Source organism: Coregonus clupeaformis, chromosome 27, assembly GCF_020615455.1.
Source record: "Coregonus clupeaformis isolate EN_2021a chromosome 27, ASM2061545v1, whole genome shotgun sequence".
Classification (NCBI taxonomy): Eukaryota; Metazoa; Chordata; class Actinopteri; order Salmoniformes; family Salmonidae; genus Coregonus; species Coregonus clupeaformis.
In genome coordinates, this window is record NC_059218.1 from 9629183 (window position 1) to 9773361 (window position 144179).

At 44.0% G+C, this 144179-nt stretch overlaps 1 pseudogene; it reads right to left on the reverse strand.

Moving 5' to 3' along the window:
* Positions 1-41875: 41875 nt before the first annotated feature.
* On the reverse strand, positions 41876-83871 carry LOC121542184 (annotated as a pseudogene).
* Positions 83872-144179: the final 60308 nt, after the last annotated feature.

The following is a 144179-nucleotide window of genomic DNA, read 5'->3' on the forward strand; positions in this document are numbered from 1 at the left end:
GTTCTCCCATCTCCACAGAGGAACTCTGGAGCTCTGTCAGAGTGACCATCGGGTTCTTGGTCACTTCCCTGACCAAGGCCCTTCTCCCCCGATTGCTCAGTTTGGCCGGGCGGCCAGTTTGGTCATTTAAGAATGATGGAGGCCACTGTTTTCTTGGGGACCTTTAATGCTGCAGAAATGTTTTGGTACCCTTCCCCAGAGCTGTGCCTCGACACAATCCTGTCTCGGAGCTCTAAGGACAATTCCTTCAACCTCATGGCTTGGTTTTTGCTCTGACATGCACTGTCAACTGTGGGACCTTATACAGTGAGGGAGAAAAGTATTTGATCCCCTGCTGATTTTGTATGTTTGCCCACTGACAAAGACATGATCAGTCTATAATTTTAATGGTAGGTTTATTTGAACAATGAGAGACAGAATAACAACAAAAAAATCCAGAAAAACGCATGTCAAAAATGTTATAAATTGATTAGCATTTTAATTAGGGAAATAAGTATTTGACCCCTCTGCAAAACATTACTTAGTACTTGGTGGCAAAACCCTTGTTGGCAATCACAGAGGTCAAACGTTTCTTGTAGTTGGCCACCAGGTTTGCACACATCTCAGGAGGGATTTTGTCCCACTCCTCTTTGCAGATCTTCTCCAAGTCATTAAGGTTTCGAGGCTGACGTTTGGCAACTTGAACCTTCAGCTCCCTCCACAGATTGTCTATGGGATTAAGGTCTGGCGACTGGCTAGGCCACTCCAGGACCTTAATGTGCTTCTTCTTGAGCCACTCCTTTGTTGCCTTGGCCGTGTATTTTGGGTCATTGTCATGCTGGAATACCCATCCATGACCCATTTTCAATGCCCTGGCTGAGGGAAGGAGATTCTCACCCAAGATTTGACAGTACATGGCCCTGTCCATCGTCCCTTTGATGCGGTGAAGTAGTCCTGTCCCCTTAGCAGAAAAACACCCCCAAAGCATAATGTTTCCACCTCCATGTTTGATGGTGGGGATGGTGTTCTTGGGGTCATAGGCAGTATTCCTCCTCCTCCAAACACGGCGAGTTGAGTTGATGCCAAAGAGCTCCATTTTGGTCTCATCTGACCACAACACTTTCACCCAGTTCTCCTCTGAATCATTCAGATGTTCATTGGCAAACGTCAGACGGGCCTGTATATGTGCTTTCTTGAGCAGGGGGACCTTGCGGGTGCTGCAGGATTTCAGTCCTTCACGGCGTAGTGTGTTACCAATTGTTTTCTTGGTGACTATGGTCCCAGCTGCCTTGAGATCATTGACAAGATCCTCCCATGTAGTTCTGGGCTGATTCCTCACCGTTCTCATGATCATTGCAACTCCACGAGGTTAGATCTTGCATGGAGCCCCAGGCCGAGGTAGATTGACAGTTATTTTGTGTTTCTTCCATTTGCGAATAATCGCACCAACTGTTGTCACCTTCTCACCAAGCTGCTTGGCGATGGACTTGTAGCCCATTCCAGCCTTGTGTAGGTCTACAATCTTGTCCCTGACATCCTTGGAGAGCTCTTTGTTCTTGGCCATGGTGGAGAGTTTGGAATCTGATTGATTAATTGCTTCTGTGGACAGGTGTCTTTTATACAGGTAACAAGCTGAGATTAGGAGCACTCCCTTTAAGAGTGTGCTCCTAATCTCAGCTCGTTACCTGTATAAAAGACACCTGGGAGCCAGAAATCTTTCTGATTGAGAGGGGGTCAAATACGTATTTCCCTCATTAAAATGCAAATCAATTTCTAAAAATTTTGACATGCGTTTTTCAGGATTTTTTTGTTGCTATTCTGTCTCTCACTGTTCAAATGAACCTACCATTACAATTATAGATTGATCATTTCTTTGTCAGTGGGCAAACGTACAAAATCAGCAGGGGATCAAATACTTTTTTCCCTCACTGTATAGACAGGTGTGTGCCTTTCCAAATCATGTCCAATCAATAGAATGTACCACAGGTGGACTCTAATCAAGTTGTAGAAACATCTCAAGGATGATCAATGGAAACAGGATGCACCTGAGCTCAATTTCGAGTCTCATACCAAAGAGTCTGAATACTTATGTGTCTAGATTGATGAGGAAAAAAAGTTTTTTAATCCATTTTAGAATAAATGTGGAAAAAGTGAAGGGGTCTGAATTATTTCGAATACACTGTATTAGGGCTGACCCCATTTAGTCGACTGGTCCATTGTTTGGTCGATAGGCTGTTGGTCGACTGAGATTTCTTTAGTCGAGCAGTAGCATGGTGTACAAGACACCTGTCTGATTCAGGCCTGTCTGAGTGGACTAATCCATTATGGAGGCCGTGGGGATGGCACAGTCCGTCAGTCTAAGACATGTGCTACTGAAATTGTATATGGTTATATTACATAAGAACAATTGTGCAACACTAATAAAAATAATATTATCTTATAGCAAATGTGCTTTCTCCCTCGTTGGATAGCGGTTGCTGTCCACGGTTCTGAAACACATCAGTATGCTGTTGAATTGGTGCCTTTTCCTAGACCTTGTTGCTATGTGCATAATAGTAAAGTTAACCAGCATATTGGTGTTGAGAACAATGCTGCGGAGGCAGCAGCAGAATGAGGAGATGAGAGAACAGCCCTTGCCTTATTGTCTAAGAAAAGTGAGGAGAGTGGAAACCCCAACTTAATTAGGTCTATAAACAATAGCCTATCTGTTAAATGTGCCAGCACAAAGCCTCACGCAAGGACAACAATTTCACAAATTCGGCTGTTTTTAATCTGTGCTTTGCTGTAATAAAGGCTCTACACTTTTTCGTTAGAAAAGCCTCTCTTGTATTATTTATAATTTGTTTCGTGTTTACACTGTTCCAAATTGTCGGAAAATGATATTTATAATAATAATGATAATAATAACGCTCCTTTTTTTGATCTCCTTCTTATTGTTATTATTATTACTATTATTATTATATTAATAATAAATAATGTCATTATTAATAGTAGTCTTAGTATAGCAGCTTGTATAACCACCATCGAGCTGTAGGCCTAAGAGCACATTCTGTTTAGTCTTAATATCATAACTTACCTAGGCCTATATTTCAATACTCCCATAGTCTACTGTATCAATCAATCATTCATTCGTTCATGTCATCACACAGCATACGAGTCATTCATGATTTGAAATGCAATCAAGCATTTTAGTTTTGAAATAAAATAAAGCCAGCTTTGAATAACTAGCTTAAACAATAAATGAACCATTCCATTTTGGGAATTGCATTCACGAATGAATGCGACAGTTTTTAGTCTTTGCTGTAATAAAGGCTTAGAAAAAAACTTTACAACAGACTCTCTGGTATACTTTATTTAGTGTTGTTTACATTGTTCCAAACGGTCAGAGAAATTATATTGTAATCTATACAGCACCTGTTTGGCACACATAATATGCATGCAGCGCTTGCTCCTTACCTTTTTCTTGATCTCCAGTATTTTCCACAGCTAGTCACATTTATCTCTTTACCTCCTGAGCAACCTATAAATATTCCCCCGCTTCGAGTTTATTTGTCACGTCATCTGCATCCATTCTGCTGTCACATGTGTTACGGTGTTCAGAGTTTGTTCAAATCAAATCAAATTGTATTTGTCACATACATGTGTTTAGCAGATGTTATTGCGGGTGTAGCGAAATGCTTGTGCTTCTAGCTCCGACAGTGCAGTAATATCTAACAAGTAATATCTAACAATTTCACAACATATACACAATACACACAAATCTAGTAAGGAATGGAATTTAAGAATATATACATATATGGACAAGCAATGTTATAACCAATTTATTGATGTGATTATGATATGCTATAAGCATGGTCTGCCCGCTCATTAGGCAGGATTAGGCGGGGGCGGCATTTTCTGAGCTAAACTGACCAAGACGAACCGCCAACAACAACACATAAAACCTCACATAATTCTGCCCAAAAACAATGACAATTTCTCTCAACCAGTGGCATGTGGGCTTTTTAGGTGAGCGCTGTTGCCGCCCTTTGATAAGCAGTGCCCACTTTGTCAAAGGCAGGGGTGCAATATATTTTGCTTGTCCATTTCCAGTGCGCTTCTCCAGGGTGCTGTTGGAGAGACGCATCTTTGCAACGCTCCACCAACGTTCAGTAAAAAAATAAAATCTAACATAAATCATGATATAGGATATGGTAGAAAGAGTATGTGGCCTTTTCTGTAGCCTACAGGCTGGATATAAAATGTATGTCAATATAATGAGACAGATACTTTTTACATCATGCAAGTTTCTCAAATCAAATAGCCTAACCTAAATGGTGCTCAATCAACAACAAAAAAATAGCTATCATGTTAACAAAGCAACACATCCTAAAAACAGGACAGGTCAAAGTAAAATGGACAATCACAACTGTTGTCCAGGAGTTTCACCTCATTGTCATGATGGTTTCAAGTTTGTATCCGTAAATGTTTTTGACAAGCTGATCATAGCGAAAAATAAAATACTTCTGCATTTCCTGCTGTGTAAACACAACATTTGAAATTGTGTTTTTTACATTGGATAAAAGTAGAGACTAAGAGCTAGAAAATGGTACAGTGGGGGAAAAAGTATTTAGTCAGCCACCAATTGTGCAAGTTCTCCCACTTAAAAAGATGAGAGAGGCCTGTAATTTTCATCATAGGTACATGTCAACTATGACAGACAAAATGACATTTTTTTCCCCAGAAAATCACATTGTAGGATTTTTTATGAATTTATTTGCAAATTATGGTGGAAAATAAGTATTTGGTCAATAACAAAAGTTTCTCAATACTTTGTTATATACCCTTTGTTGGCAATGACACAGGTCAAACGTTTTCTGTAAGTCTTCACAAGGTTTTCACACACTGTTGCTGGTATTTTGGCCCATTCCTCCATGCAGATCTCCTCTAGAGCAGTGATGTTTTGGGGCTGTCGCTGGGCAACACAGACTTTCAACTCCCTCCAAAGATTTTCTATGGGGTTGAGATCTGGAGACTGGCTAGGCCACTCCAGGACCTTGAAATGCTTCTTACGAAGCCACTCCTTCATTGCCCGGGCGGTGTGTTTGGGATCATTGTCATGCTGAAAGACCCAGCCACGTTTCATGTTCAATGCCCTTGTTGATGGAAGGAGGTTTTAACTCAAAATCTCACGATACATGGCCCCATTCATTCTTTCCTTTACACAGATCAGTCGTCCTGGTCCCTTTGCAGAAAAACAGCCCCAAAGCATGATGTTTCCACCCCCATGCTTCACAGTAGGTATGGTGTTCTTTGGATGCAACTCAGCATTCTTTGTCCTCCAAACACGACGAGTTGAGTTTTTACCAAAAAGTTATATTTTGGTTTCTTCTGACCATATGACATTCTCCCAATCCTCTTCTGGATCATCCAAATGCACTCTAGCAAACTTCAGATGGGCCTGGACATGTACTGGCTTAAGCAGGGGGACACGTCTGGCACTGCAGGATTTGAGTCCCTGGCGGCGTAGTGTGTTACTGATGGTAGGCTTTGTTACTTTGGTCCCAGCTCTCTGCAGGTCATTCACTAGGTCCCCCCGTGTGGTTCTGGGATGTTTGCTCACCGTTCTTGTGATCATTTTGACCCCACAGGGTGAGATCTTGCGTGGAGCCCCAGATCGAGGGAGATTATCAGTGGTCTTGTATGTCTTCCATTTCCTAATAATTGCTCCCACAGTTGATTTCTTCAAACCAAGCTGTTTACCTATTGCAGATTCAGTCTTCCCAGCCTGGTGCAGGTCTACAATTTTGTTTCTGGTGTCCTTTGACAGCTCTTTGGTCTTGGCCATAGTGGAGTTTGGAGTGTGACTGTTTGAGGTTGTGGACAGGTGTCTTTTATACTGATAACAAGTTCAAACAGGTGCCATTAATACAGGTAACGAGTGGAGGACAGAGGAGCCTCTTAAAGAAGAAGTTACAGGTCTGTGAGAGCCAGAAATCTTGCTTGTTTGTAGGTGACCAAATACTTATTTTCCACCATAATTTGCAAATAAATTCATAAAAAATCCTACAATGTGATTTTCTGGATATCTTTTTCTCAGTTTGTCTGTCATAGTTGACGTGTACCTATGATGAAAATTACAGGCCTCTCTCATCTTTTTAAGTGGGAGAACATGCACAATTGGTGGCTGAATAAATACTTTTTTTCCCACTGTATATCATACCCTACAGTTAAGGAACAATGGGAAAGTAATTCTGCTTTGAAAGTTGATAAACTTGTAACCTACATTTTGAGAAAATGGCCTTTGAATGTTTTGGTACACCTACTGGAGAGCTCTTCTTTGTCTACGCCCATTCAGCATCGTTCACACCCTCTTAAGCTTTAGACCCACCAATCTCTTTAAGGATTCGCATGTGAGGCCATGTACCAAACAACCAAAGCTTTCAAGACTAAAGGCTGGTTTATACTACGGGTGTGTTCATAATTTTTTTCTGGAGTGCCAGAGTGTGCTCTGGGCGTTCGTAAACTCAGAGTGTTGACAGATTGTCCGTTCGTAAATTCAGAGTGTTTCGCTCTCGGAGAGAACAGAGCGCACACTGGACGCTCTGGCCGAGGAGTAGGGTGGATCCGAGTGTTCTGTCCTAACAACAGCAGTCAAGCACCCAAGCTAACTGGCTATCGTCGGCTGTTTCTATGTTATCCAGAGCATTGGTGACTGCAACTGTGCTGCTGGCAACAATTTAATTACGCTTTTTTGCCAACGTTTACTGACACCGGCCATATTCAATGTGTGTTGAGCGTTCGTAAATTCGGCAGTTATTCTGCGCTCAGGCACACTCAGATGAGAGTGCTCTGAAAATTGGAGTAGATAGCCAGAGCGAATTTACCAGCTACGTCTATCAACAGTTGTCGCAGTGACATCATGAACATTCTATTGAAATGGTTACTTGCATAGTGGAGTATTTTGTTAAGACATGTAGCTAGCTAGCTAAACAATGAACCATAATCCCAACTCATGACGTTACTACCCTGCATGAATCTGCAGGTAGCTTACCAACCAGGTTAAATGTTAGCTAGCTAACATTAGACTATAAGTAGCAAAGCAAATGGCTCTGAGATACGAATAATTTTACTACACAGATCATACACGTAATGTTAGCTTGCGAGCCAGCCAGCTAACGTTAGCTAGCTAGCTATCAGTACACTTTAACTTGAAATAAAAATGACTTTCTGACAAAATTAGAAACGTGTAATATCTGAAAATGTAGCTAGCTAGACTATCTTTCCCGCATACATGGATGGACGCTTCTCCCTCTCTGTCATGGTTGCCATGGTTGCCCTTAGTTTGAAGATGTAATCCGGAGACCGGTGTTTTCTCCATCCCCTTAGCTATCATACTCTAATTCCACTGATTTCAAAACTCGGTCCTCCAGAAAGTGGAGAGCAACACTTATGCAGTTCTACTACGTGATATCTTTTTTTTTAAAGCTGAGTTAGAAAGGATTACCTACACATACTGACCATCTCAAATAGACAGATGCGTGCTACATGGCAGAACAAATCGGAACTCATCTCTCGGCATGTCCAGCCCATTCATTATCTCAGCCAATCATGGCTAGTGGGAAGGTTCCTGTCTTTTTCTGCTTGGAATTTAACAAATGTTTTTGTATTTACAGATGGCATACAAGTTTGTTTTCAAGGCACATGAAAGTTCACATGTTGCACAGGGCATTTCTGCTCAAAAAAGCATTTTGAGAAAAAAAAAAAAGTTTAAATTAAAATGGCTCTCCTGTGAAGTAGTGACGAGCGACATACGCCTCCTGAAACGAGTCACAAATAGGCTCGCGATAACTCCTGATAAAGTTGGGAAGCTGATATTCAGATGTGATAGAGCATCCGACTCCAGCTGGGTGCAGACGTCTGAAGAAGGGAGCTGTTCCAGTGCTGTTTCAATGGAACAATTTAAGTCTTCCAGCCCTACGGTCCGGAGTTTGCGAAAGGACCGAGCGTCCCAACACAGAAACCATGAATGATCCGTCTGTGGAATTGGACTGTCCTCCTGACCATGACTACTGCAACAGTACTGAACCTGCTACGCTGGATATGTCCCTTGACCACAATGAAGAACTTGGTGTAGAGATAGCAAGGCTCCGAAATCAAATTAACTATCAGCAGCAAGTTCTGCTTGGAGCGGTTTGCTGGATCTGATGATGACATAAGGTTTTTCACAAGGTAAATTAAAATGTCCAATGTGTTTAATATATAGGCCTATGTATTTGAGCTGTCAACAATGAATATTATTATTATCTGTTTAAATGTTGCATGTGTGATGTGTGTTGTTGTAAGCTACTGGAAACCTTTAATTTCCCTCGGGATGAGTAAAGAATCTATCTAAAACTATCTAGATCTAGGCTATCTACTATCACATTAATTGTATTTTAAAATACTGAGAAGAGCAGTAAGCAAAAGGACTGATGTGTGCGTGGTCCAGTTTCTGAACTTAGTGCCAAATGTTCTAAGATGTTGTATAACTGTCAATAAGGATGCTAACATGCTTGCAATTTAATGGTGTGTATGAACACTTAACATATAGAAATGTAACACGTATGTCCCACAGGTTTGCAAGTCATGCCCACCTGATGGCCTTTTGGAAGCAGATAGAGCCAGCCACCTGCAAGATCATACGGGTGACAAAAACACGAAGTGTAGCAAAGACTGATGAGGTCCCTCACACTGGCAATGCAATGGTGAATATATTTTACAGTTGTTCTTACAAAGCAAGATATATTGCATCATCTTATCATCTTGAAAGTTAAGCCAGTAACAATCTATTTGTGCAATGAGGTAATAATGGAATTCTTACTATTTTCAGGTTCTTCAACCCATTGACACATTTTTTCTCTTCATGAATTACTTGTCATTGGGTCTGATGCAGAAGGATCTGGCCCACAGATTCAAAATCCACCAGTCAACTGTAAGCCGCATCATAAATACATGGGATAACTTCCTGTATACTGTACTAGGGGCTGTGGGTATTTGGCTGGATGAAGAGACTGTCAAATCTCACATGCCAGAGGTTTTTCAGGGTTACTCTGACACACAAATTATTTTGGACTGTACCGAAATACGCTGCCAAACACCTAGTTCTCTTCTCCTCCAGAGTGAGGTGTTCTCGAACTATAAATCACACTGTACATTTAAAGGATTAATTGGGATGGCCCCTCACGGCGCAGTAACCTTTCTCTCTATGAAGGTGCCATCAGCGATAAAGAGATTCTGAAGCAGTCTGGCATTGTGGCTATCCACTTGGCTATACTGTCTCCCACCACTTACCTATTGTCTTGTGCCATTTACCTACCTTCAAACAGTATTGGCAGAGCAGTAGGTGAGTGGTGCAACATTGTAGTACAAATTACAACAGTAGAGTGAAGGTTTTGCTCCTAATTCCTCTTGAAAAGTAGAAACATCAAGTACAAAAGCAAGGAAGTTGGGCCATATGTTTATAAAGAAAGAAGTAAAGATGACAGGACAGTTTTGAGTAGAACATCAGCAGTTTGAAGAATAGCTGAGTGGAACATGTTACTGTCATTGCAGTCATCAAGTCAGGAAAAAGTAGCAATCTCATTATTGTTTACATTTCAAACCAAACTCCAATTTGTTTACAACAGACCCAACAACAATTCCCACTCAGCTGCCCTGGTCTGTATTAGGCTACCACTGTTCAGCTATCGTGAAAACCACAAAAGTTCTAAAGTGTTCTCTTAGCAATGGCAATCAAAGCTGTGGTAACATTGAACGAGTAAAACGTGTTGAACGGAACCTTGGACAAGTTCAACAGAACTTTGAAAGTGTCACTTAATCTAGTCCTACTCTCAGCTGGTGTGGTGGCTTTAGTTTCTTCATTGAGCGGTAGCAGTGGGCTCTCACAGAGATCTCATTTGTAGCCCTGTTTTTACCTGATACTTTCATAAAAGTACAAACACATGAAGTGAGAGGTATATACACGATTAAACTTTATTTAAAGCATGATTAACCTGAAGCAGGACGGAGTCATGACTTAAAACACCAAAGGAAGGCTTCTAGCTCAGGCTTGCTAGCGTTAGCATATTACCTTCAAAGTTGCAAAGAAAATAAGAAACGTAAAATTTGAAGCCTTTATCCAGTTTGCTACGTGGTGTCGTACTGGATGTCCAGACTACCCTCTGTATATCATTAACATATACTTTAGGCAACTCCAGCAAACACCTTGTAAACTTCATCTCTGCCATCATAACGGTCTACTGCCACTGTCTAATGTTTTTTCCGGTAACCGGAAATGCCCAAGCATCCTTACGCCAATGCGGAAGTGATGCGTGCATAGAGCCTATTGTGCCCTATTCGGACGGGATTGGTTTTACTGGGGAGGTCGGGTAATGTAATTATGTGCAATAGCACAAAACACCACATCTGTAATTTTAGTCCTGTCCGAATTTACCATGCCAGTAATTTTTACATGGCAGGAGAGTAACAATTCCAGACAGAATAACCAATTTTTTCCAATGTCCTCTGATAATACTAGTCCCGTGCAAATCAACATCCCTGTGTTTTGAGAGAAATGTCTGAGTTTGACAGGTGTTGCTCGCAGTTTGCGCAAGCTATATAAGCTATATATGAATGGCCTACATGTAGCCTATCAACATTCACAGTGAATGCTTTTGTTTATATGTTTTGTGCGTATGAATTGAAGATGCATCAGTAAAAAATATTGAGCCTATGTCACAGATTCTGCCGAGGCTGCCCCTCCTCCTTGCTCGGCCAGGCTTCGGCATTCGTCGTCACCGGAATACTAGCTGCTGCCGATCTATGTTCTATGTTTCTATTGTTACACATCTGTTGCCCATTATGTGATCACTCCTTCCCTATTTAACCCAGTGGCTCCCAATGTGTTTTGTGCGTGTTTGCTTTTCGTTTCGTGTGTCGTTGGTGAGCGGGTTTGTTCCTCCCTGTGTGGAGGTGTTTAGTATTGTTTTCTTTACTTCTTCAGTAAAGTAAGTTTATTACGAGTTTCTGTGTCCTGCGCCTGACTTCGATCCACCGCATTACACTGACACTCGTGACAGCCTATTTAATGCAACCCTTGCTGTTAATAGATCACAAAGCAGCAGCATAAAACTGACCTAAACGTTTGGAAATTATGAATTAACTTTCTCATCCATAGCCTTAAAATGCATCGCAAGTGCAATTGCACTGTTTAGCTCACATCTGTTTAGCTCACATCTGAAGCTCGAGTTATCAGTGTGGCCCTATCACCTGGAAAATACTGTATCTTCACACCTAGAATAAAAACCTCCAGGCTTCCTTCATAACTGTCAGTTATTTGGATGGTTGAGGGGCAGCTCTTGGTCCAAACATACCAAGACAGTAGTGAAGAGGGCACGACAAAGCCTAATCCCCCTCAGGACACTGAAAAGATTTGGCATGTGTCCTCAGATCCTCAAAAAGTTTTACAGCTGCACCATCGAGAGCATCCTGACTGTTTGCATCACCGCCTGGTATGGCAACTGTTCGGCCTCCGACCGCAAGGCACTACAGAGGGTAGTGCGTATGGCCCAGTACATCATTGGGGCCAATCTTCCTGCCATCCAGGACCTCTATACAAGGCGGTGTCAGAGGAAGGCCCTAAAAATTGTCAAAGACTCCAGCCACCTTAGTCATAGTCTGTTCTCTCTGCGACTGCACGGCAAGCGGTACCGGAACGCCAAGTCTTGGTCCAAAAGGCTTCTTAACAGCTTCTACCCCAAGCCATAAGACTCCTGAACAGCTAATCATGGCTACCCGGACTATTTGCATTGCCATCCCCACCCCAACCCCTCTTTTGCGCTGCTGCTACTCTGTTTATTATCTATGCATAGTCACTTTAACTCTACCCACATGTACATATTACCTCAATTACCTTGACTAACCGGTGCCCCCGCACATTGACTCTGTACCGGTACCCCCTGTATATAGCCTCCCTAATGTTATTTTATTTTACTGCTGCTCTTTAATTATTTGCTATTTTAATTTTTTACTTATCTATTTTTTACTTAAAAACTGCATTGTTGGTTAAGGGCTTGTAAGTAAGCATTTTACTATAAGGTCTACACCTGTTGTAGTCGGCACATGTGGCAAATCAAATCTGATTTGATTTGTGGGGGGAGATGGTTTGTGGCCTGGCAGTTGGGAGCTTGGGCCGGTGGCCGATAGTTCGCTGGTTCGGGTCCCTGGTTTGACTTGGTGTGAGATGTGTCGACTTGCACTTGGGTGAGGCGCTTGACCCTGGTTGCACCTGTGGGTCACTCTGGATGGGAGTCTGCTAGATGACTGTATGTAATGTAAATGTTGAGCGGCTTCACTGCACGTATATTGTATGTTTTAATATTCAAAAAAATATATACTGTATATATAATAATAATAACAAGGGGGGACCAACTCCATATTAATGCCCATGATTGTGGAATGAGAAGTTCGTGCAAAAAACAACAACTGATCATTAAGGAACATCTAAGACAACTTTTCATAAAATGTATACTTATTTGTACTTTCTACTGTTATTTGACGTTCAAGCTCATGTTGTGTTATAGGATGCTGTATAAATATTACAGAAATATCACAGTTTAGATATGGCAATTCAAATAACATTTAGTTTACTGTATGTGTGGTAATAATATAATGTCTGTTCTAGTGATTAGTGGGGAATGTTGAGTGCAAATTTCTCAATATCATGACAAAGCTAGAAAAACAAGAAGTTCATAAGTCTGTGTCTCTATATTTAACTAGTGACCGTTGAACACACATTGAGTGCCAGATTTCTGTTGCAAAGATAGCATTGTTTTCCCCAGTCAGGATAAAATATAAAAAACAAAGCTTAAACATTACACTGTTTTCATTCAAACATTACCTTATGTCATGACATAATCCTTCTCTTAACCTTTTTGTGACCATTTTTAAAGAAAAATCTGTTTTGTTAACAGGTGCACACTTTCCACACAATTATTTAATATTCATCCTGGCCCCTAGTCTGACTTGACATGGATATGTCGTCTGATGGAAAATGTGTCATAGGTGAATTTCCCAAAAACATAAAGGTCATCTTTAGCACTAAGACCATCTGTCCATTGGTAGGCAATTAACCAAACAATCTTAATGATAAAGATTTGTCACAGTTCAGTTGATTGTTTATGTTTGTGGTGTCTCACATACAAGCTTATAGACAGTATGACTGGTAGCCAACCATTATCATCGATAAACTAAAAAGATGTCCAGTTTTGGTATCTGTGGTAAAACAATTGACAAATAATGACTACGTAGTTGAGGTCGATAAAACAAGCCGTTCAATATATTCAGACTAGGCAGGCACCTTTTAAAAACCCTGAGAAAATGTTCTAGATGAAACACTAAATGTACTTTTGACAGCGAGTGAGAAAAATAATCTAAACCTGTGTGGTTTTTGTTGAAGATGTTGGCACAGTTTCTAGCAGAATTCTGGTTCAGTCTCAGTCTCAATCGTAGGTATAGAATAGATAGATAGGACCTCCCCCTTTGAAGCACTATTCGCCAGGAAACCAAACTGCATTTTTCTTCTCCAGTCAAAGCTATTTTTAAAAAGCACAATTTTATAGATAAGCATAGCATCAGTCAAAATAGAAGCTATACCATACTGTGATTAGATTAAACATAGATGTGTATCCTTTCTGGATGCCAAAAAGCGAACCACAGCAGCACTCAACGTCAAGAGGAAGTTCACTCGGGTGGTAAACAACCTGGTTTGAGTCCCAAATGGCACCCTATTCCCTTTATTGTGCTATGGGCCCTGGTCAAAAGTAGTGCACTTACCACATGTTTCTGTTGAGTAAGATCAACTTGATTTACTATCACACATGAAACCCAGATACCTTTCTAAAGATAAATTACAACAACCATATCCTGTATTGTATGCATGACACCATGTTAACGTATTATATCCTGTATGTCACTACTGAATTTTTACTGTATTTATTTGTTTATTTACACACAAAACAGGTGTTTTTTGTATATATATTTTATTTATATTAACTTTATTTAACTAGGCAAGTCAGTTAAGAACAAATTCTTATTTACAATGATGGCCTACATTGTGTTTTACTGCAAACATAAAACCCATTGTTATAGGCCTACTGACGGAGCACCCTTTCTCATACAAGGACATCTATCTGAGTAAAAACAAGGGCGTGATTTGTAAAACATATTTCTCTGTGTTGTTTGAATTTGGTCATTTTCATGTCAAATCAAATCACATTTTATTTGTCACATGATTCGTAAACAACAGGTGTAGACTCACAGTGAAATGCTTACTTACGGGCCCTTCCCAACAATGCAGAAAATAGAAAAATAATCACACGAGGAATAAATACACAATGAGTAACGATAACTTGGCTATGTACACGGAGTACCAGTACCGAGTCGATGTGCAGGGGTAAGAAATAATTGAGATAGATATGTACATAAAGGTAGGAGTAAAGTGACTTGGCAACAGGAGAGATAATAAACAGTAACAGCAGCGTATGTGATGCAAAAAGGGTCAATGCACATAATTCGGGTAGCTATTTGGTTCTATTTAGCAGTCATGGCTTGGGGATAGAAGCTGTTCAGGGTCCTGTTGGTTCCAGACTTGCCGTGCAGTAGCAGAGAGAACAGTCTATGACTTGGGTGGCTGGAGTCTTTGACAATTTTTAGGGCTTTCCTCTAACACCGCCTGGTATAGAGGTCCTGGATGGCAAGAAGCTTGGCCCCAATGATGTACTGGACCATACACACTACCCTTTGTAGCGTATTGCAGTCGGATACCAAACAGTTGCCATACCAAGCGGTGATGCAGCCAGTCAAGATGCTCTCAATGGTGTAGCTGTAGAACTTTTGGAAGATCTGAGGGCCCAAGCCAAATCTTTTCAGCCTCCTGAGGGAGAAAAGGTGTTGTCGTGCCTTCTTTATGACTGTGTTGGTGTGTGTGGACCATGTTAATTCCTTAGTGACGTGGAAACAAAGGAAATTGAAGCTCTCGACCCGCTCCACTACAGCCCCTTCGATGTGGATATGGGCGTGCTCGGCCCTCCGTTTCCTGTAGTCCACAATCAGCTCCTTTGTTTTACTGACGTTGAGGGATATATCGATTGTTGTCTTGGCACCACACTGCCAGGTCACTGACCTCCTCCCTATAGGCAGTCTCATCGTCATTGGTGATCAGGCCTACCACGTCGTGTTGTCAGCAAACTTAATGATGGGAATGGAGTCGTGCGTGGCCACGCAATAGTGGGTGAACAGGGAGTACAGGAGGGGACAAAGTACGCACCCTGAGGGGCCTCCGTGTTGAGGGTCAGCGTGGCGGATCTGTTGTTGCCTACCCTCACCACCTGGTGCCGGCCCGTCAGGAGGTCCCCAAGATGGCCTGCCATACCACCATCGTGATCCAACCTCAGTATCTCTTGTGAAAGTGTAACTGGAATGACAATTTGAGAGACACTGGGCCAATCGTCAGAATGAGACTGCCATTTCCTCATCAAAACACCATCTCTGTCAAAGTAACCCACACAAATTTCATCAAACTCGTCCTCTGGACGTATCTCAGCAAAAAGAGGGGAGAGGGAAGCATCTTTACTCTGTTCCGGAATCAGCTGCTTTCTAGACATTGAAGTGTCAACTGTCAACTCAGGAGGTTTACCGAAGTAAGAACCACATAATAACGTCACAGACAGATCGAACTTGTCAACCCATCAGACAGATCGATCACTAGACTTGGGACTTTATTCAATCTGTATCGCTGTATCGCCCCGGGGAAATCTAATTAGCATAATACAAAAATAAACATACAAATCTGTCAGTTTAAACTAGAGATATCTGTTTTTTTTGCATTGGATGTGTCTCAATCCACCGCATCCGCCTATGTTGCACTTCTGCATCTGTGGTGAAAGGTGACAGAGCTAGAGCGGTGTGTGTCAGACCATGAGACATCCCGAAAATCGGTCTTCTCACAAAATCGTCTGTAGTGTCCGAATGGTTTGACCCCTCTATGGAAAGATGAGACTCTCACAAACACGATGGTGTACTCCGTTTTGCTCTACGACCCCCACAAGCATCTTGGGACTCGGCTGAAGTCGGTACTGCAGATCTGCCAACTTCTGTCTGTAGCATCCGAACAGTTTGGGCTACACACTTATATGATCCCTCTGTGGAAAGGTGAGACTGTTGTCTGAAGGTCCCCCGGTACCAGTTGAAAAAATGAATGTAAGTATACAGTACCAGTTAAAAGTTTGGACACACCTACTCATTCAAGGGTTTTTTGTTATTTTTACTATTTTCTAGATTGTAGAATAATAGTGTAGACATCAACACTATAAAATAACACATATGGAATCATGTAGTAACCAAGAAAGTGTTAAACAAATCAAAATATATTTTATTTTTGAGATTCTTCAAATAGCCACCCTTTGCCTTGATGACAGCTTTACACACTCTTGGCATTCTCTCAAACAGCTTCACCTGGAATGCTTTTGCAACAGTCTTGAAGGAGTTCCCACATATGCTTAGCACTTGTTGGCTGCTTTTCCTTCACTCTGCCGTCCGACTCATCGCAAACTATCTCAATTGGGTTGAGGTCGGGGGATTGTGGAGGCCAGGTCATCTGATGCAGCACTCCATCACTCTCCTTCTTGGTAAAATAGCCCTTAGACAGCCTGGAGGTGTGTTGGGTCATTGTTCTGTTGAAAACAAATGATAGTCCCACTAAGCCCAAACCAGATGGGATGGCGTATCACTGCAGAATGCTGTGGTAGCCATGCTGGTTAAGTGTGCCTTGAATTCTAAATAAATCACAGACAGTGTCACCAGCAAAGCACTCCCACACCATAACACCTCCTCCATGCTTTACAGTGGAGAATACACATGCAGAGATCATCCGTTCACCCACACCGCATCTCACAAAGACACGGCAGTTGGAAGCAAATATCTCCAATTTGGACTCCAGAACAAAGGACAAATTTCCACCGGTCCATTGCTCGTGTTTCTTCGCCCAAGCAGGTCTCTTCTTCTTATTGGTGTCCTTTAGTAGTGGTTTCTTTGCAGCAATTTGACCATGAAGGCCTGATTCACACAGTCCCTACAGAAGGGCCCGAAACGGCGGCGGCCGTATGATCGGTGGGACTCACCATATGGCAAATGGACGGGCCCTTACTAGACGTCCGCGAGTGAGCTAAAAATGGGGTGACGGCCGCGGGTCGACCCCCCGGGCCCCGCTCCGCGTGAAGTCGCGAAACGAAGTCTCCAGGACTTTCGCTTTCCGGGATATTCATTTTTCTTTTTTGGGGCAAATGTCTGCAGTACTGGACAATTCCACAGTGTGGCGATGAGCGTCATATTGCATATGGACGTTTCATCAGCCAAATGGACGTGGCCATTTCTTGTAAACTGTACTGACTTTGAAAACGAAACTCGGTGAGTGGGGGGGCGGCCAGATGTGCTTTTAGCCTGAAGACAAGATGGTGTCGAGGCCGCGATGCTCTTCGAGTTAATGCAAATTTTTTGGGATTAGATGTCGAAAACGGTCATAAAGCTCTAATTTGACCGCTGCGCGTCAAAGTACACGACCCTACGGTGTAAGGAAAAATGGTACCAGCAATTTAACTATCGTAGTTTACGAGAAATCGTACAACGTCACATTGACGATGAAAAAAAAAAGGCGTGTTAAGGCAGATCCGTTAAGGCAGGTTTCGGAGCTCTATGTGATCTCTGTGATTTTATATGATTTTCTGGGTAAAATTTGTCCATCTCCAACTAGTTATGAACATTTGCAATACTGATATGTACATGTGTCCATTTGCCATTACGTATATTGCCAGTGCCAATATGTTGTATTGCAATTGGACAAACTAACACAAGTACTCTTTTGAGACCCAAAGAACCACCCCAGAAGCCCAGGACACAGAGAAAGCACCCATAGAGACATGCTGTAGCCTGACAAGTGCTCACACTATCCATCAGACCTCCGGAAAAAAACTCACACGCACAGCCAAGCTGGAGTGATACAGTGTAGGGCTTACAGATGCACAGAGCCTGCAATAGTTACCTGAATTGGAACCATCAAAGAACCATCAGACCTAGAGCTCTGAAACTTTAAAAAACTGCACAGTGAGTTTCGTGGCTCTAGGAGGTTCTCCGGCCGAGAAACAGCCTCGTACATTTGCAATACGTTCCATTCATATTTATCATCACTGAAAATATAAGTCTCTGGCCGATAGCTCGTTCAGGGACCCCGTAGCGACCCCTGAAAGAAGTGATTTTTCAGCACTAATTAAGGTTGCTGCGCGGGCTCCGAATGACCTATCAAGCCGAAACTCTGGATTCCGGTTCGCCTCAGCTGGGCCTACACATAATGTCAGAATCGGACCCGCAGCTTGAACGTAACTACGTGTTTTATGTTTTTTTATGGTTTCGAACAGAAGGTGCTATGTGTTTTGGTCCGGCTCTGACATTTGTGATAGGTGGCTTCTAAACGAGTTGGACAAAGTGAGTTTGGTGTCAATATGTATCCGTTTGGTGTCAGTATGAATTTTTTTTGGAGTGATAGCTGAGTTGATGGCTGACTGTCCAATTGCAGTAGAAAGTATTGGCAGTGACAATATGTCATATGGCAAATGGACACTCTCCATCACCCAAACAGGGAGTTACCATCACCAAGTTGTCATGCTGAAACCATCACTGAAAGGCAAATGGATCTCTAGGCCGTTCCGAGTTCAACGAGGTGCCCCACTTGACCGTAGCTTGCTCGGGCTGACCGCAGTGACTGTGCAAACAAAAAAGGCCCAAAATGAAGCCTTGACCTCAATTTATATGCTTTTGGGCCACAGCGAGAGAACCGTTGAGGCTAGAAACACAATTCAACCACAGGAACGCTCCTAAGGTCCTCCCGATCCACGCAAGCCTACACGTGACCATGTGGAATTAACCCTTAACAGTGACAACAGGGTGCATTTATTCACACTCATTTCCCCCATAGAAATACATTGCCTGCTGCCCTAACTTCAACTTGATGCCTATGTGGGTTTTGATTGCCATATCAAACTGTCTTCTTTGTCAACCCATCAGGCCACTATAAGGATTACCTGTGTTGAGTTTAAGCTTCCTGGAGCAACCAGATGTCACGAGTTACAAAGCCAGAACCCAGAAGCAGACCAGGACAAGGTAAGTTGAAACGAAGGTGAGTGTTTATTTACAAATTCAAGAGTGATGCTGAATAATCCAGGGAACAGAGCGGGCGGCGTTGATTAGTTGTTGGGGGTGCAGTGGTTGATCCAATCATGGCTCGGCAGCCGCCGACCCAGGCAGAAGTTGGATGAAGGTTCCGGACGAGTGACTGCAGATGGAACAAAACGGAGGTAAGTAAACAACAAACCAACAAGGTGCAAAACAACAAAACTAACGCTAGGAGCTCTAAGACTGATACTCTGGTAAACCTACTGTTCATGGCTAACGATCCGGCAGGGAATGGATGTTAGGCCAGAGCCTAAGAAGGGTGATGATCAGGACCAGGTGTGCAGATTGCTGATGGGATGCAGGTGCGGAAATCAAGAGAGCTCCCGGAGGCGTTCCAGAACCCTCGGAAAACTGGAGATCACGAGCAGAAAAACTAGTCCACAGACAGGACCCGACTCAGACTGCCGGGATCGTTACAGTCACCCCCCCTCCGCGCCACCGAGCGGACTCCCGGAGCGCCAGGATGGAGGCGGTAGAAGTCACGGATGAGGTCAGCATCTAGGATCTGTGCCGCGGAATCCAACTCCTCTCTTCAGGACCACCCCTCCCAGTCCACGAGATACCGGAAACCCCGTCCGCGTCTGGAATCCATGATGCGTCGCACCGTGTGGGCAGGACCACCTCCGATCATCCGAGGAGGAGGAGGCGGAGGAGGCAACAGAGGACTGAGGGAAAACAGGCTTGAGGCAGGAGACATGAAAGGTGGGATGGACTCTGAGCGTCCTCGGGAGTTTGGAGTCGAACTGCCACCGGATTGATCACCTTCCTCCCAACCACACACCTGACGGCCAACCAGACCCTATCTCCGATGGTGTAGGTGGGAGCGGGATCCGGCGACGATTCGCCTGGAGCTGATAACGTCCGAAACTCTAAGGAGTGCCTTTCTGGCCCGATGCCAGGTCCGGTGGCAACGACGAATATGGGCCTGAACAGAAGGCACTGAGAGCTCCTTCTCCTGAGAAGGGAACAAGGGAGGTTGGTAGCCATACAGGCACTGGAAGGGAGACATCCCAGTGGCAGATGTAGGGAGAGTATTGTGGGCATACTCAACCCAAGGCAACTGAGAGACCCAGGAGGTGGGGTTGGAAGAGGCCAGGCAGCGTAGCGTGATTCCATCTTCTGGTTGGCTCTCTCCGCCTGACCAATTAGATTGGGGGTGAAAACCAGATGTGAGACTGACTGTAGCTCCAATGGCCAAACAGAAGGACTTCCAGACAGCAGAGGTAAACTGAGGGCCACGGTCGGAAAACGATATCACTGGGCAACCCGTGGACCCTGAAAACCTCCCTAACCAGGATCTCGGACGTCTCCGAGGCAGAGGGAAGCTTGGCAATTGGCACAAAGTGGGCCGAACTTGCTGAATCTGTCCACGATAGTCAGAACGACCGTGTTCCCTCAGAAGCGGGCAACCCAGTGACAAAGTCCAGGGCCAGATGCGACCATGGTGGCGGGGGAATAGGAAGGGGTGAAGTAGTCCAGAGCTGGGCCGATTGGTACTCTATTCTGCGCACACACTGGACAGGCAGCAACATAACCCCGAGTATCCTCGGCCAGGCAGGCCACCAAAAACGTCTGGCGAAGAAACGCTATCGTCCGAGCCACGCCAGGGTGACAAGCCATCTTGCTGGCGTGGGACCATTTGAGGACCGCAGGACGAACCGACTCAGGCACAAACAACCGACCGGGTGGACCGTTACCGGGACCGGGCTGCGTCGTCCGAAGAGCCGCCATCACCTCCTCCTCAATCTTCCACCTAACAGCTCCACGACGCAGTTCCGGGGGAGAATTGTCTCGGTCTTGGACCCACTCCCCTCCGTCTTGGAGAACATCCGAGACAAGGCGTCCGCCTTGCCGTTCTTAGATCCAGGTCGGAACGTCAGGGAAAAGTTGAATCGTCCGAAAAACAACGACCACCTGGCCTGGACGGGAGTTGAGACGTCTAGCCGATTGCACGTAGCAAGATTCTTGTGGTCAGTCCAGACAATAAACGGCACGCCTCTTCCTCAACCAGTGGCGCCACTCCTCCAAGGCAAGTTTCACCGCGAGAAGCCCCGGTTACCCACATCGTAATTCCTCTCCGCAGGCGGGCGACGAGAGTAGTAGGCGCAGGGATGGAGTTTACTGTCCGTGGAGCATCGCTGCGACAGGATGGCGCCAACTCCCACATCAGACGCGCTCCACTTCAACGACGAACTGACGGGCCGTGTCCGGTTGAGAGAGACTCCGTTGGTGAACGCTCTTCAAATCCAGAAACGCTCGATCCGCCTCCGGATTCCACTTGAAGCTCCTGATACTGGAAGTCAAGGCAGTTAACGGAGAGGCGGCCACACGGCTGTAATCCCGGATGAATCTGCGGTAGAAATTCGCAAACCCCAAAAATCTCTGGAGCTGCAATCTCGTACCGGGCTGGGCCCATTCCAGAACCGCTCTAACCTTCTCCTGGTCCATCCTAATCTCTCCCCTGGAGATGATGTACCCGAGAAAGCGGGGTCTGACAGAGGTACTGAGAGTTGAAACTGGCTCGCTAAAAGTCCTCCCAATTACTTTAGCGAGCCGGGCAGTTGGCGACGCACGCCGGGAACAAGTGGAGATGTAATGTCGAGCTACCACAGTAGAGGCAGCAGTTGGTCTTACGTCTGTGTTGACCGCTCCTCCTTGGTTAACCCGTGCCGCCCCACTGTTCCATGGGTCAGGAGAGGACCTCTCCACTAATCCTTTGTGGTGGAGAATGATCGCGTGTTCTGGTCCACCACCCGACCCGACTGGGAACTGAGAAGCTGATCGATTGGACGGACCCCATTGCTTCTCCCTCCTTCGCTCTCGGACTCGATTATCCACCGAATAGACAAGGCTGCCAAGCTGTCCAGGTCACTAGGCTCCGGATAGAGATCAACTCATCCTTGAGCTGCTCCGACGCCCTGGTAAAGCCGTGCAGAGACTCCTCATTCCACCCACTCTCCACAGCCAACGTCTTGAACTCGATCACGGTCAGCCAGGTTCCTTGGTGAAGCGAAACAGGCGCCTAGCTGCGCTCCCTCCCTCGGACGGAATGGTCGAAGAGCTTCCTCACTCGGCCGTGAACCCCTGGTATGAAGCCATGCAGGGGTCTTGTAGTTCCCAACGGCTTGGCCACTCAGCGCTCGACCACGCAGCAACTCAATCACAAAGGCTATCCTAGCCTTGCATAACAGTAGGGCTGTAGATCGAACACTAACCCACACTGCATAAGGAAAGCGGCATCTTCCCAGCTCCCCCTCTATTTATCCGGCGTCGGAACCTTGGCTCACGGAAGGACACAGCTCCAGAAGCGGCAGGCGAGATGGGTGAAACCGGTAGTGGATCCTCCACGAAAATGCGTTGGTTCTGGACCTCCGTCAGACCGGTAGAAAGGTTCGAACTGACAGCGATCTCCTGTAGTACCGTGCTATGATGGTCCAACATCTTCTCCTGATGGGTAATGGCATGGCGAACAAGAGTCCAGGTCCGCTGGGTTCATTATTGGCGGATCGTTCTGTCACGAGTTACAAAGCGAACCCAGAAGCAGACCAGGACAAGGTAAGTTGAAACGAAGGTGAGTGTTTATTTACAAATTCAAGAGTGATGCTGAATAATCCAGGAACAGAGCGGGGCGGGTTGATTAGTTGTTGGGGGTGCAGTGGTTGATCCAATCATGGCCTCGCCGACAGCAGCAGAGGTTGGATGAAGGTTCCCGACAGTGACTGCAGATGGAACAAAACGGAGGTAAGTAAACAACAAACCAACAAGGTGCAAAACAACAAAACTAACGCTAGGAGCTCTAAGACTGATACTCTGGTAAACCTACTGTTCATGGCTAACGATCCGGCAGGGAATGGATGTTAGGCCAGAGCCTAAGAAGGGTGATGATCAGGACCAGGTGTGCAGATTGCTGATGGGATGCAGGTGCGGAAATCAAGAGAGCTCCCCGGAGCGTTCCAGAACCCTCGGGAAACTGGAGATCACGAGCAGAAAAACTAGTCCACAGACAGGACCCGACTCAGACTGCCGGGATCGTTACACCAGAAGTGGTAAGATTGACCCTAAACATGGTTTAGATTTACCCAACCTGCAGATTGTGAAAACACTACATTCAACCCTCTGTAAAATATTCTCGGATTGACCTCAAACTCAGGATTCTGTAAAAGCGTATCCCAATGAGGATATGTGTTTAAGTGCCTTAAAATGGGGTCATAGGTGCTGTTTCAAAGGGTTAAAAAGGTCACATCCTTCCAAAATGTCACATGTGTGATTAGACAACCCTCATGAACCGGTAAATAGCAGAAAAGCAGGTTTTTATAAGTTTTTTTTTTGAGAGCACAGCCTACTCTATGGAACTATAGACCTCCAGGCCTCTAGGCCTACACCCCCTGCCCGGTCACCAGGTGCACTCCTGGTAACCTGTCGATCACCAGGTGTACTCCTGGTAACCAGTCCGGTCACCCATGTGTGTTTTAGTGGGAGTAGTGTGTTTTGGAAATAGAATGCATTTGACTAGAGGCTGACAGCATAGGAGGGGTGACATCATTGTGACTGTTTTTGAAATAGAATGTGTTTGACTAGAGCCTGACTGCATGGATGTGTGTTTTAGTGAGAGTAGTGTGTTTTGGAAATATAATGCTTTTGACTAGAGGCTGACAGCATAGGAGGAGTGGAGGGAGTGGTCTCAGATGTGTTTATAAGCAGCAAATAAGCAGCCTGGAGCATTGTACTTTCTGGATAACTGAAGTGATTTAAAAAATATATCTTAATTAATTTCTCTCTGTTATTTATCAGAGAGAAATTACTTAGGAAATAGTTCATTTTAAAACCTTCTCAGAGTGTGAACAAAATGCAGCTGTCAACTAGGTTTATTGTTGGTTTGACTTAGTGTTTTCAGAGGTTTATGTCCTGAAATAATGGTGTTTTTTCAACTTGGTAGCTTCATTTAGCACCTATATCCACTCTATTCTTTTGTGTTACAAAAGTAGTGTTAATGTGTTATTAAAGTAGTGTTAATGTGTTATTGCATTCTTATTTTTTTTATTGCATTCTAAATTCATTGAAAAATAAGAATGCAATAACACAAGGGAGAAGGCCCAAGTTAATAGGTCTGTCTGTGTGTGTCTGTGTCTGTCTGTGTGTGTCTGTGTCTGTCTGTGTCTGTCTGTGTGTGTGAGAGTGAAACTGTCCAACAGGGGGGCAGAGCAGGCAGAGCAGGCAGCCCCTGTGGAGGCTGGTCACTCTCTGAGGTCCAGACAGTAAGCTGTACTCTCAGGCCCATGGGAGAGAGGGTTTTAATAGGCAGAGAGTGTAGAAATAGATGCATGGAGGTCCAGGGAGTGAGCTGTACTCTCAGGCCCATGGGAGATGTATTTTACTTGGCAGGGAATTTAGAACAATATGCATGGAGCTCCAGAGGTCACAAGGTCAATGTGGGCCTGCATGGAAGTCAGCAGGGCCACAGAGAGAAGGCCCAAGTGAATAGGTGTGTCTGTGTGTGTCTGTGTGTGTGAGAGAAACTGTCCTACGGGGGGGCAGAGCAGGCAGCCCCTGTGGAGGCTGGTCACTCTCTGAGGTCCAGACAGTAAGCTGCACTCTCAGGCCCATGGGAGAGAGGGTTTTAATAGGCTGAGAGTTTAGAACAAGATGCATGGAGCTCCAGAGGTCACAAGGTCAATGTGGGTCTGCATGGAAGTCAGCAGGGCCACAGGGAGAAGGCCCAAGTGAATAGGTGTGTCTGTGTATGTCTGTGTGTGTCTGTGTGTGTCTGTGTCTGTCTGTGTGTGTCTGTGTGTGTGTGTGTGTATGACAGTGAAACTGTCCTACACGGGGGCAGAGCAGGCAGCCCCTGTGGAGGCTGGACACTCTCTGAAGTCCAGAGAGTAAGCTGTACTCTCAGGCCAATTGAAGATGTATTTTACTAGGCAGGGAGTGTAGAAATAGAGGCATTTAGCTCCAGAGGTCACAAGGTCAATGTGGGCCTGCATGGAAGTCAGCAGGGCATGAGGGAGAAGGCCAAAGTTAATAGGTGTGTCTGTCTGTGTCTGTCTGTCTGTCTGTGTCTGTCTGTGTCTGTCTGTGTGTGTCTATGTCTGTCTGTGTGTGTCTGTGTGTGTGTGTGTGTGTGTGTGTCTGTGTGTGTCTGTGTCTGTCTGTGTGTGTCTGTGTGTATGAGAGTGAAACTGTCCAACAGGGGGGCAGTTAAGGCAGAGCAGGCAGCCCCTGTGGAGGCTGGCCACTCTCTCCCCCCTTTCTTTTGGCCTGCTGTCCCTCTGGAGTTCCAAGTGGGTAAGCTGTACTCTCAGGCCCATGGGAGTTGTCTTTTGAACAGGCAGGGAGTGCACAATTAGAGACATGGAGCTCCAGAGGTCACAAGGTCAATGTGGGCCTGCATGGAAGTCAGCTGGGCCACAAGGGTGCAACAGCTTTAACAGAATCCAACAGCCGAGTGTCGTTATAATGGACTTGTATGTTTGCCATATGAAATACAGCCTGTGCCACTGTAACATACTGGCATTGGTAATGTTTCATATGGCAAACGTACAAGTCCATTTGCAATACATTTCAATGGGCATTTATTATCACCAATTGTACTTGCTGTAACATGCTGTTACAAAGCTTAAAAGCCAAATTTTCAAGATTATTGAACTCGGGCGGGCCAACAAATGATAATGGATCCTCTCCCTTACTCATTGGTGTTGATTTCAGCATGTCCATTTGGCTGATGATGAAGGCCCATTCAAACATATTCCAAATGTACTTGTACGTTTGCCATATGAAACATTGCCAATGCCAATATGTTATACTGGCATTGGCTGTATTTCATATGGCAAATGGACATTGTACATTTGCCATATGAAATATTGCCAATGACAATATGTTATACTGGCATTGGCTGTATTTCATATGGCAAATGGACCTTGTACATTTGCCATATGAAACATTGCCAATGCCAACATGTTATACTGGTATTGGCTGTATTTCATATGGCAAACGTACAAGTACATTTGGAATATGTTTGAATGGGCCTTTATTATGAGCCAAATGGACATGCTGAAATCAACACCAATGAGTAAGGGGAGAGGATCCACTATCATTCGTTGGCCAGCCCGAGTTCAATAATCTTGAAAATTTGGCTTTTAAGCTTTGTAAGACAATGTTACAGCATGTCCAATTGGTGGTTTAAATGCCCATTGTAGATATTGCTATTGGACAGTGTCCATTACACATAATTCATTACCAGTCATATTATGATGGAGACTGTCCATTAGTCATATGTTTAAGCAGTGACTGACCATTACCAAATGGACATGCTGAAATCAACACCAATGAGTAATGGAGAGCATCCACTATCATTTCTTGGCCAGCCCCAGTTGAGTAAGCTTTACATTTGTCCATTTCAGCTTTGTAAGAGCATATTACAGCATGTCCATTTGGCTCATAATAAAAGCCCATTCAAACATATTGCAAATGTACTTGTACATTTGCCATATGAAACATTGCCAATGCCAATATGTTATACTGGCATTGGCAATGTTTCATATGGCAAACATACAAGGTCCATTTGCCATATGAAACATTGCCAATGCCAATATGTTATACTGGCAATGGCTGTATTTCAAATTGCAAACGGACAAGTACATTTGCAATACATTTCAATGGGCATTTATTATCAGCCAAATGGACATGCTGAAATCAACACCAATGAGTAAGGGAGAGGACCCACTATCACTTCTAGGCCATCACGAGTTCAGTGAGCTTTACATTTGGGCAATTCAGCTTTGTAATAGCAAATTACAGCATGTCCAATTCATGATCCATTGTAAGATATTGCTATTACCCATAATTCATTGCCAGTCTTAACATGTTATACTGCTATTGGACAGTGTCCATTTGTCATGTGATGTATTGCCAGTGCCAACATGTCCAGTATAACATATTAGCACTGGCAATGTATCATATTGCAAATGGACACTGTTTAAGCAGTGATTTACCATCCCCAAATGGACAGGCTGAACTCAAAACCAACTATTGATGGAGAGGATCCACTATGTCTGTTTGACTCATACTGTACATTGCTAATGGACTTTTTGTACATGCCAGTCTTAACATGTTATACTGCAATTGGACAGTGTCCATTTGTCATGTGTTGTATTGCCAGTGCCAACATGTCCAGTATAACATATTAGCACTGGCAATGTATCATATTGCAAATGGACACTGTTTAAGCAGTGATTTACCATCACCAAATGGACAGGCTGAACTCAAAACCAACTATTGAGGGGAGAGGAACCACTATGTCTGTTTGAATCATACTGTACATTTCTAATGGACTTTTTGTACATGCCAGTCTTAACATGTTATACTGCAATTGGACAGTGTCCATTTGTCATGTGATGTATTGCCAGTGCCAACATGTCCAGTATAACATATTAGCACTGGCAATGTATCATATTGCAAATGGACACTGTTTAAGCAGTGATTTACCATCACCAAATGGACAGGCTGCACTCAACACCAACTATTGAGGGAGTGGAACCTAACATACTGATATATATATATACCATGTTGTCATTATACAGGCCATTTGGACATGGTTCACTTACTTTGGCTTTGGAACTGACTTCCTATGATCATATCTGGCAAATGGACATGACATACTGATTTGGTACTTTCAAGACTTACATATGTCATTTGGACATTTAATATGCCATTTGGACATTTAATATGCCATTTGGACATTTCATATGACATTTGGACATTTCATATGACATTTGGACATTATATATATATATAATTTGTATGTTTCATATGCCATTTGGACATGGTTCTGACTTTTGGGTCCAGAACCCGACTTCCTGTGATCCGATGTGACAAAAGTACACTTTGTCCATTTGCAATATAATGTGTGACAAATGGACAACTTGTCCATTTGGCAGTGTAACATGCCTGATATGGACATTCCATAGGCCTAATGGACAAACCAACATATAATAAAACAAATCTATATCCATACGGTTCTTTAATAATGTATAATTGAGAAGTTTTTACGAACACTCATTTCCACCCTCAAATTTGACTTTCGAGTACATTTGCAACATGCTTACGTAAGATTAAGTGAGCTCACCCCCTACAGGATTTTTGAGTTACTACGTTGGCATTTGCCATATGACATTTGCAATATGTTCTATGGCAAATGCCGGCATTTGAGTGGTATTTTTAATTGTGTGTATGTTTTGGGTCACGGTTTCGGCCGAGGCTGCTCCTCCTCCTTGTTCGGGCAGGCTTCGGCGGTCGTCGTCCCCGGAGTACTAGCTGCCACCGTTGTATGTTTTCGATGTTTGTTTGGTTTTGTCTTATTGGTACACCTGTTTCCGTTTAGTGTTTATTATGTGTCCTATAAGTTCTCGTTGTTTTAGTCATGTGTTGTGTGTAATTGTTCTCCGGTCAGCAGATGCTGAGTTAGTTTCCTCCATTGTTTTGGAGAGAGTTTCTGTACTTGTGTGCGCGCTATTTTTGGTACTTTGTGTTTTACGCAGTGTGTGCGTAATTTCACTTGCCTCCGGGCTCTTTTTGAGGCCCGTTTGTTTTCGTATCGTTACTAAAGTCTGTTGGACGAAGCCTCTGTGTCCTGCGCCTGATTCCTGCACCACATCCACATTCAGCACTGACATTTTGCCCATTGGCAATATGTTCCCATGATATTTTGTCCAAAAAAGAGGCCATATCCCTTATCCCTCTGAACAGTTGATGTTGAGATTTGTCTGTGACTTGAACTCTGTGAAGCATTTATTTGGGCTGCAATTTCTGAGGCTGGTAACTCTAATGAACTTATCCTCTGCAGTTAAAGTAACTCTGGGTCTTCCATTCCTATGGTGGTCCTCATGAGAGCCAGTTTCATCATAGCGCTTGATGGTTTTTGCAACTGCACTTAAAGAAACGTTCAAAGTTCTTGAAATGTTCCGTATTGACTGACCTTCATGTCTTAAAGTTATGATGGACTGTCGTTTCTTTTTGCTTATTTGAGTCGTTCTTTCCATAATATGGAGTTGGTCTTTTACCAAATAGGGCTATCTTCTGTATACTGTGGCTTAGACTCTTATAAGTTAAGTTAGACATTATATAAAGGAACTTCCATGCAACCCATCTCCACACCTTGAACTAACACACTGTAACCAGCTGCTGAAATGTCAGACAAAGGCAAAACACCCTCCAAAATGAAGGATTGGCCTGCCCCAGTGTCTCGCAGTATCTTCCCAGGATGTTTAACATATTCTCCACTGCAGAGACACAATCCCCTCTGAAACAAAGGGTTCATACACATCTGATCCAAAATCTTATTTAGGAGATAAACCAGTCCCAACCAGATGCTTTTTCTCCATCTAATTTTTCTGTTTCAACTAAGGACACTGAGAGACAATGTGTCCTTTCGCACGGCAGTAATGACAAACTGGCGGATACGAATAACCAGTTTTCTGCCAATCATTTTCTTTGGGCTCTGTAGAAAAATGCCAAGAGTGTGCAAAGATGTTATCAAGGCAAAGGGTGGATATTTGAAGAATCTTAAATATAAAATATATTTTGATTTGTTTAACACTTTTTTGGTTACTACATGATTCCATATGTGTTATTTCATAGTTTTGATGTCTTCACTATTATTCTACAATGTAAAAAATAGTAACAATAAAGAAAAACAAACATTTCTAAAAACATGTTTTCACTTTGTGTGTAGATCGGTGAGAAATATCTATTTAATCAGTTTTGAATTCAGGCTATAACACAGCAAAATGTGGAATAAGTCAAGGGGTATGAATGTTTTCTGAAGGCACTGTAAGGATTTCATGTCAAATAGTGTACGTCCATTATAACAAAACATCTCCTGAGTATTACAATTTATCAGCAAGCTACAGTAGAATGGTAAATACTCATTTATGAATGACTAGCCAATGTGGTCATATCATTCTTATTCGTTAAACTGGTGTGGAGCCAAGGTCTTACTATGATATTATAATCCGTGACGGACACTTTTGATCTAAAAATCAGACATAATGTGTCGTACTCTCTACAGTTACAGTAGAAATACTTTGGGGACTATTCGATGACTAGTGGACACTAACTCTTCAATAAACAGTGTATTTGAAGTGGGTTTAGAAAAATCTAACCGGCTTGACTTGAACGAGAGAGATGGAATGGTCCAAGGCCACATGAGTCATTGTTCCATAATGTTGACTGTTGTAGCATTCTTCTGCACAAAGGATGTTTGTGTTCCCTGATGCAGGATTAGAAGATAATCCTAGATTTAGGGCTGTTTTAGGGATGTCACAAGATTTCTAAGACATGAATGAGCATTTCCTTCAGGCACTGACCATGCTCCAAAGCTTTTGGGAGCTGTTATGTGGAACGTTTTCTTAGGGTATTAAAGTTATGTTCTATTTGTAGGTGTTGTCCACCTGTATATACACTGTAAAACCTTGCCTGTAAAATGTACAGTAACTTACTGGCTGCAATTGTTCAGTAAGTTACTGTAATTTATTTAAAGTGCAGCTACTGTAATCCATTTTACGGTAATCCATTTTACTGTAGTCTAATTTACAGTATATTACTGGAATTACTCATGCAGCGACATATTACCCTTTTTTTTTTACATTTTGGTCATTTAGCGGGCGCTTTTGTCCTTAGAAACTTACATTCACTGCATTCAACCAAGGTTCATTTTTAAAAAACACAGCACAGTCGTAGCAAGTAAAACATTTCTGTAACTGTTACTGAAAATGTTGTTGTAGTTAAGGATACATTGGTATTCAAAATAATTGTAATTACAACAAGATATCTTATTATATATCTCTTACTATCTCTGGTTAGTGCAAATACAATACTGAAATATTCACGTTAACTAGATGCCAGAGCAATGAAACAGTACAATACAGTAAAAGTGAATTCTAACCTGTAAGAAAATGATTTTACTGTAATTAGAAGGGACTAGAGCAAGCATGTTGGCTGTAGGCATTTGCATATTAAAGAACACTAGGTGTTTTATATCACTTCTAGAGGCCTAAACAAAAGCTTCCAAACTGGCCGTGATTACAGGGCAAAACAGATCAAATAGACATGGGTAACTATTCAATCATTAAAAGGTTTAAGACCCACTACAACTTTGATATGTTCCCTTAATACAGTGGGGGAAAAAAGTATTTAGTCAGCCACCAATTGTGCAAGTTCTCCCACTTAAAAAGATGAGAGAGGCCTGTAATTTTCATCATAGGTACACGTCAACTATGACAGACAAATTGAGAATTTTTTTCTCCAGAAAATCACATTGTAGGATTTTTTATGAATTTATTTGCAAATTATGGTGGAAAATAAGTATTTGGTCACCTACAAACAAGCAAGATTTCTGGCTCTCACAGACCTGTAACTTCTTCTTTAAGAGTCTCCTCTGTCCTCCACTCGTTACCTGTATTAATGGCACCTGTTTGAACTTGTTATCAGTATAAAAGACACCTGTCCACAACCTCAAACAGTCACACTCCAAACTCCACTATGGCCAAGACCAAAGAGCTGTCAAAGGACACCAGAAACAAAATTGTAGACCTGCACCAGGCTGGGAAGACTGAATCTGCAATAGGTAAGCAGCTTGGTTTGAAGAAATCAACTGTGGGAGCAATTATTAGGAAATGGAAGACATACAAGACCACTGATAATCTCCCTCGATCTGGGGCTCCACGCAAGATCTCACCCCGTGGGGTCAAAATGATCACAAGAACGGTGAGCAAAAATCCCAGAACCACACGGGGGACCTAGTGAATGACCTGCAGAGAGCTGGGACCAAAGTAACAAAGCCTACCATCAGTAACACACTACGCCGCCAGGGACTCAAATCCTGCAGTGCCAGACGTGTCCCCCTGTTTAAGCCAGTACATGTCCAGGCCCGTCTGAAGTTTTCTAGAGTGCATTTGGATGATCCAGAAGAGGATTGGGAGAATGTCATATGGTCAGATGAAACCAAAATATAACTTTTTGGTAAAAACTCAACTCGTCGTGTTTGGAGGACAAAGAATGCTGAGTTGCATCCAAAGAACACCATACCTACTGTGAAGCATGGGGGTGGAAACATCATGCTTTGGGGCTGTTTTTCTGCAAAGGGACCAGGACGACTGATCCGTGTAAAGGAAAGAATGAATGGGGCCATGTATCGTGAGATTTTGAGTGTAAACCTCCTTCCATCAGCAAGGGCATTGAAGATGAATCGTGGCCGGGTCTTTCAGCATGACAATGATCCCAAACACACCGCCCGGGCAACGAAGGAGTGGCTTCGTAAGAAGCATTTCAAGGTCCTGGAGTGGCCTAGCCAGTCTCCAGATCTCAACCCCATAGAAAATCTTTGGAGGGAGTTGAAAGTCTGTGTTGCCCAGCGACAGCCCCAAAACATCACTGCTCTAGAGGAGATCTGCATGGAGGAATGGGCAAAAATACCAGCAACAGTGTGTGAAAACCTTGTGAAGACTTACAGAAAACGTTTGACCTGTGTCATTGCCAACAAAGGGTATATAACAAAGCATTGAGAAGCTTTTGTTATTGACCAAATACTTATTTTCCACCATAATTTGCATGTAAATTCATAAAACATCCTACAATATGATTTTTTGGAAATATTTTTCTCATTTTGTCTGTCATAGTTGACGTGTACCAATGATGAAAATTACAGGCCTCTCTCATCTTTTTAAGTGGGAGAACTTGCACAATTGGTGGCTGACTAAATACTTTTTTTCCCCACTGTACATTTATTGATAGAGAACCACTACCACATATTGCTTAAATTGGTACAGGACTCTATATTACCGTATTCTGTGGGAATACAGCATTCTCACTAATGGGTGCAACAAATATAGCCTCTTACAAGGCACGCTGTAATATATTGACTTGACTCGGACTCACGGGAATCATTGAACTGTACTTTACTCGTGGTCGCACACAATGAACCGCATACGTCAGTGCCTCATGTATGTATAGTGTTCGGCTGGTATTGCCCCACTAGGTGTCGCTACTAGTCATGGCTTTAGGTCAACATTGGAGAAGGTGTGTTTGCAGAGGGGTGTGGTTTATATAGCTAGATTGCTACTCTACTGGTGCCAAATATAATTAAAAGTTTACCCTATTCATCTATGGCAAACATACTTATATGTTCCCCCTTTCATCTGTGTCTGGTGTTAGCTAGTTACTGGCTAGCTACAGTGAGGGAAAAAAGTATTTGATCCCCTGCTGATTTTGTATGTTTGCCCACTGACAAAGAAATGATCAGTCTATAATTTTTATGGTAGGTTTATTTGAACAGTGATAGACAGAATAACAACAAAAGAATCCAGAAAAACGCATGTCAAAAATGTTATAAATTGATTTGCATTTTAATGAGGGAAATAAGTATTTGTCCCCCTCTCAATAAGAAAGATTTCTGGCTCCCAGGTGTCTTTTATACAGGTAACGAGCTGAGATTAGGAGCACACTCTTAAAGGGAGTGCTCCTAATCTCAGTTTGATACATGTATAAAAGACACCTGTCCACAGAAGCAATCAATCAATCAGATTCCAAACTCTCCACCATGGCCAAGACCAAAGAGCTCTCCAAGGATGTCAGGGACAAGATTGTAGACCTACACAAGGCTGGAATGGGCTACAAGACCATCGCCAAGCAGCTTGGTGAGAAGGTGACAACAGTTGGTGCGATTATTCGCAAATGGAAGAAACACAAAATAACTGTCAATCTCCCTCGGCCTGGGGCTCCATGCAAGTTCTCACCTCATGGAGTTGCAATGATCATGAGAACGGTGAGGAATCAGCCCAGAACTACACGGGAGGATCTTGTCAATGACCTCAAGGCAGCTGGGACCATAGTCACCAAGAAAACAATTGGTAACACACTATGCCGTCAAGGACTGATATCCTGCAGCGCCCGCAAGGTCCCCCTGCTCAAGAAAGCACATATACAGGCCCGTTTGAAGTTTGCCAATGAATATCTGAATGATTCAGAGGAGAACTGAGTGAAAGTGTTGTGGTCAGATGAGACCAAAATCGAGCTCTTTGGCATCAACTCAACTCGCCGTGTTTGGAGGAGGAGGAATGCTGCCTATGACCCCAAGAACACCATCCCCACCGTCAAACATGGAGGTGGAAACATTATGCTTTGGGGGTATTTTTCTGCTAAGGTGACAGGACAACTTCATCACATCAAAGGGACGATGGACGGGGCCATGTACCGTCAAATCTTGTGTGAGAACCTCCTTCCCTCAGCCAGGGCATTGAAAATGGGTCGTGGATGGGTATTCCAGCATGACAATGACCCAAAACACACGGCCAAGGCAACAAAGGAGTGGCTCAACAAGAAGCACATTAAGGTCCTGGAGTGGCCTAACCAGTCTCCAGACCTTAATCCCATAGAAAATATGTGGAGGGAGCTGAAGGTTAGAGTTGCCAAACGCCAGGCTCGAAACCTTTATGACTTGGAGAAAATCTGCAAAGAGGAGTGGGACAAAATCCCTCCTGAGATGTGTGCAAACCTGGTGGCCAACTACAAGTAACGTCTGACCTCTGTGATTGCCAACAAGGGTTTTGCCACCAAGTACTAAGTCATGTTTTGCAGAGGGGTCAAATACTTATTTCCCTCATTAAAATGCAAATCAATTTATAACATTTTTGACATGCGTTTTTCTGGATTTTTTTGTTGTTATTCTGTCTCTCACTGTTCAAATAAACCTACCATTAAAATTAAAGACTGATCATGTCTTTTTCAGTGGGTGTCAGTGGGTGCTGTAGGTGGGTGTGTTGCAGGTATCAGGCGCAGGACGCAGAAAATTAGTCCAAAAGACTTTAGTGAAAGCACACTCAATACACGAGCCAAAAAGCCCGGAGGCGAGAAAATACGCACACAGGCGTAAACCAAAATGCGCACTAACATGTGCGTAAAATACCCTCCTAAACAGAGGAGGAAAACCACGAAGAGCAGACGGGCAACAGTAGCGCACAATCACGACAGCGAAACAATCACACACAACACCTGACAAACACAACGAGAACTTATAGGACACTAATGAGCGCTAAACGAAAACAGGTGTACAACATAAAGACAAAACCAAACAAACATAGAAACATTCAACGGTGGCAGCTAGTACTCCGGAGACGACGACCGCCGAAGCCTGCCCGAGCAAGGAAGAGAGGCAGCCTCGGCCGAAATCGTGACAGTACCCCCCCCTTGACGCGCGGCTCCAGACGTGCGCCGACTCCGGCCTCGGGGACGACCAGGAGGACGCGGAGCAGGGCGCGTCGGGTGACTACGGTGGAATTCTGTCAGGAGAGACAGGTCCAAAATGTCTCTCCTCGGCACCCAGCACCGTTCCTCCGGGCCGTACCACTCCCACTCCACGAGATATTGGAGACCCCCCATCCGACGTCTCGAATCCAAGATGGACCGCACGGAGTACGCCGGTGCCCCATCGATGTCCAATGGGGGCGGAGGAGTCTCCCTGATTTCATCTTCCTGGAGTGGGCCAGCTACCACCGGCCTGAGAAGAGACACATGGAACGAGGGGTTAATATTTTTATACTCAATAGGCAGTTGTAATCTGTAACACACCTCGTTCAATCTTCTCAGGACTTTAAACGGCCCCACAAACCGCCAACCCAGTTTCCGACAGGGCAGGCGGAGGGGCAGGTTTCTGGTAGAGAGCCAGACTCGATCACCAGGTGCGTACACCGGCCCCTCACTGCGGTGGAGATCGGCGCTCGCCTTCTGACGACGGAGGGCCCGCTGCAGGTGGACGTGTGCAGCGTTCCACGTCTCCTCCGAGCGCCGCCAAGGTGCCAGAACCGGCTGGTAACCTAACACACATTGGAAAGGGGTTAGGTTAGTTGAGGAATGGCGTAGGGAATTCTGGGCCATTTCTGCCCAGGGAACGTATCGTGCCCACTCCTCCGGCCGGTCCTGGCAGTATGATCTAAGAAACCTACCCACATCCTGGTTCAAACGTTCCACCTGCCCATTACTCTCAGGATGGTAACCCGAGGTGAGGCTCACCGAGACCCCCAAACGCTCCATAAAGGCTCTCCAGACTCTGGAGGTGAATTGGGGACCTCGATCAGACACAATATCCTCGGGTACCCCGTAGTGCCGGAAAACATGGGTGAATAGAGCTTCGGCGGTCTGTAGGGCAGTAGGAAGGCCCGGCATAGGGAGCAAACGACAGGCCTTAGAGAACCGGTCCACAACGACCAGTATAGTGGTATTCCCCTGCGAGGAGGGAAGGTCAGTGATGAAGTCCACCGAGAGGTGAGACCATGGTCGTTGTGGAACGGGCAGGGGTTGTAACTTACCCCTAGGCAGATGTCTAGGCGCCTTACACTGGGCGCACACTGAGCAGGAGGAGACATAAACCCTCACATCCCTCGCCAACGTGGTCCACCAGTACTTAGCACTAAGGCAGTGCACTGTCCGGCCTATACCAGGATGTCCAGAGGAGGGTGACGTGTGAGCCCAATAGATCAATCGATCCCGAACCTCGAGCGGGACGTACGTCCGACCCTCCGGGCATTGAGGAGGACGAGGGTCGGTGCGCAACGCCCGCTCGATCTCAGCATCGACCTCCCACACTACCGGTGCCACCAGACAAGACTCCGGCAGTATGGGAGTGGGCTCCACGGACCTCTCCTCCGTGTCATACCGCCGAGACAGTGCGTCTGCCTTACCGTTCTGTGACCCAGGGATGTACGTGATCTTAAATACGAACCGGGCCAAAAACATGTTCCACCGCGCCTGGCGAAGGTTCAGTCTCCTAGCTGCCCGGATGTACTCCAGGTTACGGTGGTCAGTCAAAATGAGAAAAGGGTGTTGAGCCCCCTCAAGCCAATGCCTCCACACCTTTAGGGCCTGTACCACGGCTAACAGCTCCCTGTCCCCTACGTCATAATTTCGCTCCGCCGGACGGAGCTTTTTGGAATAAAAAGCACAGGGGCGGAGTTTAGGTGGCGTGCCGGACCGTTGCGAAAGCACGGCTCCTATACCGGCCTCTGACGCGTCCACCTCTACCTGAAATGGTAAAGAGGGATCCGGATGCGCCAGCACCAGAGCCTAAGTAAACAGGTCCTTCAGCCTCCCAAAAGCCCTGTCCGCCTCGGCTGACCACTGCAAACGCACCGGACCCCCCTTCAAAAGAGACGTTATGGGAGCTGCCACCTGTCCAAAACCCCGGATAAACCTCCGGTAGTAATTCGCAAACCCCAAAAACTGCTGCACCTCTTTAACAGTGGTTGGAGTTTGCCAATTACGCACGGCTGACACCCGGTCAACCTCCATCTTCACCCCTGACACAGACAACTGATAACCCAAAAAGGAGATCGACTCCTGGAAAAACAGACATTTCTCTGCCTTGACATACAGGTCGTGCTCCAACAGCCTCCTCAACACTCGGCGCACCAGGGCCACATGCTCGACTTGGGTAGACGAGTACACGAGAATGTCATCTATGTACACGACCACCCCCTGCCCCTGCATGTCCCTGAATATCTCATCCACGAATGATTGGAAAACTGAAGGAGCGTTCATCAGCCCGTATGGCATGACAAGATACTCGTAATGCCCCGAGGTGGTACTAAATGCTGTCTTCCATTCATCGCCCTCCCTAATGCGCACCAAGTTGTAAGCGCTCCTGAGATCTCATTTAGTGAAAAAACGCGCCCCGTGCAATGACTCCGTCATGGTCGCAATCAGAGGAAGTGGATAACTGTACTTCACCGTGATCTGATTGAGACTACGGTAATCAATGCACGGGCGTAACCCTCCATCCTTTTTCTTCACAAAAAAGAAACTCGAGGAGGCAGGGGAAGTGGATGGCCGTATGTATCCTTGTCTCAGAGATTTGTCTATGTAAGTCTCCATAGCTCTCTTCTCCTCTTGAGACAGAGGATACACATGGCTCCGTGGGAGCGCAGCTCCTGCCTGGAGGTCTATCGCACAATCTCCCTGCCTATGAGGAGGCAACTGTGTCGCCCTCGACTTACTGAACACAATAGCCAAATCCTCATACTCAGGGGGAATGTGCAATGCGGGCACCTGGTTTGGACTCTCCACCGAGGTAGCCCCCACGGAAACGCCTAAACATCGACCCACACACTGGGCAGACCACTCCATCAGAGCCCTCTCCTGCCACGAAATAGACGGGTTATGGATACTCAACCAGGGCATGCCCAGCACCACCGGATACGCAGGCGAGTCGATCAGAAATAGCTGGATAATCTCCTCATGACCCCCCTGCGCACACATCCTAAGTGGCGCCGTGACCTCCCTGATCAAGCCCGATCCCAACGGACGGCTATCTAGGGCATGAACGGGGAATGGGACGTCAACAGGAAGAAGGGGAATCCCTAATTCTAAACAAAATTTTCTATCAACAAAATTCCCAGCCGCGCCTGAATCTACCAGCGCCTTATGCTGGGAATGAGGTGCTACCTGTGGAAAACGCACAGGTATACAGAAGTGCGCAACAGAGAGCTACTCACCTGGAAGGACTCCCCAGTGCGGAGCCTGTCGTCTTCTCCCCTAGGAGACCCTCCCCAGCACCTAGCCGCGGTGTGTCCTCCACGGCCACAGTTGGTGCAGGGGACGGCCCCCCTTCGTACTCCGACCCCTCCTCTCTCTAGCGCCAGCGCCCCAAGCTCCATAGGGCTCGGCTCGGAGGCGCTGGAGGATGAAATGGACGGACCCCCCTCGGAACGTCCGCGGGTAGCCAGCAGGGTGTCCAGCCTGATGGACATGTCCACTAACTGATCGAAAGAGAGGCTGGTATCCCTGCAGGCCAGCTCCCGACAGACGTCCTCTCGTAGACTACAGCGGTAGTGATCGATGAGGGCCCGCTCATTCCACCCTGCATCCGCCGCTAGAGTACGGAATTCTAAAGCGAACTCCTGGGCGCTCCTCCTCCCCTGCCGGAGGTAGAACAGACGTTCCCCCGCCGCTTTCCCTTCAGGTGGATGGTCAAACACAGCCCTGAAGCGGCGGGAGAACTCAGAGTAGGTGATGGTGGTGGCGTCTATTCTCCTCCACTCGGCGTTGGCCCATTCCAACGCCTCGCCGGTAAGACAGGAGATGAGGGCGGACACGCTCTCGTGTCCAGAGGGCGCCGGGTGCACGGTGGCCAGGTATAGCTCCACCTGTAGAAGGAAGCCCTGACACCCGGCAGCGGTCCCATCATAGGCCCTCGGGAGCGAGAGTCGAATTCCCCTGGGTTCCGGAGCTTGAATGGGCTGACTGGCCGATGGTGATGGCAGGGGAGGTGGAGTTGGGGGTGTCCCTCTGGTCTCCCAGCGTTGAAGGGTGTTAATCACGTCCTGCAGGGCGGTCCCGATACGAAGGATCTGGTCATTCTGCTCACGGACCCGATCCTCCAGAGACTCATGTGCTGCTGCGGCTCCTGCTGATTCCATCCTTAAGGTGTGTGATTCTGTCAGTGGGTGCTGTAGGTGGGTGTGGTGCAGGAATCAGGCGCAGGACGCAGAAAATTAGTCCAAAAGACTTTAGTGAAAGCACACTCAATACACGAGCCAAAAAGCCCGGAGGCGAGAAAATACGCACACAGGCGTAAACCAAAATGCGCACTAACATGTGCGAAAATACCCTCCTAAACAGAGGAGGAAAACCACGAAGAGCAGACGGGCAACAGTAGCGCACAATCACGACAGCGAAACAATCACACACAACACCTGACAAACACAACGATTACTTATAGGACACTAATGAGCGCTAAACGAAAACAGGTGTACAACATAAAGACAAAACCAAACGAACATAGAAACATTCAATGGTGGCAGCTAGTACTCCGGAGACGACGACCGCCGAAGCCTGCCCGAGCAAGGAAGAGAGGCAGCCTCGGCCGAAACCGTGACAGTGGGCAAACATACAAAATCAGCAGGGGATCAAATACTTTTTTCCCTCACTGTAGATCTTCAGCCAGCCTGGAACAAAAGGGGGGGAAGTGTCGTTAAAATCTTTGAAGCAGTTTTCAAGTCAACACATCTGTCAGTGCTGCTGTGAACGGCATCACAAGAGACATGCCAAAAGGGAGATACATATTTTTTTCCATCATTGATGCAGTTTCAATATTGTTTGAGTTGCTTTGTGTATCACCAAGTTTGCTTGAGATGATTTTACTGTAACACTGCTCACTGCATCCAAGTGTCTTGACATAGGTGTTTCAAAGAGCTGTGAGTCAAGGTGAGCTCATGAATATATGCTCCCCTCCCTCTCAGCCTGTCTTTTCAAACTTCCTGGTAGTTAGCCATGAGAGAAAAAGTACTTTTCAGAATGACTGTTCAGGACCTTTAACTAACCATTATCATAACACATATCCAAACTGCAGATCTATGCATTTATAATGTAACAAAACATTACAAAGACTTTGCCGTAGAGAAACACATTAAACTTTGGCGAGTGCCTCTCTTTCAGTCTGAGAATAGCGTCTGTGAGAGCACGGCTAGCATAGTACATTGGCCTGAGTAAAACATATTTTGGGGGTTATCCCCGCAGCCCCACGTAAGGCAGGGGGAGGGCTACAAGCTCTGGGGGCCAATGTGCATGTCATCAATGTCTATTTTTATTTTATTCAGTGGTGTAAAGTACTTAAGTAAAAATACTTGAAAGTACTACTTAAGTAGTTTTTTTGGGTACTGTACTTTACTTGACTATTTATATATTTGACTACTTTTACTTCACTACATTCCTAAAGAAAATGATGTACTTTTTAACTCCATACATTTTCCCTGACACCCAAAAGTACTTGTTACACTTTGAATGCTTAGCAGGACAGGACAATTGTCTAATTCACACACTTATCAAGAGAACATCCCTGGTCATCCCTACTGCCTCTGATCTGGCGGACTCACTAAACACATGCCCCTGGCTATCCGTACATTTAAAAAACAAGAAAATGATTCAGTGTGGTATGCTTTACATAAGGAATTTTAAATGATTTATACTTTTACTTTTACTTTTGATACTTAAGGATATTTTAGCAATTACATTTACTTTTGATACTTAAGTATCTTTAAAACCAAATACTTTTAGACTTTTAGTCAAGTAGTATTTTACTGAGTGACTCACTTTTACTTGAGTCATTTTCTATTAAGGTATCTTTACTTTTACTCAAGTATGAACATTGGGTACTTTTTCCACCACTGATTTTATTTAATAAAGCATTTTGACAGTAACCCTTCAAAAAGTAATTCATAAACCTTTTTAATTTCCATATGTACTAGGAAGCTAAGTGTTTGTTGTTTGGGCTTCAGGAATGTGACTGAAAAAGTGAAAAAGAAAAAAGAAGCTGATTGAAAGAGGATATCAGTGAACAAATTATGTGGTCAAGGTTACGATGGCACCAGTACAATGAGTGGAGCTTACTCAGGTGTTCAAAGGCGCATATTAGACCGAGAGCCTAATGCTTCTTCGGTAGTTCTTTATGAGTTTTAGTTTAGAAAACCATCTCTCTGCAGAAGCGACAGTTCCAGGGATGGCAAAAACAGCTTGATTGCTGTAGCTAACATCGGGGCAGTTGTGCTTCAAATACAGCAGTTCTGTAACATCTTTATTCAAGCCTCTCATTCTCCTTAATTGCCGCCCTCAACACGTTACGGAAAGGGATGAACTGTATAAGAAGCTCTGGGGGCAGGTCGACGGGATACTGGACAGATGCGTACAGATTATAATTTTTTGTAGACAACAGTTCTTGAGGGCTTAAACAAAAAAAGCTGTTTGCGATTTCGTTCATACTGGTGAACCGGTGTTTTAGGTGTGTGGTTGCAATATCAACAGTCCGTTATCTCTGGTATATTTTGGCATGCATCATTCAAGACTAAGTTTAAATTGTGTGCAGTGCAATGGACATATAATGCACAATGTCTAAGGAAAGACTGTCTGGGTTGGCAATACTCAGTATAGAAAACAGTCGGGCCCGCAACCTGAACCTAAAGGCCGTGGTGAAAACATTTGCACACAAAAAAGGAGGACTTCAGGACACCAGGGGAGTTTCTCAAGTTGGTTTAATTTGTTTTAATTTAATTTACCTTGAATATTACAGCCCATTTGTGTAGGGTATTAGCCAGACAAAACCAGCTGAGTTCAACAATAAATAGTGGCTGAATTTATCCTCCAGCCGACTACTTTTTTCCTCATTGCTAGGCTATTTGATGTGTAATTTTTATAAAAAGTGTATAAATAGCAGCTAAATACGGTATATAGCTATAGATTGTCGAACTCCAACTTTGCGGGGGGGTCCAGAGATGATACGCCAGTGATGATAGCCCCTAACCCCACAGGACTAGCTTTCACAATCACCGATGTTTCTGCATCTTGATTGAAGTAGGCCATGTTGTGTGAACTGGCCAGTGCGTTTTTCCACTCGTTGAATGTTGATTCTTGTTCATCTTTCCATGTCCATTTGCATGATGCTTTTATGAGTATTCTCAGTGGTTTGGATGTGGTTGCCAGATTTTGGATGAATCTGCCACAGTAGTTCAATAGTGCTAAGAAGCGCCTTACTTCAGCAGCGTTAGTCGGTCTGTGTGTGTTCTGTGCCGCTTCCACCTTTGACTGTGCTGCTCCGTTTCCATTCTTCGGGAGAACGTGCCCCATGAACTCCATCTCTTTCAGTCGGAATTCACATTTGCCACTGTTGAGGGTAAGCCCCCTCTCCTGCGGTCGTCTCAGGACTTGGTGTAGTCGTTTGTTGTGTTCTTGTGTGTTCTTCCCAAACACAATGATGTCATCAGAGATGTTGTGGACCCCCTCGATGCCTTGTAGGACTTGGCGGATTATGTGCTCATTTGTCTCTGGAGCAGAGGAGATACCTAACTTTAGACTTTTGTAGTTCCACAAACCTGTGTGAGTCACAGATGTGGTCAGGGAACAAGACTCAAGATTCAGCTTGATCTGATGATATTCCCACTTTAGATCCAGTTTTGAGAAGACCAGGGCTCCCGACATGTCCTCCAGGATCTTGTCGATGGTGGGAATGGGGTGTCGCTCCCACACTACAGCTTCATTTGCTCTGTGCATGTCAACACACCTTGATGCCACCAGTTTTCCTGTGTACTGCAACCAATGGTGACATCCATGGTGTAGGTCCATTTACTTCTCAATAACATCCATGTCTTCTAGCTCGTTCGTATTCTCTTCAACTATGTTCCTGACATACTGGCTGTGCCACAAGTGTGACACTCTCATCTACATGAATTCCTAACTGGAAGTCTTTCAGTTTTCCCAGCCTGTGAAAGTCTTTGTATTCTTCCTGCAGTTCAGCTTTGAATTTATTTCTGTCATCAGCTTGCACTGCGTTTACATGTGCCTTTGGTCCTATGTGCAAAATGCCAAGAGCAACTGCTGATTTCTTTCCAAGTACAGATGTCTTGAAGTCTTTCAAAACAAATCAAAATGTATTTGCCACATGCGCCGAATACAGCAGGTGTAGACATTACAGTGAAATGCTTACCTACAAGCCCTTAACCAACAATGCAGTTTTATTAAAGAAAAATGTAAAATAAAAAAGTGTTAATTAAAGAAAAATAGAAAATAAAAGCAAATAGCTGAAGAGCAGCAGTAAAATAAAATAACAGTAGGGAGGCTATATACAGGGGGGTACCGGTACAGAGTCAATGTGCGGGGGCACTGGCTAGTCGAGGTAATTGAGGTCATATGTACATGTGGGTAGAGTTAAAGTGACTATGCATAAATAGTAAACAGAGTAGCAGCAGCGTAAAAGATGGGGATGGTGTGGGGTGGGGTGGGGTGGGGTGGGGTGGGGGGCAGTGCAAATAGTCCGGGTAGCCATGATTAGATGTTCAGGAGTCTTATGGCTTGGGGGTAGAAGCTGTTGAGAAGCCTTTTGGACCTAGACTTGGCGCTCCGGTACCGCTTGCCATGCAGTAGCAGAGAGAACAGTCTATGACTAAGGTGGCTTGAGTCTTTGACAATTTTTAGGGCCTTCCTCTGACACCGCCTGGTATAGAGGTCCTGGATGGCAGGAAGCTTGGCCCCAGTGATGTCCTGGGCCGTATGCACTACCCTCTGTAGTGCATTGCGGTCGGAGGCCGAGCAGTTGCCATACCAAGCGGTGATGCAACCAGTCAGGATGCTCTCGATGGTGCAGCTGTAGAACGTTTTGAGCATCTGAGGACTCATGCCAAATCTTTTCAGTCTCCTGAGGGGGAATAGGTTTTGTCGTGCCCTCTTCACGACTGTCTTGGTGTGTTTGGACCATGATAGTTCGTTGGTGATGTGGACACCAAGGAACTTGAAGGTCTCAACCTGTTCCACTACAGCCCCGTCGATGAGAATGGGGGTGTGCTCAGTCCTCGTTTTTTTCCTGTAGTCCACAATCTTCTCCTTTGTCTTGATCACGTTGAGGGAGAGGTTGTTATCCTGGCACCACACGGCCAGGTCTCTGACCTCCTCCCTATAGGCTGTCTCATCGTTGTCGGTGATCAGGCCTACAGCTGTTGTGTCGTCGGCAAACTTAATGATGGTGTTGGAGTCGTGCCTGGCCATGCAGTCATGGGTGAACAGGGAGTACAGGAGGGGACTGAGCACACACCCCTGAGGGGCCCCCGTGTTGAGGATCAGTGTGGCAGACGTGTTGTTACCTACCCTTACCACCTGGGTGCGGCCCGTCAGGAAGTCCAGGATCCAGTTGCAGAGGGAGGTGTTTAGTCCCAGGATCCTTAGCTTTGTGATGAGCTTTGAGGGCACTATGGTGTTGAATGCTGAGCTGTAGTCAATGAATAGCATTCTCACGTAGGTGTTCCTCTTGTCCAGATGGGAAAGGGCAGTGAGGAGTGCAATAGAGATTGCATCATCTGTGGATCTGTTGGGGCGGTATGCAAATTGGAGTGGGTCTAGGGTTTCTGGGATCATGGTGTTGATGTGAGCCATGACCAGCCTTTCAAAGCACTTCACGGCTACAGACGTGACACTCTCAGGACCAACCTCTGGTCCTGGGTCGGCCTTGGACTGATTCATGTAAATTACAGAAGTTTGATTAAAATATTTATTTTTATTGTAACTCTGGCTTCTGAAACCAATATGGACATTCTGGTTGTAAATGAATCTTGGTTAAAGATGTCTGTGCCGGACTCTGATATGTATCTGACTGGTTATAATGTTTTTAGATCTGATAGAGTTGGCAGAGGAGGGGGAGTCACCATATATTTGGTATCTGGTATTTTATAGGATCTCTGTTAGCTGTTGCAAAAGCAGCAGCTACTTATCCTGGTCCTTGTTCACACAAAACATGAAACATGACATAATACAGAACATTAATAGACAAAAACAGCTCAAGGACAAGGACATGTAGCCAACATATCAATACATACACACAAACTATCTAGGTCAAATAGGGGAGAGGCGTTGTGCCGTGAGGTGTTGCTTTATTTGTTTTTTAAACCAGGTTTGCTGTTTATTTGAGCAATATGAGATGGAACGGAGTTCCATGCAATAATGGCTCTATATAATACTGTACGCTTTCTTGAAATTGTTCTGGATTTGGAGACTGTGAAAAGACCTCTGGTGGCATAAGTGTGTGTGTCAGAGCTGTGTGTAAGTTGACTATGCAAACAATTTGGGATTTTCAACACATGAATGTTTCTTATAAAGAGAAGAAGTGATGCAGTCAGTCTCTCCTCAACTCTTAGCCAATAGAGACTGGCATGCATAGTATTTACAGTTGAAGTCAGAAATGTACATACACCTTAGCCAAATGCATTTAAACTCAGTTTTTCACAATTCCTGACATTTAACCCTAGTAAAAATTCCCAGTCTTAGGTCAGTTAGGATCACCACTTTATTTTAAGAATGTGAAATGTCAGAATAATAGGAGAGAGAATGATTTATTTCAGCTTTTATTTATTTCATCACATTCCCAGTGGGTCAGAAGTTTACATACACTAAATTCGTATTTGGTGGCATTGCCTTTAAATTGTTTAACTTGGGTCAAACGTTTTGGGTAGCCTTCCACAAGCTTCCCTCAATAAGTTTGGTGAATTTTGGCCCATTCCTCCTGACAGAGCTGGTGTAATTGAGTCAGGTTTGTAGGCCTCCTTGCTCGCACACGCTTTTTCAGTTCTGCCCACACATTTTCTATAGGATTGAGGTCAGGGATTTGTGATGGCCACTCCAATACCTTGACTTTGTTGTACTTAAGCCATTTTGCAACAACTTTGGAAGTATACTTGGGGTCATTGTCCATTTGGAAGACCCATTTGCGACCAAGCTTTAACTTCCTGACTGATGTCTTGAGATGTTGCTTCAATATATCAACATAATTTTCCTTCCTCATGATGCCATCTATTTTGTGAAGTGCACCAGTCCCTCCTGCAGCAAATCACCCCCACAGCATGATGCTGCCACCCCCGTGCTTCACGGTTGGGATGGTGTTCTTCGGCTTGCAAGCCTTCCCCTTTTCCTCCAAACATAACGATGGTCATTATGGTCAAACAGTTCTATTTTTTTTATCAGACCAAAGAACATTTCTCCAAAAAGTACGATCTTAGTCCCCATGTGCTGTTGCAAACCATAGTCTGGCTTTTTTATGGCGGTTTTGGAGCAGTGGCTTCTTCCTTGCTGAGCGGCCTTTCAGGTTATGTCGATATAGGACTCGTTTTACTGTGGATATAGATACTTTTGTACCTGTTTCCTCCAGCATCTTCACAAGGTCCTTTGCTGTTGTTCTGGGATTGATTTGCACTTTTGCCAAAACTATAGTTTGTTAACAAGAAATTTGTGGAGTGGTTGAAAAACAAGTTTTAATGACTCCAACCTAAGTGTATGTAAACTTCCGACTTCAACTGTATATCAGCCCTCTGATTACTATGAAGAGCAAGACATGCCGCTCTATTCTGGACCAGCTGCAGCTTAACTAGGTCTGTCCTTGCAGCACTCGACCACACGACTGGACAATAATCAAGATAAGACAAAACTAGAGCCTGCAGAACTTGCTTTTTGGAGTGTGGTGTCAAAAAAGAAGAGCCTCTCTTTATTACAGACAGACCTCTTCCCATCTTTACAACCATTTAATCTATATGCTTTGACCAAGACAGTTTACAATCTAAGGTAACGCCAAGTAATTTAGTCTCCTCAACTTGTTCAACAGCCACACCATTCATTACCAGATTCAGCTGAGGTCTAGAACGTAGGGAATGATTTGTATCAAACGCAATCTCATAGTTATAGAGATGTTCAGGACCACCCATTCCAAAACAGACTACAACTCTTTGTTAAGGGATTAGCTGTGGTTGCTGATGCGTATATTTTTGAATCATCAGCATACATGGACACACATGCTTTGTTTAATGCCAGTGGCAGGTCATTGGTAAAAATAGAAAAGAGTAGAAGGCGTAGAGAGCTGCCCTGCGGTACACCACACTTTATATGTTTGACATTAGAGATGCTTCCATTAAAGAAAACTTTTTGAGTTCTATTAGATAGCTCTGAATCCACGATATGTCAGAGGTTGAAAAGCCATAACACATACAGTGAGGGAAAAAAGTATTTGATCCCCTGCTGATTTTGTACGTTTGCCCACTGACAAAGACATGATCAGTCTATAATTTTAATGGTAGGTTTATTTGAACAGTGAGAGACAGAATAACAACAAAAAAATCCAGAAAAACGCATGTCAAAAATGTTATAAATTGATTTGCATTTTAATGAGGGAAATAAGTATTTGACCCCTCTGCAAAACATGACTTAGTACTTGGTGGCAAAACCCTTGTTGGCAATCACAGAGGTCAGATGTTTCTTGTAGTTGGCCACCAGGTTTGCACACATCTCAGGAGGGATTTTGTTCCACTCCTCTTTGCAGATCTTCTCCATGTCATTAAGGTTTCGAGGCTGACGTTTGGCAACTCGAACCTTCAGCTCCCTCCAAAAGATTTTCTATGGGATTAAGGTCTGGAGAATGGCTAGGCCACTCCAGGACCTTAATGTGCTTCTTCTTGAGCCACTCCTTTGTTGCCTTGGCCGTGTGTTTTGGGTCATTGTCATGCTGGAATACCCATCCACGACCCATTTTTAATGCCCTGGCTGAGGGAAGGAGGTTCTCACCCAAGATTTGACGGTACATGGCCCCGTCCATCGTCCCTTTGATGCAGTGAAGTTGTCCTGTCCCCTTAGCAGAAAAACACCCCCAAAGCATAATGTTTCCAACTCCATGTTTGACGGTGGGGATGGTGTTCTTGGGGTCATAGGCAGCATTCCTCCTCCTCCAAACACGGCGAGTTGAGTTGATGCCAAAGAGCTCGATTTTGGTCTCATATGACCACAACACTTTCACCCAGTTCTCCACTGAATTATTCAGATGTTCATTGGCAAACGGGCCTGTATATGTGCTTTCGTGAGCAGGGGGACCTGCGGGCGCTGCAGGATTTCAGTCCTTCACGGCGTAGTGTGTTACCAATTGTTTTCTTGGTGACTATGGTCCCAGCTGCCTTGAGATCATTGACAAGATCCTCCAGTGTAGTTCTGGGCTGATTCCTCACCGTTCTCATGATAATTGCAACTCCACGAGGTGAGGTCTTGCATGGAGCCCCAGGCCAAGGGAGATTTACAGTTATTTTGTGTTTCTTCCATTTGCGAATAATCGCACCAACTGTTGTCACCTTCTCACCAAGCTGCTTGGCGATGGTCTTGTAGCCCATTACAGCCTTGTGTAGGTCTACAATCTTGTCCCTGACATCCTTGGAGAGCTCTTTGGTCTTGGCCATGGTGGAGAGTTTGGAATCTGATTGATTGATAGCTTCTGTGGACAGGTGTCTTTTATACAGGTAACAAGCTGAGATTAGGAGCACTCCCTTTAAGTGTGTGCTCCTAATCTCAGCTTGTTACCTGTATAAAAGACACCTTGGAGCCAGATATCTTTCTGATTGAGAGGGGGTCAAATACTTATTTCCCTCATTAAAATGCAAATCAATTCATAACATTTTTGACATGCGTTTTTCTGGATTTCTTTGTTGTTATTCTGTCTATCACTGTTCAAATAAACCTACCATTAAAATTATAGACTGATCATTTCTTTGTCAGTGGGCAAACATACACAATCAGCAGGGGATCAAATACTTTTTTCCCTCACTGTAGGTTATGATCAGTAATATCAAAGGCTGCACTGAAATCTAACAGTACAGCTCCCACAATCTTCTTATTATCAATTTCTTTCAACCAATCATCAGTCATTTGTATCAGTCCAGTACATGTTGAGTGCCCTTTTCTATAAGCATGCTGAAAGTCCGTTGTTAATTTGTTTACAGAGAAATAGCATTGTATTTGGTCAAACACAATATTTTCCAACAGTTTGCTAACTGGCAGCAAGCTGATAGGTCTGCTGTTAGAACCAGTAAAGGCCGTTTTACCACTCTTGGGTAGGGGAATTACTTTGGCTTCCCTCCAGGCCTGAGGACAAAGATTTTCCTCTATTTTCAGATTAAAGATATGAGAGATAGGAGTGGCTATAGAGTCAGCTACCACCCTCAGGAACTTTCCATCTAAGTTGTCAATGCCAGGAGGTTTGTCATTATTGATCGATAACAATCATTTTTCCACCTCTCCCACACAAACTTTACAACATTCAAACTTGCAATGCTTTTCTTTCATAATTAGTTTTTTTTATGCATGAATACGATTGCTCACTGTTCGTTATTGGCATTTCCTGCCTATGTTTGCCCACATTGCCAATGAAGTAATCATTAAAATAATTGGCAACATCAAATGGTTTTGTGATGAATAAGCCATCTGATTCCATTATTCTTTATGTCATTGATCTTGGATTCATAATAAAGTTTCTTATTTTTTGTTGTTGAGTTTAGTCACATCATTTCTCAATTTGCAGTAAGTCAGCTAGTCAGATGTGCAGCCAGACTAATTAGCCACTCATTTTTCCCTATCTCTTTCAACCATACAGTTTTTCAATTCCTCATCAATCCACAGAGCCTTAACAGCGACCGGAGACCCATGGGGCGGCACACAATTTGTCCAGGGTAGGGGAGGGAATGGGTAGAGCATGGCGTTTGCAACGCCAGGGTTGTGGGTTTGATTCCCACGGGGGGCCAGTATGAATTAAAAAAAAAAAAAATTAAATAATGTATGCACTAACTGTAAGTCGCTCTGGATAAGAGCGTCTGCTAAATGACTAAAATGTTTTTAAAAAATGAATGTGGCTGTTTTTCTTGATTGTTTGTGTTGTGCTGTATTTTTGTTTGTTTTTGCACTATATCTAATTGTATTTTATCTTGTGAATTGTATGTGCAGGGCTCTCTTGTGAAAGAGACATTGGTGTCAATGGTGACTCCCTGTTTAAATAAAGGTACAATTAAAAAACAACAACATGTTAACTGGCTGGCCATTGACTAATGACTGCATTTCAGCATCATCAGTACTGCTGGTTAAGTGTGAACACATGTTCATCATTGTCATTGTCTGGTTTGTCATTTTGTGTAGCAGGTGTGTTTGTGACTTGATTTACCTTCAGTTTTATCTTTGTCCTGCACATTTTGGAGAAATGTCCATCTTTACCACATTTGTTGCATTGTTTACCTTGTGTGATGGAACATGCCCGTCCAGTATTCCCCTCCTGACCACATCTGAAGCATTTGACAGCTTGATCATCATCAGATGGCTTGTCCTTGTTGGATGAAGAAAATCTTGTTTTCCATTTTTCCCTTATTGTTCCATTCCCGTCTGGGTTGTTTTTGTTAACTTTTTCCCTGTTGAACTGCATTGACATTGTTTTTCCATCCTGGCCGCCTGCTGGTCAACAGCTCTTGCTCTATCCATTAGAGCGGTGAGAGTCAGGTCCCTCTTGTGCAGCAGCCGCTTGCGTAACATATTTGAGTGACACTTGTCAATCACTTGGTCCCGTATGAAATCGTCTTTGAAGTCTCCATAATAACACGTCGCAGCCAACTGCTTTAGGCTGCTTATGAACGTGTCCACTGATTCCCCCTGCGCTTGTTCAGCTTGCCTAAACAAATGTCTCTAGTTGGAAATGTTTTTTTGGTGGAGTGAAGTACTCATTTAGCTTTGTCAATGCGATCTAATAGTCCTTGTCTTCCCCTGTGTCATCTAACATGGTGAATATACCCTCAGTAATGGAAAACGTACTCAATTCTCATACTTGAGTAAAAGTAAAGATACCTTAATAGAAAATGACTCAAGTAAAAGTAAAAGTCTCCAGTAAAATACTACTTGAGTAAAAGTCTAAAAGTATCTGGTTTTAAATGTACTTAAGTACAGTGGTGGAAAAAGTACTCAATTGTCATACTTGAGTAAAAGTAAAATATACATACAATTCCTTATATTAAGCAAACCAGACAGCACGATTTTCAAGTTTTTTTAATTTACGGACAGATGGGCACACTCCAACACTCAGACATAATTTACAAACGCAGTATTTGTGTATAGTGAGTCCGTCAGATCAGAGGCCGTAGGGATGGCAACGTGTTATATTGATAGGTAAATGAATTGGACCATAATTCTGTCCTGCCTGAGCATTCAAAATATAATGAGTACTTTTTGGTGAAAATGTATGGGAGTAAAAAGTTCAAATTATTTAGGAATGTAGTGGAGTAAAAGTAAAAGTTGTCAAAAATATAAATACTAAAGTACAGATACCCGAAAAAACTACTTAACTAGTACTTTAAAGTATTTTTACTTAAGTACTTTACACCACTGTATATCCTGCACATCCGAGCGTCCTAAGTGCAATATAAGAGCTTGTTTTCGTGCTGCATCTTTCACTCCCGAAGCAGTGATGAACAGTTTGAAACTATTAATAAATCTTGCCCATCGCAAACCAACACTGGTTGGGTTGGAATGTACATCAAACGGCGGGTAAGAAGGTAAACTCAGTGCCATTGTTCTTAGATTATTTTGCTAGCTACAGTGGGGAAAAAAAGTATTTAGTCAGCCACCAATTGTGCAAGTTCTCCCACTTAAAAAGATGAGAGAGGCCTGTAATTTTCATCATAGGTACACGTCAACTATGACAGACAAATTGAGAAAAAAACATCCAGAAAATCACATTGTAGGATTTTTAATGAATTTATTTGCAAATTATGGTGGAAAATAAGTATTTGGTCACCTACAAACAAGCAAGATTTCTGGCTCTCACAGACCTGTAACTTCATCTTTAAGAGGCTCCTCTGTCCTCCACTCGTTACCTGTATTAATGGCACCTGTTTGAACTTGTTATCAGTATAAAAGACACCTGTCCACAACCTCAAACAGTCACACTCCAAACTCCACTATGGCCAAGACCAAAGAGCTGTCAAAGGACACCAGAAACAAAATTGTAGACCTGCACCAGGCTGGGAAGACTGAATCTGCAATAAGTAAGCAGCTTGGTTTGAAGAAATCAACTGTGGGAGCAATTATTAGGAAATGGAAGACATACAAGACCACTGATAATCTCCCTCGATCTGGGGCTCCACGCAAGATCTCACCCCGTGTGGTCAAAATGATCACAAGAACGGTGAGCAAAAATCCCAGAACCACACGGGGGGGACCTAGTGAATTACCTGCAGAGAGCTGGGACCAAAGTAACAAAGCCTACCATCAGTAACACACTACGCCGCCAGGGACTCAAATCCTGCAGTGCCAGACGTGTCCCCCTGCTTAAGCCAGTACATGTCCAGGCCCGTCTGAAGTTTGCTAGAGTGCATTTGGATGATCCAGAAGAGGATTGGGAGAATGTCATATGGTCAGATGAAACCAAAATATAACTTTTTGGTAAAAACTCAACTCGTCGTGTTTGGAGGACAAAGAATGCTGAGTTGCATCCAAAGAACACCATACCTACTGTGAAGCATGGGGGTGGAAACATCATGCTTTGGGGCTGTTTTTCTGCAAAGGGACCAGGACGACTGATCCGTGTAAAGGAAAGAATGAATGGGGCCATGTATCGTGAGATTTTGAGTGAAAACCTCCTTCCATCAGCAAGGGCATTGAAGATGAAACGTGGCTGGGTCTTTCAGCATGACAATGATCCCAAACACACCGCCCGGGCAACGAAGGAGTGTTTTCGTAAGAAGCATTTCAAGGTCCTGGAGTGGCCTAGCCAGTCTCCAGATCTCAAACCCTTAGAAAATCTTTGGAGGGAGTTGAAAGTCTGTGTTTCCCAGCGACAGCCCCAAAACATCACTGCTCTAGAGGAGATCTGCATGGAGGAATGGGCCAAAATACCAGCAACAGTGTGTGAAAACCTTGTGAAGACTTACAGAAAACGTTTGACCCGTGTCATTGCCAACAAAGGGTATATAACAAAGTATTGAGAAACTTTTGTTATTGACCAAATACTTATTTTCCACCATAATTTGCAAATAAATTCTTAAAAAATCCTACAATGTGGTTTTCTGGAAAAAAAAATCTCATTTTGTCTGTCATAGTTGACGTGTACCTATGATGAAAATTACAGGCCTCTCTCATCTTTTTAAGTGGGAGAACTTGCACAATTGGTGGCTGACTAAATACTTTTTCCCCCACTGTAGGTCACTTGTTTGCTAGTTAGCTGTGTTAGCTGAATGGTTTTCCCTCGGTTTTCATGAAAAGTCCTTTAACAAATTCACTTTTCCTTCACTCAACCAGCTTCATGAGTGGATAAGGTAAAACATTTTTTCCATATTCTTGTTGCCAGTTGTAATGTTGACTTGACTCGGACTCACGGGAATCATTGAACTTTACTTTACTCGTGGATAATGAACCGCATACCTCAGTGCCTCACATGTACAGTATGTATAGTGCTCGGCTGGTATTGCCCCACTAGGTGTCACTAATACACTACATAAGCCTTGAAATACAGTATGTTAATGAGCCAGAGACTCTTTCCCCGCCCACAATATTTTCCCACAATGTACCATAATTAATACAGTAAAACACATTTACGGTATCTACTGCGCATTCTACAGTGTTTTACTGTTGAAATTAGAGAAAGGTCTTACAGTGTGCTGTAAAACAAATATACGGTATTTTACTGTGCATTCTACGTAATCTACTGTATTCAGTTTATACAGTATCATACTGTTGACTAATACAGTAATTTACTGATCAAATGTCCGAAGCTTTGTTTGATCATGTGCTGTTTCAAACTGTTGTTGCAAAATGCGAGTCCCCACTGATTTCGCCATGGTTCCAGTGCACTCTTCGATTTCAAGCTGCTTTCAAACACCGACCTCTACTGGACACTGTAATTACAAATATAGTTTGAATTTTGTACAAAACGTTTCACCTGACCAGTAGCTTAGCAGGTAGAGTAGGGAACTATGGAACATTCAGGGACGTGAGGGTATGAGGTTGAATATTGTTGAAGGCACGCTATTTTGAAAATTGCTTTATGTGAAACCACACTTTCTGCACTGTTGATCAAATTTGTTTTATTTAGTATTTTATAAGCTTCTGTCTTAAGCATCATAAATGATGCCATAGATTCCTTTTTTTATATGCAGTGGGGAGAACAAGTATTTGATACACTGCCGATTTCGCAGGTTTTCCTACTTACAAAGCATGTAGAGGTCTGTAATTTTTATCATAGGTACACTTCAACATTGTATGATTTTTTTGACAAAAGTATTTGATACATCAGAAAAGCAGAACTTAATATTTGGTACAGAAACCTTTGTTTGCAATTACAGAGATCATACGTTTCCTGTAGGTCTTGACCAGGTTTGCACACACTGCAGCAGGGATTTTGGCCCACTCCTCCATACAGACCTTCTCCAGATCCTTCAGGTTTCGGGGCTGTCGCTGGGCAATACAGACTTTCAGATTTTCGATTGGGTTCAGGTCTGGAGACTGGCTAGGCCACTCCAGGATATTGAGATGCTTCTTACGGAGCCACTCCTTAGTTGCCCTGGCTGTGTATTTCGGGTCGTTGTCATGCTGGAAGACCCAGCCACGACCCATCTTCAATGCTCTTACTGAGGGAAGGAGGTTGTTGGCCAAGATCTCGCGAAACATGGCCCCATCCATCCTTCCCTCAATACGGTGCAGTCGTCCTGTCCCCTGTGCAGAAAAGCATCCCCAAAGAATGATGTTTCCACCTCCATGCTTCACGGTTGGGATGGTGTTCTTGGGGTTGTACTCATCCTTCTTCTTCCTCCAAACACGGCGAGTGGAGTTTAGACCAAAAAGCTCAATTTTTGTCTCATCAGACCACATGACCTTCTCCCATTCCTCCTCTGGATCATCCAGATGGTCATTGGCAAACTTCAGACGGGCCTGGTCATGCGCTGGCTTGAGCAGGGGGACCTTGCGTGCGCTGCAGGATTTTAATCCATGACGGCGTAGTGTGTTACTAATGGTTTTCTTTGAGACTGTGGTCCCATCTCTCTTCAGGTCATTACCCAGGTCCTGCCGTGTAGTTCTTGGCCGATCCCTCACCTTCCTCATGATCATTGATGCCCCACGGGATGAGATCTTGCATGGAGCCCCAGACCGAGGGTGATTGACCGTCATCTTGAACTTCTTCCATGTTCTAATAATTGCGCCAACAGTTGTCGCCTTCTCACTAAGCTGCTTGCCTATTGTCCTGTAGTCCATCCCAGCCTTGTGCAGGTCTACAATTGTATCCCTGATGTCCTTACACAGCTCTCTGGTCTTGGCCATTGTGGAGAGGTTGGAGTCTGTTTGATTGAGTGTGTGGACAGGTGTCTTTATATATGTATATATTAAAATATATAAAATATTAAATATATATATATATATATGACTATATATAGTAAACTTAAAGGCAAAAAGGGGAAGAATGATGTAATTTACGAACCTGGGATTCCAACTGATTATAGGCTACTAAAGCCAACGACTTACTGCTGCGTTATGGAAACAGTGGAATAAAATAATATTTATATTATAATCACACACCGCTATATTGCTTACCAGCAGATGTCACTAATATGCATTGTGAACAGATAATGAAGCTCTGCGTAATGAACAGTTTTTCGGCACAATTTGGTAAAAGCGCCGAAGCCTTCAGAAAGCCTCGGTTTACCATCAGTAGTGATTAGCAGGTGAATGGTTCAAATCCTAGGCAGTCAGTCTCCACCTCTGCCTTTTCCATAACATAAGGCCATATGTAACCTGATAGTCTATTATGAGCATGACTTATACAAGTCACAAGTGCGTTGACATGTGTACTAAGTACTGAAAACCACTTCCTACAGTAGTATTTATTTACTTTCATTAACATCTGACATGTATGAAGTCCACGTGATTACCACTACACACACACACATTATCCTGATCCAAGACAAACTTGACTTGAGTGACCTAACCCGGAACGTTGAATTACAGAAGCAATCTGTAAAAGACTATAAAATGAGAAAATGCTTCAGAAGAAGGCCCAATAGCGGCCTGGGAAAGTCTGAGAAATTGTTTCAGTCCCCAGGGAGCTCTCCACAGTAATCGCCCTTTTGGTTCTCAACACCGGTTGGTCCCATTGGTGTTTTTCGGGTCATGTGACGGTGCCACTAACCTCAGTTTCTCAGAGCGGGGCCAACCCGCTACTGGGGACCCAATGAAAACATATTAATGAGAGAGACAGCATCTTATTGGCTCTAAAGGGAGGAACCCCATGGACAACTAATGCAAAGTTAAAAAGACCTGTCTGTTGTAATCCTGTTGAGTATACTATTTTTCTATTAATTGTGTGTGTGTGTGTGTGTGTGTGTGTGTGTGTGTGTGTGTGTGTGTGTGTGTGTGTGTGTGTGTGTGTGTGTGTGTGTGTGTGAGAGAGAGAGTGCGTATGCGCGTGTGAGTGCGTGTAGGTTTGTGTGTGCATGCTCCTGCATGCATGCGTTTGTGTTTGCAGGTGCGTCATATTCATGTGCATGTGGGTGCGTTGATATGCTTTTGCAATGTTGTGTGTGAATGCATTTCCCTGTGGTTGTTAGCTGTATTAATAGGTGTTTTTTTCTGTATTTGTTTTGATGTGTTAGTGTGCATGTTTTATTGTAACAGTTTGAGTGTGGTTATCTTCCCTGCCAAGTCTTTAACTTGGTTTATCCCGTTTGCAAAACGTTTTTCAACAGAATCAATACACGCAAACACAGTTCACAGCAGCCTCATACAAACAGCATGATCCCTTCAATCGTTGTAGTCCTTCTCGCATCTACACATTCGCCTCCTCTCACCTTGTGGACTTTTTAATGTTTTAAAAAACTTCTTAGCAGACACTCTCATCGAGAGCGAGTTACAGTAGTGAGTGGATACATTTTCATACTTTTTTCCCATACTGGTCCCCAATGGGAATCGAACCCACAATACTGGTGTTGCAAGCACCATGCGCTACCATCTGAGCCACACAACTTCAGTGCAAAACACATCAGCTTTCTGTGACTAGGCGAAAAAGCCTTTCCAAGCCAAACCTTCATATCTTAACCGCTAACCACTACACACAGACTACATTGTTGTCACCATGTTAACATCATAATAAACATAGCTACTAGAACTAATGTGTTATTAAACCCGCTACAAGCATGCAGTACAGTGAACAGTCAGCAGCAAGCAGTTTAGCACTTACACCGGTGGGCCCCGGTGGCAATATGTTAATACAACCAAAAGCTTACCTTGACTTGGAAGAGTTCCAGTGTTGGATAGCCATAGCCAGCTAGCTAACATAGCATCCCTCTCTGTTTGAGCCAGGTGTTTGAGTAAGCTAAACTAGCTAGCTGCATTCGCTAGCTAAGTAAGTGAAAGTGAAGAAAAATAATACAACAAAATATAGCTCTCTCTCACTCTCTCTCTCACTCTCTCGCTTCTCCTTAATTTGTGAAGAAATGAATTTGTTCAAAACTGTTAAACTACTGTATTTCTCTCTGATTTCAGTACTAAATTCATTATCTGATCCTTTGATTGGGTGGACAACATGTCAGTTCATGCTGCAAGAGCTCTGATAGGTTGAAGGACATCCTCCGGAAGTAGTAATAATTACTGTGTAAGTCTATGGAAGGGGGTAAGAACCACGAGCTTCCTAGGTTTTTGTATTGAAATCAATGTACCCAGAGGAGGACGGAAACTAGCTGTCCTCCGGCTACACCATGGCGCTACCCTACAGAGTGCTGTTGAGGCTACTGTGACCTTCATTGCATAACAGTGTGTTTTAATCAATTATTTGGTGTCATGTGAATATATTTAGTATAGTTTTATCTAAAAATGATACATTTTGACTGTTTCACTATATATAAAAAAATGAAATTCACTGAGGAGGATGGTCCTCCCCTTCCTCCTCTGAGGAGCCTCCACTGGTGTGTATTGCCCACTCCTACACATATTTCCCATGCTGTCTGATCTGGGAGCGAATCCTTTTAAGGTCAAGTCCAGACGGAGTATCACGGTTTCGGATAAAGAAATAAACATTCTAACAACAACATAAACAGAAGAGTAAATGAGGACAGCAGCAATTTCTACTTTGAAAACTCAAAAAATCTGAGGGTACCATGTTCGGTGGTAATTTGGTCCAGTCATGTAACATCTCAAAAGGCACTAAAAAGCTATTCTATGTCAGCTCTATGACCTGACATATGGATGTAATTACCGCTGAGACCCATGCTATGAAGCTTGTAATGACATGGTGTTATACACTGAGTGTACAAAACACCTGCTCTTTCCATGACATAGATTGACCAGGTGAATCCAGGTGACAACTATGATCCCTTAGTGATGTCACTTGTTAAATCAACTTCAATCAGTGTAGATGAAGGGGAGGAGACAGGATAAAGAAGGACTTTTAAGCCTTGAGACAATTGAGACATGGATTTTGTATTTGTGCCATTCAGAGGGTGAATGGGCAAGACAAAAGATTTAAGTGCCTTTCAATGGGGTATGATAGTAAGTGCCAGGCGCACCGGTTTGTGTCAAGAACTGCAGCGCTGCTGGGTTTTTCACACTCAACAGTTTCCCGTGTGTATCAAGAATGGTCCACCACCCAAAGGACATCCAGCCAACTTGACACAACTGTGGGAAGCATTGGAGTCAACATGGGCCAGCATCCCTGTGGAACGCTTTCGACACCTTGTAGAGTCCATGCCCAGATTAATTGAGGCTGTTCTGAAGGCAAAAGGGGAGGGGTTGGGAATATTAGGATGTTTTTTTTTTATGTTTTTTTTTATGGGGGTAGATCAGCTTAATATTGCAGATAGATTGTAACTTCCATCAATGTAATTGTCTGCAACACTATACATATATGTATACATATACATACATACAGTGGGGGAAAAAAGTATTTAGTCAGTCACCAATTGTGCAAGTTCTCCCACTTAAAAAGATGAGAGAGGCCTGTAATTTTCATCATAGGTACACGTCAACTATGACAGACAAATTGAGAATTAATTTTCCAGAAAATCACATTGTAGAATTTTTTATGAATTTATTTGCACATTATGGTGGAAAATAAGTATGTGGTCACCTACAAACAAGCAAGATTTCTGGCTCTCACAGACCTGTAACTTCTTCTTTAAGAGGCTCCTCTGTCCTCCACTCGTTACCTGTATTAATGGCACCTGTTTGAACTTGTTATCAGTATAAAAGACACCTGTCCACAACCTCAAACAGTCACACTTCAAACTCCACTATGGCCAAGACCAAAGAGCTGTCAAAGGACACCAGAAACAAAATTGTAGACCTGCACCAGGCTGGGAAGACTGAATCTGCAATAGGTAAGCAGCTTGGTTTGAAGAAATCAACTGTGGGAGCAATTATTAGGAAATGGAAGACATACAAGACCACTGATAATCTCCCTCGATCTGGGGCTCCACGCAAGATCTCACCACGTGGGGTCAAAATGATCACAAGAACGGTGAGCAAAAATCCCAGAACCACACGGGGGGACCTAGTGAATGACCTGCAGAGAGCTGGGACCAAAGTAACAAAGCCTACCATCAGTAACACACTACGCCGCCAGGGACTCAAATCCTGCAGTGCCAGACGTGTCCCCCTGCTTAAGCCAGTACATGTCCAGGCCCGTCTGAAGTTTGCTAGAGTGCATTTGGATGATCCAGAAGAGGATTGGGAGAATGTCATATGGTCAGATGAAACCAAAATAGAACTTTTTGGTAAAAACTCAACTCGTCGTGTTTGGAGGACAAAGAATGCTGAGTTGCATCCAAAGAACACCATACCTACCATACCTACCATACCATGTGAAGCATGGGGGTGGAAACATCATGCTTTGGGGATGTTTTTCTGCAAAGGGACCAGGACGACTGATCCGTGTAAAGGAAAGAATGAATGGGGCCATGTATCGTGAGATTTTGAGTGAAAACCTCCTTCCATCAGCAAGGGCATTGAAGATGAAACGTGGCTGGGTCTTTCAGCATGACAATGATCCCAAACACACCGCCCGGGCAAAGAAGGAGTGGCTTCGTAAGAAGCATTTCAAGGTCCTGGAGTGGCCTAGCCAGTCTCCAGATCTCAACCCCATAGAAAATATTTGGAGGGAGTTGAAAGTCCGTGTTGCCCAGCGACAGCCCCCAAACATCACTGCTCTAGAGGAGATCTGCATGGAGGAATGGGCCAAAATACCAGCAACAGTGTGTGAAAACCTTGTGAAGACTTACAGAAAACGTTTGACCTGTGTCATTGCCAACAAAGGGTATATAACAAAGTATTGAGAAACTTTTGTTATTGACCAAATACTTATTTTCCACCATAATTTGCTAATAAATTCATAAATAATCCTACAATGTGATTTTCTGGATTTTTTTTCTCATTTTGTCTGTCATAGTTGACGTGTACCTATGATGGAAATTACAGGCCTCTCTCATCTTTTTAAGTGGGAGAACTTGCACAATTGGTGGCTGACTAAATACTTTTTTTCCCCACTGTACGCATACATATATACATATGCTTTAAATAATATATTCTTCCCTTTATTACTTTCCAACCCCACCACCCCTTCCCTAATTGGAGTAAACAAGTGAATAACAATGCTTGGGCCTCTACTTCCAGCTTATACATACTATATACATTTTATGGACACAATCAATTTTACAATAATTCTATTTTGTTTGTTTTTACTCATGAACCTCCTCTACCCTCAACCTCTCTGATCATTTTCATGATGTCCATCCGGTTTGCTTCTATATGCCATATCTTTCTAACTGTGCTCTTTCACAAAAGCTCTCAACCTATAACCATATACTTATTATGGACACAGTATGCTTTATATTAGTTGTCCTGTTGTTATTAGTTGGTGTTAGTTGTTATTAGTCCCATCCTTCAGCTCCATTCAACACCTCCCTTCTATCTCTTAACGCCATCCATATTGGATTTCTATTTGCCATATATTTTTCAACTGTACTGTGATGTTTCACAAAAGTTCTGAACCCTTCTATTCTCATTGTTTCTACAGATTGTAATTTGAAAATAAACATTTTTACTAAAATTATTATTATATTATTGATCGATTGACTGTGACTTTTCAGATCACCCAGTAGTGCTATCTGCAGGGTTAGCTACCGGTAAATATTGCAATCCTTCAGCCATTCCTGAACCTGTGACCAAAAACAAGCTACAAATGGACAGTACCAAAACAAATGACCAAATGACTCTGTCTCTTCGCAGCAAAATCTGCAGAGCTGGGAAGATTGTATCCCCCATATAAATAACATTCTATTGGTAGCAAGAATTTTGTATAATAATTTAAATTGAAAAATTCTCAATTTTGAATCCGGTTGGAGTCTGGCAAATCTTGTTCCCAGCCGGTTAGCAATAGAGCCTAAATGTCATATAGAACCTTATAGTCCCAAGGTCACAAATTATCTTTCAACCTCACAAGAATTCCATGAGTAAGGTACGTCAAGGAGTGCCTACCATGCGTTAGAGTGTGTAAGGTTGCCTAACATAACATAACAGCATATACTTTAAAAACTTGGACAGCCATGGTTTATCTCACCAAGTTGTGCGGTGAAATACCAACGTGCACGTGTGTGTACATGTGTGTGAGTGTGCGTGCATGCTTGCGTGTGTATGTCTGAGTGCGTGCCTGCGTGTATATGTGTGTGTTTCAGCAATAACTTTGCTGGTCCTATCAGAGAAGGCAACATTTCCTGTTTCTTTCTGAGTCAGAAAAAACCTTAGAGACTTAAGGGGCATCTTCTTTATGTAATATATACACACATTCATCAGGCTCCCTATAGAAATCACTGTACATTTGGATTAGAATTGGGCTTGAGATTCTGTAGAAGTTACAAGAAGATTAGACGGCAGTCATCTTTTCTCTTTTCATGTTTCTGTGCATGCATGCTCATATGTGTGTGTATATGCATGCATGCATGTGGACTTGAGAGCTCTTTCATTCATTGTTTTAGACGTGGAGTTCAATCTAGGCCAACCCTTTCCCTCCAAATGGGAACAGTCATAAGGGGACAAAGACAGTTATGGCTTAACTCAGGCTCATCATCATATTTACGCTTTCATGTGCAGTTTTAACATAAGCTTAAGAGGAACAAGTCTTAACATTGTTAAAGTATTCCCCTCCGGCAGCTCAGAGAACAAATAACGAGTTCTACATGTCCCTCTTCCTTGCTTGAGTGTGTGTGCGTGTGTGTGTGCATGTGTGTGTGTAAGTCTGTGCTCAGTGTGCACACTAGTGCATGTGTGTGTGTGTGTGTGTGTGCAGAGTAAATGTTGAAGACTCATCATCAAACTAAACCATGCACAGCCTAGGAAACAGTTATGCGTTCCTTCATTCAAATGCTGGACTCTCTCCAGTCTATACAACATGGCTCAATGGACATGCATGTATGAGCTCAGCTGTTTGCTCTGTTTCATATTCTGACTCTGGCTGACATAACAGGCTAATATTTACATTGCAGTCGATGTTGGAACCTTTTGGGACTGCTGGTTGGGATATTACTTTGCATGACACACTGGCAGTCAAAAAGAGAGCAACATTACTCTGTACATAGATTTACACTCAGTAAATGCAGTAGATGGTACAGTTAGCATGTTTCAGAAAACATAATAAGTCGCAATCCAAAGAAAACAGCTGCAAAGCTTTTCACCCCTATTCCTCTTGATTAACTCAGTGGCCTTGTGGTTAGAGTGTCCACCCTGCGATTGGAAGGTTGTGAGTTCACCCATGGCTGAGTCATACCGACGACTGTCAAAATGGGACCTGATGTGTCTCTGCTTGGCACTCAGCATTAAGGAGATAGAATCAGGGTAAGGCCCTGCGATAGATTAGTGTCCGGTCCAGGGGATGTACTTGTACATCAAGCTGCCTCACGCTACAGGAGATAGGGTCCTGCCCTATGAGCTGTTAAGACTCGCGCAAGGCTACGTAACTCTTGATAGTTACATTCTGTTTCCAAATTACATTCAATTCAGCATTGAAAAAAGGTGCAAGTTTAAGTTTGTTCCACCTGAGTGAGTCTGACCATAAGTCAGAGACCACTATGATGACACAAGAAATGCGTTTGATGGATCCTTTTTGTCTTCTTCAAATGCCTCTTAATGGGAAACTAATCCAAAAGTAACTGAAAGTAATCAGATTATGTTACTTTGGGTAATCCAAAAGTTGTGGTACTGATTACAATTTTGAACAGGTAACTAGTAACTGTAATAGATTACATTTAGAAAGTAACCTACCCAACCCTGTCAATTACCTTTTAAAGAGAGCTGCTTAGCGACTGATTGGTTTAATGTTGTGTGTGTGTTTTAAGAGTATATGTCTGCATTGTGATGGTGTGTGTGGGTGTGTGCGTCCTTGCTTGCATGTGTGTTTACACTACGTGCACTGACCTGGAGCTATCACCCCCCTCTGTATTTAACATACCTGTCTCTGTAACCTGTTATCACTCTGTAGGCAGAAAATTAGATAAAGATACAAATAAAAAAAAGAACATTACAGAAAATTCTTTCTGAACCACAAACATGGCACAGAACATGCCAAACACCTCCCCTACCCCTCTCTCTCTCTCTCTCTCTCTCTCTCTCTCTCTCTCTCTCTCTCTCTCTCTCTCTCTCTCTCTCTCTCTCTCTCTCTCTCTCTCTCTCTCTCTCTCTCTCTCTCTCTCTCTCTCCTTTCAGTCACCTGTGTTTTTTCTTCTCTGATGTTTCCATTTTTGTGTTTTGGCCGTCATTTCCACCCCTGGGCCATTCAACACACTCAGAATAAATCAAAACAAAATAAGAAAACAGCTACCTACAAGGATACAGTTACACCATTGTCCAAATAAACAAGTAAAGACGTATCTGGATATCTCATCAAAAATAATTGTTGCAATTCCATCATTTTTTTCCCACTCTTTCTTTTTGCTTTGGGCACTCCTCTGGTACACGTTCATTATCCAGCAATATAGCTGTCACGTTCGTTGATGAACGGGACGGACCAAGGCGCAGCGTGATATGCATACATGTTTATTTTACACTGAATAAACACCACGACAAAACAAGAAAGGAAACGAAACGTGAAGTCCTAGGTAGTACACAAAACAAACCTTACACGGAACAAGATCCCACAACCCACTAGTGCCAATAGGCTGCCTAAGTATTGTCCCCAATCAGAGACAACGAGCGACAGCTGCCTCTGATTGGGAACCACACCGGCCAACATAGATCTAGACATACTAGAACTACAACATAGAAATACACAACATAGAAACTACACACCCTGACTCAACATATACGAGTCCCCTGAGTCAGGGCGTGACAGTACCCCCCCCCCCCAAAGGTGCGGACTCCGACCGTGCAACATAAACATAACAGGGTAGGGGCCGGGTGGGTATTCCGCCTCGGAGGCGGATCCGGCTCAGGGCGTGACGACCTCTCACTCTTCGCCTCCCTGTTGCGCCCCTAGTCTGGTCTAGACCTCGGCGCGTTGCTTCCAGTCTCCTTCCTCCCACTATACTCCAAGCCCTGTCTGGACCCTGGTGTGGGAGACCCCGAACCTGGAGAGGGGCTGACGTCTGGGTCTGGACTGGAGCCACTGACCGGAGCTGGACCGGGCACCGGTGGAGCGGACTACTCAGGCTCCGGATTGGAGCCGCTGACCGGAGCTGGACTGGGCACCGGTGGAGCGGACTACTCTGGCTCCGGAGTAGAGCCTCTGACCGGATCTGGACTGGACCCGGTGGAGCGGACTGCTCAGGCTCCGGACTGGAACAGGCCGGGCCAGGCTGGCGACGCGCACCACTCACTTAGTGCGAGGGGCAGGAACGAGCCGGGCTGGGCTGGCGACGCGCACCACTGGCTTGGTGCGAGAGACAGGAACAGGCTGGACCGGGCTGGCGACGCGCACCACTGGCTTGGTGTGAGGGTCAGGAACAGGCCGGGCTGGCGACGCGCACCACTGGCTTGGTGCGTGGGGCAGGAACAGGCCGGGCCGGGCTGGCGACGCACACCACTATCTTAGTGCGAGGGGCAGGAACAGGCCAGGCCGGGCTGGCGACGCGCACCACTAGCTAGAAACTACACACCCTGACTCAACATATACGAGTCCCCTGAGTCAGGGCGTGACAATAGCAAAACAATAACAACATCTCTGAGTCTTGTACCTGGCAACAACATCACTTTTCCAAAGTATGTATCTTAAGGGGTAATGAGACAGAATTCCCCTTGTCATGGTAGATGTTTGGTTTCTATCTGTTTCGTAAAAGAAAGAGTGGAGGATGCGCGGCTGTGTAGAAAGAGGGGATTTGAGAGCTGTACTGATCGATGATCAGTGTTCGCTAGAACCGATTTGATTCTGGAGAAATTAGTGAATCATACAAATATCATATGGCACATGTCCATCACAAAAGGTGTAAACACATGGAAGTACAATATGTGAGTTGGAGTCTGGCAAATCTTGTTACCAGCCGGTTAGCGATAGAGCCTGTGGGACGAGGTTAGAGTTTGGCTTGTCTTTGCAGAGGATCCTGCATTTCAGAGGACTTCACTTGTCTTTTTCTGAAGTGGACCAGAACCATCTGCTGTTGTGTTTACTACACAATCCATAAAGATGAAGACACGCCAGGATGCCTTGGTTGCTGGCAAACAGCGAGTCTACGGGATGCAGTAGAGATTTCAGGGGACTTAGATTGGTGACCACAATTGGGTACAAACTCTCTGCCTCAACTGCCGTTCAATAATATAGGCTTATGTCTGATGTGTGGAAAATATATATTGTGACAGAATTTTAGTATAGGCTTTAGGTAACAAGAATATTACAGAACATTTTGAAACAATAAACAAACATGAAACATCAACAAACATTTTACCAGGAAACAGGAAAGAAATTATGAAGCGGTCCTATTTCATGATCATTTATGGAAATCATATTTATCAAATGTAATGCAGATTATTCATCATTCCTTGTTTGTAGAAAGCATCTGCTATGTAAGGAATATCATATTTAGAGAGTAGGCGTATTTATAATGAATTTAGACTCCTTTTTGCATTTTTACTACAGGATAGCCCTAATAGCTGTCAATGCATTTACAAATGTATTGAACTTTTTCATAAAGTACAATTCAGTTGTACAATTCAATTCAATCAGATTAAATGAAAACCATTAAAAAGCCATTTCACTATAGATTAAACACATTACATATACTCATCAGCATTAATTTACATACAGCAGAAGGCTCAGAATGTAATTTGAAATAGTATTTTAATAATCTTGAGGTAGCAATTATCTTTGGCATATACAGTGCATTCGGAAAGTATTCAGACCCCTTCCCATTTTTAGAAAATAAAAAACAGAAATACCTTATTTACATAAGTATTCAGACCCTTTGCTATGAGACTCGAAATTGAGCTCAGGTGCATCCTGTTTCCATTGATCATCCTTGAGATGTTTATACAACTTGATTGGAGTCCACCTGTGGTAAATTCTATTGATTGGACATGATTTGGAAAGGCACACACCTGTCTATATTAGGTCCCACAGATGACAGTGCATGTCGGAGCAAAAACCAAGCCATGAGGTCGAAGGAATTGTCCGTAGAGCTCCGAGACAGGATTGTGTCGAGGCACAGATCTGGGGAAGGGTACCAAAAAATGTCTGCAGCATTGAAGGTCCCCAAGAGCGCAGTGGCCTCCATCATTCTTAAATGGAAGAAGTTTGGAACCACCAAGACTCTTCCTAGAGCTGGCCGCTCGGCCAAAATGTGTAATCGGGGGAGAAGGGCCTTGGTCAGGGAGGTGACCAAGAACCCGATGGTCACTCTGACAGAGCTCCAGAGTTCCTCTGTGAAAATGGGAGAACTTTCCAGTAAGACAACCATCTCTGCAGCACTCCACCAATCAGGCCTTTATGATAGAGTGGCCAGACGGAAGCCACTCCTCAGTAAAAGGCACATGACAGCCCGCTTGTAGTTTGCCAAAAGGAACCTAAAGGACTCTCAGACCATGAGAAACAAGATTCTCTGGTCTGATGAAACCAGACCTTGGCCTCAATGCCAAGCGTCACGTCTTGAGGAAACCTGGCACCATCCTTACGGTGAAGCATGGTGGTGGCAGCATCATGCTGTGGGGATGTTTTACAGCGGTCAGGATCGAGGCAAAGATGAACGGAGCAAAGTACAGAGAGATCCTTGATGAAAACCTGCTCCAGAGCACTCAGGACCTCAGACTGGGGTGAAGGTTCACTTTCCAACAGGACAACGACCCAAAGCACACAGCCAAGACAACACAGGAGTGGCTTCGGGACAGGTCTCTGAATGTCTTTGAGTGGCCCAGCCAGAGCCCTGACTTGAACCCGATCGAACATCTCCGGAGAGACCTGAAAATAACTGTGCAGTGACGCTCTCCATTCAACCTGACAGAGCTTGAGAGGATCTGCAGAGAAGAATTGCTGCCAAAGGTGCTTCAACAAAGTACTGAGTAAAGGGTCTGAATACTTATGTAAATGTGATATTTGTGCAAAAATTTCTAAAAACCTGTTTTTGCTTTGTCATTATTGTGTGTAGATCGATGAGGGAAAAAAACAATTTAATCAATTTTAGAATAAGGCTGTAACTTAACAAAATGTGTAAAAAGTCAAGGGGTCTGAATACTTTCCGAATGCCCTGTTCACATGTACTCAGATGATTTCTTACTTAACAAGAAAATGTAATATGAACAATATGTAAACAATATGAAACAGATGCTGGTTATTATATTGCACATGTTGACAATGACTGGATTCACTGGAAAACAAGGTCTGTCTCTGGATACGTTTTGTGTTTGTGTGTTCAACAGTGTGCATGTGTTCAGTAGAGGCTGTGAGTGTGTGAATATGCACTCTAGGGTGTGTGTGCGTGCGTGTGCATGTGTGTGTGTGTGTGTGCATGCACACTTGCGTGCTTCTGCGAGTGCGTTAGTGTATGTGAGCGCATGTCTCTTCTCTTTGTTTGATCTTTGATGCCGTGATTGCTCTGGACAGGAGGGGAATGTTCTGCCTCACTCCCTCCATCACACACTGACCTCATTTCCTGTGGACACGTGAGCATCCCATCCTCTCGGCTAATGGTACGATCCACATACTCTCAAATCACAAAATGTATCTTTCACAGCCTACTTAAAGTGGGAAAAATGGAACTGGAATAAAGTTAAACTTTAACATTACTTTGAAAGTCAAAAAGGTGGTGCAGGGAGATACAGGCCAATAGGATTCATCCATTTTGTCTGTTCAAACTTTATTGCTTCCTCATCATGTTCTTGAGCAGTGGTAAATAATGAAACAAAAAACACTCTTTGGTGATAAACAGTACAGAGGGAGAGAGAGGGAGAGCGAAAGACAGAGAAAAAAAGACATACAAAGAGGGTGTGGTGACGAGAACAATCGCCTTCTGCTCACATCTGTCAGACTGGCTTTTTGAGAAAAGTGAAACAGAAATGGTATATTTTGGACTAAAGAGAAACATTGCTCAAGCAGCGCCCTGTGTTGATATACCACACATTATTGGAACTGCAGTGGGGAACCTCAAAGGGCCAGCAGCGATTCTCTGTCCCTATAGTCCTGGTTCCCATTATTAATGAAATGACCGTAACAGATCCAAAAACATCTCGCTGTGAAGTACAGTAAAGTTATTAAATGTTTTTGCTACAGTTTTGTTTTTACTCCGCACTAGTTCCTACCCCACTAGATGATTGTTTCTAATGACCAAAACTTTCAACCATGCAGGCTTTTGTTTGTGTGTGTTACGTTATGCAAGGACAAACAAAGCACTTCCTGTTTTACTACAGTTTCCTGTGTGTCAGAGCAAAGCGGCTCTGGTCCAGGGCGACTGTTAAGCTGACAGGAACGCTAACCCTCCATAGTGGGTAGAGCCAGGGGTGAGAGGTCAGGGGTGAGAGGTGACAGAGAATGTCATCCATCTTCATTAAAATGGAAGAAAGTGAGGCTTAAGAAAACAAGCAGTTGATTAATCACAACAAATGGGATATTGTGGGGGTGCTGCCATAGTGCTGGTTAGCCATGTATTACTTCTAGGCTACAGATAAGTGGGCTTTCATGGTCCATCTCATGGTGTGTGTGAGGCACGAGCTCTGGGGGCCCAATTTAATCAGTCATTTTGACAGTAACCCTCCAAAAATCCATTCATAAACCTTTTTAATTTCCATATGTACTAGGAAGCTAATTATTTGTTTATTGGGCCTCAAGAATGTGACTGGTCAAAGTGCCTCAGGCGTTGAAAAAAAAAAAGTGAACTGATTTAAAGTAAGGGGATATCAGTGAACAAATGCTGTGATCAAGGCTACGACCACACCAGCGCAATGAGTGGAGCTTACTCAGGTGTTCAAAAGCGCATATCAGACCGAGAGCCTAATGCTTTGTTCTTAGGTAGTTCTTTATGAGTTTTAGTTGAGAAAACAATCTCTCCATAGAAGCGACAGTTACAGGGATGGTTAAAAACAGATTGATTGCCATAGCAACATCAGGAAAACTGGGCAGAAGGGAGTGGTGCAAATACTCCAGTTCTGCAACATTTTTAATTGAGCCTCTCGCCTCAACACGTTACGGAAAGAGATTAAATAGGAAGTTCTGGGACAGGTCATCTGGATACTGGACAGCCAATAAATTGGCAGATGCAAACAGATCATCTTTAGCGGACATCCGGTTCTTGAGGGCTCAAATATAAAAAGTTGTTAGCGATTTTCTTCATGCTGGTGAACCTTTGAGTTGTGTGGTTGCAATATCAACAGTCCCTTATCTCTGGTATATCTTGGCATGCATCATTCAAGACTAAGTTTAAATTGTGCAGTGCAATGGACATATAATGCACAATGTCTCAGGAGGACTTCAGAAGACCAGGGGAGTCTCTCAAGTTGGATTTAATTTACCTTGATTGCAGCCCATTTCTATAGGCTATTAGCCAGACAAAACCTGCTGTGTTCAACTGATCCTTTTATTATTGTATTGTTATTATGTTATTGTTTCTATAAGTTAGCCAGGTTGATTTGTGATAAGTAATAAGTGATGTATCTAAAACCGTATTCATGTGTAAATACGATCTGATCACTGTGTTTATGTACATTTTACACTGAGCTAGTTTATTTACTTATCTTTCTCACTGCAATTTTTTTATGTAGGCCTATCTGTCGAGCTAGTACTGGGGGAATAGGGATGGGAGGGGACTGGGGAAGGGATGGGAGGGGACTGGGGAAGGGATGGGAGGGGACTGGGGAAGGGATGGGAGGGAGCCCTACGTGCAGTTAGGGTATTAGGGACTCGGGGAGGGGATATAGGAATTAGTTGTTCTTTGTGTGTGTGTCTATGTATGTTTATATTGGAAAATGTTGAATAAACAGAATGTTCAAAAAAATACAAAAAATCAATAAATAGTGGCTAAATGTATCCTCAAGCCGACTACTTATTTCCTCATTGTTAGGCTATTTGATGTGTCCTTTTTTGTTTAGTTTATAAATAGCAGCTTAATAGCAGCTAAATACTGTATATACAGTGGGGAGAACAAGTATTTGATACACTGCCGATTTTGCAGGTTTTCCTACTTACAAAGCATGTAGAGGTCTGTAATTTTTATCCCAAAAAAATCCAGAAAATCACATTGTATGATGTTTAAGTAATTAATTTGCATTTTATGGCATGACATAAGTATTTGATACATCAGAAAAGCAGAACTTAATATTTGGTACAGAAACCTTTGTTTGCAATTACAGAGATCATACGTTTCCTGTAGGTCTTGACCAGGTTTGCACACACTGCAGCAGGGATTTTGGCCCACTCCTCCATACTGACCTTCTCCAGATCCTTCAGGTTTCGGGGCTGTCGCTGGGCCAATACGGACTTTCAGTTCCCTCCAAAGATTTTCTATTGGGTTCAGGTCTGGAGACTGGCTAGGCCACTCCAGGACCTTGAGATGCTTCTTACGGAGCCACTCCTTAGTTGCCCTGGCTGTGTGTTTCGGGTCATTGTCATGCTGGAAGACCCAGCCACGACCCATCTTCAATGCTCTTACTGAGGGAAGGTGGTTGGCCAAGATCTCGCGATACATTGCCCCATCCATCCTCCCCTCAATACGGTGCAGTCGTCCTGTCCCCTTTGCAGAAAAGCATCCCCAAAGAATGATGTTTCCACCTCCATGCTTCACGGTTGGGATGGTGTTCTTGGGGTTGGACTCATCCTTCTTCTTCCTCCAAACACCGCGAGTGGAGTTTAGACCAAAAAGCTCTAATTTTGTCTCATCAGACCACATGACCTTCTCCCATTCCTCCTCTGGATCATCCAGATGGTCATTGGCAAACTTCAGACGGGCCTGGACATGCGCTGGCTTGAGCAGGGGGACCTTGCGTGCGCTGCAGGATTTTAATCCATGACGGCGTAGTGTGTTACTAATGGTTTTCTTTGAGACTGTGGTCCCAGCTCTCTTCAGGTCATTGACCAGGTCCTGCCATGTAGTTCTGGGCTGATCTCTCACCTTCCTCATGATCATTGATGCCCCACGAGGTGAGATCTTGCATGGAGCCCCAGACCGAGGTTGATTGACCGTCATCTTGAACTTCTTCCATTTTCTAATAATTGCGCCAACAGTTGTTGCCTTCTCACCAAGCTGCTTGCCTATTGTCCTGTAGCCCATCCCAGCCTTGTGCAGGTCTACAATTTTATCCCTGATGTCCTTACACAGCTCTCTGGTCTTGGCCATTGTGGAGAGGTTGGAGTCTGTTTGATTGAGTGTGTGGACAGGTGTCTTTTATACAGGTAACGAGTTCAAACAGGTGCAGTTAATACAGGTAATGAGTGGAGAACAGGAGGGCTTCTTAAAGAAAAACTAACAGGTCTGTGAGAGCCGGAATTCTTACTGATTGGTAGGTGATCAAATACTTATGTCATGCAATAAAATGCAAATTAATTACTTAAAAATCATACAATGTGATTTTCTGGATTTTTGTTTTAGATTCCGTCTCTCACAGTTGAAGTGTACCTATGATAAAAATGACAGACCTCTACATGCTTTGTAAGTAGGAAAACCTGCAAAATCGGCAGTGTATCAAATACTTGTTCTCCCCACTGTAGCTATAGAAAGCAGGATACACTGCATAATGAAACAATCCATAGTACGCTAGTGTTTTGAGGGTGGACTTACTGTATTATTTAGCATTATTAGACTCGGTTTACGCAAAACAAGTTTCTATCCAAGCTGGTAGAGAGTGCGAGGACGACAGGTTCAGATAGGCTATGCAGGACATTTGTATAAAAAAAAAATCTATTGGTTGCTGATTAGTATGCTGTTGTATCGAACATTTATTTTACAATCTGCAATGTTTGAATCAAACTTTAATTACTAAACAAGTAATTATATTATTGTCGCCAGCTAGCAGTCTAAATCATGGCAGTCTTGTGACACCGTGTATAGCTTCGTGAAATATTTAGCTTAACATGAGAAAATTACAACCAAATAGGCCTACCAATAAACATTCATCCATAAGCTAAAGCAAAGCTATAGGCTACATGCCCTGGCACCACAGAAAGCCTATCATCGATTTGATAGGCAGCCACATAGACATGTCGCAATTTCAGGACCATAGACAGCGATCAGTAGTCTTATTTTTTAGGGGCGGGGGTCTCCAGAGAAGCTGTGTTACATCAGTGCTCGTGTTGCTTATTTTGTGGGAAAAATGGGAGGAGTGGCTTTATCAGTGTCAATCTCAACGAGCATTCACAAAAAGTTTAGGATTGTTGGTGTTGACTTTATGCAGTTCTTGTGCGGATGCTGTATGAGGTTTCAGTTGATAGCACCATCAATAATGACATGAACAATTTGGAAAGAAAGTGGAAATAACGTTTCCAACATAAAGTTATGTTCTGTAAACAACTAAACTTCCTTATGAATCTCATATCCACAGGAGTTTGGCTGACCCACTGAAAAACATCCCCACATCTCTAACCACTTAACGTGTCTTCCTCCATCATTCTAAGTCTGTACTGAAGGCATTGGCTCCCCTTCAGTAACACTTGTTACTTGCACATACATTGTGTGTGTGTAACATTAAAAACACCCTCCACCCCCTTTTGCCCTCAGAACAGCCTCAATTCGTCTGGGCATGGACTCTACAAGGTGTCGAAAGCGTTCCACAGGGATACTGGCCCATATTGACTCCAATGCTTCCAACAGTTGTCTATTGGGTGGTGGACCATTCTTGATACACACAGGAAATTGTTGAGCGTGAAAAACCCAGCAACGCTTCTCATGTCATGGCTGTAACCTCTCTTACGAAAAATCACATGATTTCACATGTGACATTTCCAAAGGTTTTGCACTTGTGAAATCATGTGAAACCATGTGTTTTTGAAACACATCACGTGATGATATTTCACATGAAGTTTAAAATGTGGAGTTTCACATGTGAAATCATGTGAAACTGTGTTTTTGGAACACTACACATGATGATATTTCACATGTGGATTCCCATATGTGATCACATAACCTTTCCCATGAGATTTCATGGGTGATGCCCTGCAAACAAAAATATGTCATTATGATGCAGACAGTGCTTTTAACATGGTTTTTTCAACTTACGTATTTGACACACATGACTACATTGTGTACGTTTTTTTATACAGTGATTATTACTCAACATGTTATTACCTTTGATTTGAACTCACAACCTTTTAGTCCATGACATTCCAATCTTCCTGCTATGCCATTATGTCTGAGTCAGTAACTTACTTCACCTGTATTCCTAGACTTTGGACTTCAAAGTAAATATAATCTTTGTTAAAAATACACCCAAGAAAAACGATTATGTTTATCATAGTGATTCAGGAGTAACAGTAAAACAGAATAATATGCCCCACCAACATTAAACAACTATACAGAAAACCCTCAAATTGCTGAAATAAGTCAATGAACTCAATAATGAGAGAATAGTCAGAATAACCAATAACAAAAAATAACAGAGTTGTATTATAGGTCATGAATGGTTACTAGAACCCTACAGACTTTGTGGCGCAGCAGAAAGATAAGCATACCTAACATCTAGAAGTCGAGAGTTCAAATCCCAGGTGGGGTCATATTTTAGCTGAACAGCGATAAGACATGGAATTGGACATTTTAAAACGTGATCACATGTGAAGTGTTACAAAAACACATTTCACATGAAAACATGTTTTGTTGGACATTTCACATGTTTTCGTGTGTTCATGTCACCCTGTCTGTAAACATGTTGGTGCTCAAAGGAGGCTCACAGTGGCAGGGTTCACTGTCAGAATGTTGGAGTCCAAGGTTAGCGCTACTGATCCAGGATTCTCAAGCCTGTGGGGAATTGAAAGTGACACAACGGAAAGTCCAGTTTCCCTTGGCAAAATGTTTCCTTTTCGGGTCTCTGATCTTCCATTGATGTGTTGTAACTAAACACAGCCAATGACCACCCAGCGACAGAGGCCACTGTTCCTTTGTGTGACTGTGTTGTCATAATGTCCTTGTTTATGAAAGATGCAGTCCAGGATCTTAAGAAATAGCAAATTCATAACATATTGAACGGATTGGAATTCGTAACATATCATGTGACGTTGTGCAACATTTTCCAATATTGTTATGTGGGCAGCTTGTCTCTCCCTTTTCTGTTTCCCTTCCTCCTTGTTTTGTCCCCTCTGTGTCTGTTGTATCTGTATGTGTGTTTGTCCCCTTTATGTGGGTGTGTCTGGAGTGGATCAGGTGGCGTGCTCAGGATCTGCCTCTCCTGTGCAGCTGCGGGTTGTTTCCAGTGATTCCTGCCTACGCAGCTGCATCCTATTCTCTAATCAACCTGCACTACTAATTCCGGGGCATGGCTCTCCACCGGCGCCAGATCGTTGTTCTTACCAGAGCGTTTCGGACATACCTCCCAACCTGCCTGCCTTCCTGCCTGTCGGCCTGCCTGCCTGCCTGCCTGCCTGCCTGCCTCAGCCTCTCCTTCCTCCGGAGCCGACTAGCCCACTCTGTTCCTTTACTTCAGTTGTTTTTGGACTAAGACAATTTTAACTTTTATTAAATATTTTTGTTTCTTCCACTCCCTTTGTCGTGTTTGTTTCTCTGAGTGCTGGGTTGAACCATAGCCTAACAGAACGATCTGGCCATGGACCCAACAGAGAGACAGCACGGGGCAAACGAAGACAGCTTCCAACAAGCTATCCAGGCTCAAGGAACGTTGCTAGGACAGCATGACCAACTGATTCGGACTCTTTTGGAAAATAATCATCAACTGCTGAACCAGGTGACTCAGTTAACTACACAAGTCTCTAAATTGTCTGTTATCAGTTCTCCATCTCTCTCTGACCCCCAGTTTGATGCACCCCAAGTTGGTTCCTCGGACATGATGCAGGCTTCGTTCCATCGGGAACCCCCTGTCACGTCGCCTGAACCGTTCAATGGAGAATTGGACAAGTGCCGGGGATTTTTGCTTCAGTGTGACTTGATTTTTCGGCAGAGACCACTGTCATTTTCTACTGATTCCTCTAAGGTACATTATGTTCTGGGGCTGTTAAGAGGGAGAGCTCTGGTTTGGGCTGAGGCTGTGTGCTCAAATCAAACTTTGACTGGATTGACTTTCGCTGATTTTTCTGCTAAATTGAAGACTGTTTTTGACCATCCTGACCATGTGGGTAATTCCTCCAAGATACTTTTTAATTTGAGGCAGGGTTCTAACAGTGTGGCTGAGTACTCTATTGAGTTCTGGACTTTGGCAGCGGACTCCAAGTGGAACAATGTGGCACTTCAAGGAGCATTTCTAAACGGTTTGAATGAAGCCATTAAGGATGAACTGGCTGCTCGTGACGAGCCACATGATTTACATTCTCTCGTTTCCCTGTCCATTAAGCTAGACAACCGGTTGCGGAGAGGCGTCGGGAGAGAGGCGGTCGGCCGCATCTAGGAGGACGAGTTCCCCAGCCTTCAACCACTCGAGTCTCGCCTCCCCGGAGCCGGCAGCTTCTTATTCCTGATTCCATCCCGAGCACAGAGGAGGAACCTATGCAAGTGGGTCAAGCTCGACTACCTCCAGCAGAACGGCAACGGCGCCTCCAGGCGGGTGAGTGCCTGTACTGTGGAGACGCCACACACATTCTGGCTACATGCCCTAAGCGGCCAAAAGACAAGGCTCGCTCGTAGCGGTGGGTCTACTTGCAGCCCAGAGTTAGATCCTGAACCCATCATTCCCCGATTACAAGTACCTGTAACCTTACGTTTCCAGAGTCATTCCCTGCCACTCTCAGCTCTCATAGACTCAGGTGCAGAAGACAACTTTATTAGCCACCAGTTCGTTACACAAGCTCGTATCCCCATGGAGCCACTACCTACCCCCATTCGGGTCACAGCCCTTGATGGGCGCCTCCCTCGCGGAGATAACTCATCAAACCACCCCCGTTTCCCCTAGTGATTTCTGGCAATCATTGTGAAAGCATTCAGCTAAGAGTTATGTCTGGCTCAGCTACCTCCCTAATCCTTGGCTTCCCCTGGTTGGCTCTTCACAACCCACAAATTGATTGGACACGTCACACCATTCTCAGTTGGAGCACTAACTGCCATTCAGAGTGCCTTAGGTCAGCGGTTCCCCCCACTAAGTGTAACCCAACTCATCCCTCAGCTCCTCTTGATCTGTCATCTGTCCCCAAAGAATACCATGACTTAGCGGAGGTTTTCAGTAAGGACAAGGCTCTGTCTCTACCACCACATAGGCCTTATGATTGCCCTATTGAACTGCTTCCTGGTGCTCCCTTGCCCTCTAGTCGCTTATACAATCTGTCCCGACCGGAAAGAGAGGCAATGGAGAAGTACATTGGTGATTCTCTGGTCTCGGGCATAATCCGTCCCTCGTCGTCTCCTTTGGGTGCAGGTTTCTTTTTCGTGGAAAGAAGGACAAGTCGTTACGCCCCTGTATCGATTTCAGGGGTTTAAACAACATAACTGTTAAAAACAAGTATCCCCTTCCACTCATCAACTCTGCTTTTGAACCTCTGCATGGCGCCACAGTTTTCTCCAAGCTCGACCTCAGGAACCCTTATCACCTTGTCCGGATCCGTAAGGGAGATGAGTGGAAAACCGCTTTCAACACTCCACTGGGACATTTTGAGTATTTGGTCATGCCCTTTGGGCTCTCAAACGCCCCTGCTGTTTTCCAAGCCATGGTGAACGATGTTCTTAGGGATTTTTTGAACCGTTTTGTCTTTGTATACCTGGATGATATTCTTGTTTTTTCCAAGTCACCCGAGGAGCATGAGTCACACGTCCGTCAAGTCCTACAACGGCTCTTGGAAAACAAGCTGTATGTCAAAGCAGAGAAGTGTGAGTTCCACAAACAGTCTACATCGTTCCTTGGTTTCATCATTGAGAGCGGGCAGGTGAAGGCGGACCCGAGAAGATCCGGGCAGTGACGGAATGGCCCATACCCACCACCCGTAAGCAACTTCAACGATTTTTGGGCTTTGCTAACTTCTACCGTAGGTTCATTAAGGGTTTTAGTAAAGTGGTGGCACCCCTTACTAGACTCACATCCCCAAAAGTCCCTTTTCTGTGGTCCCCTGAGGCGGAGCAGGCGGTAGGGGTTTTGAAGGAACTGTTTTCCACCTCCCCTGTGTTGATACACCCCAATACCTCTCTGCAGTTTGTTGTGGAGGTGGACGCGTCGGACTCAGGTGTGGGAGCCGTCCTCTCCCAGCGCTCCCCACTGACCAAAAGCTTCACCCCTGTGCTTTTTTCTCCAAAAATTGTCACCCACAGAACGGAATTACGACGTTGGAAACCGAGAACTGCTGGCGGTCAAGCTAGCACTGGAAGAATGGCGGCACTGGCTGGATGGAGCTGAACTGCCGTTTGTGGTCTGGACAGACCACAAGAACTTGGCTTACATCCAAGCCACTAAGAGACTCAACTCACGCCAAGCCAGATGGGCCCTGTTTTTTAGTAGGTTTAACTTTATTCTTACATACAGACCGGGGTCAAGAAATGTTAAACCAGATGCTTTGTCCCGCCAGTTTGCTGACCCTTCGGAGACCAGCGAGCCTGAGGCAGTCCTGCCTTCCTCATGCGTCGTGGCGGCTGTTCAGTGGGAGATCGAGTCTCTTGTGAAGACTGCACTTGCCACGGACCCGGGACCGGGTGATGGACCTCCCAACCTACTCTTTGTTCCCGAGACGGTCCGGTCTCAGGTGTTGCAGTGGATTCACACCTCCCGCTTTTGCTGGTCACCCTGGGATGAGACGCACGTTAACGCTGCTAGGGAGACATTTTTGGTGGCCTTCAATGGAAACTGACGTTCGGGCTTTTGTGGCAGCCTGTTCAACCTGTGCTCGGGGCAAAGCCTCCCATCAGTCCCCCTTCGGGGCTGCTGCTACCCCTCCCAGTTCCCAGCCGTCCCTGGTCCCACATAGGCATGGATTTTGTCACCGGCCTACCCAAGTCTGAAGGTAATGATACTATACTTACCATTGTGGACAGATTCTCTAAATCTGTTCACTATATAGCATTACCAAAATTACCGTCTGCCAGTGAGACAGCGGACCTCCTAGTCCAACATGTATTCCGTCCCCATGGAATACCTGTGGACATCGTATCTGATAGAGGCCCACAGTTTACTTCCCGTGTTTGGAAGGTTTTCTGTTCTGCTTTGGGTGCTTCCGTTAGTCTGTCCTCAGGGTTTCATCCCCAGACCAACGGTCAAACAGAAAGAGCCAATCAAGACCTCGAAGCAACCCTTCGTTGTGTGGCTGCTCAACATCCATCATCCTGGGCCAAACATCTGCCTTGGATAGAGTACGCCCACAACTCCCTCACCACCTCTGCCACTGGTCTTTCACCCTTTGAAGTTACCATGGGTTATCAACCCCCTCTGTTTCCTGCTCAGGAGAAGGAATTGGCTGTTCCTTCGGTTCAGGAGAACCTCCGCCGCTGCCAGAGAGTGTGGCGCGACGCTTCGGAAGCGTTGCTTCGGACCACCGACAGGAACAAGATGACAGCGGATAGGAGCAGGACTCCCGCACCTGTGTTTCATCCTGGTCAAGAGGTTTGGCTGTCGCCTAAGAACGCACTCTTCGTACCAAATCACGCAAGCTGTCTCCTCGGTACCTGGGTCCGTTTGTGGTGGAGTCCATCATTAACCCCGCTGCGGTTCGTTTGAAGTTGCCTTCAGCCATGAAGATACACCCTACTTTCCACGTCTCCCAACTGAAACCTGTGTCCTCCAGCCTTTTGTGTCCGCCGGCTGTTCCACCTCCACCTGTTCGTCTCATTGACGACCATCCGGCCTACACCGTCAGTAGGCTACTGGACTCTCGGAGGCGGGGTAGGGGTCTCCAATACCAGGTCGATTGGGAAGGTTATGGACCAGAGGAGAGGTCTTGGGTCCCTAAGCGTTTTGTGTTGGATCCTCAGTTGATCACGGACTTCCATCACGACAACCCTGACAGGCCTGGTGGGTCGCCAGGTGGCGACCATTGAGGGGGGTACTGTTATGTGGGCAGCTTGTCTCTCCCTTTTCTGTTTCCCTTCCTCCTTGTTTTGTCCCCTCTGTGTCTGTTGTATCTGTATGTGTGTTTGTCCCCTTTATGTGGGTGTGTCTGGAGTGGATCAGGTGGCGTGCTCAGGATCTGCCTCTCCTGTGCAGCTGCGGGTTGTTTCCAGTGATTCCTGCCTGCGCAGCTGCATCCTATTCTCTAATCAACCTGCACTACTAATTCCGGGGCATGGCTCTCCACCGGCGCCAGATCGTTGTTCTTACCAGAGCGTTTCGGACATACCTCCCAACCTGCCTGCCTTCCTGCCTGTCGGCCTGCCTGCCTGCCTGCCTGCCTGCCTGCCTCAGCCTCTCCTTCCTCCGGAGCCGACTAGCCCACTCTGTTCCTTTACTTCAGTTGTTTTTGGACTAAGACAATTTTAACTTTTATTAAATATTTTTGTTTCTTCCACTCCCTTTGTCGTGTTTGTTTCTCTGAGTGCTGGGTTGAACCATAGCCTAACAAATATGGTCTGATCGCGGCAAGTGTCAAGAGGGCACTTGTCCTGACAACGGCGCATTCCCTGACAACGGCCCTTATTTCTTCGCAATGGCTCCTTGCTAGCTGTCCTGTCTTTGCCCCTTCTTTTTTCTCATTGGCTCTACGGCAGACTACGCCCCCAAGACAGACAGACCCTACTCACGAGAGATTGAGGGGATTTGATTAATCTGGGCCATGCGCCCGGGTAGGCATGTTTTGCACCGGGTGAAAGTTGATTGCATTTGTTTTGGAACCGGGCTGCCTCCTGGGTGTGAGCCAGGTGCCCCGTTCAAAGCCCACAGCGAAGTTGTCTCAAAACAAAAGTGACGTAAGTAAGCACGTGGAGTAATGAGTAGGATTCTGTGTTTTTACATGCAAAAGTGATTGCTTTTGATAAAAAAGCTTTATCTGCCTAACAAATTAAAACTAGTTTGAAAATTCAAACATATTTTATGGAAAAAGGAGTGGTATGTTTCTGGATGATGCACCATTCTGCCTTGTTGACAACATGACTGAGTGGCGCAGATTACTGTACAATGTTCATGTCACGGGCCACAGACCAGTGCCCCACGGCTCAGCATCATCAACTCCGCTCTTTTACTTTGCTTGTCGTGCGTAATAAGGAACAAGAACCAGATGGAGTTCGTGTACATTCTTTGCTCATGTCGGGAAATGAAAAGTAATTCTGAAAGAGAGAGAGGGGGGACCCATATTTCCCACAGATCACACAGATCACACAGATCACACAGACCCACAAATATTTTGAAAACAAATCAAACATTGATAAACTCCCATATCTGTTAGCGAAATACCGCAATGTGCAATCACAGCAGCAAGATTTGTGGCCCCTTGCCATGAGAAAAGGACAACAATTGGAGCACAAAGAACATTGTAAATACCACCAATATTTACCTATTTATTTACAGTATCTTCCACCCCTATTCGTACTACAACTATTTGCACTTTGCTAAAACACTAATATAACACTTGAAATGTCAATTTTTTTACAAAAGAATTTAGTGCAATGTTTATTGTTTATTTCGAATAATTTTTTGTTGATGTTGTTACATTTGTTTCTTCTTACTTTGTTTATTGTTTATTTCATTTGCTTTGACAATGGAAGGTAAATTACAATTTGCAGTGTACAAACGTAACATGACGAACACAAATGACTTTTACTCTCACGGGTGGCCAAAAAGATCTAACTGAAAGCCATGCCCCCAATACGCTACACCTCTTGAAAATAACCTAGGGATTACTGCTGGGTCAACCTTGCATGAAAGTGAGTAAAAACACAACTGATGGTTAAATTAACCCATGTTTGGGTAATCCAAAGGTGTGGCCTATTGGGGGCATGTCTTTCACCCGTGAGAGTAAATATCATTCATGTTAAGCTTGTACACCGCAAATTACAAATTTTCTTTAAATATTATAACTACGTGGTAACGACCCCAACATTTGGATATGCATAGGCGCTTAAGGAACTAATACTCTTGTGTAAGCCTTATTAAAGCTACAAAAGTGTCAGTGCTCAACCTTAACATGTATTGACAATTCAACAGAACTGTTTAATTGGAATTAAATGTACTCTAGCGGGTGTCCAAAAATAACTATCTGAAAGCCACACCCTTACTAAGCCACGCCTCCAGTCTTCTGATCTGACCCGGTGGATCATAGCTCAATAACCCAGCATCAACAACCCAATGGGTTGTTTGTGACCCAACTGGCTGGGTGAAAATAACCCAAGGTGTGTTCTGTCCAATACTTACCCACATTGGGTTGTTTTTAACCCAGCATTGTTTAGAACGTATGGAAGTTCAAAGCAATAGATACCCGGGATCCTTGGGACGTCCCTACCCTTAACCCTTACCCTAAACTTAACTATAATTATAACCCTTACCTAACCCTAACCTTAATCCTTACCTTAATTACTACAGTGAGCTAAATCAGGGTCACACAGAGTGTTTCTTGTTAGTCCTAAACAAATCTATTTTGAAACAAAAGCATACACCTCACACACATGGTTATGGGCTTTAAAAAAGAAGACACCTGTACCATGTCAAATATAGAGTTAAAATGTATTCAATTTTGAGTTTGCATCCCAATATTACACTTTATATACATCACAGAAGACTGAAATATAACAAAACCGTTTGACATAGAATCACTGGATTTTCAGCGGGTAAAAAAAAAAAAAAAACGTTTATTTATTTTAACAAATATGAAAAATATTTATAACATTCTACCCATGACGCCACTAGAGGGCGATTTGGTAATTTGACTGCAGGAAAGGGTATCCATTTAAAATGTCAACTTCAATGGGGTAGGGATGTCCCAAGGATCCCAGATAGCACAGACCCTCTGACCCTCACAGTGTCTTTGACCTGACATATAAAGAGGTATGGGATTGATCGCATACTCCTGTCCAGTGGCTGTTCTTCTACCTGCCAGTCTCTGAGTCACCAATTTTCTGTCGTGATGTAAATGCAGACGAAGAGGAGCAAGATCACAAGTAAGTTTTCCATGAAGCCTAGCAGGCCAAACAGGGCCTTGGGCATGAGGTCCAGCTGGGAGGCCAGGTAGATGAGCGCCCCACCAGACACAGGATACGGATACAGAACATTCAGAAGAGGACGTCCACGGAGAACATGTCCACAAAGGCGTGGAGCAGCAGCGTGGGGACGTCCCGCAGGCGATCCATGATAGATCTGGGCTGGCCTGAGAACCTGCGGTTGTAGTCATTGAGATCCTGCAAGATGAGTATCGGCTCAGCCTGCCCATCCTCGACCTGCTACAGTGAGGTATGGTCTTGGAAGAGCAAAAAAAGCAATGTCACACTTTTTCTGCAGACGGGACAGTTAATAGCACCAAGCCAAGTCCCACACCTCCAATATGCAATTATACTGGAACCACAGAAGAGGTGGCCACAGTTGGTTTCTACCGGCAGTACAGCCTGCATTAGACACACTGGACAGGACATGTCAGTGTAGTACTGCAGCCTGGGCTTGGCGGGAGTTTCCTGCTCTGACTGAAGCTGCTCCCGAACAGCACGCACATGCTCCTGGTTCTCTGGGTGGATGTTTTGTTGATCATCTCTACCACCATCAGGACTGGACTTCTATGAGTGAATCTTCATCTTGTAGTAAATAGTCCTCTTCACCACACTGGTTTTCATCCATTACAACCACTAATATCCTGCACTATATATCCATTGGAATTATGTTAGTGTGTGTGATAGAGAGAGATTGTCAATCAAAGAAGCCTTCCACAGTCATGCGAAATGGAATGCAGAATCCCGGATGGGGGTTGTCCAAGTAGAATCCCCTTAGGTTTTACAGGGTCAGCCATAGTAGTACGGTGCCCCTGGAGAAAATTTGGATTAAGTTCCTTGCTCAAGGGCACATAGATTTTTCAGATGTATTTAATAGCAATTGAATTAAATCATTTTAGAATTGTGTAATATTATTTAAATATTGTGTTGAAATGTAAAGTCAGTGGGGAAAGTTTGGCAGCCAAATATAACCATGTCAGTATTACTGCCCCCACCTTACATACTTCGATACAGTAGAAAAGGATGCGAGGAGATACACTACATGACAAAAAGTATGTGGACACCTGCTCGTCGAACATCTCATTCCAAAATCATGGGCATTAATATGGAGTTGGTCCCTCCTTTGCTGCTATAACAGCCTCCACTCTTCTGGGAAGGCTTTCCACTAGATGTTGAAACATTGCTGTGGGGACTTGCTTCCATTAAGCCACAAGAGCATTAGTGAGGTCGGGCACTGATATTGGGCGATTAGGCCTGGGTCGCAGTCGGCGTTCCAATTCTTCCCAAAGGTGTTCGATGGGGTTGAGGTCAGGGCTCTGTGCAAGCCAGTCAAGTTCTTCCACACGGATCTCGACAAACCATTTCTGTATGGACCTCGCTTTGTGCACGGGGGCATTGTCATGCTAAAACAGGAAATGGCCTTCCCCAAACTGTTGCCACAAAGTTGGAAGCACAGAATCGTCTAGAATGTCATTGTATGCTGTAGCATAAAGATTTCCGAACCATGAAAAAACAGCCCCCTCCTCCACCAAACATATCAGTTGGCACTATGCATTCGGGCAGATAGCGTTCTCCTGGCATCCGCCAAACACAGATTTGTTCGTTGGACTGCCAGATGGTGAAGTGTGATTCATCACTCCAGAGAACGCGTTTCCACTGCTCCAGAGTCCATCCAATGGTGGCGAGCTTTACACCACTCCAGCTGACACTTGGCATTGCGCATGGTGATCTTAGGCATGTGTGCGGCTGCTCGGCCATGGAAACCCATTTCATGAAGCTCCCAACGAACAGTTATTGTGCTGACGTTGCTTCCAGAAGCAGTTTGGAACTCGGTAGTGAGTGTTGCAACTGAGGACAGACACATTTTACGTGCTACATGCTTCAGCACTGGGCGGTCCCGTTCTGTGAGCTTGTGTGGCCTACCACTTCGCAGCTGAGCCGTTGTTGCTCCTAGACGTTTCCACTTCACAATAACAGCACTTACAGTTGACCGGGGCAGCTCTAGCAGGGCAGAAATTTTATGAACTGACTTGTTGGAAAGGTGGCATCCTATGACGGTGCCATGTTGAAAGTCACTGAGCTCTTCAGTGAGGCTACAACAGCCAAATCTGCTAATTTGAAGGGGGGTCCACATACTTTTGTACATACAGTGAGGGAAAAAAGTATTTGATCCCCTGCTGATTTTGTACGTTTGCCCACTGACAAAGACATGATCAGTCTATAATTTTAATGGTAGGTTTATTTGAACAGTGAGAGACAGAATAACAACAAAAAAATCCAGAAAAACGCATGTCAAAAATGTTATACAAATTGATTTGCATTTTAATGAGGGAAATAAGTATTTGACCCCCTCTCAATCAGAAAGATTTCTGGCTCCCAGGTGTCTTTTATACATGTAACGAGCTGAGATTAGGAGCACACTCTTAAAGGGAGTGCTCCTAATCACAGCTTGTTACCTGTATAAAAGACACCTGTCCACAGAAGTAATCAATCAATCAGATTCCAAACTCTCCACCATGGCCAAGACCAAAGAGCTCTCCAAGGATGTCAGGGACAAGATTGTAGACCTACACAAGGCTGGAATGGGCTACAAGACCATTGCCAAGCAGCTTGGTGAGAAGGTGACAACAGTTGGTGCGATTATTCGCAAATGGAAGAAACACAAAATAACTGTCAATCTCCCTCGGCCTGGGGCTCCATGCAAGATCTCACCTCGTGGAGTTGCAATGATCATGAGAATGGTTAGGAATCAGCCCAGAACTACACAGGAGGATCTTGTCAATGATCTCAAGGCAGCTGGGACCATAGTCACCAAGAAAACAATTGGCAACACACTACGCCGTGAAAGACTGAAATCCTGCAGCGCCCGCAAGGTCCCCCTGCTCAAGAAAGCACATATACAGGGCCGTCTGAAGTTTGCCAATGAACATCTGAATGATTCAGAGGAGAACTGGGTGAAAGTGTTGTGGTCAGATGAGACCAAAATGGAGCTCTTTGGCATCAACTCAACTCGCCGTGTTTGGAGGAGGAGGAATGCTGCCTATGACCCCAAGAACACCATCCCCACTGTCAAACATGGAGGTGGAAACATTATGCTTTGGGGGTGTTTTTCTGATAAGGGGACAGGACAACTTCACTGCATCAAAGGGACGATGGACGGGGCCATGTACCGTCAAATATTGGGTGAGAACCTTCCCTCAGCCAGGGCATTGAAAATGGGTCGTGGATGGGTATTCCAGCATGACAATGACCCAAAACACACGGCCAAGGCATCAAAGGAGTGGCTCAAGAAGAAGCACATTAAGGTCCTGGAGTGGCCTAGCCAGTCTCCAAACCTTAATCCCATAGACAATCTGTGGAGGGAGCTGAAGGTTCGAGTTGCCAAACGTCAGCCTCGAAACCTTAATGACTTGGAGAAGATCTGCAAAGAGGAGTGGGACAAAATCCCTCCTGAGATGTGTGCAAACCTGGAGGCCAACTACAAGAAACGTCTGACCTCTTTGATTGCCAACAAGGGTTTTGCCACCAAGTACTAAGTCATGTTTTGCAGAGGAGTCAAATACTTATTTCCCTCATTAAAATGCAAATCAATTTATAACATTTTTGACATGCGTTTTTCTGGATTTTTTTTTTGTTATTCTGTCTCTCACTGTTCAAATAAACCTACCATTAAAATTATAGACTGATCATGTCTTTGTCAGTTGCAAACGTACAAAATCAGCAGGGGATCAAATACTTTTTTCCCTCACTGTAGTGCATTCGGAAAGTATTTAGAACCCTTTACTTTTTCCACATTATGTTACATTACAGCCTTATTCTAAAATGAATAAAATTGTTTTTTCCCCCTCATCAATCTACACACTGTACCCCATAATGACAAATCAAAAACACGTTTTTAGAAAATTTAGTCAATTCATTAAAAATTAAAAAAAACGGAAATATTACATTTACATAAGTATTCTGACCCTTTAATTAGTACTTTGTTTAAGCACCTTTGGCAGCGATTACAGCCTTGAGTCTTCTTGGGTATGACGCTACAAGCTTGGCACACCTGTATTTAGGGAGTTTCTCCGATTCTTCTCTGCAGATCCTCACAAGCTCTGTCAGGTTGGATGAGGAGCTTCGCTGCACAACTATTTTCAGGTCTCTCCAGAGATGTTCGATCGGGTTCAAGCCCGGGCTCTGGCTGGGCCACTCAAGCACATTCAGAGACTTGTCCCGAAGCCACTCCTGCATTGTGTTGGCTGTGTGCTTAGGGTCGTTGTCCTGTTGGAAGGTGAACCTTTGCCCCAGTCTAAGGTCCTGAGCTCTCTGGAGCAGGTTTTCATCAACGATCTCTCTGTACTTTGCTCCGTTCATCTTTCCCTCGATCCTGACTAGTCTCCCAGTCCCTGCCACTGAAAAACATCCCCACAGCATGATGCTGCCACCACCCTGCTTCACCGTAGGGATGGTGCCAGGTTTCCTCCAGACTTGAAGCTTGGCATTCAGGCTAAAGAGTTCAATCTTGGTTTCATCAGACCAGAGAATATTGTTTCTCATGGTCTGAGAGTCTTTAGGTGCCATTTGGCAAACTACAAGCGGGCTGTAGGGCCTTTTACTGAGGAGTGGCTTCCGTCTGGCCCCTCTACCATAAAGGCATGATTGGTAGAGTGCTACAGAGATGGTTGTCCTTCTGGAAAGTTCTCCCATCTCCACAGAGGTACTCTGGAGCTCTGTCAGAGTAACCTTCGGGTTCTTGGTCACCTCCCTCACCAAAGCCCTTCTCCCCCGATTGCTCAGTTTGGCCAGGCGGCCAGCTCTAGGAAGAGTCCACTTTTTTCTTGGGGACCTTCAATGCTGCAGAAATGTTTTGGTACCCTTCCCCAGATCTGTTCCTTCGACACAAACCTGTCTCGGAGCTCTATGGACAATTCCTTCGACCTCATGGCTTTTGCTCTGACATGCATTTTCAACTGTGGGACCTTATATAGACAAGTGTGTGCCTTTCCAAATCATGTCCAATCAATAGAATTGACCACAGGTGGACTCCAATCAAGTTGTAGAAACATCTCAAGGATGATTAATGGAAACAGGATGCACCTTTGCTCAATTTCGAGTCTCAATACAAAGGGTCTGAATACTTATGTAAATAATTTTTTTGCAAACATTTCTAAAAACCTGTTTTTGCTTTGTCATTATGGGTTATTGTGTGTAGATTGATGAGAAATATGTTTTATTTAATCCATTTTAGAATAACTCTGTAACGTAACAAAATGTGGAAAAATTAAATGGGTCTGAATACGTTCCGGATGCACTGCATAGTGTATGATGGAATTGTGGAAAGACCCCTTTCCTGCAGTCAAATGACCAAATCGCTCTCTAGTGGCATTGAGAGAATGCCAAGAGTGTGCAAAGCTGTCATCAAGGCAAAGGGTGGCTACTTTGAAGAATATAAAATATAAAATATATTTTGATTTGTTTAACAATTTTTGGGTTACTACGTGATTCCATATGTGTTATTTCATCGTTTTGATGTCTTCACTATTGTAGTGTCGAGAACTATGCTGAGATGCTGTGAGAACAAGAAATCCGCTGACACTGTCCTCGATTATAATTATTTATTACATTGAAGATCTCAGCGCCAATTTACAGACTTCTGCAGACATCTGGAGAATAACCGACCCCAATCTCCTAATATGTTATTCTCCCCTCCTTTTGTCCCAAACCATAGTATATATATCCTATGTAACCTGATATGGGTGTTTTCCCCTACAGACCAATCCCAGGACTCCACATAACAGACTTCCTCTGTTTTAGGGTGCCCCTATAGAAATGCTCTCCAGATGCTTCCTCAAGCTGAGTCAATATCCTCTAAGACACCATTTGCAGACGTCAGCAAAATTGTAAATTGTTCAGACACTACACTATTATTCTGCAATGTACAAAATAGTAAAAATAAAGATAAACCCTGGAATGAGTAGGTTTGTCCAAACGTTTGAATGGTACTGTATATAAGTGCAATATTGGGATGCAAACTCAAAATTGAATATATTTCAAGTACATATATGACATGGTACAGGTGTCTTCTTTTTAATAAAAAAAATCCATAACCATGTGTATGAGGTGTGTACTTTTGTTTCAATGTAGATTTGTTTAAGACTACCAAGAAACACTCTGTGACCCTGATTTAGCCGACTGCAGTAAAAGGTTAATTGAGGTTGCATGTCCTCTCTTACCTCTGTTCCAATTACCTCTCCATTCCCCTTCCTTGGTTTTGAGGTAATGGAGGGTTCTGCATTCTCCTTCCAGGCTCACTGTGAATTAAATGAGAATGAAAATGTGGGAAATATGGATGATTATGCACTACATCTAGCTAGATCCAGCTTGTTCTTTGGGCACGCTAAATACAATCAATGCATGTATCACACCCAAACAAACCTAAGTAGCTACTGTATTTCAATTCTCTCTCTCTTTCATTTTATTTATTTTTACAATGGGTGAGTTGAGGTTCAATTGCAAATGCAAGCAACCACTTTTTGGGTGATGCACAAACAGCTTGTTTCGTTGGGCCTGTGTAACAGATCCCAGGTGTGGGACACTGTGAAACAGGATAAAACATATCTGATAAACATTCATTTCAATTAAAAACATATTCACAAATACATTAACCTCTTTCTCAATTACATACTTCATATACAGTGGGGAGAACAAGTATTTTATACACTGCCGATTTTGCAGGTTTTCCTACTTACAAAGCATGTAGAGGTCTGTAATTTTTATCATAGGTACACTTCAACTGTGAGAGACGGGAATTCTAAAACAAAAATCCAGAAAATCACATTGTATGATTTTTAAGTAATTAATTTGCATTTTATTGCATGACATAAGTATTTGATCACCTACCAACCAGTAAGAATTCCAGCTCTCACAGACCTGTTAGTTTTTCTTTAAGAAGCCATCCTGTTCTCCACTCATTATCTGTATTAACTGCACCTGTTTGAACTCGTTACCTGTATAAAAGACACCTGTTCACACACTCAATCAAACAGACTCCAACCTCTCCACAATGGCCAAGACCAGAGAGCTGTGTAAGGACATCAGAGATAAAATTGTAGACCTGCACAAGGCTGGGATGGGCTACAGGACAATAGGCAAGCAGCTTGGTGAGAAGCCAACAACTGTTGGCGCAATTATTAGAAAATGGAAGAAGTTTAAGATGACGGTCAATCACCCTCGGTCTGGGGCTCCATGCAAGATCTCACCTCGTGGGGCATCAATGATCACGAGGAAGGTGAGGGATCAGTCCAGAACTACACGGCAGGACCTGGTCAATGATCTGAAGAGAGCTGGGACCACAGTCTCAAAGAAAATCATTAGTAACACACTACGCCGTCATGGATTAAAATCCTGCAGCACACGCAAGGTCCCCCTGCTCAAGCCAGCGCATGTCCAAGCCCGTCTGATGTTTGCCAATGACCATCTGGATGATCCAGAGGAGGAATGGGAGAAGGTCATGTGGTCTGATGAGACAAAAATAGAGCTTTTTGGTCTATACTCCACTCGCCGTGTTTGGAGGAAGAAGAAGGATGAGTACAACCCCAAGAACACCATCCCAACCGTGAAGCATGGAAGTGGAAACATCATTTGTTGGGGATGCTTTTCTGCAAAGGGGTCAGGACGACTGCACCGTATTGAGGGGAGGATGGATGGGGCCATGTATCACGAGATCTTGGCCAACAACCTCCTTCCCTCAGTAAGAGCATTGAAGATGGGTCGTGGCTGGGTCTTCCAGCATGACAACGACCCGAAACACACAGCCAGGGCAACTAAGGAGTGGCTCCGTAAGAAGCATCTCAAGGTCCTGGAGTGGCCTAGCCAGTCTCCAGACCTGAACCCAATAGAACATCTTTGGAGGGAGCTGAAAGTCCGTATTGCCCAGTGACAGCCCCGAAACCTGAAGGATCTGGAGAAGGTCTGTATGGAGGAGTGGGCCAAAATCCCTGCTGCAGTGTGTGCAAACCTGGTCAAGACCTACAGGAAAAATATGATCTCTGTAATTGCAAACAAAGGTTTCTGTACCAAATATTAAGTTCTGCTTTTCTGATGTATCAAATACTTATGTCATGCAATAAAAATGCAAATTAATTACTTAAAAATCATACAATGTGATTTTCTGGATTTTTGTTTTAGATTCCGTCTCTCACAGTTGAAGTGTATCTATGATAAAAAATTACAGACCTCTACATGCTTTGTAAGTAGGAAAACCTGCAAAATCAGCAGTGTATCAAATACTTGTTCTCCTCAATGTAGATCTCAGCCATTCATGTAATTAGTGATGTACAAAACCACTGATAACACCCTTGTATTACATAGGCTATAACAGCACATACAATTCTCTCTTTAAACAGGCTACTAGTAAAATGAAAATGTATTATAGAAGAGGCTTACATATTTAATGTAACCAAAACCAATAGACAGCTAGCTAACAGGAGCTGAAAATACCCAGGCTAGGATGGATTGACAGTCTAGCTAGAACCTAGTGCTAAGCTACAGTAGTTAGCGGTTAGCATAAGAAAGTCAACTACAACTTTCATAAAATATAACTGGTGTCGTGTATTAGGATTATGCCTTTGTTAAATGTTTTTCATGAAGAAATGGAATGTTGTTTTTGTTAGGTCAAATGTGGCGTTTGTGGGGTGACGCCCCAGGGGAGACTGGTGATTGGCCAGAAGAGGGAGCACCCATCTTTTTGCATTGTTTATAAGTAGGGGCTAGACAAAGAAAGGGCAGAGCGACCATTGCAATCCGGGCCGTCGCTCTCCGGATGTCATGACATCTGTCACTTATGCTGAAGCTTGTGATATGAATAAATCTTATGATCCAGGTTCAGTATGAGCGGACTCCTTTGTTCATCAGCAATAATTGCCAGCACTTACGTGATACGACAAATGGCGCCCAACGTGGGGCTGGTCTGCATCTCTCCTCTGTTTCATTCAGCCGCCAAGCTAACTTCGGTCTGAAGTCATGACCAGACAAGGGTGAGTGTTCCTCACAGCTTAGTTTGGATACTGCGTGTGTACACTGGAGGGGTGTACCATACGACCGAAATGTGCCTCGTGTGGCGTTATTGCTGATAGCTGGGGGTCTGGCTAATCATTATAAAAAATTTAAACCAGCGCAAAAGTGGGTAGAGCTTATGGATTGTTTATAGAGATGTGTTGCTTGAATAGTAAGTCAAGAACAATTGGGGCCAAGATATGTATACAAGTTAGGACATTGCAGGATTTGATAAGCCCTCGGAACAAACGAGGCGACCCATAGGGTGGGCCATTAAATCCTGGTAACGCGTTAGGGGTTTCAGGTGTGTTCTGGGGACACGAGGTTTGGAATATAAATTCTATTGATGTTACATCTCAGCTGGTGGTTGACGAAGCATTTGTCTGGAGTAACCTCTCATAAAATATCCAGAACTCACGGCAGCCTAAAGTTAGGACAAAGGAAAAAGTAATTAAAGACGCAATGTCGGGTACATTGTTTTTATGCTACATGGTGCATACAGGCTAAGGCTAAATGCTAATGCTAAATGCTAATATGCTGCATGCTAACATGTGACCGTGGAGGTCCACTGCGATGGGATAAAGCCTCTTAAATTATGTTTGTCTGTGTAATTCAGGTTCTATGTTTTGTGAGCGCTGTTAAATGTTGGTTGACTATGAGGGGAAAACGGAGGTACAGCAGGACTGTTAACCGTCTATTTGGGTTGGGGAGAGATCTAAGAATCTCCCTTCCACGGTGAAAAAGTATTTTTGAATGTATCGCGCATGCGTGGGATTTTACTAAACAACACATCTGTTACACTGCAGGGGGAGACAGAAACACAGACGAGGGAACAAAGAGGAAAGATTTGAAAATGAATTAAATCTTCTAGTTTAAACGGCTGTTGCTTGAAAATGAAACTATTTGTTGAGATGTAGTGAATTTATAAATTAGATATATGAGGACGAATTATAATAAATTAAATTAAATGACGATTAAAATAAATCAAAATTAAATAAAAATGTTATTGATCTATTTAGTCCTGAGTTGATTCTTAGAGCGAATGTGAACGAAGGAATGTTGAATATGGTTGAGATAACTCAGTGATTGCAGTAACTACTAAAATCTTTTTCTGTGTCTCTGTTTTTGTCATATGAGAGGCGATAGGACGAGACGACAGGAGAGAGAGAGAAGGAGAGGGGGTGCTGACGTAGCGTCACGTGACGCGGCAGAGGATCGAGTCAAGGGTTTGAGACTGGTCTGGTTACAAAATCTTCCCCTACAGGATATTTGATGTTATGACAATTTCACATAGGCTTGGCAAATACTGATCATTCATTAAAAATTGCATTTTGGAGGCTATGTGCATCACTTGGGTTAATTACAGTTGTGTTGGGAATCAAGGACTGACATTATTCTGTAAAATTAGGTGCTTATAGAGCAAGGGGTTATGGGAATTGTAGTAATGGTAGGGTTAGAGGCTTTGTTTATGGGTATTGTAGTCTGAAGTTGACTACTTGCATTTGATGGGTTGTGGTAAGATAGCCACCACTAATTGATAAATTGGTGACATAGGATGTAGAAATAAAAAATTGGTTTTAATTATTCATAATTTTTAATTGATTTTTTAATTGATTTTTTATTTTAGTTAGAAATGGTTTTCGAATAAGAATTTTAATTGAATTTTTTCATATTCATATTTTTATTGATTTATATTAATAATTAAAGGGGGGAAGCCATAGGCTATATAGTCTAAAATAAAATAATTCACGATAAAGGAATATAAAAGGCTTGTTACAATGGGGAGAAAAACGACATCAAGGCTATAAAAGTCATTACACCGATTGATATAGTACAAAATAGTAACCCTTTAACTAAAGTATTGCTAGGTTATCCGGCAAATGAAACAAAAGTTGCCCTTCATTCTCAAACAAAAACTGATAAAAGATTCCAGCGATAAGATAAACAGAGGTATAGAGAAGGCGACAGAAAAACTAATGGCAGAAGTTAGTACACCTTTCTCACATACGGATTCAGCAAAAAGACACCCACCTTACGAGAAGGAAGTAGAGCTTAGGGATGTTTATCCTCAGCTTCCAGTGATCATCCAGCAGGGTGATTGTTGCATCGGAGAGGAAGATGAACGAATAATAGATAGAGGACAAGCAGAAACGACAATGAAGATGAATCCAAAACTCCAGAAGGAAGAAAATGAGATGTCTGGAAGAGAAGAGTGAGGTTAAGGAAGATGGAACTTGATGAAGATGAAGATCAGAGTGATTGAGAAGAGATCATGGGTGGATATGACTCTGTGATCAGAAGGAAGTTGGCAAGAGAGGAAAGAAGGATACTAGAGATTTGATCTCTGATGGAAGTTGAAGGAAGAAGGATACAAGAGATTCGAGTTCAGATGAAGACAGCGATAAAGAGGAGACTAAAGGTGCTGTGTATTCAAAAGGAGTTTATCCTACAAGGACTGGCACAGAAGAAAAGTAAGAAGATGATGGAAGATGATATTTTGAGGACAGAACTTAGAATATAAGCTTTTGAAGAATCCTGATATGTCAACAGCAAGAAAGAACAGGATCAAGAAACTCTCAGAAAACTCAATCATACAACTGGTGGAGAAGAGAAGCTTTGGTTAGGAAGAATCAGAGTGAACCAAATCAACAATCACTGTTACAGCTTCAACTGAACAATATCAAATGCAATTGTACCAGCCAAGGGGGGTACCAGGTGTTTCATATCCACAGCCAGTTTCTGGACAGACACAGAATTGGAGAGGAAGAGGACGAGAAGGCTTAGAAGGAGGAGGAAGATTTCAGCTACACTTCCAGCAACTTTCAGAAGACTGTTATAATTATGGACAGGTTGGTCACTTTACCTGTGAGTGCAACAAGTCAGGAGGAAACAACAGAGAACATTTTGAAGGAAGATACAGGGGCCAGTCAAGATCACCTGTTCTCCAGGTGAACCCTAAGGATTCTAGAGTGCCTAGAAGATACGAAGGGGGGTGTCAGCTGATAGCATCGATTAGAGAAGAAGAGGAAATATCTAACAATTGAAGTAAAAAAACAGAGGACTATGAGAAATAATTTGAATAGTGGAAAAGCTTTTATCTGTGTTGAGCCTAAAGAGGTTAAACATCTCACTATGTAAAATTAACTAATTAGGATAGGGATTTGAGGTAGTAAAACAGCTAATTACTCTTAAGGAACCAATTGAGCTCTGCTATAAAAATCAAAGAGAAATTAAAATAGACAATACTAATATTAGAACATATACCTATTGCAGTGTTGGGAAGAGATGCATGGTGTAAATTGAACTGTACAATAGGATGTACACTAAACGGCTGTCTGGTAGAAGATTTTAAAAAGTAGGTTTTTGGGAATCATATTGGCTTAAAAAGATAATATCATAGGAAGGATGATAATCTATTAGACTGCCTATTAGACAATCTGTCTGGAAAATAAAGTTAAAAGGGGTGACTGTTATTCTGGGTTACATTCTTACAACAAGAGATTTCAGGCTAGGCTAAAAGGTGTTTAGTCGTTTGCCAAGTCTGTGTGTAAAGAAGTCAGAAGCAGGTGGGGACTTTCCCAATCACATATCCTAAAAATTGGTGGTAAAGGAATTTTGTGAATAAATCAGTGGAAAAGGTTTTTAAAGGTTAGGAGAAAAGATTAGATTAAAATAAGTTAGGAGAACTAGGTTGAAGGAACTCTAAGACAGTAAGCTAAGTTTCAAAGTTAGTAGTAAAAGAGAGAGAACAGTGGTGAAGGACATTTTAGAGTTTAGTGGGAAGATATGGTAGGAGTTTAGATCTGTTAGGAGCAGATGCATTGAGAAAGTATGTGTTGCTGAATGATAAGAGAAGATTGAGGGTGATTGAGTATCTATATTTACAATCCCCAGCAGGAAGATCAAGGTAATTGTTGGTGTATTTTTATAATCAAAAGTTTGAAAGTTAGGGTTTAGAGTAGGAAGAGAGAGTGAATGTAAGTTACATTTACGTCATTTGACACTAGTGGTGATAGATGGAAGTACAAGCAAAGAGTTCAAAGCTTTGGGGAAACTAGATGAAGTAACTAAGGACATTAACACTTCAGTCTATTAAAACAACAGTGAGAAGCAATTTAACTCTTTCAACATGGATAGTTATTAAAGCCATAAATATATCGCATTTGATTATAAGGGAACCAATAGCTCCAGCACCAATTTTAGGGGGAAAAAGACTTATTGGGGTTAGGATGGGGACGTTCCTCCCACATGGAGAGATAATTATGGAGAAGAAGTATTGTTATCAGGACCAGAAGTAGAAGCAAGCTGTTGCACCTAATCAAAGGAGATATAGTTTGTACAACAATATGAAGTGGAAGAGGGTTATGAGTGATTGTTCATTTATTTTGCGTAATGTTACAGAGAAAGATCAGGGAGAATATATGTGTACTTATCTAGTGCAAGCATAAAAATTTGTTCCGGTTAAGAATTATTGGTTAAAAGGCTATGTAATTCGTAAAGTGACGCTTATAATGGAAAATGTGAAATCTGTTGAAGCTTTCGCAGTCACCAAAGGAGTTCAGGAGGAGTAGATTACAGTAGTCACTCCAACAGTAAATAATGCACATAGGATATCGGTAGCTTTGCCACTAGAAATAATTAAGGTTAATACATCAACTAAGTCAACTACTTTAATGGTAACTTTGGAAAGGGATTAATGATACGATGGCAATAGCAAATGTAGGAAGTACGACACCGACAACAACTTTTCTGAAATTAAAGGAGGCAGCAAGAGAGACTCAGGGGTTTATGATACGGATAGAGAGTGCTGTCAATATAGATTCATCTGAAATAGTGAAGGATACTATCATGGAGGACAGGATGAGGTCTTTGATTTTAATGATAGACAAGGAGAGGTATCTGATCAGTACCGCTCGTTAGGGAAGAGAGAAACTAAATGCATGTAGTTTGATTCTTCTGTGGTGAAAATTAAAGATAGATGTAACTCATTCTGTAAGATCAGTGAGGAATCTTGAGGGTCCATGTCTGTTGAGAATTCCAGACAAACATTTTAGAGACGGTCGCTCTACCTCTATCAAGTATGTGTCAGTCTTATGCGTTGTCATGACTGTTGTATCAGCAACAACAATCAGTAACAGATAAAATAATGTCGTTGTCAAAACATTTGTTTAAGCCTAGGTTTAGGTGTTCTTGGTTAAAATAATTACCCTATGGGAATTTGTTGGATGGTAAGGAAAGTCAGGTAACAGCGAACCCTGAAGCATTTGAGGTGAAAGCAGTGAGGGCTAAAAGTTGTTTTTGTTCTAATAAAACAGATGATGTAAAGGGTATGTTCATGGGAATATCAGATTGTGATGATTATATGATGACTTTGGATAAGCAAGAACATAAGGTTAGAGAGGACAAATATAATGTAACTTTTTATGTACCAGGTAGTAGGAACAGCAGGACTTTGATGGTTAAAAGATTAGCTTTTGCCTGACAATGTGACTATGGGGAATTTTAGAGATATTTGGAGGGTTTGTGGTGATAAAGCATATATATTCTTACCCTATGGATGGACAGGATGTTGTTACATGTCAACGTGGAAGTTTCCATATGAGGTTTCTACCATTATAAGAGGGGTAGCACCGGACACAGATAAATCTAGGGTTAAAAGGGTGAAAAGAGACATGTTATAGTCTTCAAGTCTATCATTGAAGGATGAATCTAAGGGAGAAGGGGGGACTTTTTCCATGGTATGGTGTAACATTTGGGAAGATCATATTGATAATGTTAGTTATACTTTGAGTCCAGATAGTTCAGATATTATCACTATGGTTATATATGCATTGAAGAATATAAGGGATGCATTTGGGAGATCTGAGGGAGCTGGATGGTCAGCGAAGACTTGGTTGCAAGATCAGTTAGGCCAGTAGGAGCAGTGATGGTTCAGATTTTAGTTGCAGCTTTGATAGCACTGTGTGTGAGGTTTGTAATTTGTTACTGACCTTTGAGAAAGCTATGATATTGAGATAGGTTGGAGAGTGATGCCTGGAGACAACACTCAGATGCCGGTGTTGACTGTTCCTGATCTGGATGAAGATGGACAAGTGGAACTGAATGGATAAATATCATTTTTTATGTTTTGATCATTTTTCCAAAAAAAAAATCAATATTAGTGTGATTTTAGTATGATTTTATGAATCAAAGGGGGGAAGTGGGTTAATGTGATTCATACATCATTTATATATCATTTCTATATTCTTAGTTGATATTGATGTTCAATTTGAAAGTGTTATTTTGCAAAAGATACTGTTTGGTCTTTTCTTTTCTTCCAGAAGCATTTGGGGGAACATGTGGAGATTGAAATACTCAAACAAGGACAATGTGAAAGGACAATGACTGGAGGAGATGAAACAAGAAAGGTGTGGAAAGGTTCCCATTCCATCATCAACAATCCATTGGAAGTCGAGACTACGGGGAGATGAAGTGTAGTGGACTACATTCCAGTGTCTGCAATGAAATATAGACATATTTGCATGTGTAAATACATAATTTGTGTCATATTCTTAGGTATTAATTTTTGTAGAATGATATTTGATGTTTTTGAATACATGTGAGGATCTTAGATGTTTTTGTTTATTTCGTTGATGCTTAGGGACAGGGAGTCTAGGCAGGGAGAGGTCCACTGTAGGGTCCAATGGGTTGACCAGCCTGAGAGTGGACATTTTTTGGATAGGATTTTGTTTGCAGGGGCTTACATGTGTATTTAATTGCATCATAGTTTCAAATGCAGTTACATTGTTTATGAGTTTATCGGGAGTACCGAGGTGGTTGCCTGTGGCAGAGGGACCGTGAGAGAATTTTACTGTCTTGATTGATGGATGGATTTGGAACGAAGGTTGCCGGACAGTTTTTCGCTCTTACACTCCATAAAGATTTGTTCATATTTCATAGTAATGTATTCACACTTCATAAACAGTTATTCATATTTCATTGAAAGGTATATACACTCTAGAGGAGAATGTTTTTGGTTTAATGTTAAAGACACTCAATAAGATAAATTGTTACTTGTCATAATCCTATTCTGTTTGTTTTCGAGACTGTTAGTTAGTCTCGAAGGGGGGAAATGTCGTGTATTAGGATTATGCCTTTGTTAAATGTTTTTCATGAAGAAATGGAATGTTGTTTATGTTAGGTCAAATGTGGCGTTTGTGGGGTGACGCCCCAGGGGAGACTGGTGATTGGCCAGAAGAGGGAGCACCCATCTTTTTGCATTGTTTATAAGTAGGGGCTAGACAAAGAAAGGGCAGAGCGACCATTGCAATCCGGGCCGTCGCTCTCCGGATGTCATGACATCTGTCACTTATGCTGAAGCTTGTGATATGAATAAATCTTATGATCCAGGTTCAGTATGAGCGGACTCCTTTGTTCATCAGCAATAATTGCCAGCACTTACGTGATACGACACTGGTTACAATACATATAATATTTGAAATAATAATACATGAAAATACAAATAATGTGAGCCCTAGTTTGTGCAATTAAAACCATGATGATCGCTGGAGTCAAGAGGCAGTAGATGTGTTTGCAAAAGCTCTGAAATGGAATGAGGCCAATATGGCGATTTTTGGCACGTTTTCACTGGAGCCATTGAGAAGAACGAAGGGCTGTTGTCAGGAAATGCCCCGTGGACACTTTCAGACCCGTTTTGGCTGGTGAGCACTACTTTCAAAACTACTTGCTGGAATTATACAAAAGCTCTGGCGCAACACTTTAAAGTGGCAATCAGCAGTTGAAACAATAACAAAGTGTTTCCCCCAGCCCTGTTTCAATAAAAAGCTGAGGGATGGGGTTGGAGAAATGTAACCACTCTCAAATTCATAAACAGAGCAATGGATGAAAGGACCGACTATCCATGATATCAACTTTGTAGTTTTAACCATGTTTTGAGGCTATATAGTGTTTGTTTTTAAATATTGGAGTAAAAACATTGAAGTAAAACAAGCTTATATTTTGAGTTCTGATGGGGTACGACAGTTGAACTAAGCTCATGAGGCATTTATAAGTTACATTCTTCAAGAATCAATGGGTACAAATCATTCATTTATAAGTTCAAAAAAATATACAGTGGGGAAAAAAAGTATTTAGTCAGCCACCAATTGTGCAAGTTCTCCCACTTAAAAAAATGAGAGAGGCCTGTAATTTTCATCATAGGTACACGTCAACTATGACAGACAGAATGAGAAAAACAATTCCAGAAAATCACATTGTAGGATTTTGAATGAATTTATTTGCAAATTATGGTGGAAAATAAGTATTTGGTCAATAACAAAAGTTTCTCAATACTTTGTTATATACCCTTTGTTGGCAATGACACAGGTCAAACGTTTTCTGTAAGTCTTCACAAGGTTTTCACACACTGTTGCTGGTATTTTGGCCCATTCCTCCATGCAGATCTCCTCTAGAGCAGTGATGTTTTGGGGCTGTCGCTGGGCAACACGGACTTTCAACTCCCTCCAAAGATTTTCTATGGGGTTGAGATCTGGAGACTGGCTAGACCACTCCAGGACCTTGGAAATGCTTCTTACGAAGCCACTCCTTCGTTGCCCGGGCGGTGTGTTTGGGATCATTGTCATGCTGAAAGACCCAGCCACGTTTCATCTTCAATGCCCTTGCTGATGGAAGGAGGTTTTCACTCAAAATCTCACGATACATGGCCCCATTCATTCTTTCCTTTACACCAATCAGTCGTCCTGGTCCCTTTGCAGAAAAACAGCCCCAAAGCATGATGTTTCCACCCCCATGCTTCACAGTAGGTATGGTGTTCTTTGGATGCAACTGAGCATTCTTTGTCCTCCAAACACGACGAGTTGAGTTTTTACCAAAAAGTTCTATTTTGGTTTCATCTGACCATATGACATTCTCCCAATCCTCTTCTGGATCATCCAAATGCACTCTAGCAAACTTCAGACGGGCCTGGACATGTACTGGCTTAAGCAGGGGGACACGTCTGGCACTGCAGGATTTGAGTCCCTGGCGGCGTAGTGTGTTACTGATGGTAGGCTTTGTTACTTTGGTCCCAGCTCTCTGCAGGTCATTCACTAGGTCCCCCCGTGTGGTTCTGGGATTTTTGCTCACTGTTCTTGTGATCATTTTGACTCCCACGGGGTGAGATCTTGCGTGGAGCCCCAGATCGAGGGAGATTATCAGTGGTCTTGTATGTCTTCCATTTCCTAATAATTGCTCCCACAGTTGATTTCTTCAAACCAAGCTGCTTACCTATTGCAGATTCAGTCTTCCCAGCCTGGTGCAGGTCTACAATTTTGTTTCTGGTGTCCTTTGACAGCTCTTTGGTCTTGGCCATATTGGAGTTTGGAGTGTGACTGTTTGAGGTTGTGGACAGGTGTCTTTTATACTGATAACAAGTTCAAACAGGTGCCATTAATACAGGTAAAGAGTGGAGGACAGAGGAGCTTAGTGGGGAAGAGCGTTGTGCCAGTAACCGAAAGGTCGCTGGTTCTAATCCCCGAGCCGACTAGGTGAAAAATCTGTCGATGTGCCCTTGAGCAAGGCACTTAACCCTAATTGCTCCTGTAAGTCGCTCTGGATAAGAGCGTCTGCTAAATGACTAAAATGTAAATGTAAAGAAGAAGTTACAGGTCTGTGAGAGAGAAATCTTTCTTGTTTGTAGGTGACCAAATACATATTTTCCACCATAATTTGCAAATAAATTCATTAAAACCCTACAATGTGATTTTCTGGAGAAAATAAATCTCAATTTGTCTGTCATAGTTGACGTGTACCTATGATGAAGATTACAGGCCTCTCTCATCTTTTTAAGTGGGAGAACTTGCACAATTGGTGGCTGACTAAATACTTTTTTCCCCCACTGTATGTAGCAACTGAAGATTGTCCCTTTAACAAGTGTGTGCTGTGGAAACTAGTTCCTTCTGAACAGAAGGTAAACAGATAAATCGATCAGTCAGGCTCTTAGCGAAAACAACAAATATATTAGTTAACTATCATCACAACCGTTTGGGTTGTATGTATCAGGCTGTTATCACACTAGAGGTGTAACATTTCTCAGGCTGTTGCAATTCAGATAATGTGATTTTTTGTTGTGAGATCTAGGTTATTGACTATAGCGCAAATTGCTTGACAATAAATGTTAATTGACACAGCTTAACAATCATCTATTCAATACTGTTGCATTATTTTATTATTGTTATAGAAAGTGACAGTTAATAGCATTAAAATTTGAGCAATGCAGGATCTTCCTCAAGTGGATATAGTACATTGTTAGCTATCCAACAGAATCATGCACAACACAAATATGCGCTTCTGTGTATTGGGAAAAAAGCGAATATAACATCATGTCATGGTTCCACTTGTCACCAGAGGGCGACAGAGACCGTCCTAGAGACTATTATGACACTCATGTGTTTTCTATTTTCAAATTATGAGTTCCCCTTTAAGAGAGGTGTGTTTTCTGTTTCCCTTTGCAGTAGCTTGATTAGTTTGTCATGTGTGTTTGCCTCCTGAGTAAGTGCGCTAGTCCTAGTTGTTTTCTCAGTGTTACTGTTTCCCACAGGGGAACTAACTGTAAGTCGCTCTGGATAAGAGCGCCTGCTAAATGACTAAAATGTAAATGTAATGTACTGTAATCCTGCTGTTTCCTATTCTCAGTAAAGTATTTACGTTTACTTTTACCACTGATTCCTCGTTTGGTCTATTCTCTGCTCCTGGGTCCAACCTCATCATGTCACAGCAAGCTACTGCCACCAACATGGACCCAGCAGAGATCACCCTCATCAAGAATGTTATAACCCACCAAGGAGCACTGTTGGGACGGCAGCAAGAACAACTCTCCCAAATATCTGAGACCCTTCGGGCACTTACCGATTCCCTCCTACCACGGCCCAACCCCAACCCAAGAGGAGCCAATGCCCAAGTCTCATCGCCCAGTACTACAGGCGACGCCATAGTTCCTCCAGGGAACCTGCACCAGGAACCCAAGATCCCTGCCCTCGAGCGGTACGACGGTCAGCCGGGAGGATGCAAGGGGTTCCTTACTCAGTGCTCTCTGGTGTTCGAGTTACAGTCCTCCTCGTTCCACACCGATCAAGCCATGATCGCCTACATCATCTCTCTACTCTCGGGCAGGGCTCTGGCATGGGCTATGGCAGTGTGGGAACAGCAGCCACCATCCTGCTGCTCCATATTGGCTTTCACTGCCGAGTTGCGACGAGTCTTCAACCACCCAGTCGGCGGACGAGAAGCAGCAAGCCGACTGTTCAGACTCTGCCAAGGGGCCAGACCAGTGCTTTTTTGACACCATCCCGGTTTCCTGAGACCCCCGAGCCAAGAATTGAGGAACCCATGCAGCTGGGACAAACACATCTGAGCCCACAGTAACGTGACAGGCACATGTGCGAAGGCTGCTGCCTCTGTTGTGGAGGTTTCGGCCATCTCCGTGCTACATGTCCAGAGCTGATGGGAAACGCCAGGGCTCGCCAAGTCAAGGGGAGACCCTGACGAGCTGTGCAGTTACTCCCCAGCCACCCAGTCACCGTCTGTCACTACCCACAAACCTCCATTGGGACAACTGTCAGCACCACATTCAGGCCTTCATGGCCGAGGATATTTTCATGGACCAAGACTTCTCCAGTAAACTACAAATCCCCTGCATGAAATGTCCCATCCTTCTGCAGATTCAAGCACTCGATGGGCATCCCATCGGCTCCGGCCAGGTGGAGTATCAGACCAAGCCAATTCTACTGCAGGTTGGAGTGAACCATTCGGAGACTCTTAGCTTTCTTTTGATCACTGCTCCCGAGAATCCTCTGACCCTAGGGTACCCCTGTTTAGTGCTCCATGACCCATTATTCTCCTGGTCCACGGGACACCTGCTAGACTGGGGCAAGAACTGCCTAACCAAGTGTCTAAGACCTCCACCAAGAGCCTCGCCACGTTCCCCGGCATCCCTCGAAGACCAGGACCTCTCCACCATCCGACCTCCGGGAGATTTTCAGTAAGAGGCAAGCTGCCACCCTTCCCCCTCATCGTCCTTACGACTGTGCCATAGAACTTCTACCCGGCTCCACACCTCCTCTGGGCCGGCTGTACTCCCTCTCGGACCCTGAAGCAGCTGTCATGGACAATTACATCCGGGAGTCACTGGAGGCAGGGTTCATTCACCCTTCTACATCCCCAGCTGGTGCTGGCTTCTTCTTCATGGGTAAGAGGGATGGGGGTCTGCATCCCTGCATTGATTTACAGAGGGCTGAGCAGGATTACTATTAAGAATTGTTACCCTCTACCCCTGATGTCCACTGCCTTAGAGTTGGCTCAAGGGGCCCAATTTCTCACCAAGCTGGACCTACGCAATGCTTACAATCTGGTGAGAATCAGGTAGGGTGATGAATGGAAGACTGCCTTTAACACCCCTAGTGGCCACTATTAGTATTTAGTCATGCTCTTCTGATTATCTAACTCACCGGCAGTCTTCCAAGCATTGGTCAATGACACACTTAGGGATACAGTTGAAGTCGGAAGTTTACATACACTTAGGTTGGAGTCATTAAAACTCGTTTTTCAACCACTCACACGTTTCTTGTTAACAAACTATAGTTTTGGCAAGTCGGTTAGGACAGTAAGTAATTTTTCCAACAATTGTTTACAGACAGATTATTTCACTTATAATTCACTGTATCACAATTCCAGTGGTCAGAAGTTTACATACACTAAGTTGTTCTAGAAAATGATGTCATGGCTTTAGAAGCTTCTGATAGGCTAATTGACATCATTTGAGTCAATTGTAGGTGTACCTGTGGATGTATTTCAAGGCCTACCTTCAAACTCAATGCCTCTTTGCTTGACAATATGGGAAGATCAAAAGAAATCAGCCAAGACCTCAGATTTTTTTTTTTGTTGACCTCTACAAGTCTGGTTCATCCTTGGGAGCAATTTCCAAGCGCCTGAAGGTACCACGTTCATCTGTACAAACAATAGTACGCAAGTATAAGCATCATGGGACCCACGCAGCCGTCATACTGCTCAGGAAGGAGACGTGTTCTGTCTCATAGAGATGAACGTACTTTGGTGCAAAAAGTGCAAATCAATCCCAGAACAACAGCAAACGACCTTGTGAAGATGCTGGAGGAAACAGGTACAAAAGTATCTATTTCCACTGTAAAACGAGTCCTATATCGACATAACCTGAAAGGCCGCTCAGCAAGGAAGAAGCCACTGCTCCAAAACCGCCATAAAAAAGCCAGGCTACGGTTTGCAACTGCACATGGGGACAAAGATCGTATTTTTGGAAAAATGTCCTCTGGTCTGATGAAACAAAAATAGAACTGTTTGGCCATAATGACCATCGTTATGTTTGGAGGAAAAAGGGAAAGCTTGCAAGCCGAAGAACACTATCCCAACCGTGAAGCACGGGGGTGGCAGCATCATGCTGTGGGGGTGCTTTGCTGCAGGAGGGACTGGTGCACTTCACAAAATAGATGGCATCATGAGGAAGGAAAATGATGTGGATATATTGAAGCAACATCTCAAGACATCAGTCAGGAAGTTAAAGCTTGGTCGCAAATGGGTCTTCCAAATGGACAATGACCCCAAGCATACTTCCAAAGTTGTGGCAAAATGGCTTAACGACAACAAAGTCAAGGTATTGGAGTGGCCATCACAAAGTCCTGACCTCAATTCTATAGAAAATTTTGTGGGCAGAACTGAAAAAGCGTGTGCGAGCAAGGAGTCCTACAAACCTGACTCAGTTAACCAGCTCTGTCAGGTGGAATGGGCCAAAATCCACCCAACTTATTGTGGGAAGCTTGTTAAACAATTTAAAGGCAATGCTACCAAATACTAATTGAGTGTATGTAAACTTCTGACCCAATTCTGAGATTTCACATTCTTAAAATAAAGTGGTGATCCTAACTGACCTAAAACAGGGAATTTTTACTAGGATTAAATGTCAGGAATTGTGAAAAACAGAGTTTAAATGTATTTGGCTAAGGTGTATGTAAACTTCTGACTTCAACTGTATGTTGAATTGGTTCGTCTTTGTTTACCTTGACGACATACTGATCTTTTCCAAGACCCTTCCGGAACACATCCTGCATGTCCTCCAAGTCCTGAGGCGTCTCCTGCAGAGCCAACTATACGTCAAGATTGAGAAATGTGAGTTCCAGGTATCCCAAGATTTTTTCCTGGGTCACATTATCTCTACCACAGGCATCCAAATGGACCCTGTTAAGGTTAAGGCAGTCACCGACTGTCCCCGTCCCGCCTCACTCAAACAAGTCCAATGGTGCCAATTTTTACAGGCGTTTTATATGCAATTTTAGTGCGGTGGAAGTGCCTCTCACTGTCCTAACCCGCAGGTTCCAGACCCGTTTTTGCTGGACCCCAAGGCTGACAGGGCATTTGTGGAGCTCAAGGGACGTTTCACCTCCGGGCCCATCCTCGTTCATCCTGATCCTACTCGTCTCTTCGTGATAGAGGTGGTCCTTTCACAGTTGAATGAGGAGGACAAGAAACTGCCACCACGCGCCTTCCTCTCCAAGCGGTTCTCGCCAGCAGAACGCATCTACGATTTAAGCAACCGGGAGCTCTTGACAATAAAGTGGGCTCTTGAGGGGTGGAGACACTGGTTGGAGGGGGCACCTCATCCTTTCGTGATCTGGAGGGACCATGAGAAATTGGTCTCCATTCAAGAAGCCATGAGGTTGAACGTTCGCCAGGCTAGGTGGGCTCTGTTTTTTAACAGGTTCAACTTCACACTAGCCTATTGTCCGGGATCCAATAATAAGAAGGCAGACGCCCTGTCCCATCAGCACGATGTCTCTGACAAGGAGAGGGACTCCGAGCCCATCATCCCCAATTCCCGCATTGCTCCGCTCCTCTGTCCGACATCAACACCAGGCAAACCAACACCGAAGGCCTCTTCGGGCTCCTCCGACCAGGTCAGCGGGTATGGCTGTGCACCCGTGATCTTCCCTTAAAGGTGGACTCGCAGAAGCTCGCTCCGCACTACGTTGGACCATTCAAGATCCTCAGTTGCATTAACCCGGTCACCTACCGTCTCCAGCTTCCTAGGTCTATGAAGGCCTGTCCATCCTTGCATGTCTCCTGACTCAAGTTGGTAAGAACCAGTTCCTACTCTCCCCCCACACCTGCCCCTCCGCCTCCTCGACTTATTGATGGCTGCCCGGCCTACACTGTTCGGCGTCTGCTGGAGGCTCATCAGGTCCGAGGTGCCTTGCAGTACCTGGTGGACTGGGAGGGTTATGGTCCCGAGGAGCGGGCGTGTTTGCCTGCCCGGGACATCCTGGATCCGGGACTGGTTCGGGAGTTCTACCAACTCCGTGGTGGTCTAGAAGGGGGGATACTGTCATGGTTCCAATTGTCACCAGAGGGCGACAGAGACCGTCCTAGAGACTATTTTGACACTCAGGTGTTTTCTATTTTCTAATTATGAGTTCCCCTTTAAGAGAGGTATGTTTTCTGTTTCCCTTTGCAGTAGCTTGATTCGTTTTGTCACGTGTGTTTGTCTCCTGAGTAAGTGCTCTAGTCCTAGTGTTTGTTGTTTTCTCAGCGTTACTGTAATCCTGCTGTTACCTGTTGTTAGTAAAGTATTTACGTTTACTTTTACCACTGATTCCTCATGTGGTCTATTCTCTGCTCCTGGGTCACACATCAATGCAGTTACCTTTTCAATCCTAGCTTTAGATAGTGCAGTTACCTTATCAATCCTAGCTTTAGATAGTGTAATAAGAAAGCATTTAGTTTGAATATGACCCTTATGAGAGAATGTGTTCTGATGTTTGGCAGTGTTTAGTTATTAACTTGATTTCATATCAACTGGATTTGAATCCTTGGCATGTCTTCGTCACCCAGCCGCCAACAGGATCGGTGCAAGCGTACAGATCAGGTGATAGATGTAACGTTGGTGTCTTGTAAGATGAGATGCCCAGCTCCTTGTAATATTACACCAGAATTAATTTACTGCCTGGAAAATTGTGTTGTGGCACCATCAGATTGAAAAAAAAAGCTATTTAGCAAATCCAGGTTCTATATCTTGCTTTTCATTTCCCAGAGAGCCCGGTTGTAAAACCTTCCCGTAACTATTGCCTAACAACAATGGCGATGATCCATTACAGAGTCAAACACACAGAGTATTTCTACACACCATTTATAGAGGTTGTGTTAAACTGAGCTCTGGATGCTATGGACAGCATTTAATGAAGGCCATTGATTAAGGCTGAAACGCCAAGCTTTTAATAGATGCTTTTTAAAAAATTACACGTTTTTTGGGGGTGAGCGAGCATTGCCCCTTTTAATTTTCAATGATGATCGAATTTTTGGGTTGCACCTCGACTCACATTTGTTAAGCGGCCTCCACTTCTTTCCATGGACAGCATTTAGTCCCATGTCTAACAGACATACTATGTCAACCTCAGGGCATAATACAATAAACGTAGTACTTTTTTTTATCCATGGTCAGACTCAAAGTAAACGTAAAGCTAATAAATATGTATTTTCTTCATACCATCTGTAGCTATAAACACCTATACGGATATGATAATTATGTCTCTTTGCCACTGACATGTATACTCCTGTCTCCTTACTCTCTATCTCTCTGTTTACTCCCATGCCTCTATCATATAACTTCAGGTCCAGCATAAGGGATATGCTACATCTTAAGGGATACACCCCATCTTTTTACACTGCTGCTACTCTGTTAATTATTTATGCATAGTCACTTTAACTCTCCCCACATGTACATATTAACTCAACTACCTCAACTAGACGGTGCCACAGCACATTGACTCTGCACTGGTACCCCCCTGTATATAGCCTCCGTACTGTTATTTTATTTTACTTCTGCTAAACACTTTTTTGTTGTTTTATTTTACTTTTTTTATTAAAAAATAAATAAAAGTGTTTTCTGACCTGCTACATTTGGATCGGTTTGCGATCCTGTGGACTGATGCACTCTGCACTCATATCTTAAACATTTGAACCCGGGGACCGATGTCTATTGTTGAATCGTTACATCCCTAGTATGTATAGTATGTGCCCTACAGTCCTATGCTATTAGTACCTCTACAAGGAGGGCAACAACCCGGTCTAAAAATGCCATTTGCCATTTCCACTCCCTAAAGTAAATGCAGCGTATCCAATACACATTTTATTAAAACAAAAATGTTTTTCATTTTGTATGCTTCATCAAGCAACAATAAGAATGAGGAAAAGGGAGCTGACATAAACTGTATTGCTGTAATGGTGTAGCCACACTTTCTCTCCCTGATGACTCATACAGCAGTTTGGAGTTTACTTGTACTTTGAGACACTGTTAATCTCAGAGGAACACATTCAGCCCCGTGGCAAACACAGACGGGGCATCAACATCAGAGGGTGTCCCAGGCATTATGAAGTAATAACCTTCACATTGCAGTATCCTTAGGCATACTTTGTACAGGACTTAGAGACAGGGAGAGAGAAAGAAAGAGAGGAAGAGAGAGCGAGTGACAGAGAGTGACAGAGAGACAGATCTCTTCAGGAAATGACTGAAAAAGGATGTGCTATCCTAAAAGTCTACAATCATTCCATGTCTTTTGGATCAAATGGGAGAAAATCATACAGTATGTATCGCCGAAACCTCTGGGAACAGTCGAGCAGAAAGACTTCCCGTAAGCCCTTGACCTCAACTAATCAAAATGTGGTTGAGTTTACTAAGCTCACTTATCAACCAGTCAAAATGTAGTGGAGGATACGGAACTCACAGGAAAAGTTAATAATATAATAATATCCACATAATATTCTCAAAGTGCCTTCGGAAAGTATTCAGACGCCTTTTTCCACATTTTGTTACATTACAGCCTTATTCTAAAATTGATTAAATAAATAAAAATCTCATAAATCTACACACAATACCCCATAATGACAAAGTGAAAACATTTGTTTTTGGCATATTTATTAAAACAAAAAACAGAAATACCTTATTTACGTAAGTATTCAGACCCTTTGCTGTGAGACTCGAAATTGAGCTCAGGTGCATCCTGTTTCCATTGAGCATCCTTGAGATGTTTCTACAACTTGATTGTAGTCCACCTGAGGTAAATACAATTGATTGGACATGATTTGGAAAAGCACACACCTGTCTATATAAAGTCATGAGGTTGAACAAATTGTCCGTAGAGCTCAGAGACAGGATTGTGTCGAGGCACAGATCTGGGGAAGGGTACCAAAACATTTCTGCAGCATTGAAGGTCCCCAAGAACACAGTGGCCTCCATCATTCTTAAATAGAAGAAGTTTGGAACCACCAAGACTCTACCTAGAGCTGGCCGCCCGACCAAACTGAGCAATCGTGGGAAAAGGGTCTTGGTCAGGGAGATGACCAAGAACCTGATGGTCACTCTGACAGAGCTCTAGAGTTCCTCTGTGGAGATGGGAGAACCTTCCAGAAAGACAACCATCTCTGCAGCACTCCACCAATTAGGCCTTTATGGTAGAGTGGCCAGACTGAAGCCACTCTTCAGTAAAAGGCACATGACAGCACGCTTGTAGTTTGACAAAAGGCACCTAAAAACTCAGACCATGAGAAACAAGATTCTCTGGTCCGATGAAACCAAGATTTAACTCTTATGCATGAATGCCAAGCGTCACGTCTGGAGGATCCCTACGGTGAAGCATGGTGGTGGCAGCATCATGCTGTGGGGATGTTTTTCAGCGGCAGGGACTGGGAGACTAGTCAGGATCGAGGCAAAGATGAACGGAGCAAAGTACAGAGAGATCCTTGATGAAAACCTGCTCCAGAGCGCTCAGGACTGGGGCGAAGGTTCACCTTCCAACAGTGCAACGACACTAAGCACACAGCCAAGACAACGCAGGAATCGCTTCGGGACAAGTCTTTGAATGTCCTTGAGTGGCCCAGCCAGAGCCCGGACTTGAACTCGATCAAACATCTCTGGAGAGACCTGAAAATAGCTGTGCAACAATGCTCCCCATCCAACCTGACAGAGCTTGAGATGATCTGGTGAAAAGAATGGGAGAAACTCCCCAAATACAGGTGTGCCAAGCTTGAGGTATCATACCCAAAAAGACTTGAGGCTGTAATCGCTGCCAAAGGTGCTTCAACAAAGTACTGAGTAAAGGGTCTGAATACTTATGTAAATGTGATATTTCAGTTTCTAAAAAACAGTTTTTGCTTTGTTATTATGGGGTGTTGGGTGTAGATGATTTGTAAATGAGAACTTGTTCTCAACTGGCTTACCTGGTTAAATGAAGGTGAAATAAAAAACAATTTAATCAATTTTAGAATAAGGCTGTAACCCACCAAAATGTGGAACAAGTCAAGGCATCTGAATACTTTCCAAAGGCACTGTAAGTCAGAACACTCCAACCTCTACTCCAACCCCTGCCAAGGATAACTTAATGTGTTTTATGGAATCAGCTACACCTGTTCTATTATTATAGTCATGACTCATAGGGGAGATATGGAGGGATAGCATGTATCTATTAGATTTATATGATCTATGGAGAGAAAGAACAATGATGTATGATGGGCATGGTCACTGTTTGTGTGTGTGTGTGTTTGTGTGTGTGTGTGTGTGCGTGTGTGTGTGTGTGTGTGTGTGCGTGCGTGTGTGTGAGAGAGAGAGTTATGTCCTTTAAGAAGGATAATTAGTAGCAGGGATATGGGTACGATGAATAGAGTACCACAGTATGAGTAATAATACCCATAAAACCTAGCAGTCAAACAAGGAAATGGTTCCAATAGTTTTTCCACCATTAATTTTCACCATAGGGGATTTTAGAAACATTTTTTAAGAAAGGCTGTGTTTCGTGTAGGCTTACCCTGGCGTGAAGTTTTGATAAAAGTGTAAATCTCTCTTGGACAAGGTGATTTTTATCAATATAGTCGCCTGTATTTACCCCTGAAAAACAAAATGCTAATTAGCTGCTAATGTGATTATCATAAAGACCTGCAAATGCCGTGATAATCTGGACGAGACAGGGGAATCGAGGCAAGGGTAAGAATCTCTGGATTAACTACACCATATATACAAAAGTATGTGAACACCCCTTACAATTAGTGGATTCGGCTATTTCAGCCACTGTATAAAATCGAGCACACAGCCATGCCATCTCCATATACAAACATGGGTAGTAGAATGACCTTACTGAAGAGCTCAGTGACCTTCAACGTGGCTCCGTCACAGGATGCCACCTTTCCAACAAGTCAGTTTGCCAAATTTCTGCCCTGCTAGAGCTGCCCCGGTCAACTGTAATTGCTATTGTTGTGAAGTGGAAACATCTAGGAGTAAGAAAGGCTCAGCCGGGAAGTGGTAGGCCACACAAGCTCACAGAACGGGACCGTCGAGTGCTGAAGCTTGTAGCGCGTAAAAAGTGTCTGTCCTCGGTTGCAACACTCACTACCAAGTTCCAAATAGCCTCTGGAAGCAATGACATCACAATAACTGTTGGTTGGGAGCTTCATGAAATGGGTTCCCATGGCCGAGCAGCCGCACACAAGCCTAAGATCACCATGCGCAATGCCAAGCGTCGGCTGGAGTGGTGTAAAGCTCGCCACCATTGGACTCTGAAGCAGTGGAAACGCGTTCTCTGGAGTGATGAATCACGCTTCTCCATCTGGCAGTCCGACCTACGAATCTGGGTTTGGTGGATACCAGGAGAATGCTACCTGCCCCAATGCATAGTGCCAACTGTAAAGTTTGATGAAGGAGGAATAATGGTCTGGGGCAGTTTTTTATGGTTCGGGCTAGGACCCTTATTTCCAGTGAAGGGAGATCTTAACACTACAGCCTACAATGACATTCTAGACAATTCTGTGCTTCCAACTTCATGGCAACAGTTTGGGGAAGGCCCTTTTCTGTTTCAGCATGACAATGCCCCCGTGCACAAAGCGAGGTCCATACAGAAATGGTTTGTCGAGATCAGTGTGGAAGAACTTGACTGACCTGCACAGAGCCCTGACCTAAACCCCATCGAACACCTTTGGGATGAATAGGAATGCCGACTGCGAGCCAGGCCTAATCACCCAACATCAGTGCTCGACGTCACTAATGCTCTTGTGGCTGAATAGAAACAAGTCCCTGCAGCAATGTTCCAACATCTAGTGAAAATCCTACCTAGAAGAGTGGAGGCTATTATAGCAGCAAAGGGAGGACCAACTCCATATTAATGCCCGTGATTGTGGAATGAGATGTTCGATGAGCCGGTGTCCACATACTTTAGGTCATGTAGTGTATCTAATGTTAGCAAAAATGTATTAACGAATACATTGGCTAAATGTCTTTAAATTGACAATTCTGTGAACTGTCTTGTGCAAGTTTTAAATTGACACAATACCTGTTAGCAAAGGTGTCAGGTAGAGATGACATGCAGGTGCTTGCAGGCATTTGTAGTCTTGCATGATGTCTACGTTGATGCTAATTAGCATTTTTGAACATTACATACCATTAAAATATGCTCAGTTGTGAATTCATAAAATGTTGTATTATTTTATTTTAAGTTAGGTTGCACAGGACATTCCCTTAATGTTGCAAGACTGTTGACAGAACACGTGGTCTAAATTCTTTAAAGGTTCCCAGAACATTTAATTAAGTTGTCTGGGATGTTGCAAGAATATATTGTGATATTCACATATTGTACTTAAGAGGCTGCACAGAACATTCCCACAAAATGTTGTACAATGTCCCAGAATTTCAAAATAAGTCAGTTATTATGACGTCATGGCATACAGTGTATTAGTTTTATGTTTAACATAATATTCCATTGTTGTTTACACACTATACATTTTACCTTATCTTGGAGGTCCTCAGAACATTTCAATAACATTTTGAAAATGTTATATTTAAGTTTTATACAATGTTACCACAACGTTCGCAGCATGCACATTTCTAGTTCCTTAAAGCATAAGAAAGATTAGAATACATCCTCAGAGACGCCATGCCCATAGCGGGCACAGAGGCACGTGCCCCCTCAGATTTATACTGTGGAAAAAATATATATAGTGCATTCGGAAAGTATTTAGACACCTTGACTTTTTCCACATTTTGTTACGTTACAGCCTTACTGTAAAATTGATTAAATTGTCTACACACAATATCCATGAAATTGTAAAAACAGGTTTTTAGAAATTGTTGCAAATGTATATTTAAAAAAAATGCTATATACATTTACATAAGCATTCAGACCATTTACTTAGTTCTTTGTTTAAGCACCTTTGGCAGCGATTACATCCTCAAGTCTTCTTGGGTATGACACTACAAGCTTGGCACACCTGTATTTGGTTTCTCCCATTTTTCTCTGCAGATCCTCTCAAGCTCTGTCAGGTTGGATGGGGAGCATCGCTACACATCTATTTTCAGGTCTCTCCAGAGATGTTCGATCGGGTTCAAGTCCGGGCTCTGGCTGGGACACTCAAGGACATTCAGAGACTTGTCCCGAAGCCACTCCTGCGTTGTCTTGGCTGTGTGCTTAGGGTCGTTGCACTGTTGGAAGGTGAACCTTCGCCCCAGTCTGAGGTCCTGAGCGCTCTGGAGCAGGTTGTCATCAAGGATCTCTCTGTACTTTGCTCCGTTAATCTTTCCCTCGATCCTGACTAGTCTCCCAGTCCCTGCTGATGAAAAACATCCCCACAGCATGATGCTGCCACCACCATGCTTCACCGTAGGGATGATGCCAGGTTTCCACCAGACGTGACACCTGGCATTCAGGCCAAAGAGTTCAATCTTGGTTTCATATGACCAGAGATTCTTGTTTCTTATGGTCTGAGAGTCCTTTAGGTGCCCTTTGGCAAACTTCAAGCGGGCTGTCATGTGCCTTTTACTGAGGAGTGGCTTCCATCTGGCCACTCTAGCATAAAGGCCTAATTGGTGGAGTGCTGCAGAGATGGTTTTCCTTCTGGAAGGTTCTCCTATCTCCACAGAGGAACTCTGGAACTCTGCCAGAGTGACCATCAGGTTCTTGGTCACCTCCCTGACCAAGGCCCTTCTCCCCCGATTGCTCAGTTTGGCCGTGCGGCCAGCTCTAGGAAGAGTGTTGGTGGTTCCAAACTTCTTCCATTTAAGAATGATGGAGGCCAATGTGTTCTTGGGGACCTTCAATGCTGCAAAACATTTTTGGTACCCTTCCCCAGGTCTGTGCCTCGACACAAACCTGTCTCGGAGCTCTACAGACAATTCCTTTGACCTCATGGCTTGTTTTTTGCTCTGACATGCACTGTCAACTGTGGGACCTTATATAGACAGGTGTTTGCCTTTCCAAATCATGTCCAATCAATTGAATTTACCACAAGTGGACTCCAATTAAGTTTTCGAAACATCTCAAGGATGATCAATGGAAACAGAATGCACCTGAGCTCAATTTCGAGTCTCATAGCAAATGGTCTGAATACCTATGTGAAAAAGTGTTTTCAGTTTTTTATGTTTAATAAAGTTGCTAAAATTTCTAAAAACCTGTTTTCGCTTTGTCATTATGGGGCATTGTGTGAAGATTGATGAGGAAAAACAATTATTTCATCCATTTTAGAATAACTCTGTAACGTAACAAAATGTGGAAAAAGTGAAGGGGTCTGAATACTTTCAGAATACACTGTATAATAATACATTCAGATGTTAAATTAATTACTAAACTTCATTTTATTTTTAAGCCCACATTTTATCCAAATTAATTTTAAAACGATCTGTCAGCGGTATTTTGCGGAGGCAGACTGGAGGAGGAGAGACCTCTGGCTCCCTCATTTTTTTCAGATTTCATTGGATGTCAATGAGCTAAGTAGACCAGACCCAGCTTCTTTCTGTTTCAATGGAAGTCAACCAGGGGATAGCTGTGGTATTGTTTTTTGTTTCAGTTTATATAGACAGAATAATATGGTAAAGCTTTCGGCATGCTCAACCGGTGTCACTCATTCGGCCTATAGAAACTTTCAACCGGTTTTCCCCACTAAGCAATGACTCTGAGTCAGAGCCCAAGCCTTCTCAGGTCTCTCCTCCACCCGTTACCGGGTCTGAGCCGTCGAAGCCTCCCACCATTAACTCAGAAAAATGTAAAACCCTAGTTATTGGCGACTCCATTACCCGCAATATTAGACTTAAAAATAATCATCCAGCGATCATACACTGTTTACCAGGGGGCAGGGCTACCGACGTAAAGGCTAATCTGAAGATGGGGCCGACTGAGGCTAAAACTGGCGAGTGTAGATGGTATAGGGATATTTTGATCCACGTCTGTACCAACGACGTTAGGATGAAACATTCAGAGGTCACCAAGCGCAACATAACTACAGTGTGTAACTTAGCTAATAAGATGTGTTGGCATCGAGTAATTGTCTCTGGCCACCTCCCACTTATTAGGGGGAGTGATGAGCTCTACAGCAGACTCGCACAACTCAATTGCTGGTTGAAAACTGTTTTCTACCCCTCCCAAAATATAGAATTTGTAGATATCTGGCCAGCCTGCCAGCTTAGGGGAGTCTGTGCCTCGATCTAGGTCGGGCAAACATGGTGGTGTCCGCCTTAGCAATCTCACTGGAATAAAGACCTCCTCCATTCCTGTCATTATTGAAAGAGATTGTGATAATAACTCACATCTCAAAATAGGGCTACTTAATGTTAGATCCCTCACTTCGAAGGCAGTCATAGTCAATGAACTAATCACTGATCATAACCTTGATGCGATTGGCCTGACTGAAACATGGCTCAAGCCTGATGAATTTACTGTATTAAATGAGGCCTCTCCTCCTGGTTACACTAGTGACCATATCCCCCGCAAAGGCAGAGGTGTTGCTAACATTTCCGACAGCAAATTTCAATTTACCAACATTTGTTGGGGGGGCCTTTTGAGCTTCTAGTCATGAAATCTATGCAGCCTACTCAACCACTTTTTATAGCTACTGTTTACAGGCCTCCTGGGCCGTGTACAGAATCACTACTCTCAGCGGGTCTGACCTAGAGTATGTGGACAACTACAAATACCTAGGTGTCTGGTTAGACTGTAAACTCTCCTTCCAGACTCACATTAAGCATCTCCAATCAAAAGTTAAATCTAGAATCGGCTTCCTATTTCGCAAACAAAGCCTCCTTCACTCATGCTGCCAAACATGCCCTCGTAAAACTGACTATCCTACCGATCCTTGACTTCGGCGATGTAATTTACAAAATAGCATCCAACACTCTACTCAGCAAATTGGATGTAGTCTATCACAGTGCCATCCGTTTTGTCACCAAAGCCCCATATACTACCCACCATCGTGACCTGTACGCTCTTGTTGGCTGGCCCTCACTACATATTCGTCGCCAAACCCACTGGCTCCAGGTCATCTATAAATCACTGCTAGGCAAATCCCCATCTTATCTTAGCTCACTGGTCACCATAGCAACACCCACCTGTAGTCTGCGCTCCAGCAGGTATATCTCACTGGTCATCCCCAAAGCCAACACCTCCTTTGGCCGCCATTCCTTCCAGTTCTCTGCTGCCAATGACTGGAACGAACTGCAAAAATCTCTGAAACTGGAGACTCTTATCTCCCTCACTAACTTTAAGCATCAGTTGTCAGAGCAGCTTACCGATCACAGCACCTGTACACAGCCATTCTGAAATTAGCCCACCCAACTACCTCATCCCCATATTGTTATTTATTTTGCTAATTTGCACCCCAGTATCTCTATTTGCACATCATCTTTTGCACATCTATCATTCCAGTGTTAATACGAAATGGTAACTATTTTGCACTATGGCCTATTTATTGCCTTACCTCCATAACTTACTACATTCGCACACACTGTATATACATTTTCTGTTGTATTTTTGACTTTATGTTTTGTTTACCCCATATGTAACTCTGTGTTGTTTTTATCGCACTGCTTTGCTTTATCTTGGCCAGGTCGCAGTTGCAAATGAGAACTTGTTCTCAACTGGCTTACCTGGTTAAATAAAGGTTAAATAAATAAATAAATAAAAAATATTAAAAGAAAATTCCTCGCTGAGTTTGCTGAATTCTTATCCATGACCTTGTAGCCATGGCAGATAATATTGAAAAGTCCACAGACCCACTCTGGCTTTCAGAGCCATCATCGACTCAATGGGTTTTGTCCAACATGTCTCCGGACCTACGCTGGGTCATACACTGGATCTAGTTTTGTCCCGTGGAATAAATCTTGTGGATCTACATGTTTTTCCTCATAATCCTGGACTGTCGGACCACCATCTAATTATGTTTGCAATTGCAACAAATAATCTGCTCAGACCCAAACCAAGGGTTATCAAAAGCTGCGCTATAAATTCTCGGAAAACCCAAAGATTCCTAGATGCCCTTCAAGACTCCCTCCACCTATCCAAGGACGTCGGAGAACAAAAATCAGTTAACCACCTAACCGAGGATCTAAATTTAACCTTAGGTAATACCCTTGATGCAGTCGCACCTCTAAAAACAATAAAACATTTTTCACAAGAAATTAGCTCCTTGGTATACAGAAATTACCCATGCCCTGAAGCAAGCTTCCAGAAAATTGGAACGGAAATGGTGCTCCACCAAACTGGAAGTCTTCTGACTTGGAAAGACGGTACCGGGCAATATCGAAGAGCCCTCACTGCTGCTCGATCAGCATACTTTTCCAACCTAATTGAGGAGAATAAAAACAATCCAACGTTTATTTTTTATACTGTCGCAAAGCTAACTAAAAAGCAGCATTCTCCAAGAGAGGATGGCCTTCACTTCAGCAGTGATGAATTCATTAACTTCTTCGACAAAAATATTATGATCATTAGAAAGCAAATTACGGACTCTGCATATTTATCCAAGACTCAGTTGTCCTGAGTCTGCATGGAACTGCCAGGACCTAGGAGTAATGGAGACACTCAAGTTTTTTAATCCTGTATCTCTTGACACATTCACAAAAATAATCATGGCCTCTAAACCTTCCAGCTGCTTACTGGACCCTATTCCAACTAAACTACTGAAAGAGCTACTTCCTGTCCTTGGCCATCCTATCTTGGGCGAGTAGATGCCCCGAGACTGCTGTGCAGCTCACTGGGACTGCTGTGCAAAGTGAAAAAATATCAGCCCACTGAGAGAAGCAGGAGATTGAATTTCACTCAACAGTTTTCCCTGTTAGTTAACACTATCGTTTCTCTTTACTGTGGCAACTGTGATCGAATCAACGCAATATTAGCCATTTTCAATGCAACATACCGAAACAAAACGAACTATGCACAAGATTTTGTTGTAGGCAGATCGCATCGGAGTAAGATTCTATTGTGCAAGACTCAGCCTGTACTCTACACAGACCAGTGCGGCATAACCAATCAGAGCTGCAGTAGGCCTATACCCAAATACACCATTGCCATACCATATATGGATCTGTGCCGTTTACTTTGAACTGGACTGTGTTTACAGCTGTGGCTGTGGGTAGATGTGATTGATTCGAGATCAAAGCAACAGCTGCTATTAGCCAGGTGTACACATTTTGTTCATATCCTTTTCTAGTTAGTGAGTTATTAGCCCAGTTATATATAATTTGTAGTCAGCAATAGGGGAGTGATTGCTTCCTACAATAGCACAAAACGTGTACATTTCTAGACATCTTTGAAAAGCAAGTCAGGTAAAGAGCTTTTTTTTTGTCTTAAAGGGGCAGTGTTGTATTTTGAAACAGGCTTGAATAAGTTAAGTAATAATGCATTTATTTTGTAAAGTGGTTTCTTGCATCAGGGAATGTAGGCCTACATTGAACACCACACATTGGCTGCTACTGTAGGCTGAATGATATAACAGCTATTTCCATGGCCACTGTTCAAAATGTAACTTAAAGCGAGTACAGCCTCAGCGTTCACAGCAAACGCGCGCTGGAAGTTGCACAGACATTCACAACGTTCAAGTTTGCACTCAGCAGACCTGAAATTTGCTCAGTCCTTAAAATGTTTTGAGGGAACATTGCTCCCTATCCTCTGGATGTGTACCAAACTTACTAAATGTGGCAGTAATAAAGCCTCTCCTGAAAAAGCCAAACCTTGACCAGAAAAATAAAATAAGATCTAAAATAGTTTAGATCTTATCGGTCGGAAAGATATCAGTTCTTCTCTGTGGATGGTTTGTCCTCTGACAAATGAATTGTACGTTTTGGTGTTCTTCAAGGTTCCGTTTTAGGACCACTATTGTTTTCACTATATATTCTACCTCTTGGTGATGTCATTTGCCTTGATAAGTTCCTTTCCTGAGGATGGCTCACCCCTCACAGTTCTGGGGGATTTCAACCTCCCTACGTCTACATTTGACTCATTTCTCTCTGCCTCCTTCTTTCCACTCCTCTCCTCTTTTGACCTCACCCTCTCACCGTCCCCCCCTACTCACAAGGCAGGCAATACGCTTGACCTCATCTTTACTAGATGCTGTTCTTCTACTAATCTCACTGCAACTCCCCTCCAAGTCTCCGACCACTACTTTGTATCCTTTTCTCTCTCCCTCTCCTCCAACACTACTCACTCTGCCCCTACACAGATGGTAATGCGCCGTCGCAACCTTCGCTCTCTCTCTCCCGCTACTCTCTCCTCTTCCATCCTATCATCTCTTCCCTCTGCTCAATCCTTCTCCCTCCAATCTCCTGATTCTGCCTCCTCAACCCTCCTCTCCTCCCTTTCTGCATCCTTTGACTCTCTATGTCCCCTATCCTCCTGGCCGGCTCGGTCCTCCCCTCCAGCTCCGTGGCTTGATGACTCATTGCGAGCTCACAGAACAGAGCTCCGGGCAGCTGAGCGGAAATGGAAGAAAACTAGACTCCCTGCAGACCTGGCATCTTTTCACTCCCTCCTCTCTACATTTTCTTCATCTGTTTCTGCTGCTAAGGCCACTTTCTACCACTCTAAATTCCAAGCATCCGCCTCTAACCCTAGGAAGCTCTTTGCCACATTCTCCTCCCTGCTGAATCCCCCCCCCCCCTCCCTCTCTGTGGATGACTTCGTCAACCATTTTGAAAAGAAGGTTGACGACATCCGATCCTCGTTTATTAAGTCAATTGACACTGCTGGTCCTGCTCACACTGCCCTACCCTATGCTTTGACTTCTTTCTCCCCTCTCTCTCCAGATAAAATCTTGCGACTTGTGACGGCAGGCCGCCCAACAACCTGCCCGCTTGACCCTATCCCCTCCTCTCTTCTCCAGACCATCTCCGGTGACCTTCTCCCTTACCTCACCTCGCTGATCAACTCATCCTTGACCGCTGGCTATGTCCCTTCCGTCTTCAAGAGAGCGAGAGTTGCACCCCTTCTCAAAAAAACCAACACTCGATCCCTCTGATGTCAACAACTACAGACCAGTATCCCTTCTTTCTTTTCTCTCCAAAACTATTGAGCGTGCCGTCTTTAGCCAACTCTCTTGCTATCTCTCTCAGAATGACCTTCTTGATCCAAACCAGTCAGGTTTCAAGACTGGTCATTCAACTGAGACTGCTCTTCTCTGTGTCACAGAGGCTCTCCGCACTGCTAAAGCTAACTCTCTCTCCTCTGCTCTTGTCCTTCTAGACCTGTCTGCTGCCTTTGATACTGTGAACCATCAGATCCTCCTCTCCACCCTCTCCGAGCTGGGCATCTCCGGCGCGGCTCACTCTTGGATTGCATCCTACCTGACCGGTCGCTCCTACCAAGTGGCGTGGCGAGAAGCTGTCTCCTCACCACGTGCTCTCACCACTGGTGTCCCCCAGGGCTCAGTTCTAGGCCCTCTCCTATTCTCGCTATACACCAAGTCACTTGGCTCTGTCATATCCTCACATGGCCTCTCCTATCATTGCTACGCTGACGACACACAACTAATCTTCTCCTTTCCCCCTTCTGATAACCAGGTGGCGAATCGCATCTCTGCATGTCTGGCAGACATATCAGTATGGATGAGGGATCACCACCTCAAGCTGAACCTCGGCAAGACGGAGCTGCTCTTCCTCCCGGGGAAGGACTGCCCGTTCCATGATCTCGCCATCACGGTTGACAACTCCGTTGTGTCCTCCTCCCAGAGTGCGAAGAGCCTTGGCGTGACCCTGGACAACACCCTATCGTTCTCCGCTAACATCAAGGCGGCGACCCGATCCTGTAGGTTCATGCTCTACAACATTCGGAGAGTACGACCCTGCCTTACACAGGAAGCGGCACAGGTCTTAATCCAGGCACTTGTCATCTCCCGTCTGGATTACTGCAACTCGCTGTTGGCTGGGCTCCCAGCCTGTGCCATTAAACCCCTACAACTCATCCAGAATGCCGCAGCCCGTCTGGTGTTCAACCTTCCCAAGTTCTCTCACGTCACCCCGCTCCTCCGCACACTCCACTGGCTTCCAGTTGAAGCTCGCATCTGCTACAAGACCATGGTGCTTGCCTCACGGAGCTGTGAGGGGAACGGCACCTCCGTACCTTCAGGCTCTGATCAGTCCCTACACCCAAAACGAGGGCACTGCGTTCATCCACCTCTGGCCTGCTGGCTCCCCTACCTCTGCGGAAGCATAGTTCCCGCTCAGCCCAGTCAAAACTGTTCGCTGCTCTGGCACCCCAATGGTGGAACAAGCTCCCTCACGACGCCAGGACAGCGGAGTCACTCACCACCTTCCGGAGACATTTGAAACCCCACCTCTTTAAGGAATACCTGGGATAGGATAAAGTAATCCTTCTACCCCCCCTTTACTCCAACCCACCCCCCAAACCCCCCAAAAAAAAAAAAAAAAAACATTGTAAAGTGGTTATCCCACTGGCTATAAGGTGAATGCACCTATTTGTAAGTCTTATCCAGAGCGTCTGCTAAATGACGTAAATGTAAATGTAATTCGAAAACACAATGCCAACTTTCACTGCTATGCGGACAACACACAGCTGTACATTTCGATGAAACATGGTGAAGCCCCAAAATTGCCTACCCTGGAAGCATGTGTTTCAGACATAAGGAAGTGGATGGCGGAAAATGTTTTACTTTTAAACTCGGACAAAACAGAGATGCTAAGTCTCAAGAAACAAAGAGATCTGCTGTTTGATCTGACAATTAATCTTCATGATTGTACAGTCACCTCAAATAAAACTGTGAAGGACCTCGGCGTTACTCTGGACCCTGATCTCTCTTTTGACGAACATATCAAGAATACTTAAAAGGCAGCTTTTTTCCATCTTCGTAACACTGCAAAAATCAGAAACATTTTGTCCAAAAATTATGCAGAAAAGCTAATCCATGATTTTGTCACTTCAACATTAGACTACTGCAATGCTCTACTCTCCGGCTACCCGGATAAAGCACTAAATATACTTCAGTTGATCATATTACTCCACTACTAGCCTCTCTACACTGGCTTCCTGATTTCAAGGTTTTACTGTTAACCTACAAAGCATTACATGGACTTGCTCCTACCTATGTCTCCGATTTGGTCCTGCCGTACGTACACTACATGACCAAAAGTATGTGGACAACTGCTCGTCGAAAATCTCATTCCAAAATCATGGGCATTAATATGGAGTTGGTCCTCCCTTTGCTGCTATAATAGCCTCCACTCTTCTGGGAAGGCTTTCCTCTGTAGCTCAACTGGTAGAGCACGGCGCTTGTAACGCCAAGGTAGTGGGTTCGATCCCCGGGACCACCCCATACACACAAATGTATGCACGCATGACTGTAAGTCGCTTTGGATAAAAGCGTCTGCTAAATGGCATATTATAGATGTTGGAACATTGCTGCAGGGACTTGCTTCCATTCAGCCACAAGAGCATTAGTTAGGTTGGGCACTGATGTTGGGTGATTAGGCCTGGCTCGCAGTCGGCATTCCTATTCATCCCAAAGGTGTTCGATGGGGTTTAGGCCAGGGCTCTGTGCAAGCCTGTCAAGTTCTTTCACACTGATCTTGACAAACCATTTCTGTATGGACCTCACTTTGTGCACGGGGGCATTGTCATGCTGAAACAGGAAAGGGCTTTCCCCAAACTATTGCCACGAAGTTGGAAGCACAGAATATTCTAGAATGTCATTGTATGCTGTAGTGTTAAGATTTCCCTTCACTGGAACTAAGGGGCCTAGCCCGAACCATGAAAACCAGCCTCAGACCATTATACCTCCTCCACCAAATTTGACAGTTGGCACTATACATTGGGGCAGGTAGCATTCTCTTCGCATCCGCCAAACCCAGATTAGTCTGTCAGACTGCCAGATGTTTAAGTGTGATTCATCACTCCAGAGAACGCATTTCCACTGCTACTGAGTCCAATGGAGGCGAGCTTTACACCACTCCAGCCCAGCCGACGCTTGGATTGTGCATGGTCATCTTGGGCTTGTGTGAGCCTGCTCGGCCATGGAAACCAATTTCATGAAGCTCCCGACGAACAGTTCTTGTGCTGACGTTGCTTCCAGAGGCTGTTTGGAACTCAGTAGTGAGTGTTGCAACTGAGGACAGATGGTTTTTACTCACTGCACACTTCAGCACTCGGCGGTCCCATTCTGTGAACTTGTGTGGCTTACCACTTTGCGGTCGAGCCGTTGTTGCTCCTAGACGTTTCCACTTGACTTGTTGGAAAGGTGGCATCCTATGACAGTGCCACGTTGAAAGTCACTGAGCTCTTCAGTAAGCGCCATTCTACTGCCAATGATTGTCTAGGGAGATTGCATGGCTGTGTGCTCGATGTTATACACCTGTCAGCAACGGGTGTGGCTGAAATAGCCAAATCCACTAATTTGAAGGGGTGTCCACATACTTTTGTAGTGCACTAACACGTACGCTACGGTCACAAGACGCAGGCCTCCTTATTGTCCCTAGAATTTCTAAGCAAACAGCTGGCGGCAGGGCTTTCTCCTATAGAGCTCAATTTGTATGGAATGATCTGCTTATCCATGTGAGAGACGCAGACTCGGTCTCAACCTTTAAGTCTGTACTGAATCTCATCTCTTCAGTAGATCCTATGATTGAGTGTAGTCTGGCCCAGGGGTGTGAAGGTGAACGGCAAGGCACTGGAGGGACGAACCGCCCTTGCTGGCTCTGCCTGGCCGGCCCCCCTCTCTCCACTGGGATTCTCTGCCTCTGACCCTATTACGGGGGCTGAGTCACTGGCTTACTGGTGCTTTTCCATGCCGTCCTTAGCAGGGGTGTGTCACGTCGTGCCAGGCTTTTTTCACTATAATCGACTGGAGTGGGTTGAGTCACTGACGTGATCTTCCTGTCCTGTCTTGCGTCCCCTCGGGCTCGTGTGGTGGAGCAGATCTTCATGGGCTATACTCAGTCTTGTCTCAGGGTAGTAAATTGGTGGTCTGCTGATATCCCTCTGGTGGTGTGGGGGCTCTGTTTTTCCAAAGTGGGTGGGGTTATATCCTGCCTGGTTGGCCCTGTCCGGGGGTATCGTCGGACAGGGCCACAGTGTCCCCCACACTCCCCTGTCTCAGCCTCCAGTATCTATGCTGCAACAGTCTATGTGCCGGGGGACTAGGGTCAGTCTGTCCTATCTGGTGAAATTCTCCTGTCTTATCTGGTGTCCTATGTGAACTTCAGGATGCACCCTCTAATTCTCCCATCTCTCTCTCTCTCTCTCTCTCTCTCTCTCTCTCTCTCTCTCTCTCTCTCTCTCTCTCTCTCTCTCTCTCTCTCTCTCTCTCTCTCTCTCTCTCTCTCTCTCTCTCTCTCTCTCTCTCTCTCTCTCTCTCTCTCTCTCTCTCTGAGGACCTGAGCCCTAGGACCATGCCTCAGGACTACCTGGCCTGATGACTCCTGGCTGTCCCCGTCCCCAGTCCACTTTGTTGTGCTGCTGCTCCAGTTTGAATTGTTCTGCTTGTGGCTATTTAACCCTGACCTGTTCACCGAATGTGCTACCTTGTCCCAGACCTGCTGTTTTTGACCCTCTCTCTCTCCGTCCCGCCCTCTCTCTCTCTCTACCACACCTGCTGTCTCAAACTCTGAATGCTTGGCTATGAAAAGCCAGCTGACATTTACTCCTGAGGTGCTGCTGACCTGTTGCACCCTCTACAACCACTGTGATTAATATTTGACCCTGCTGGTCATCTATGAAAGTTTCAACATCTTGAAAAGCGATCTGGCCTTAATGGCCATGTACTCTTATAATCTACACCCTGCACAGCCAGAAGAGGACTGGCCACCCCTCAGAGCCTGGTTCTTCTCTAGGTTTCTTCCTAGGTTCCTTCTAGGGAGTTTTTCCTAGCCATCGTGCTTCTACATCTGCATTGCTTGCTGTTTGGGTTTTTAAGCTGGGTTTCTGTATAATCGCTTTGTGACATCTGCTGATGTAAAAAGGGCTTTATAAATAAATGTGATTTGATTTGATTAAAGAAAAGTTTTAGGAACCTTTAAAGAACAGACTAAATGTGTTCTGGGAACGTTCTTGCAGGCAAATGTTTTATACAAATATTGTATAATCATCAGCATGACTAGTCAGCTTTTGTGTTATGAGAACATTTGCCTCAACCAATTTTGGTTTGCTGGGAACATTTTAGTGAATGTTAGTAGAACATTCCAAGGATATTTAATTTGAAACGTTGAAAAATATACATTTTGATATCAAAAACATTATTTGAATGTTTTTGGGATGTTATCATCCTAATGTTAGATAACATGTGAAGTGTAAAAAAATATGGTTATGTTTCTATGATTAAATGCTGTTCAAATGTCCTATGAATTAAATTAAATGCCATGTGTGTCTGTATCACCTTGTAGTGGGCCTAGAATACAATCCTCAAATGTAAATTACCATTAAATCTGTAGAGAAACATACTGGGGATGTATTCCAATCCACTTTCTTATGCTTTAAGGAACTAGAAATGTGCATGCTGAGAATGTTGTGGTAATATTATGTCAAACCTAACTATACCATTTTTGAAATGTTCTGAGAACCTCCAAGACAAGGTCAAATGTATATTGTGTAAACATCAATGGAATGTTATGTTAAACCACAAACAAGTATGCTATGAACGTCAGAAATTGTGAAACGTTGTGCAATGTTTTAAACAAACGTTGTATAATCATCAGCACGACTGGACAGCTTTTGTGTTATGAGAAAATTTGCCGCAACCTAACGAATGTTCTGGGAACTTTAGCAGAACCAATTTTGGTTTGCTGGGAACATTTTAGTGAATGTTAGGAACACATTCCAATTGAATGGGAATCTTAGCTTATCTTCTGGGGATGTTCCCAGTTTGCTGGGTAACTACAGTGCCTTGCAAAAGTATTCATCCCCCTTGGCGTTTTTCCTATTTTGTTGCATTACAACCTGTAATTTAAATGGATTTTTATTTGGATTTCATGTAATGGACATACATAAAATAGTCCAAATTGGTGAAGTAAAAAAAAACAAGTGTTTCAAAAACGTGTTATTAAAAAATAAATAACGGAAAAGTGGTGCGTGCATATGTATTCACCCCCTTTGCTATGAAGCCCCTAAATAAGATCTGGTGCTAAAGCAACACTCAAGTGGTTTAAGGGTAAACATTTAAATGTCTTGGAATGGCCTAGTCAACTTGAAGGAGCTGGAGCAGTTTTGCCTTGAAGAATGGGCAAAAATCCCAGTGGCTAGATGTGCCAAGCTTATGGAGACATACCCCAAGAGACTTGCAGCTGTAATTGCTGCAAAAGGTGGCTCTACAAAGTATTGACTTTTGGGGGGTGAATAGTTATGCACGCTCAAGTTTTTTTCTTTTTTTTTTCTTATTTCTTGTTTGTTTCACAATAAGAAATATTTTGCATCTTCAAAGTGGTAGGCATGTTGTGTAAATCAAATGATACAACCCCCCAAAAATAAAAAGGTTGTAAGGCAACAAAATAGGAAAAATGCCAAGGGGGGTGAATACTTTCGCAAACAAACTGTTCTCCAGGAAAGTCTTACAGTATCTTTAGATAGCTATTTGACTCCAATTGACTGTTGAGTACAGATGATGACAAGGGCATGCATGAGGAGAGAGAGAGGAAAAGATACTGATGTATCATGTATCATATTCACAGCCACACTTCATCAGCCACTCCAACACTCTCTACTACAGATTTCTCACCCATCCTTCTTCAGAAAGTTGCTGATAACTGACTTTATATTCCTCCATGTATTCTCCTTGCTGCTCATGTGGTTGCCTCCTCACAGCCAGATGAGATGTATCACAGATATTGTGGTGGGTTTGTTCCAACCTTCTCTCCAGCACAGTAAGTTTTCCTGGAATCTCCCTCTCTCTAACCTCCCATGCCCTCTGTGGCACTGTGACTGGAATTTCGATTAGATATCACAATTCATTAAATATGACAAGTCCTCTGAGGGTACACAGACAGTCTAAGATTACATTTGGGTCACAAAGTTGCTGTGTTTGCAAATGAGAAATAGATAAATGGTAAAAGTCTGACCTCATCCAACAAATCACAAATGTTCGTTTCAATATTGGGAGCAAGCTAAAGCCAGTGGACATCTGCTAAATGGATAACAGAAACTGAAAGTTGATTGACGAGAGAGGTAAAACTCCCTCTGAGTGTATTTCCATTATCATTTGGGATGGAAACCGAATCAATTTTTGTCTTTGGTGCCATTGAGTCTCATGCACCCAATGACTGCATTTAGGTCAACTGCACAGATGGATCAGCCGTACAGTATATAATGATCTATACCATATGATGTGGGTTCACATGATCTATATACCTTATGGGTTCACGTGATATAACTGGATTAACCCATAAGTATCCAAGCCTGTCTAAACTGGGGGAGGGGGGGGCGGTTCTACTAAGCTATATGGAATTGTTTTAAGAGGTCATACCAAGGATCATTTAGCTATCTGATTTTGAATTTTAAGACACCTTGATATATAAGTAAGATCAGGATTTTTTTTTTGTAATTAATTTTGTGAATGTATTTAATCCCTTATTTTTGGCACTAAACAATGTCCATATATACTTCCTTTGATTTTTTAAACTGGTACCGGGGGACCTTCAGACGAGTCTTGTGAGGCCTGTGGACATCCTAGAGCAAAACAACCAACATGTACGTGTTTGTGAGAGTCTCACCCAAATTGTTTGGACTCTATAAACAGAAGTTGGCAGATCCCAAGACGCTTGTGGGGGTCGTGGAGCAAAAGGGATACCATCACGTTTGTGAGGGTCTCATCTTTCCATAGATGGACCATAATAGTTGGTAGGCCAAACCGTCCGGACGCTACAGACAACTTTATGAGAAGACCGATTTTCGGGATGTCTCATGGTCTGACAAACACTGCTCTAGCTCTTTCACCTTTCACCACAGATGCGGAAGTGCGACATAGTCGGACGCGATGGATTGAGACATATCCAAAGCAAAAAACAGAGATCTCTAAACTGACAGATTTTTATAGGGATTTTTTATTATTGCTAATTACATTTCAGCGGAGGCGCGGACATCAACCTTAGGGGGTTTTAAGGACCAATCACCTGACCAGCATGAGCCAGTAGCAGCGATCAGCGAAACGGTAGCTCTGTATTGACATAGTCACGTGAAGATTAAGAACGTCAATGCAAATAAGACTTGGAACCGCTCCTTCTGTATTTCAGGGCTCGAGTTCCTTGTTTCCGTGGGAATAGTTAACAGAACCACAGAGCACTTTGTATGACCCCCCGGACGACATCATGGATGCAGGGCTGATACCCAGGTCTCCCCTGCTGACCATGCGGTCCAGGCGTTTACATGACACACATTGGGAGCTCTGACTTAGAGGGCTAAAGGGCAGGGATGGAATACCCAGGAGAAAACAACTGCTGTGGCACAAGACTAAACTTGAAAATGTTTTATTATTTTTTGGCTCTATAGAATTATTTACAGTATTCCCCAGCAGCTAACGAATTCCACTGTAGCCAAAGGGAGACTTTGTTGTGCTTGAGAGAAGTTATATTGAGAGGATGTGAGTACCTCTGTGTGCCCCTGTGTATGTGTGTGTGCTTGCGCGTGCGTGTGTGTGTGTGTTTCTTCTATGACCTACAGCTGTCTCCAGTTTTCTAAATTTGTTGGTGGCCCTATACCATTTGAAATGCCCCTTAACATTCTCTGTCGCTGGACAGCTGTCTGGCATAGCTCCTAGCTGCCACTTCTCATGCACAAGTATCGAATCATATCAATTTTCTGAAATTGATTTATTTGCCTCTCTATCAACTGTTGGCTTTCAACCACTCCAAAAGCAGCCAGAAACTCTCCCTTCAGGACCCTGAGGTCAGCATACTTTACCATTAGTGAGTTCAGATTGTTTTCAATCTTCAATAACTGCTTATCCGTTTATCTAAATAACAATGAGAGAGGAGGATTTGGTAATAGATTGTGTAAGCCCTTTTCCCCTATGCCTTATTTTACAAGGCTTTGGTACAGGCCAGCCAAACACTTTCCCTGAAATCTTATTAGAATCTAAGAGGTTTCGGAATTCAGAAGCCTGTTTGTTCCAACTTCCAACGCTGAATACCTTTTGGTGTTGTCACTGTTTCTACTGAAACTATTAACACAACAGGGCTATGTGGATGCACAACTGTACAAAATGCAAATATGGACACTATTTAGCATAATGAACTAATACAATTTGGTGATGTGGTATTGTGCACATTCAATCACTAACATACAGAAAACACTACTACACTTTTAGTAAAAAATATGCTATCTACAGTTGAAGTCAGAAGTTTACATACACCTTAGCCAAATACATTTAAACTCAGTTTTTCACAATTCCTGACATTTAATTCTAGTAAAAATTCCCTGTCTTAGGTCAGTTAGGATCACCACTTTATTTTAAGAATGTGAAATGTCAAAATAATAGTAGAGAGAATGATTTATTTAAGCTTTTATTTCTTTCATCACATTCCCAGTGGGTCAGAAGTTTACATACACTCAATTAGTATTTGGTAGCATTGCCTTTACATTGTTTAACTTGGGTCAAACGTTTTGGGTAGCCTTCTACAAGCTTCCCACAATAAGTTAGGTGAATTTTGGCCCATTCCTCCTGACAGAGCTGGTGTAACTGAGTCAGGTTTGTAGGCCTCCTTGCTCGCACACACTTTTTCAGTTCTGCCCACACATTTTCTATAGGATTGAGGTCAGGGCTTTGTGATGGCCACTCCAATACCTTGACTTTGTTGTCCTTAAGCCATTTAGCCACAACTTTGGAAGTATGCTTGGGGTCATTGTCCATTTGGAAGATCCATTTGCGACCAAGCTTTAACTTCCTGACTGATGTCTTGAGATGTTGCTTCAATATATCCACATAATCTTCCTTCCTCATGATGCAATCTATTTTGTGAAGTACACCAGTCCCTCCTGCAGCAGAGCACCCCCACAGCATGATGCTGCCACTCCCGTTCTTCACGGTTGGGATGGTGTTCTTCGGCTTGCAAGCTCCCCCTTTTTCCTCCAAACATAACGATGGTCATTATGGCCAAACAGTTCTATTTTTGCTTAATCAGACCAGAGGACATTTCTCCAAAAAGTACGATCTTTGTCCCCATGTGCAGTTGCAAACCGTAGACTGGCTTTTTTATGGCGGTTTTGGAGCAGTGGCTTCTTCCTTGCTGAGTGGCCTTTCAGGTTATGTCGATATAGGACTCGTTTTACTCTGGATATAGATACTTTTGTACCTGTTTCCTCCAGCATCTTCACAAGGTCCTTTGCTGTTGTTCTGGGATTGATTTGCACTTTTCGCACCAAGTACGTTCTTCTCCAGGAGACAGAACGCGTCTCCTTCCTGAGCGGTATGACAGCTGCGTGGTCCCATGCTTTTTATACTTGCGTACTATTGTTTGTACAGATGAACGTGGTACCTTCAGGTGTTTGGAAATTGCTGTCAAGGATGAACCAGACTTGTGGAGGTCTACAATTTCTTTTCTGAGGTCTTGGCTGATTTCTTTTGATTTCTTTCTCCATGATGTCAAGCAAAGAGGCACTGAGTTTGAAGGTAGGCCTTGAAATACATCCACAGGTACACCTCCAATTGACTCAAATGGTGTCAATTAGCGTATCAGAAGCTTCTAAAGCCATGACATCATGTTCTGGAATTTTCCAAGCTGTTTAAAGGCACAGTCAACTTAGTGTATGTAAACTTCTGACCCACTGGAATTGTGATATAGTGAATTATAAGTTAAATAATCTGTCTGTAAACAATTGTTAGAAAAATTACTTGTGTCATGCACAAAGTAGATGTCCTAACCGACTTGCCAAAACTATAGTTTGTTAACAAGAAATTTGTGGAGTGGTTAAAAAAACGAGTTTTAATGACTCCAACCTAAGTGTATGTAAACTTCAACTGTAGAACCTAAAAGGGTTATTTGGCAGTCCCCATATGAGAACCCTTTGAAGAACCCTTTTTGGTTCCAAGTAGAAATGTTTTGGGTACCATGTAGAAGCCTTTCCACAGAGGGTTCTACATGGAACCCAAAAGGGTTTTACCTGGAACCCAAAAGGGTTCTCCTATGGGGACAGCCGAAGAAGCCTTTTGGAACCCTTTTTTCTAAGAGTGTACTACTATTGTTAAAAATGTGTTTGGAGCCATAAGTGTTGTTATATAAGACACATTAGCCCTCATTCATCATATAAATACTAGGCTATAAATAAGGGAATGTTGAAGACTATGGAGAGGAAAAGAGAGATTTCCAGTGGTCAAACTGTCAAGAGTTAAATTGTGGGCTATCATATTTCTCTGAGGAACTATGTAGATTCCCAATATGGCTGCTGTATATGTCTGGACTCAGGACTAATGGATTCCGGAGAGCCAGTGTGTGTGTGTGTGTGTGGGCGCGTGCGTGTGTGGATTGGGGAACCAGATTAGCTGGGTCTGTCTGCAGATAAAAGCAGATAAGCTTTCTGTCCCTGAAAAGTCCCTCAGACCTCTCTCAGCTCGAGCCTGACTGAGCCAGCTCCCATGCTACCATGCTGTGGTTCTTCATCTTGCTCTGTCTTGAAAAACATCCACTTTAACAACATTCCCAAAAATATCTGTCCCAGGGACTCTTAAAGCTGGCCTTGCTTGGTTTTCATAAAGACTGTCCAAAAATGTTGTGGGTTTGGAAGGTCCATTAGTGACATCATGGCATCTTTATTGGCAGAGACTGGTAACATTGGCCAGACATGGCCACTGCCTACTTCATACTGGGGAGAATGCACCTACGAGAAGATCCTTGTGAAATACTTGTGAAATACCATCCAGGGAATGCTGTTTGAGAGAGAGCAAAAAAAATAGTTCACATGCAAACCAGGAAGGGAAATGTTTGTATTGAAAGATTTTGTTAGTTGAACATCTGCCATATGTAGGGAAAATTCCAAATAAAGTGTTTAGTTAGTGAAAGCTTTCCTTCTTTGAACGGTACTGATGATGCAGAGTCTGGATAGGTGTGTACGATAAGATGCTGGGCAAAGGAGAGGGATATGTGTGTAGGAAGGCAACATACTATGAGGGCAAAATCTGTTGACACAATGTAGTAAGTGCATTTACTTTTCTTACACCAATTCTACACAGTGCACATATAGCTACTTTACAAATGATACAATGGCTTTCAAGTTGCACCAAGCTCTCTGTTGAATTCATTTTCAGATATTTTGAGTAATATATTACACAACATAAGGCATGTTCTATTGCAAGCTACTTTTGAAGGTTAAAGTATTGGGAAAAAAATAATTAGTCTTGTTTGTTTTGTTGGCGCCCTGGCGTGAGAGGTTCCAGGTGGTTTGTGTGTGTGTGTGTGTGTGTGTGTGTGTGTGTGTGTGTGTGTGTGTGTGTGTGTGTGTGTGTGTGTGTGTGTGTGTGTGTGTGTGTGTGCGTGTGCACGTGTCTGAACCAATGTGAAAGGAGAGAAAGTCCCCAGAAATGTAGCAGGTACACTGACTTCTTGTAAGTCTCCAAACGGAGAATACTTCACGCTCAATATAACCTAGCCCTGCCATGCAATACGTGTGTGTGTGTGTTCGTGCATTTGTGTATATCTGTGTGTTAATGTCTGTGTCTCAATGTGAGTGGATTGGGTCAGTTGAGAAAATGCTTTGGAAGAACATCAGTCAGTCAGTCAGTCAGTCAATCAATGAGTGGGTAGTAGATAAGCCAGAGCAAAGGAGGCAGATAAGATATGATTGAGTGCTGCACTAACATGAGCTACAGTGTACAGAAGCACTGTGTGAGAGTTCTCTTTGTACAGGACATGACTGCACAGCACTGACCAACCCGCCTTGAAATAGTGGTTTTGATTACTACACGTTTCAAAGCATTGAACCAGAGAGCAAGTGTGGGGTGGGGGGGGAGAGATCATAATAGATCATATACTCCTGAGTGGCGCAGTGGTCTAAGGCACTGCATCGCAGTGATAACTGTGCCACTAGAGATCCTGGTTCGAATCCAGGCTCTGTCGCAGCCGGCCGCGACCGGGAGACTCATGGGCGGCGCACAATTGGTCCAGGGTAGGGGAGGGAATGGCCGGCAGGGATGTAGCTCAGTTGATAGAGCATGGCGTTTGTAATGCCAGGGTTGTGGGTTTGATTCCCACGGGGGGGGGGCAGTATAAAAATAAGAAAAAATATAAAAATTATTTTAAAAAATATATATATATATAAAATTATGTATTCACAAACTGTAAGTCGCTCTGGATAAGAGCGTCTGCTAAATGACTAAAAATGTGAAAAAATAGACATCAGCTATTCAACTGTTATTGTACCCAAGACACTGACGAATTGAGCAATTAACTATAACCTGATTTGATGGAAAATATGGAAATCAGTAATTGTGCCTCTCAGAGTAATACAGCTATTATCTTTTATGGGCAAGTCCCCATTAGTAGAAAATGGAGCATTGGTTTTAGATTTTTTGAAATACACTACATGACCAAAAGCATGTGGACACCTGCTCATCGAACATCACATTCCAATATCATGGGCATTCATATGGAGTTGGTCCTCCCTTTGCAGCTATAACAGCCTCCACTCTCCTGGGAAGGCTTTCCACTAGACATTGGAACGATGCTGCGGGGACTTACTTCCATTCAGCCACAAGAGCATTAGTGAGGTCGAGCACTGATGTTGGGCGATTAGGACTGGCTCGCAGTCGGCATTCCAATTCACACCAAAGGTGTTCGATGGAGTTGAGGTAAGGGCTCTGTGCAGGCCAGTCAAGTTCTTCCACACCGATATCGACAAACCATTTCTGTATGGACCTCGCTTTGTGCACGGAGGCATTGTCATGCTGAAAGGGTAAAGGGCCTTTCCCAAACTGTTGCCACAAAGTTGGAAGCACAGAATTGTCTAGAATGTTCCTTCACTGGAACTAAGGAGCCTGAACCATGAAAAACAGCCCCAGACCATTATTCATCCTCCACCAAACTTTACAGTTGGCACTATGCATTCGGGCAGGTAGCGTTCTCCTGGCATCCGCCAAACCCAGATTTGTCCGTCGGACTGCCAGATGGTGAAGCGTGATTCATCACTCCAGAGAACACGTTTCTACTGCTTCAGAGTCCAATGGCGGCAAGCTTTACACCACTCCAGCCGATGCTTGTGTTAGGCCTACTGCTGCTAGGTAGCGCTCTCTCTGCTCTCTCCCTCCCCTCTGTCTGTCCTTGATTGCAGGAGTGAAGTCTGGTGTGCGGGAGTCAGGGTTCCAGCTGCAGCTCATTCACCATAATCACCTCAGCCTTTAAGACCCGGTCAAACTTACCACTCATCGTCAGATCATAGTCAAGACGACCATATATTTGGAACCTGACTCCTGCCTCCGCTTCACTCCTGCCACCACCATCCTGCTCTCCATTACCGGACCTCTCTTTTGGACTCACCACGGACACTAGGACATTACGGTACCACACCTGCCCTGATCTGGATCTGTTACCCTCCCGGTAACCTGGACTTGCTCTTCCCCTATATTTGGAAACCTGGACTTTGAACATTGTAAATAAACCTGTTAAAACTTATCTGGCTTGGTGTACTGGTCTGCATTTGGGTTCTTATCCAGTTAAATCATAACAGTATGATCTGACCATCATGAACCCAGCAGACAGTAGCTCGGATACCACCCCAGAGTGCACTCAAATTTGGACTGCCATAGCCAATCAGGGCATTTTACTTGGCCAACATGATACCCTGTTTAAGACGATTGCTGAGGACAGTCAGGTGCTGATTAATCAGGTTCAATTACTCACCAATCAAGTGTCTGCCCTTACTACCCCCTTCAGCCCAGATCAGAGAGCCTTTTGTTCCTGCTCCAGAGCGCTATGACGGGAACATGGGAACCTGTGGCGATTTTTGACTCAATGCTCGTTAGTGTTTGAACAACAGCCCTCACCTACGCCTCAGAAAGAGCCCGTATTGCCTACCTTATCAACTCTACTAGCGGTTCCGCTCGTGCCTGGGGATCCGCGGTCTGGGAGAGTCAGTCGGACATTTGCAACGCTTACGTTGCCTTCACCACTGAGATGAGGAAGGTTTTTGACCACCCCGTACGAGGCAAGGAGGCTGCGAAACGGTTGTTTTCTCTTCGGCAGGGGCTCGCAGTGTGGCGGAGATGGCAGTGGAGTTTCGGACTTTAGCAGCAGTGAGTGGTTGGAATGACGAGGCATTACAAGGAGTGTTCATCAATGCTTTGTCTGAGACTTTAAAAGATGAATTGGTGTCATATGATGAATCGCCTACGCTGGATAATCTTATTTCACTCACCATCAGGTTGGATAATCGGATTCGGGAGCGCCGCCGGGAGAGGAGTGTTAGTTCCAAGCAACCTGTCTGTCATCAACAAACTCCTCCCCGCATCTTCCCTACGGAGAAAGCCGTGTCTTCCCGAGTCGATACGAGGAGCACTGAACCCGAAGCCATGGAGGTGGGTCGTGCACAGTTGTCCTCAGAGGAGCGTGCACGTCGCATTCAGGCTCGGGTCTGCCTGTATTGTGGAGAAGCTGGTCATTTCGTTCCTTCCTGCCCAGTTCGTCCGGGAAAAGGGCCGGCTCATCATTAATGGGAGAAGTTTTGGTGAGCCGAGCAGCGGATTCTTCCTCTTCTCCCCGCATTCTGCTCCAGGCATCCCTCCAGTGGCAGTTCCAGAATCTCTCTGTTAGTGCGCTGATTGACTCTGGTGCAGACGAAAGCTTTTGGATAGAGAGTGGGCTCAACAAATGGATTTGGAGACTGTTCCTATGGACTGTCCGCTGCAGGCTAAGGGTCTGAATGGACAATTGTTGACCCATATTACCCATCAGACTGTTCCTGTTTGTCTTAGAGTGTCGGGAAATCATCAGGAGAACATTCAATTCCATATTATCGACTGCCCACAGACCCCTCTGGTCCTTGGTATCCCCCTGGCTCATAAGACACAATCCACACATTGATTGGGTGACAGGTAGAATTGTTTCATGGAGCACATTTTGTCATGTGAATTGTTTGTGTTCTGCTCTGACTCCTGCCAGTACTGTGCCTCGACCTCCACTGGAGTCCATGGATCTTTCTAATGTTCCTGACGTGTATCATGACCTGGCATCCGTTTTCTGCAAACACAGAGCTACTTCTCTTCCTCCTCACCGGCCTTACGACTGCGCCATTGACCTCCAGCCAGGAGCCCCGCTCCCCAGCAGTCGCCTGTACAATCTCTCCCGGCCGGAGACGGAGGCTATGGAGAACTTACATTCGGGACTCCTTGGCGGCAGGTATTATGCGTCCTTCCTCGTCACCTGTAAGAGCGGGATTCTTTTTTGTTGCTAAGAAGGATAAGACCCTCAGACCCTGTATTGATTACCGTGGACTTAACAACATCATCATTAAGAACAAGTATTCTCTGCCTTTGATTAATTCTGCTTTTCCCCTCCTTCATGGTGCTACCATCTTTACGAAACTGGATCTACGAAATGCGTATCACCTGGTGCGCATTCGTAAAGGTGAGGAATGGAAGACTGCCTTCAACACACCCTTGGGACATTTTGAGTATCTGGTTATGCCTTTTGGGTTGTCTAATGCCCCTGCTGTTTTTCAGGCACTAGTCAATGATGTCCTTCGGGACATGTTGAATCGGTTTGTTTTTGTCTATCTGGATGATATCTTGATTTTCTCAGAGTCCTCCCAGGAACATGAACTGCATGTGCGCCAGGTGTTGCAAAGGTTGTTGGAGAACAAACTGTTTGTGAAGATGGAGAAATGTGAATTTCATGTGTCTGAGACCTCTTTTTGGGTTACATCATCGCTCAGGGGGAGTTGCGGATGGACCCAGCTAAGATCTCTGCTGTCACGGACTGGCCAGCCCCTCTACCCGCAAACAACTTCAACGATTTCTGGGGTTTGCGAACTTCTATAGGAGGTTCATCAAGGACTACAGCCGCATTGCGGCGCCACTCACCGCTCTCACCTCCATCTCACGACCGTTCGCTTGGAATGAAGGGGCCGAATCAGCGTTCGAAGAACTGAAACATCGCCGCCTCGGCTCCCATTCTGATGCAGCCGGACCCCCGACCGCCAGTTTGTCGTGGAGGTGGATGCATCCGACACTGGGGTAGGTGCGGTGTTGTCACAGCGTTCTTCTGAAGATAACAAACTGCATCCCTGTGCTTTTCTCTCAAGGAAACTTTCTCAGGCAGAGAGGAATTATGATGTTGGCAATCGCGAACTGCTCGCCGTTAAGCTGGCTCTCGAGGAGTGGCGACATTGGTTGGAGGCGGAACAACCCTTCATCGTTTGGACGGATCATAAGAATCTGGCTTACCTCCAGTCAGCGAAGCAGCTCAACCCCCGTCAAGCCAGGTGGGCACTATTTTTTGGGAGATTCAATTTTTCTCTGTCTTACCGTCCTGGGTCACGCAACGTCAAGCCTGACGCCCTGTCTCGTGTTCATTCGGCTGTTGATACTGGTAGTAACCCTGAACCCATTTTGCCTCCTACCTGCAGTATTGCGGTCGTCACATGTGACATCGAGGGGATTGTTAGACAGGCTCAACATCATCAAGCTGACCCCTGGGAGGGGTCCTCCTAACCGGATGTTTGTCCCTGAGTCTGCTCGCTCCCAGGTACTTCAGTGGGCTCACTCGTCTCCCCTTACCTGTCACCCTGGAGTTTCGCGGACCCTTGACTTTGTGCGACGGAAGTTCTGGTGGGCCACGATGGAGGCGGACACTCGAGCCTTCATTGCTGCTTGTACGGTATGTGCACGAAGTAAGAACTCCACCCAGGCCAGCGCTGGTCATCTACGACCTCTACCTATACCCAGCCGGCCCTGGTCGCATATCGCTATGGATTTTGTCACTGGACTTCCCCCCTCGTCTGGAAAGACTGTAATTCTTACGGTGATTGATCGTTTTTCTAAGTTCGCTCATTTTTTTTTTTTTTTTAAACTGCCCACTGCCAGAGAGACGGCTGATATTTTGGTTGAACATGTGTTCCGCTCTCATGGTCTACCCACGGATATTGTCTCTGACAGGGGTCCCCAGTTTGTCTCCCAGGTGTGGAAAGCTTTCTGTAAAGCTTTGGGCATTACATCCAGCCTGTCCTCTGGATATCACCCCCAGACCAACGGGCAAGCCGAGAGAGCGAACCAGGAGATGGAGACCGCTCTTCGCTGTGTCACAGGGTCTAACCCTGGGTCATGGAGCTCCATGCTCCCCCTGGGTGGAATATGCTCATAACACCTTGACTAACGCTTCCTCTGGTTTGTCTCCTTTTCTGTGTGCTCTGGGTTATCAACCTCCCCTGTTCCCTTCTCAAGAGAGGGAACTGGCGGTACCCTCGGTGCAGTCCCACATGCGCCGCTGCTTCAAGGTCTGGAGGAAGGCCAGGGTAGCTCTGTCCCGAGCTTCGGCGTACATGCAGAGGCAAGCCAACCGTCACCGGTCCCAGGCTCCCGGTTACTCTCCTGGTCAAGAGGTATGGCTGAAGTCACGGGACCTTCCATTGAAGGTGGAGTCTAAGAAGATGGCGCCTCGTTTTATAGGACCGTTCAAGATACTGTCTATTGTTAACCCCTGCGCGGTTAAGCTACAGCTTCCTGCCTCCCTACGGGTTCATTCCACCTTTCATGTTTCCCAGATTAAGCCTGTGTCGGTTAGCCCTCTGTGCCCGCCCTCTCGTCCCCCTCCTCCGCCCAGGATCGTGGGTGGGGGTCCGGTCTACACTGTCCGGCGACTTCTGGATGTTCGCCGCCGGGGTCGTGGTTTCCAGTACCTGGTGGATTGGGAGGGTTATGGTCCTGAGGAACGTTCCTGGGTGCCCAGGAGCTTAATTGTGGATCCTGCTCTGGTCCGAGAGTTTCATAGGTTACATCCCGATAAACCCCGTCGGCCGCCAGGTGGCGTCCGTAGAGGGGGTACTGTTAGGCCTACTGCTGCTAGGTAGCGCTCTCTCTGCTCTCTCCCTCCCCTCTGTCTGTCCTTGATTGCAGGAGTGAAGTCTGGTGTGCGGGAGTCAGGGTTCCAGCTGCAGCTCATTCACCATAATCACCTCAGCCTTTAAGACCGGTCAAACTTACCACTCATCGTCAGATCATAGTCAAGACGACCATATATTTGGAACCTGACTCCTGCCTCCGCTTCACTCCTGCCACCACCATCCTGCTCTCCATTACCGGACCTCTCTTTTGGACTCACCACGGACACTAGGACATTACGGTACCACACCTGCCCTGATCTGGATCTGTTACCCTCCCGGTAACCTGGACTTGCTCTTCCCCTATATTTGGAAACCTGGACTTTGAACATTGTAAATAAACCTGTTAAAACTTCTCTGGCTTGGTGTACTGGTCTGCATTTGGGTTCTTATCCAGTTAAATCATAACAGCTTGGCATTGCGAATGGTGATATTAGGCTTGTGTGCTGCTGCTCGGCCATGGAAACTAATTTCATGAAGCTCCCGACGAACAGTTATTGTGCTGTCGTTACTTCCAGAGGCAGTTTGGAACTCGGTAGTGAGTGTTGCAACCGAGGACAGACCATTTTTACGTGCTACGCGCTTCAGCACTCGGGTGTCCTGTTCTGTGAACTTGTGTGGCCTACCACTTCGCGGCTGAGCCGTTGTTGCTCCTAGACGTTTCCACTTCACAATAACAGGACTTACAGTTGACCGGGGCAGCTCTAGCAGGGCAGAAATGTGACAAACTGACTTGTTGGAAAGGTTGCATCCTATGACAGTGCCACGTTGAAAGTCACTGAGCTCTTTAGTAAAGCCATTCTACTGACAATGTTGTCTGTGGAGATTGCATGGCTGTGTGCTCGATTTTATACACCTGTCAGCAATGGGTGTGGCTGAAATAGCAGAATCCACTAATTTGAAGGGGTGTCCACATACTTTTGTATATATGCTGTACTTGTAACACCTGAGAAATTACCATTATATGTTCTACTTCTTCTAAATGGCTTATAACTAAATACTGTAGATGTCCAGCTACATTAATAACGAATGAGACAAACGAATGGTGCCCGACTAAAAGCATAAATCATAAATCGTATTCCATAATCAAATTATGTTGTTTTATCAAACGGTGGTTGGAGGTTTTTAGAGTGAGTTATGAGAAACTCAATCTCTCCTTATATGTTCTTGGGTGTCCTCCAAATGTCTGTAGATAGCTGGAGCTAGGGTGAGGTCTGAAAACCACTCAATCACACTGCATGAGGTCATGAGAGCCAATGCAACATCTTCTGCAGTAATACACAAGCCAAATGTCTCAAAAAGTCCTTGAAACCAGCAGCAATGTCTGCAAATTAACCCCTTCCCTATCTATTTTCTATAATTTGTTGGTTTTCATTCTACTACTCATTTTTATGTTCTATCAGTAAGCTGTATATTGTATTTTGTGCACAAGTACTTAAATAGTGTTTTTTACGCCCATATGGGCTGGGCTCCAATTGGTGTATGACACTGAAATAAAATCAAACAAAGCAAGAGTAAACATGTTGTCCCCCACGAATGACACAGCGTCCCTCCTTGGGCCAATTGAGATATCGCGTGTGAAATTTCTGTTCTCATGTGTGACCACATATTACCCATTATATTGACCAGATTTTCAAGTGGCCGCTCTCACAATGAAAATAAATGTATTAAAAAATGGAAGGCAGTTAGCCTGGGTACCAGTCTCCTTGGCTAATCCACTCCCTGTAATCCATCTCATGTGCCAAATAATTTTTGGCAATGACAAGGAGTGGCAAAGAGTGGAACGTTAGCTAAAGAGACTGGTACTCAGACTAGAAGGCAGTCGGGAGGAGGCAAGATCAGGTGGGACCATTCTAGCCAATGAGAGGGCAGATACGCATGTGGACAAGAGGCACAACTCCGATATGAAGTGTTTTTTGCTGGGATGTCACGTGTCCTACTTATCAGTACACTCGTAACAACCTAAGCACCACAAAACGTATATTCGAGCAAATAAGCCATTCCATTTTTTGTTAACCAAATTCGACACTCTCATTGACCTTCATACAAAAACTCCTCGCTTGGTGAGTGGAAAAAACACCACCTGCTGGAAAAGACAGACTTTTGGCCCACTTATCCCTCTTGCTTGTCCCTCTCTAGTGTGACTCACACATTTCAGTTCATTACTATAGCTCCCGCCATGGGCCAAAGCATTTACAGTGTAATTTTGTAAGTGCCGGATCTCTATGGCAAGATGCATAACTCACCCAAGTTTTGTCAAAATCAGGCCAGTGCTGTCTGAGATATCGCAGGTGACTAAAGTACGAACAAGCCACAGTCCCCTCCCTGATTTCAATCAATCATATACCATCCATTAAATTGTAGTATGATTGGCTGTAATAGCAAGCCTATTGCCCAGTAGTGGTAGATAGAGGATAGTTTATTCAGTAAATACATGCAATTTAGCAGACGCTTTTATCTAAGGTGACTTACAGTCAGGTGTGCATACATTTTATGTATGTGTGGTCCCAGGATTCAAACCCACTACCCTGGTATTACAAGTGCCATGATCTACCAACTGAGCTACGAAGGACAGTTTGATCCGCTCAAGGGTTCTCCTCCTGCTGTTACAACAACAGCCCCACAGCACCACTCTCTGGACACAGCATGTATATAATCTACAGACTGACTGAAGCACTGTGATACCGCTGATTATAGTATCCTTACTGTTGTTTTGCTATTAAGTTCATTTAAAGCCTATACAAATCCCTTTTCTTAAGTTGTGAGAGAGACCACAATCGTCCTGCTAGCTGAGTCAAGGCAAAGTGGTTTGAACAGTCTTCTTCCATGGAATGAAAACAAAACAAGACAGGTCTCAAACAAGCTGCCTCAATAAATACTGCAAGGTTGAATCTTGCCTGTTTTCCTCCCTATCTTCCCGATCTTCCCTGGAGGGGGATAACAAGCCGTTGCTTATCGTTTCTCTCTTTAAGTCTCAGGTAATGACATGTTGTGGTTCCTGGATGGGGACAGAAGGAGGATAACATCTTGTAATATACAGCACAGGATTTATAGAGTAGCTACTGTATGTCAGAAGTCAATGATGTCATCCTAAATAGGAGTGCTGATGAGATAGAGGTGTGTGGGTGGCTGTGGAATGTTCATCTGTAAACATTGAAGTGCTATCCGCCACACACACAGAGTGGGTGGTGTTAGGTGAGAGAGGAATGTTTATTTTACGTCCAGTAATTGACAGGAAGTTATTCAGTGGGGTCGTTGTGTTCTAAAGAGCGGAATCAAAGAGAACCTGGGAAAGGGAACCATGATGAAACACTGTTTTTTTGCTTAGTCAAATAAATGAACATTGACGGTGTGTCTGTGTTTTCATGTCTGCACAGTTTGAAGTAGCCGAGATGGAGATTCACTTTTGAGGCCCTTTGCTCCACTACAGGCACTAAAACTAAAAAGGTATATGTCAAATAAGTTACGGAATCTCTTTGGGGCCATACTTGCGACATAAGCAACAATTTAAATGTAAACAGTTTCTCCAGCTCAAAATGCGCATCAGCCAATTAAAATCGTCGATTTACTTGCACGTGACAAAATGCTA